Source organism: Xenopus laevis, chromosome 7S, assembly GCF_017654675.1.
Source record: "Xenopus laevis strain J_2021 chromosome 7S, Xenopus_laevis_v10.1, whole genome shotgun sequence".
Classification (NCBI taxonomy): Eukaryota; Metazoa; Chordata; class Amphibia; order Anura; family Pipidae; genus Xenopus; species Xenopus laevis.
This window is the reverse complement of record NC_054384.1, coordinates 101043842-101188020: the sequence shown is the minus strand read 5'-3', so window position 1 is coordinate 101188020 and position 144179 is coordinate 101043842. Positions and strand designations below refer to the sequence as shown.

Genomic DNA, 144179 nt, shown 5'->3' with positions numbered 1-144179 from the left:
AGTTCAGTTTTGAACACAAGAGGGTCACTAAGTGGATTAATGGGTCATTAGCAACAGTAATTGCTCAGATACAGTTTGTTAAAGTACTACATTAGGTCTAAAATAGCTGCGGATGTTGCAGACTGCTTGGTAGTCCCTCTCAAAAATCCTAAAAAGTAATTTGACTACAAAGGTTGTATTTTATGCTGTATTATATATTTTTTTATCTGTGCTAACTCAGATATTAAACAGCCCTATAACAGTAATGATCCAGTCCCTCAGCAGCTCCCTATCTTGTTAGGACATATTTTCTGTGTCAGTGACAATGCACATGCTCAGTGTTCTCTGGGTTGCTATTGAGAAATTAAGCTTTTCATCTGAAATTCAAAGTGATGCTTTCTATGAAGCTTATTCTAGAGGTCTGAGTAATTAATCTGTATTATTCATATTATCATTATGATCATTATTATTATAAACAGGATGCAAACAAAAGACTTGAAATCCTATTTATTAAAGGTCAAATTTTAATGGTTTTAGAGGTTTTTGAAACTACGATCAAACTCTTTTTCTCTAAAGCAAAAAATTATCCGAATATAAAACGTATGAACGAAAAAAGTGCTGCAAAATCCAAAAGACTATGAACATCTCTAAAACCTGTAAAAACTCCAACAGGATCAGCGCCGCTCCCACTTATGTCTATGGGACCTTGAAAAGCTTTTATTTGGCACAATTTTGTGTTTTTCATAGTTTTTACACTTAAGAAATCTCACATTTTTGGAGTTTTTGAGGAATAAAAACCCCACACATTTTTAGATAAAAAGTATGATCCTTCCTCTGGATCAACTGGCAGATAGGCAGGTTAAAAAAAGTAAAAAGGTTGAACTTAATGGACATGTGTCTTTTTTTCAACCTAACTTACTACTACTATGTAAGAAAAAAAAAAACAGAAATCTGAATTTTAGTAAATAGACCCATTAGTTTCTGCTTACCAACAGAAATGTTTCACCAGGGTATATTAAAACATATTTTTGAAAGACAACAGAGCGAGGGCCCTACTACCAAGAACTTACAATACAAAATGGAGGGGTTGGACGAGACATAAGATGAGGGGGCAAGTGTGGTTAGTGTGTGGTGAGATCAGTAAACCAGCCAGTTGTGCATGTGAGAGAAAAGTCAGGGGGTTATCAAGGTGGTCAAGCTCGGGGTATAAATTATAGGCTTGGATGAAGGGTGTGTAATTGGATGGTAGAGAGGGAGTTCTAGAAGATGAATGCAGCATGTGAAAAGTTCTGGATGCAGGAATATAAATAAGTAATTAGTGGGGAGAATGTCTGACTGAAGGTTCCATTTTGGGGTGTGCTTGGTAATTAGAGAGGTGATGCATAGTTTTGCAACATTGTTTCTTCAAAATATAAATCTACAATCAAAGTTGCCTATAGGTTATGTTGATTATTTTTTGTTGATAGGGCTGCTTTTCTAAGTAATTGTTTCTCAAAGTTCCTAATCCTGACTTTTTTGGCAACCTGACCTTCTTAAACTGTCAAGAGTTTCTAATGATAATAGACTACTGCTGAACAAATATGGCAGCTCCCTCATAGAGAAACAAGGGGGAACAGATAGGTAATATAAACATATAAGGCAGAACATGAAATATCTAATTTCAGTATCTCTTTAAGTATATTCTTGATAGAGAGACTGGCAGAGAAGGGCAACACTTTTGGAGCAGGGGGGAGATGGATCAGCCAGACAGCCATGTTAATGATGTTTTGGGACAGGGTCAAGTTAGACAGGTGGAGTGTGTTACAGTGTGTTAGACAGAATGAGAGCATGGATGAGAGTTTTGGTTAAATCTGGAAAATATTCTGAAGGTGAAGGCCACATGATTTTGTGAGAACAAAGAATTATTAGACATATAAGAAGAAAACCTTCTATACTTCCATTGAGAATTTACATTGTATTGTGAGATGGTCCCTAAGCTGACAGCAGCCCAGAACATGCTGTAAATCAGCAAATGATAAAATCGGGGGCTCCTGGGGCAGGTTCAGAGGCACTGATTTTAAATGCAAAAAGTCAGTCATGGCCTTGGGCTGCTACAGAAGTAGAAGGTGTCGCATTTCCAGCTTTTGTTGAGCTTTGGTTTTATTGCTATGGATTCACAGTATCCTACATTCTAAAGAAGGATATGTTTTCAAGAGGTCCATATTATATACTGGTTGACATGCAACCACCCAGTTGAGTCACTGAGAAACAGTGATAGATTACACTGGGACAGTAGGTATCTTACAACTTGAGCTTTCATAATTCATAGACTTCTTGGCCCGATATTATCTAAAGAGGGTTCCCTTGGCAAAATCCAATTCAGTATTATCCTTAGGGTGTAATAACCTCAAAATAGTTTTGCTTATTGACACTGCATGGTGTAGTGCTCTTTCAGTCCATAGATTGCTGGTAAATGAACACCATGATAGGATAGACCAATATATAATGTAACATTTTGCCAACTACATTTGATGGCCAAGAGGGCCCTGACATATTAGAAGCCCAAGTCAAATACCTGTTCTGCCTTGTCATATATCTAGCCCTGTCTTTGTGCCAGATCTTCATTGTTATATGTAAGAAATAGATGTTTCCTTCAACATACGCTAAACAGTTACAAACCAGATGTTACAAGACTTTTAATAAAATACATATATTAGCAGCGCCCAGGATAAAATGTTCCTTTCCAGCCTTTTCCAGGCTTTTCTGAAAATGTTCCATGGTTCTGTATCCACATATAAAGGATTAGCATCTTAACTGCATTAAGGGTTCAGCTTTGAACAAACCAAACCGATACATTTGGATTGTGTATGTAAAAAATGCATTTTGAAAAAAAATGCCTTCATAGTGTGCCTGAAAGCAAAGAAAGTAAGAGAGAGGAAACGGGAGCAATTTTACTTGGTAAACTTGTTGAGATAATGTCTCTTCTGTGAAGGATCCAATAGGAACAATATTCTTGCCAGGCTTAAATATCTGAACACCATGAATAATGTAGTGACCATTCAGCAGACATTTGCCAGTGCATGGTTTGCCTATTATTACTAAAAAATGAGGTGTTAGTACCACACTTTGAACATATATACAAAGTATAAGTCCCATGACTCAATGTTCAATTAAAAATCCAAAATATATATTCAATATCATATTAGAAAGGTACATTCTGACCCCATATAGTCCACCTTATGTGTTTCATACCATCCGGTGTTTTATACTTTGTATTGTGACATGCCACTGGCCTGCACATGCACTTTTATGGGGGAATTAGCGTTTGGTAGGCAGGTAGCGTAGGATTTTGGAGCTTAGAGACAGGGACACCAAGGTTTAGGACAAAAACACAGGTTTATTAAGCACTGGACATTCCCAACAAAAAGGCAACAGAAAAATGTTCAGGTTACAGTTCATCTTCACTGTAGAACATGCAGGGTACAGTTCAGTAAATACACTGCAAAACATTCAGGGTTTCCCCCCCTCTGGTCGCTCACCATCAAGGGAAACTCTCACCCTCTTGCACCTTGTAGTATTTGGGCTTCACACTCAGCCCTGCTGGCTTACCCTCCTGGGACTCAGACTCACTAGCCTCTGCCAGTCCTTTTCTCTTTCTTTCCCCACAAGGGATTTAGGCTCCAAGCTCTGGAACTCTCTTGCTGGCAGCAAAGCTTCTTCTGCCAAGCTCTGTCTCTCACAGCACCTCACTTCCCTGGAGAGCCCTGAACTGTGCTCACACAGCCCTTTTACATTGTCAGGTAGATCCTCTCTCAGCTGCCACTTAATTACCTGGCTGAGAGGGAATATTAACCCTACCTGAACCAAGTATTCCTTTGCAGCACATACAATGCAGTTTAAATGCACTCTTTTATGTCCCTTTTTCTCTAAGACAGTGGTGTTTTCCAAACACCCTGTCACAGTATATATGTTTAATTGTTGATGCCCTGGGAACTGGGGTGAGTCCCGTTGACTCACTATTACTTATAGACTCACCTATTACTTGATACATATTGTTAAGCAGTACTACACTTTGGCCAAAATATGTAAGCTCATGTGCCACATCAAGGCCCCTCATTGTACATGAGTCCTACACTATCCATTAGCAAGTATGAAGTGCATTTAAAATCAAGTCCCCCAACAAACATTGTTACTGAGTAGTAAGATTAACAGTACACTAACCCTTAACTCAGAAGCTCTAGTGAGAAAGCAGGGTGCTGCTTTACACCTGTAAATCATTCCCTGTTTTAAAGGCTGAATGGCAGCTATAAGCAAAATTCGGCTATAATTTGTACACAAAACACAGATAGAAATTGGCAGTGCTTGGTATAACCCACGATGTGGCGCTGACCAGCTGCTAGAAGCACCATTGTGCCAGTGCCCGGTCTAACCCACAATCTGGAGTTGACCAGCTGCTATGAACAATAAAAAGCCAATATTTGTACACAAAGAGATAGACAAAAGGAGGTACTTCTCAGGGTTCATTTAGAGTCTACCCTACACAAAAAAAAAACTACCAAAATGAGCCTTCCAAAGGGTGTAGTCCTAAAAAGAAGTGCACATATAGCATATATACATGTATAAACACATAACATGTTATACTGCCAATTTCTTATAGTATACTCAACTCAGATATAAATCTTACCACAGCCGTAATTGTTCTCTAGGGCAGATTCATCTAAATCTGTGGAGGAAAACAAAAGTAAGGTTAGAAGCTAGGTAAGTACTCCTTTTACAAAAAGCATTTGACACTCCATGGGGCAAATTCACTAAACGCCGAAGCATCTAACAATAGCGTGAATTCACTATTGTGGAGAATTTGCGCAACAGACGTAACTACGCACATTGTTCTGAACGCTACCTTTTATGCCAGACTTCCTTCGCCACCTCAGACCAGGCGACGTGCAATAGAGTAGACAGGGATTGCTTCAAAAAAAGTTAAAACATTTTCTAAGTCCGAAAAAAGTCTGAAAAATATCAAAATTTTTTTGGGGCTACCCTCCTTCCCCCCTACATTTCCTAACTCATGGCAACTTAACTATACAGTGGGCACATGTGTAGGGCAAAATAAAAATTGTATTTGCTGTTTTGAAGGTTTCCCAGGCTTGTGTAGTGACGCTACATATACCTCCATTGTAAGTTAAATTTGGCGCCGTATGCAAATTAACCCTCGCTAGCGTAACTTTGCTTTGCTTAGCGAATTAACGTTAGCGCAACTTCGCAACCTTATGCTACCCCTGAGCGCAACTTCGGATTTTAGTGAATTTGCGTAGTGCTCGCGAAAATACGCCTGGCGAAGTGGACGCTGGCGCAATTACACATCTTAGTGAATGTCCCACCATGAGTCATTTAGACCATATGGGGCTAGACAATTTAACCGTTTTATCCACCTGGCTTCCTTTTGTAACAGTAACTTAGTTATGTTATTTCTAAGACCAATCACCTTAGCTGGAACTGGTTATGCTTAAATTCAAAAAAAATTCTAGACACTGGTGCATCAGTAGTGGTTTGCTCCTTATAGTTCTGTATGTTACCGTATGTACTTACTGTAGGGGTGTTCAAGGAAGTATTTCTTTTCAAGAGTATACAAAAAATATTTGCAATGGATGGGGCAACTGCAGCTCCAAACAAAGTACCTTGCTTCTGGCAAAAAAACTTCCCATTAAACCTGAAGTAATTCCAACTCAGCTCCAAAGTAACGCACCCAGTCGAAAAGAATAGTAAACCACATGATATTTTGGTTTAGAGTAGTGCTTCTTCAATATACCGATTACCTTCTTCCTTTGGTATTGATGTATATAGACTTTCGATATCTATACTGCATAAGATACGATCAATGCGATGAATTTGTTAAGTAGAATCTAGTGATGGGCGAATAAATATGGCAGACATAAATTTTAGACGAATTTCCGTGTTTTGTCGCAAGAAAATTAATTTGATAAATGAATTTGCCGAAGAAAATCTGCCGCGTCAAAAAAAAATTTGCGTGTCAAAATTGTTGTGCACATAAAAATTGTCGCTCGTTAAATTTATTCGGAAGCCCATTGGACCAAATAGTCGCGCATATAAAAATGTTGCTCACGTCAGAATTATTTTGATTCCCATTGACTTCATTGAGTTTCGCAAATTTTTCACCATTTACCACAGAGTCGCCCATCACTAGTTGGATCAAAACCAGTCTCCATATAATAGTGTGGTACACTACACTCCTGTAAGTACAAACTTGTATCCATAACCACAATTGCACCACCTTTTATCAGCCCTCTTAATTGTTATATTTGTATTACTGCTAAGAGCCATAAGAGCTTCATTCTCTGCTTCAGACAGGTTATGACAAGATACAAATGGTTTACACTGCAGTTTTTCCCATATATTTTGTGCTTCTGAAATAAACACTTGCTCAAACGTGTCTATGGAACTATTTGTAACAGAAGTCACTACGGTTTTTTTACCATACAAACCCCTTTCCTCTGTATAGGGTTAGCATTCTCCTGTGAACTCGATGGACATGTGTCTTTTTTCAACCTTACTTACTATGTTACTATGTTACTGTGGGAAACACATCTTTAGTCTTAGCAGAGGTGTAATTGTAAACTTACGAAACTCTATTTCCCAGTCAGTAAAGTTATTGTTGTAATATGGGACAAAACCCTGTCCTTTGTTCAGGAGACTTAGCTCAGGAGCAGACAGGTGATAGGAGGAGATATTAAAAACCAAATCACTTGCTTCCTTTGCTGTCTGCTCCATTGGGAATATCCTTCTCATTGGATTGGATCTCGTGGGTTTCTTGTTTGTCCCACACCTCTCTTGCCTGATCTCTGAGGTTGTGGTAAGATTTATATCTTAGTTGAATATACTATTAGAAATGGACAGTGTAATATGTAATGTGTTTATACATCTATATAGATGTGCACTTCTTTTCAGGACTACACCCTTTGAAATGTCCATTTGGGTAGTTCTGGGCCCTTAAGTATTATGTGGAGATAGTCTATAAATGGACCCTGAGAAGTACCATCTTTTGTTTTCGGACAATGAACAGTTAATAAAAAACTCTGCATGGACCAATGGACATTATGCAAGTGAGGGGTTCTTTACAGACTTCAGCTATTTGTATCTGTGTGTGTGTGTACACTCGAGAAAGGGCTTGTGGCCTGAACCGTGGCGTAACTAGATGTTGCTGGGCCCCACAGCAAATTAATTTTAGGGCCCCCAACATATCCAGTGTTTGTCATTTTTTACCAATATATGTTCAAATTGCTCATCAATGAGAGCCTCATGGGGCCCCCTGTACCTCCTGGGCCCCCCTGCAGCCGCAGGGTCTGCTTCCTCTGTAGTTACGCCCCTGGGCCTGAAACATGTATTGGCACAACTTAATAAATTTAATTGCAGCAAAGTTCTGCTTTTAGACTTCCTTCGTCTTTTTTGGTTACTTGCTACAAGAATTTTGTGTGACGACAGGAGCATGGAGCCAGCCTTAGATTGACCAGCCAAAATTGGAACACTGTATATTTCTGATTTTACTTGTTGTTGTGTGGTTTAGAGGGCCTATTTATTAAAATTTCAAATTACAAATACAATTCCTCATGTATTCATGTCATTGTTCACTGCTTTGTTGTAAGAGATGAAACACCTATTGTCAAGGTTTGATTCCATCGCTTGCAATGTAACACTGCTCTAATAGTTCAATAAATATGATAAGAATCAAATAAATCTCGTAGCTGGATTATAGAAGGGCAATTTAGGCTGACCAAAAGACTCTTAACCTCAGTCAACTTCTATTTTTCTGTGTATGTCCCTTTCGTAATAGCTTGTCGTAGACGTATTCATGTTGGATGGAAAATGTGATTGAAAAGAGAGCGCTGTCGTAATGGAATGTTTTTCTCTAAAGCAACAAACCACATAATGCTTAATATTTCAATTGCATTTGAGAGCTATCTCAAAGAAAATGAGGGCTGCAGATGTTGCACAGTATTAAGGGTAATTAAATATTTTCAGAATGCAGTATTTGACAGTCAAGTGTGCTAGACTTGTATGAAAAAGATGATGAAAACAAGAAAAAAAGGGAGCAGTCATTTAAACTAAGAATTCACATATTGTGACTAGACGTTTTGTAAATTTCCAGAATTATTGCAAACTCTTTTAAAAATACCCGGTTTTATTTATGTCTATTTCTAGCCATGTCTAGCAAGTATGAGAACTTTTAGCTACAAAGTAAAGTAAGCTTATAGGTAGGTGTTCTTTGTGGATCACAAAGTATTGTAGATGGTAAATGGCATAAATTAAATTCTTTTGTTGTCACATAGTAAAAATTATGTACAGTTTTCCAACATGGAGAAATACTGCAACTTAAAATAAACAGCTATACATAATTGTTCAGATTGGACAGTTTTAAGCTATCAAGTGGTAGCAAGTACAGAAGGTTTGTAACTGCAACACAGTAAACATTATGGAGTATTATAGCATCAATGGAAATAGCAAAGATTGCAAAATTGAGGAAGATACAAGGAGTGGTTGTAGGTTCAAGTGTAGGAGGGGCAGAACAATATTTAAGGATTAATTATGGAAAAGGCTGCCAGGCTACTTAAAAATGTGTTCATAAGAATTTAGAAGTGGGTTACGGAAAAATCTCAGCAAATAAACTGAGTTATAGCTGTCTCATGGTTAAGAGAAGGTGTAGAACAAGTGTTATTAAGGTAAAGGTCATGTTTTGGAGAGGGGCAAATGGGTAAAGGGATGAGCAGATTTAAATATAACATGCACACATGACCACAAAAATACAATAATATTAAAAGACAAAGATAATAAACAACTGTTGGTCACCTTGCCCACAACTATCTCATGGAGAAGATAACTGGAGAAAAACAAGACCAAGCATAGTGGCACTCCAACAGACAATGGCAAAGATCTCAACATTGTTCCAGGAAAGAAAACACAGACTATGCAGAAATATAAGAAAACCAAAGATGAAAATCCAAAACCAATATTTAGATTTCAGTATTGAGATTGAGAACTTCACAATTCAAGATTAAGAATATCACAGTTGCTTATTAAAGATACCATCTTTGGGGCTAATCATTTTCTGTTTAGCAGTGGTGGTTTTTTATATCTGTCGGGTGCCTCTACACAAACAGGATTCAGTATAACAATGCTTAAGTCAGAAAATGAATCTATACTTTTGAAAGTTAAGTTATTTGTTTGTAAGTCCTTAATTATTTTATAAAGTATACTTATTTTTGAATACAAAAGAAATAATTAATGAAAATGTTCTATCTAGGAAAAGTTTGATTTTTAAGGGGGTTGGTTGCTTAGAAAAAGAAAATTAATTCTTGCCCTTAGTTGCTCATAAGTCAAGAATAGTTTTTTTTTGTTTGTTTTAATATGCAGCTGCTATAGAGGAACACATTTATTCAAAAGCTCTAAGATACTTTGTGAGACAGTTTGTCTGCAAAGCAGAATTAATGGTACATTTTAAAATACCATGATATTTCATAGTCTTATAAATATGTACAACCCCATTTTTCATTTTACCTCCCACATTATTTATCTGGGCCTGTTAACCCATTACCCAGTCCACGTTAGTAATACTATGGTCACCTGAAAATCTGTGTTTCTTAGTGTTCATTCTACTCTACTAACCACATCACATATCAGCCAAGAGTAATAAATCTAGAGAGGAGCATAATAGCAGCATTAAATTGCAACTGACATTTACTAGTGCCATTTAAAATCTGTACTATGTGTGTGCTCCACCCTACATTACTATATATATTACTCTAAATCACATTTATTCATCTCATTTTAGTCACCTTTTCTATACACATCTCCTTTAAATTTATATAGCTGCATTATTAGTACTGTACAGGATCAGACAACCCTTCCCCCTTGTCACAAAACCTCACTCAACCACACTTAACTCTTGGGTTTGGCTACAAGGGGTTTCAATCAGTCTCTCAATCACCTTACACACAGGTTAGACTAACATCAGACACCCCAAAAACACACCAACACCCACAAAGTTAATTCGCTGCCACCATCTATCATTAACAGGCGATAGAAACCTAATGTGACTATTCCCCTGCCCTCTATAACAGGTAATAACTCACACCACACAATACATCAAACACTCTCTCCTATGGTAGTTACTCAGGGTAAGATCCTACTAGTCTAACAAGCACTCCAGCAGCCAAAGGGTTAATCTACATTCAAACACACTTTCCTGCTAACCATACTAGTTATCCAACATACAAATAGGCAACTTTCCCTTTCCACACATACGAAGAGTTCATACACGTAGGCACAAGCATTCATATGGGCAATGAGTTCATTTAGAGCACAAGGACTAACGTATTAAATGATATTTAATATTTAAAAGAAACAGTGCATATGTATATATATAAAAATGATATTACAAAGATGACACATAGTTGTAAATACAGTAAATAAAATAAAAGGGAGTAAAAACACAAAGAAAACCCTTACTTTACCAAGTTTTGAAGTTGTCAGTGTATTTCCTCTGAGGCACGAGTTGGACGCTGGACATACAATCCACTGAAAAAATGGAGCCTCCTTGTATGACAAAGTGATATTGGGAATGTCACCTTTTTATTTCCTGCTGGGACACTCCCCTCATTACCTTATGCATGAGGTAAGAGTGCCCAGGAACATGTAATTTACGACCCCCTGCAGGGGGTTTGCTACTCTCAGGCAATATTCCCCAATATCCCTTAATATAATATGGGTACTTGCCAGTACTAGGGATGTAGCGAACTGTTCTGCGGCGAACTTGTTCGCGCGAACATCGGCTGTTCGCGTCCGCCGCAAGTTCGCGAACGTCGCGCGACGTTCGCCAATAGGCGTTCGCGTCAAAATCGTTCGACCATTCGACCATTCGATCGCTAAAATCGAACGATTTTCGTTCGATTCGAACGAAAATCGTTCGATCGAACGATTAAAAATCCTACGATCGTTTGAATCGAACGATTTTCGGATGTTCGAAGTTCGCAAACAGTTCGCGAACTGTTCGCATTTTTTGCCGGTGTTCGCGAACGGCGTTCGCGAACACATACTCGGCGGTTCGCTACATCCCTAGCCAGTACCCAATACTATAATAAAAACATGGGCAGGCTGTGATCCATATGCGGGCAAGAAGAACAATACCAAACACTAATAGGTTCCCACTTTCCAGTCCCCAAAGGAACCAGCCCTCCTAACAGGTGGGTATAGGCTAGCCCTGTTTGGTATTGTTAGGAAGCATGTGACCTCCTCATAACCAATATGTAAGTTATGAGGTTGTGAATCCTATGACACAGGAGATATGGATACTCTCCTATAATCCATAATTTTCTACTAGCTATCCCCCCCTGCTGCTCTAGGTCCACAGCTCTGTTCTTTGATCAGCCGATCAAAGAACAGACTGGCCCAGCTTCCTTGCCCAAATGGTGTGGCTCCAGACCGTCTCAGATGTCACCTTTCCACAGCCCCCTGGTGAGATATACAATAAAGGGTCTCTGTGTGAGCCTGAGACTGAGTAATTACAGTATTAACTTTTAAAATGCCAGTGCAAGGTGGCCCTGGCATGACACCCCTGTTCTGGCTGTGACATCATTAAGAAATGGATATTTCATTTTAATTTAACTGTGCCTGGTTTAACCCTTTCCAGAGTGGTGTGCTCACACTTTGGATGAATGCTGGGAGCTCAACCTGAAGATAAGGAAAGAGGCTTTGTGTGGTAACTTGGGATTAAAGTTTTTTTTGGAGACACTGTGGATGGCTTATCCAGGGTGTGGTCCCCTGTGTGAGGACAGGTGTTGTCTGTGTTCCTGCTTTATGTTAGAAACTACCTTGTCCAAGGGAGAGGCACTTTGGGGCAGGTAGCAATAACAAGAGAACGTTTATTAGCACTTGGGAGAAGGTACTGAACTGTGTCTTTGTCCACCCATAGTGGAGTGTGGGACTGTGTCCTGGTAAAGACTGTGCCTTATGTGTTCCCCAGGGCAGGGGCAATATTGCTAGTATTGCAAGTTATATAAAGTTCTATGCTGCACTTTTGTGTTTTATTTGTCCCAGTTATAATTGTTCAGTGCCCACTAGGTGGGGCACTGCATTAAAATTCCCAGTATCTTTCACACAGCAAAGGGGTTTTGAGCCTTGCTTCTACCATGAGGCAAGGGTAGAAAAAAACGACTCTAGTAACTTTAAGACCCGCATTTCCATTTTTAAATTGAAATTCTGCTCCACAAGAGTACATACTACACTGCACAAGGTTTCACAATAGGATTACAGTACTAATGCTGAACTTCCCATTTGAGGTCAACTGAGGTTTATGAGAAAAAATTAGCACATATCTAGTTAACTTGTGGAGAAACAGGTTAAAGGGAAATTTGACCCCAAACTGTTCAAAGTGAATTACTGACTATGTATTACACCAGGGAAAAGTGTAGCTATAATAGGTATATAAACCATTACAGCACATAATCACTATTGGTGTATTTTTCATAGGACAGTTCTAAATAATTCGGTAAGTAGAGGGGTCTCCAAAAATATCATACTTACAAAAGTCAATGGCCAGGCTAGAAGTCCCATCAAGATGGGAAAAAACTAAAAAAACGGGAACCAGATCAGCAATACAGACAGATACTGTAAGTAAACTTCTAAAACTTTGCAAATCAGGGAACCTTAATTGGGGTTTTAGAGGCAAGGCACAAGAAGCTCTCTGGCATCGAACTTTACTTGCTATCAACCTTCTTTTTACCTATTTCTAGGATGTGCGCCCAATTAGTCCAATTAGCAGAAATTGGAGCACAGACAAGAGAAGCAGGATTTCTGTATGAACAGCCTCTGCAGCATAGAGGCAATGCCAGAGAACCACAGAGCAAAAGACCCTGAGTTCAAGCAGAAGGTTGCATGATACCATTGCCAAGTTATAACATACAGCATCAGTTCACCTTGTTAACTGATGATTATATGTTCATGGTTTTGCATCATTTAGAAAGTCTAAGGTGGTCGATTATCAAGCTTAGTTCACTTTAACATAGTGAATTATTTGCATGATAATTATGATCCTATTTCTTATTGGTGATGGAACGGAAAGACCAAAAACCCATTTAATAGAAAAGATGCCCTTATTGTTCATTTGAACAAGATAGATTTTTTTTACCATTAATTCCATTACTGATTAGAGAAATACAGCTTCTACTGATATATAAAAATGGAAACATATTAGAGCATTTTTGCTGTCTACTGTAAGTAATATGGTGCTACTTATTTATAGAGCAGTATGCAGTTGGACATTCTCCCAGAAAGTCTTGGGTAAAAGCCAACATCCCTTGAGGCCATTGTAATTCCCAAAGGTATTATTTATCAAAATCATCTTGTTTTTCTTTAAAGTAATGTAGCATTTCCATGGATAACCTTGTAACTCATTATTTTTTTAATATATTTTGTTGAACTAAAACTGACTATAAGACTTGTCATAAAAATAAAAGTATAAATAGTAAGTGTTGACATTTGTAAAAATTATATTCCTGGCATTGTCTTGCCAATCGCTTCCCATAGGGACCAATTCACCAATTTGGGTAACATATTGCAGGCTGCACAGTTGTATGTGATTAACAAAATGACATTACCAACAGTGTATTACTGCAAAAACACTTCATTTATATTCATTTCAGCAGGTATTACACTGGTAGACAAGGATACTCTAAGTGAGATGATAAAACTCACAATAGTTTGTTCAGCTGCAATTCCAGGTAATCTTGTTGGAAGGTAGAAGACTTACACTATGTACACAGGGCTGAATTTGCCCTGAGGGAATCCAGAGGCCATCATTCTCCTATGCTCCCTCCCAAAGGATTGCATGCACATCCTTTCTTTGCTCCAGGGGATTAGTGCCTACTCTCTAGTGCTCTGGAATCAAACAAATGATCCATGTGGCTTGCCCTAGGCCCAGGTCTTTGTAGGCCTGATCTTACTTATGTTGTCCAATATTCTGAGAAGGGTCTTAGGATATCTTAGCAGGCCATAGGGTATTCTAGAAGAGGGGTGGGGTGTTCTGGCAATGCATGCTGACCTCAGTTCAGATACCACCCACCACTCCCAAAAAAAGCACATATTGTATATTCAGTAAATGAATATGCCTTACTAAAGAAGTAGGCTATAAATGTTGTAGATTATGTTTTGGGCTTCTGTACCAGCCCAAGGCAACCACCGTCCTTTAGCAGTTAAGATCTGTGTCTCCAAAGATGCCCCAGTAGCTCCCCATCTTCTTTTCTGTTAATTCACTGCACATGCTCTGTGCTGCTGTCACTTACTGAGCTTAGGGACCCACTCACAATATAATGAATATATAGAATATAAATGTCACAATATAGATAATACTACTGATAATTACTACATGGCAGCACAGAAACCAGTGCAATTATCATCAGAATTTAATAATCAGCAAACCTGTAGCATCAGCTTATATTACAGGGGAAGCTCATTTTCTGCTGGATAATTAGTGACGAGCCCTAAGCTGAGCTTCTCAACAGCTGCTCAGAGCCCACTGAGCATGTGAGTGTCACAGACACTTTCCAAGATGGTGACCCCCTGTGACAAGTTTGAAGTCCTGGATCATTGCTGCTATTGACAAGCTGAAACTATAGCCTCGTGCAATAAGTTCACTATATAAAATATGGCATTTTTAGCCACATTCAAGTTTAGTTTCGTTCTCCTTTAAAGTAATGAAAATATAATGTATTATTGCCCTGCACTGGTATAACTGGTGTGTTTGCTTTCTTTCTTTTCTCTCTGCATTAGAATACAGCTGAAATAAGCAATATCCTTCTTAGCATTCAAGTTTGTTTACTACTAAATTGTTTTTCCATTTTTTTGGCTGAATCCAGTCATATATTTTTGCACAGCACTACATAATATATTGCTAAAACAAGACAGCTCTCCATTGTTCACCGCTTTCCTTTGCAAGAATAAAATGCCGGCTAGAAAACTAAAGTTGCACAGTGTTTTTTTCTATATTTAAAATTTTAACTGGTGCCCTACCTAACAGCAGTGCTGACAAAGATAAGCCAGCATGTTCTCAACAGCAAATCTTATATGTCTGTTTGTCACTGCAGACAACTGAGCTCACTATCTCTGGTATCTTTTAAAGACAAGTGTCCTGCTTGCTTACCAATCTGGTCAAAGTATTTTGACCCACATCGGGTAGGGTAGCCTGAAGGCCTTTTGGATTGAGGTACTTATTTGCTCTCCTAAATAAATTCTTGAAGCTCACCCTCAAGGTCAGTCATAATAGTTTTGGTAATTACTTGTTTACTGTCTGTAATAATCTTGGCTCAGTTAAAAGCTGAATCATATGGGGATGGGGCTTTAACAATGTCCCCAAAGCATTAAGAGGCTTATTTTCCCAGCACTTCCTCTGAGTTATTGCAGTGCTCTACAAAATGTCACATATCCTATTAGCACAGTATTTCTCCGGTGTGTTAACATCCTACTTATTTGCAAATATATAATGCTGACTGCCTTGGTTTTTAACACAAAGAGGGAGGAGATTTTCAAGCACTGCTTTCCACGAATGGGGGCCATTGACACTGTGACAATACAATGTCATAAAAAGTGAATTACACACTTTGAAAATTTGAAATGAAAGCAAGATACACTTGGCTCAGGTGCAGTAAAACAATATTTGTTTTTCCCTTAATGTAACTTGCTTTTATTTCACAGAGAACCATGTATCCCTCATAACATAAATTGACAAAGACTAAAACACTAACATGTAACAAAAATGTTTTCCCCAGACTGCTCGTAAAAAAAGACACTTTCCTACAGCTGGTGAAATGGTGATGGGTATATCAATTATGGTAAAATATAAAGAGCAAAATGTACCTGCTGTAAATTACAGAGACATTATAGAAGCCACAAGGACACATCTGTCCTTCTATTCTTGCATTTTAGGAAGGGTTGTTTTATTCAATGTAAATTGCTTGGGATTTATCAGAACACAATTCAAAGATTAAAACTTAAAACATATGTAAACCCTTCAGATGCTAAATCTCCCATTTTACCAGGGTCAGCAGTGCTAGTCTCTTCCATTTGTCATTTTAGCCCAGATGATTTCTCAATTAGAAGACTGGAGCCATTCGGTACTCATATCTTTGAAAGGGCTTCAAACCCTATGAAACATTAGCAGGTGTTCCCTTAAAGAGCTCAAGCCCTTGATGGTGGCCATTTAATTTCCAAAATGTTTTCCTTCAAGGTTGTAGTTTTCTCTTCCGTGGGAGAAGACTACTAATCCCATAATACACATTATCCCTTATACAAGGTAAATTTGATATGTAGAAGAATCCACTGACCTTGCTGCCACAATTACATCTGTGATGTGTTGGAAGATTAGCCTTTGTAATGGCAGGCAAGGGAATTTCTTATGCAGAGAAGAGACAGGGACTACAAAAATGTAGAAAAATAAGGCTTTGCCTTTAATTGTTCAAGAACAACAACAACACATAAACAGGGTGTTTGCCTTCATATGGCAATATGGCAAAATATAGCACTCTCACACATGATACTATAGTCTTTCTGACTATTTCTGGGCATCTCTCAGCCCCCCTCTCCCACCACACAGTTCAGAAATAAAGTCATAGGCCACAAAGCTTACTTCCAAGTCAGCTTCACTGCTGCACTTTCTCCAGGCCCTTTGGAACTAGCTTTCTTTCTCAAGCTCACACTCAAGCTCCATGGGCCCCTTGGCCCTCTCTCGGGCTTCCTCTCAAACTCTAGGAACAATCAGGACTGTGCCTTTCCTCCAAAACACTGAAGAGACCCGTCTCTTCCAGACATCCAAGCAAGAGCCCATGGGAGCCCAAGAGCCCATGGGTGAGCAGACCCATTCTACCTGCAGCAGCAGCTCTGCTCTTAGCTGCCACCTTATTACCTGATTGGGAGGGAATATTAACCCTATCTGCACTATGCATCCCCCTTCAGTCCATTTTATACAGCTTAAATTCATACTTTTCTGTACATTTTCATACCAGATAGATGTGTTTTCGGAACACACTGTCACAACTTCTATAGCTTTTTAGACTTATACCTTTGCAAGTGGAGATTAGGAAGTTAGTGAGATCATTATGATTACTTTGGCACTCATAGGAGCCTAAATATCTCACTGAAGATGCAATGTCCACCAATAAGTAAAATAACATCTTTCCATAAGCTAATTCAGATTTTTTTTCACCTTAAAAATAAATTGAAGCAATTGCTTAGTTATGGGTTAATGTGTGATTAAAACAGTGGCATATACCCAAGTAGGCTGATAGACTGGGAACTATCGCAAAAATGAAAATGTAATAATAGCTTCAGCATACTGAAATAAGAAAATTTCAAAAAAACAATCAATTAAAAATTCTGTACCATTTCTGAAATATGAAACACATATTTCTCTGTAAAATAAATTGAATTTAAAATAAATAATTCATCAGATGTCTTCAATTGTTTTTATTTAGTTCCAGGTTCAGTCCCTTGGCTCAGCACTGCAGCAGACAAGATGAATGAGCACATTGCCCACTTTCTGATAATTCTCCAACTCACTAAACTCTTCAAGTCCTTCATGTCCCCCTTGCTATATTTAACAAAAAAATCATGTTTAGCAAGACCTGCCCACGAGAAACATATTTTACAGCTTAATTGCATTTTGAAGTTTTCCCCTTATGCTTTTTAATGTGTTTCAGTTAATATGTTATCATAGATTCCAATTTGATCTGAAAACATAACATTTCAGTGGTGATTTTTTAGGCATTTTGTCATGAGCCAGGTCAACATAGTCACACTGTAACTTACTTTGTTTGAAAAAAGACACATTTCCATTGAGTTTATCATTTAATATCTATATAAAACCTGCTTAACTGCTAGTTGATCCAGAGGAAGGCAAAAAAAACCTTCTGAAGCCTTTACAATTTGCTCCAGATGGAGCAAAGTCTTCCCTGGCTCCAAAATGGATCAGACCAGTCCCTGGATCAACTTTGCACTAGGAGCTATTTTCAATTACTTTGAATTTCCCCACTTGCTAAAAAGCCATCCAACCCCCTTCTTAAAGCTATCTAATGTATCAGTCTGTACGACTGATTCAGGGACAACTGCACAGCTATCACTAAAAAAAAATGTTTACATATATTGAGATAGAAGTATTATAAGAAGTATTTTTCCTTCTAATCCTTCACTGGAGCTAAGTAAATGTGCCCCTTTATGTTTTATGCATATTTTTACCTGGTGTTAACAACCCACCGATACTTGCTGGAAGCTGAGCATTCCAATGATTCACTTTGTTATCCCTGGGAAATCAATGTTAGCCTATGGGGACCTTCCCCATAGGGTTTCTAAGCTTTTTCCGATCGAAGGAGAATCCTTCGATCGATGGATTAAAATCCTTCGAATCGTTCGATTCACAGGATTTAATCATTCAATCAAATGATTTTTCCTTCGATCGATCGAAGTATTTGCGGTAAATCTTTCGACTTCGATATTCTAAGTCGAAGGATTTTACTTCGAGGTTCGAATATCGAGGGTTACTTAAACCTCGATATTCGACCCTTAGTAAATGTGCCCCTAAGAATAAGTTCCCATCACCAGTTTAAATATCTAAAAAATATATAAATAAAGGCTTATTTGTGAAGCAGATTTAAAAACCAACTAATATGATTTGTATGTCAGTTTTGGAAACTTTTTTTTTTTAACAGGTCTTGTTTAGCTAAAATAATGAAGCTTACTGTTGATTGGGCTACCTAGCAAGGGCAGGCTGTGCCTGTGTTTATGCATAACCCTGGGTTAAAGTCAATGGAATAGACTTTGGCCCTTTCCCTGCCCTCACGAAAACCAAAATATTACTTTCAATTCTGTGCTCATGTTAACCTTTCATAACAAAAGTAATATTGCATTGCTTTTTCCTGCCAGTTTGCTGTGTGGATTTCATTTATGTACACTGTAGTTAGTCAGGTGCATTCATTAGCGAGTGGTAAAAACCAAAACAGGAACAGAATTGTGCAGAATAGTGGAAGTCATAAAAACACAGAATTCCACACTAGAAATTAAACACCTGATCCACCTATTATGTTGATTAAATGCCTAATTTAAGTTTTAAAATGTTTTATATATGTAGGGCATCAGACAAATCCTTCCCCTGTTTTTCTGTCTGTGACATCATCCAGGCCAGTTACAGGCTGGATAGCCATCCAATTGGCTGGGCACCCCAGTGCACGCTTGGTAGAATGGGAGTGCCTGACTTTGGAGCAAAATGTTCAGGGTTTCCGACAGAGCTTATAAAGGGATCCCTGCTGCAGCAGCCAGAGAGATCCAGATCTGTGGTGTGTGACAGTGCTGCTTGAAAGGATTTTCCAGGGGGAAGGAAAAGGAAAGGGCTGTGTATTTTTTCCTGCTTTGAGGAAGTATTTGAGCATCAGGGAGAGCCAGTTTCTGTCTCCTGCCTGTGGATACTTTGACCACTGTTTGTGTTCCCCAGGGTGAGGACAGGTCTTGCTTGTGTACCTGCCATGTGGAATCAGCTACTACTTTCAAAGGGAAGGGTACCTTGGGGCAGGTAGCACTACCTTGGGACATAAGAGCTCTTGGGAAAGGGACATTGAATTGACTGGAGTGATTCTGCATTTATCCACTTGGTGTTGAGTGGGACGGTGGCATTAAGAGACTGTGCCAGCAGTTGACAGTCCACACATGTTCCCTAGAGTAAAGTTATATTGCATGATTTGCATTTACAGTTACTAAATACAGTTTTACATAAAATTTAGATTTGTTTTATTGCAAACTATGTGTTTTATTTTTTCTAGTGGAAATCCCATGAGGTGTGCTCCTCAGTGTTCCCTACGTGAAGGCACTGCACTGTAAATCTCAGTTTCCAGTACTTTTCATACGCAAAAGGGACTCAGGGCCCTGGATTGCCATGGCTTAATTGCTATTTAAAGAGACAGTAACCAAATTAGGGTTATATATATATATATATATATATATATATATATATATATATATATATAGGATCAGCACACAATGTTCTGTAGTGAAGTAATAGTGTTTATTTTCAAACAAAACACATTTTTATCTGACGTTTCGGTCCCACCTGGGGACCTTTTTCCTTGAACCGAAACGTCGGATAAAAATGTGTTTTGTTTGAAAATAAACACTATTACTTCACTACAGAACAGTGTGTGCTGATCCTTCGTAAGAATATATATGATTTATTGATCGTGCACCACTGGCAACATCTGTCTGAGTGCTGGTACTGTGGGACTATATATATATATATATATATATATATATATATATATATATATATATATATATATATATATATATATATATATATATATATATATTGCTATATCCGTGAGTGCTTCTAATAGCTTCCATTATAAATATATAATGGAATAGTATATAGTGCCTGGGTGCTGTCACATATATCATAGATAGTTGTTCCCCATAATTGACGCACTCCAAAACTTCATAAAGTAGTCAAATACAAAAATAATTGATTGTCAAAGTTTTGGTCCTGTCTTGGACCATTCTCAAGACAATAAATTATTTATCTATCTATCTATCTATCTATCTATCTATCTATATATACACAGCAGTCCACAAAAGCACTAAAATGACATTATCCTGACGACGTCCATGTGTGGACCGAAACGTGTTGATGGCCCATGCAATATTAAAGATGCACCGAAGTACATTTATTTAATGATGCCGTGAGTGCCTTTGTGGACTGCTACTAATTTTTATGCTTACCACCAGGCTGAGCCTTTGGGACTGGTGAGTGCCGATTGAACTATGTATATATATATATACACATTTTCCCAAATACTTTAATGAAGTTTTCATATAATAAATCATGAAATAAAGTAGAGGTATGGAAGATCTGGAAACCCAGAAATCTTCAAATTACAGGAATAGATAAGCTCCATTTTATCCAAATAATTAAAAATTTTTCTCTGTAACAATAAAACAGTAGCTTGTATTTGATCCCAACTAAAATATAATTAATCGTTATTGGAGGCAAAACAAGCCTATAGGATTTATGTAATGTTTAATTGTTTCTTTTTAGTAGACAACATATCACACATAACATATCCAAATTATGGAAAGACCCCTTATCCAATAAAACCCCTAGGTCCCGAGCAGTCTGGATAACAGGTCCCATACTATATGTCATCAAATCTATTATCTCAATCAAATTTGTAATAATTACTATATATTAAAAATGCAGCTTTATAGATATAAATAAACAAAGAAATAACATATAGGTCACCGATATTAACCATCAGCATATTAAATCCTATTTATATCCTTTGCTGACAATACAAATATGTATATCTTAATAGAATAAAAACAAATACAACTGGCTTGGAGATTTAAAAAAAAAAAAACACACAGTACAGATTTCAAGTGATTTCTTAGTAATGATTTAGTGGAAGACAAAGAAAATAATCAATATGAGAGGCTTTTGAGAGAAGGAAAAAAAGGGCTTTTCTTTCCCTCAAAATGTTCTGTCACACTCTGCAGATCAGTACCCAATAATTATAAATGTCTGTACATTCAGCAATTCATGTATTTTCTACAAATCCATCTGGCCTTATCTTAAAGACATTAATAGAAGCAAAACATGACTTGTAGATTTTGTTCATGCAAATTGCTGTCTCAAAAGAAATGTTTGTGCGAGATGGTTAGTGGAGTTCTGAGAGCTGGGGAAAAAGGCAAAGCAGATGAGGCAGGAAAAATGTGTTACTCAAGGGATTTTGAAAGGTCATTTTCAAGTCAATATTCAGACTTAAAAAAAAGTATCTGTTGTATGAGCTATTGTCAGATACCATGGCACAGACTGTAGAGGGGTTAAGAGTCTCCAATGTCCAATGAACCCGTTCCTACCTAGGCACATACATTTATGCAGTGGCAGGTGTTCTGGCAGCAGTTGGATAATAGCTATGCATTTTGTTATCTCTGTAAATCTGTGTGCTGCCGAAGTGATATTAACACATTACTCAGAATGGAGATTAACAAGATTTATTACAAACAGGTTATACATTTTAGAGTTTGACACTGTTTTTTGATTTTACCCTTGAGTTTCACCATAACTTTTTGATGATACAGTCATCAAATACGTGACAGTTGCTTGGTGTTGTGTGTCTCTGTATACAGTAACTGTTACACAAGTGAACACATATTTGCACATACAGGAATGGGATCAGTTATCTGGAAAATCCGTTATCCCGAAAACTGTCTGCTATAGACTCCATATTATTCAAATAATCAAATTCTTTTTAAATTATTTCCTTTTTCTCTGTAATAATAAACAGTACCTTCTACTTGATCCAAAATAAGATATAATTTATCCTTATTGGAAGCAAAAGAAGCCCATTGGGGTTATTTCATGTTTACATGATTTTATAGTTGACTTAAGGTATGAAGAGCCAAAATTAAGGGAAGATCCATTATCCAGAAAGCCTCAGGTCCTGAGCATTCTGGATAACAAGTCCCATACCTATATATCAGTCACCCACTTTCGCCTTTCTGTTGTTAAAATTAAGTCAGGCTCAAATTGTATCAGTTATAGTTCTTTTTATTTCAAATACCTTTTTGTTTTTAGAAGTTAAGCCTGGCTGGGACACAATGATGCAACAGCCAATGTAGCCAGAACATTCAATAGAAATCTTAGGGCTCCATACAACTAATTAAAGGGGAACTCCGGTTTCCAAGCCAAAATTTGATAAAGAGTCCCACATAACACAGAAACCCCTAATATACCCATCACAGTTACCTGTTTCTTCAAAAAGTATGAATAAATGCCATTTTCTATGATGAAATCCAGCTGTTTAACAGTTCTTCTCTTTCAGCATCATTTGTATACCTCGCAGGGAAGGAGGGACTAAACACTGATGTTACAAATTGTAACAACTTCTCCACAGCTTACAGACAGCATGCAGGAACTACATAACCCCCAATGCATGTTCTGTTCCTTATTGAAATCACGTGTTCAGGGAATTGTGGGGTTTGGAGGATGCAGGCTGAGGACAGATGGCTGTTGATACAAAGTAACAGTAGTCAGCCAGCTCAGCAAAGTAGTCAGACAGAGCAGCAGGAGAGCAGCGGGCCAGGTTTAGGGAACTGTCAGAAACCATTAAAAATCATGAAAAGTCAGTATATTTTTTCAATTATGTATATTGCAAAGTTGCTTGAAATTATGTTTAGATTTCAAAAAGCTTAAGTTATGTTTTTGTGGAGTTCCCTTTTAATTGAAACCCAAGTTCCCTGTGACCAAAACAGTGGGTTCATTGTAAGTGCCATCAGAGCCTAGATTTTACATTGTCTGACCAGTAGTATAGAGGTCTCAGGAGTCCCTGCAAAAAGAGAACATTGTCTTCCCATTCCTAGGCAAAATAATTGATTTATCCCCCACAGCAGTTTTGTCTGCCCCATTTGGCTCATAGGTAGCAGCTGAACAAAACTGAATCTGAATAAAAACAAAATACTAATTCTTCAAAGAAAGGAATATATATCTTTGATTGAAACTCAAGTGGAAATGACCATAACGTTTCCTCATTTGGCCACTAAAGTATTACTTGGCCAAAAGTTCTAGTAACCAATCAGAACATAGCATGTATTGTTGTTTTGCCTTTGATTTAGAGAGGAGCTAAGGGAACATCTATTTCTTTTCAAGAAAAATATATTGATTCACTAAAACAAAGTACTATTTAAAAGATGATAAAATATAGCAGTTAAAGCTAATTTTCTTTTATTTTTTTCCCTCTGTGTTTAGAGTGGAAGTGAAAGTCCTTCGAGATGTGTTTGCTACTTGCTGTGAATATTGCCTTCATGCCCGCTGCTAGGATGCTATTTTTGATGGCCCTGGCATGCGCCAGTCCATTTCTGGAATTTCGAGAAGAAAGTCCAAGATCTCTCAATGTAGCCATCATTTTTAGTGGAACATCTTACCCACCCGAGAGTGCACGCTTTGCACCTTCTACTTTTCGGAACTTCTCCATGGAAGTGAATCCAATATCAGTGATTCTAAATGACACAAACCCCCGCAGCCTTATCCTGCAAATCTGTGATGTCCTCTCCAGCCTCCGTATCCATGGGGTTGTCTTTGAAGATGATACCCGAACTGAATCTGTTGCTCAGATACTTGATTTCATCTCTGCACAAACATCTATGCCGATAATTGGCATAAATGGCGGATCTGCAATTGTACTAACACCCAAGGTAAGAAACTTCTGCGTATAGTTATGTTGGAAACAGTACATTAATATCACTTTTAAAACCTTTGACTTAGAGATTTTACAATTTCATCTAAGGGAAGGGAATTCCTGGCCTAGAGGATTATTCTGCTCATAGAAATTTGCTTGGACAGTTTACTTGACCTCAATCTTACCACCTGAATAGCAGAAACATCATGAAATCAGATCACAGCTGGTTTGTCCAAACTGAAAGTCTTATTTAATGATGCCCCGTCTTGGCAGGTGGCTGGAGTCAAAGCAGAAGCAAGAGGCACCACAGCTTTTGCTCTGAATGCTCTGCTTGAATTGCTGCTATTTGGTCATCCATGTGGACAGCCCAGTTGCACAGTACCCTACTGCTTGACCTGCAGACCTTGTATGAACCTGTAAAGAACAGTTGAAATCAATTCATAAGCCACTCATTCATTATTAATTTGTTGTTCACAGTTACACTTTCTATAACAATTTGAGGAAAAAGTATTACAGAACTTGGCATTTGTTTTAAAAATAAGATGCGAGTTGCCTGCTTTTAGTTTGTTTTAATTGAAACCCTAAATAATTTAGAAAGAATATGCTTGCATCCCAGAAGAATAAAGGTTAATTGTTATTTAGAATATGAATCCCATCTTTGCTTTGCAAAACCAGCTCTGAGTGTGGAGTGTTGATTACTATCCAAGAAAACAAAAGGCAAAGAGAACACATGGAAAAATAAATGAGGCTTTATTGAATCAATGTTACATCTACTTTCCTCTTTGGCCACTCATTTTGTTCAGGGATCCCCTGGTTATCGTTGGAAATGGAAAGATATGGTCCTTGTGTAGGCTTCTATTGATTTGTTTTCTAAAATGCATTACTGGCATGAATGGCTTTGTAGAAAAGGCAGTGGGATATTATCTCTGCTGAATAAGAAAACATTGTTTCATTTGTGGCACAATTGCTTGTAAATTATTGTAAACTCAAATAATTAACTTGTCCTTGTCTCATGGAATATATTTTCCAGTGGCGTCTGCCTCAATGAGAAAAACTCAATGAGAAAAACTCATTTTACACCATTTCTTGTGGTCCCACCAATTTATGATGCGTGATGCATTTCCTTAATTTGACATTTTACCAGATTTACTATATTTTTCCTAGTCCCCTGAGAAAGTTAGAATTAGGGTTTATGAATTATTGCTGACTTCTCTGAGGTCGAATGTGCCTCTATATATGGGTCCTACATAGGAGTTCCTGGTTCTTTCAGGCGCCACAACTTTAAAAATAATAATAATAATAAAAAAAAAAATATATATATATATATATATATATATATATATATATATATATACTGTAAAGCAACGAGATGGTGTACTCAGACTATAAAGCATTATAAATGCCCCGGTGCTATCATAGTTATGATGTCCCATTATGATCTACATCCATAAAAGCATTGTTAGCATCCTGGTCCATGGAAGATATTACTTAAATACTGAGAAAATCTATAATGTTATGTTGCGCAAACACCCATTTCTTATGTAACCTTATCAAAATAAATATCTAAATAAAATGCATGAAACAGGAGGGTGAATTAGACAAGCTGTTTGTTGACAAGTGTCTCAAGATCTACTGATCCCCAGCTAAAAGTCTACTGGTAGATCCCGATCTACCTCTTGGACACCCCTGTAATAAATGATGCATTCTAGATCTTGATGGAAGATGTATGCCTTGAGAAAAGGTCCTTCAGTGGCACTTTGGCTTCATATGAAAGAAAGTATTAGTGGCCCGTAAATAATTTATTTGAAATAAAACATATTTTGTGACCTGTAGAGTGCAGTGCAGTGATATTCCCTCCTCATCTGCAACCAGGCCAATTGCTACTGATGGTTGTAAGTGATACAAAACACTGTAGAGAACACAAGTCTAGTCAGTCTAAGCATTGTATTGCAAAACTCTACAGTGCTGCATATACTAATAGTGCCATATAAAGTTATACATAGATTTATTTCTGGGTTTGTAGCATCTGCAGCCCCTGAATGGATGCGTTACCTTTTTTAGTTTCTTTAATCGTCAGTTTCTGCTCAGATTTGCTTTTTTGTCACTTGTATTTCTTGCTTGTATGGCTGTTCATAGGAGTCTATAGCTCTTCCCAGCTTATTGTACCTCCTGTGGTGCTCAGCAGCTAAAGACCCATTGAAGCTAATAAAGAAGGTCATGTCTCTCCGAAAGATCATAAAGCTTTCTGATCTCTTGTGTCTAGGATTATGCTCACTCTACTAGACTTGTTATATCATTTTTAGTCTTCTAAAATGCAAGCTAGCATTTAAAAATGTTACCGGACTGGAACATTTATTATTTTCTTCTTGAGTACAGCTAATCTACACAACTGCTTGTAACATATGGAAAATGATCTTCTGGTTCTCTAGCACTTAGTATCCAATCAGTTTGGCACTCAACACTTACAGTTAGCATTAGTTACAAGATCACCACACCACCTACCTTCACTAATGGGTTCATGTTTGTTTCAGATACAGCCAATCCTAACTCAGAGATTGATTGTCATCTACTCAGACTACTGCTTTATTAGCACCTGTAACCATCTTTGCTACCCCCTGTGCCATAGGATATGAACCATTAATTTCTTACCATCCACAGGTCCTGAATCTGGGAATTTCTCTCATGGAAGTGTCTCAGTCCTAGTGGGACCCAGGGATACACCTACGGGTGGCCCCACTAGGAACAAATGATTAGCACACCATTGCAGAAAAACAAATAGAACTTTATAATTGTAGAGTAAAATACAATCACATCTCAATACCCTCTACTCTGGGGAACCCATGTGGCAGTCCAACCCTGGTACAGTCCTTACCAGGCAAAGTCCCATGCTCCACTTCTGGTGGATAAAGAGAGTCACAGTCACTTTTCCCCCAATAGCTCTTAAACTACCTGCCCAAATACCTCTCCTGCTGGACAGGGTAGTTGCTCCCATGCACCAGGCACACAAACAAACAGTGACACTTTCTGGCCAAACCAGGAATCTGCCAGAGCACACTGCATTAGGGACAAAGGGACTCACTCTCCCTCCCTTATCCAATTTAGGTTCAGCACTTACTGTAGCTGACCATGCAGGGGATTACCAACAAATTTGTTTATGCTCGACAATTTTTTTCAGCCATTGGAGTCTATGGGCATCTTTTTCACTGTAAAACACAAAACTGGCACAAAAAGAGAGAGAGAGAGAGAGAGAGAGAGAGAGAGAGAGAGAGAGAGAGAGAGAGAGAGAGAGAGAGAGAGAGAGAGAGAGAGAGAGAGAGAGAGAGAGAGAGGCAGTACTAAATCTAAAAATAAAACAATTACCCATATAATATATGGACATGTCCCATTTATTTGGATCTTGCTAAACATAGGTGTATATTGCTTCTTAACGTTTCAGATATCATAATTCATATATAAGTCATAGTAAGTTGTTATATCTGCAACATAAGAACATAAGAGAACATATGAGAATATAAGTCTCATTATACACCAGAACCTTGTACTTACAAAGGGCATGACAGAGTAACTGAAACGTACAGTATTATGTAAGTACTGTCACATCATTAACAATCTTGCACCATAGTTGGAAATTACTTAATTTTTGAGAGAACTTGTAAGAGCCCAATATTGAAGTTGCTTTGAGTGATATTGCCTGTAAAAGTTCCTCATTTTTTTCTGACTGGTTTTAGAATAATACTTGACAACCGTATCAGCACGTCTCCTTGAAATGTTCTGTCCTTGGCCCCAAAGGTGAAAGGTGTCTTATGAGACTCAGTAACTGTCACATTAAATTCTTTATGATGATTGCCTTTCTACATTTCATTTTCCTTGGCTCTACTGTGAGATAGTTTAAACTACAATGAATGTCATTAATGTTCTCTGAAGGTAGAAATCCAGCTTTTGATAAAATTTCAATTCCATTCACACCATTCTGCAGTCTGGCACATGTTAGGGTAGATAATCATTAATGTCTGCATGCATTGTGTATATATCTATTGTTGTTATTACTTCTGCTTACATTGTTTCTTATGCATCGGTTTAATCAATGCCGTGAGTAAACCAATATATTGTGACCTTATCAACCATCTGGATTTTATCACCATGTTCTCGTTTGAATTCCACTTTAACTTGATTTCTTTGTTCTTGGGCAATATTTCATCTAGTTAAATTTTTTCCCAGTGTAAAATTACTTCTTGGTTTCACCGTTTCAATCAGACTTCACTTTTTCATTTACGTACATGCAAATTTCATGTCTGTGCTTGTTTCATCTTCTTGTAGACTCTCTTCCCTGCTTTGCATATCCCCTTCTCTAACTGACTCTTCTGCTATCACTTTCTCCTGTTCTGTTGAGGAGATGTTGTCCCACCATTAATATTGCACAAATCCTCTTGGGGCAAATGGTTTCTTCTGACAGTTTATATACACACTATAAGAGCTCACTCTCTTAAAATGCCCTTCCAGAGTTAGTTATATGAAATGCTAAAACACTTATCAACATTCAATGAACACGCTAGGGATACCAAATCAGGGTCTTTAATACTTACTACAAAAGAGAGGTGGAGAGAGGAAGAGAGTGACAAAGACAAAGAATGTGTTATCTTAATTAATTTTAACTCATTTAATGCAATTAACCTTTTTTATTGTTCACAACTGTGAATGCTTTCATTAGATGGGATGTTAAATGGGATAATTGGGTTAAATGGGTTTAGATATTCTATGTTAAACACACTAACCAAATTGGCTTCATCTGTAAAATGTAGTGTGATTACTGGGGCTCAGGGCACCTTGTAAGATTAGTGCTTTTTACTAAAGGGACAATTTATGAAAGTTTGCAGAACATAAATTTTTTTAGAGCACACATTTTTCATTTTTACTTGATCCACAATTTTTTCATAATTTATCAAGTGTAAAAAACATAACATCTATATACATGAAGTACAAAGTACGATAAGTAAAAGCAGTCGAGGTCATGTTGAAGTCTTTCTTTTTCTTGCAAACATCAGCCTTATGTTTGTGGTTTTAAAGGTTTTCAGAGATCAAAACGTTTTAATAGTTGAATTAATTTTTTGTTCGCTCTTGAAAAATTAGCGGTTTTCAGATTTTTTTGTCAACTATTGTTCGTACTTCAGATTTTTTAATAACTTTCATGGCATTTGTGGTTTTAGATTTTAGCCAAAACCTCTAAAACCAATAAAATTCAGCCTCTAACAACTAGGCCTCCATGGTTATAAAACAGCTTATAATGGTGATGATAACAAACTATAGATAACTTAAAACTTGTGTGACTTGCATAGAAAATCAGTTTTTACAGTTTAGGGTTTAATGATAGAGTCACATTTGGTAACACAAATAAGAGTGTTTTAGAACTTGGGCATAATTGTTAGATCACTTATACAGAGGCTGTAAAACTGAAGGACCATAAGCTGTATGTCCAGTGGCCACTCCTCCAAGGGATTGGATGGCCAATATATTTATAGACTTATTAGACATTATCATTATTCTAATTCACATTATTGTATTATAATGTGTGCCATGAACATGTGATATATTGGAAATTCAACCTAATAAAAATATTAATCAACACCTAAATGCAAAGAAGAAATGTAGATATGTGAATTCCTTCATAGGAAAGTTTGTAGGGATTTTATATAAAGCAACCAGTAGCAGCCAAAAGCAAGTGATCAATGACTTAACAAAACACAAAATGACCTAAGATGCACCTACACACCAATATTACAACTAAAATACATTTGTTGGGTTATGAATTAAATTTTACAAGGTAAAGTGAATTATTGGAATGTAAACAGTGTAATTTAGAAATGAAATCTACATCATAAAAATCATGACAGAATCCCTTTAAAGCAAAATATAACATCCCTATGATACAATATTGACAGCAATGACAAGAAACATACAGGGGGTTATTTATTAGTTTGATTTGTTTTGGTCGTAAGGGGAAAACACAGTTTTTTCAGAGGGACAAAAAAACTCAAATTTTTCAAGATTTATTAAACCCTGATGGTGTTAAAAGTTCGGATAAAAAAGTACTCCATCTCAAACCTGCCGAGGTCATTTAGAAGTCTATGGCAGATGTCCCATTTAAAATTGGAAGACATCAAGATCTGTGATCGGTTTCATACAATAATCCAAAAAATTGTGGTTTTCGGCAATAATCATATTTTTCGGGCATCAAATCTGAAAAAAATCATACAATTCGCATTTGACTCTGATACAAATTTTTGGATTATAGTAAATAATTCGCCTAACGTGTGTTTTTTTTATAATAATTGTGTTATATTTCTCGCAATCAATCCAATGCATGCAATTCCTTCTTATAAAATTACAATCTTCCTGTTTCATCTGTCATCTATATTCACTGCAAAATTTCTTCTTCACCTTTTGCACATATTACTGCATTGTATTTCATTTTTTAGGTCAATGCAGCATACATTGTATGCATATCTCTTTTTCACTGATTTTTTTTATATTTTACTTTATTCTTTTTGCAGTTCATGGTTTCCTGTTTTATGCTACATTGAAGGTAGATGATATTTTACAGACATTTTGTTCTTATCAAGTATTTTGCTTCCTTAAATTACAGGAGAAAGGTTCTACCTTTTTGCAGTTGGGTGCATCTACTGAGCAGCAACTACAAGTCATCTTTGAAGTCTTGGAGGAATACGACTGGACATCTTTTGCAGTAATCACCACTTTGTTTCCTGGATATGAGGACTTTGTGGATTACATAGAGTTGCTGACAGACAGCAGCTTCATTGGTTGGGAAAATCGAGGAATCTTGACCCTTAATTTGACTGATGACCCCAATGGTTCCAAATTAAAAAGACAGCTAAAAGAGATTACAGCTCAAGTGAGACTTCTTTACTGCTCTCGAGAAGAAGCTGATGGAGTCTTTAAGGCTGCTAGGGAGGCTGGGTTAACTGGACCAGGCTACATATGGTTCATGGTGGGAACCAATTTAGGTGGTACAGATTATATGCCTGAGCACCTTCCCGTTGGACTTTTTACAGTCTTATCTGCTGGATGGAAAGATGACCTTCACCACAGAGTACAGAATGGAGTGTCAATAATTGCTAAAGGAGCTGAGGCTTTGTACAAGGATTTTGGATTTATACCAGAATTCAACAATGATTGCAGGGCGCCCAACCGCACTCACATGAATGAGAATCTACACAGGTAAATTATAATATACTGCTTGTGTGTTACATGTACTTTAGAATGGAGATGAAAATTATAATAAAAAAATAAAGTTCAAGATGTTAAATGAAATGATAGATGGGCCACTTGCCAAATATTTTGTAAGAGGCAACCCTAATCTAGTTTACTATTCGATATGTGATATGGACTCTCCTGTTGACTTCTTGGTAGCAAGTTTCAGTAGTTCAGATATGGCTGGTGAGTTGATCCTGTAACTTTAGATAGAATATGACAACTTAGTCAAGGCTCATGGTAAGGTTAATGGTCCTTTCTTTGAAAGGCTGAAGGTTTTCATTGTCTTAGGCTACAGCACTGCATTGTTAAAGTCTTGTAATAGAATAACAGAATACTGTATGTGTTAAATAGCTACTCAACCACTCTATCACAACTGCACTTAATGAGGACACAAGTGAGGTTTTGTAATTTTGCAGTAATTGCTGTTTGATTGCAATAGATGACTAGATTTATAGTAAAATTTAAATAGTTAAGTCAGCAATGGCAGGGCAAGGTACAGAGTGAATAAAATAGTCAGTTTGCATTTTTTTTTACATGTTGTACCATGCATCCCTTCTTGTTTCTTGAGAAGCAACTCTTGGGGCTCCAAGAATGGAATCTTAAAAGGGGCATCTTTCTCTGTATGCAGCGAGGCTTGCATTTGGAGTTAAGGTATAAAGAGACTGCATCCATCATGAAGATCTGAAGGGGCACAAGTGGTTAGAGCATGAGCTCTAAATTTGCACCCCTTATTGCTCTAGTGCTTGCTACTCATCATAACTAAACTCTGTTGTTTGTAGTATTGTAACACCCCATATACGTCCTAGTTTTGCAGGGTAGCCACCTCCCGTTATTATCAGCTAAATGATGCAATGGAAAGTAAAATATTAACAATGTTCATGTTTCTGGTGGAGAATAAATACCCACAATATAACCTATTCCTATTATTGAATAATATACAGTTTTGTATCTAAATGTAGAATATGCATAGCGGGCTAAATAGGAGTAGGGGTGTGTACTCCAATTCTTGTAAGAAGGACTCTGAGGTTGACTCATTTGCTATTTCAGAACCATTTTTTGTCTGTAAACAATACATAATTATCCAATTATTACTTGAGGGGACTGTGATAAATCCACTAATAAAATGCTATCACTATTAAGTAGCTGTGTTCCTGGAATAAATGTATTTCCATTTATTAAAATGCCTAGCTCTCAAAAATTAATGAATACATTTACTTCTTTACTCACCATATTCCATCAGTGTAATTCCTCCCTAACAATTACATATTTTCCCTGTATTAAACCCACTAAATAAATGCCACAGAAAAAGAATTTTGTAAATGTAAAATATCCTTCTCTTCAAAAGCAATTTCTTTAATTTTTTTAGCATGATATCATTACTAGTAAAGGTACAAGTACAAGCTCTGTCACCAACATTTATTAATGATTGCGTCAGAAAGAATCTATGCATATTGAGTTGTTTTTTCATAAATATGTTGCCTGGGCCTGCAGTGGTACTCACCTGCTGATCCAGCTAATAGAACCAGAGATGGATGAAACATATAATAGGGATGTTTTTGAGTTTCAGATTTGTTCCGCAAGCCTCTAAGCAAAGATTACTCTAACTTGGGATTCTCAATAGCAGATGGAACCAGATATGATGCTTCCCTTGTGGGAATTTGGAAGTTTGTGAGATGACTACTTTGATCTTTTGCTGAGAACAAAATGTAGTGAAATTTTGTTTTGTTATTTTAGGTTAGTACTCTGGAAAGTTTAGTTTATCCTTAAAAAAGCAGAATTAAATAAGACTTGTAGGAGCAGATTTATCAAGGGTCGAATTTCGAGGGTTACAAAACCCTTGAATTCGACCCTCAAAGTAAAATCCTTCGAATTCGATATTCGTGCAAAAGTTTCTACCGAATAAAAATCGTTCGATCGAACGATAAAATCCTTTGAATCGAACGATTCGAATGATTTTAAGCAATCGATCTAATGATTTTTATTCTATCATAAAAAGTGATTTGGCGATGTATTGAGTCGAAGGATTTTTTAATGAGACAGTACTTCGATTATCGAATGTTCGAACGATTTTTACTTCGATGGTCGAAGTACCCAAAAAAATACTTAGAAATTCGAATATTTTTGCATTCAAACTATTCACTCAAGCTTAGTAAATCTGCCCCTAAGTATTAAATAAGACTTTAAGAAGTCTTATTTATTCACTCTGTTTATCCTTAAAAAAGCAGAATCAAATAAGACTTGTAGGAGCAGATTTATCAAAGGTCGAATTTCGAGGATTACAAAACCCTCGAATTCGACCCTCAAAGTAAAATCCTTCGAATTCGAATATCGAATTAGAAGGATTTTAGCGCAAAAGGTTAGATCGAAAAAAAATCGTTTGAACGATAAAATCCTTTGAATCGAACGATTCAAATGATTTTAAGCGATCGATCAAATGATTTTTATTCTATCATATAAAAAGTGCCCAAAACCTATCTACAATGTCCCCAGAGGCTAACATCCAACTCGATAGCTTTTATTTGGCGAAGTATTGAGTCGAAGGATTTTTTAATGAGACAGTACTTCGATTATCGAATGTTCGAACGATTTTTACTTCGAATCGTTCGAATCATTCGATTCAATCGAATTCGACCAATTTGATGGTTGAAGTACCCAATAAATACTTCGAAATTCGAATATTTTTGCATTCAAACTATTCACTCGAGCTTAGTAAATCTGCCCCTAAGTATTAAATAAGACTTTAAGAAGGGTTACATGGGACATAACTGTTCAGTGAGATTGCAATTAACCATCATCATTAGTGATGGGCGAATTTGCGCCGTTTCGCTTTGCCGAAAAATTCGCGAATTTCGCTTCGCCGGAAAATTATCGAATTTCGCGAAACGGCGAAAAATTCGCGAAACGGCGCCGGCGTCTCGTTTTTTCGAAAAAAAATTTTTGACGCCGGCGAATTTTTTCCGCGAATTTTCGCGGGAGTTTCGCAAATTTATTCGCTGGCGGCGAATCGCGCAAATTCACCGCGAATTCGCGCCTGGCGAATAAATTCGCCCATCACTAATCATCATTATCAGTGGAAAGCAAGAGAGCTGAAAAGCAGGAAGTAGTGTTCTGGCTATTATCTTACACATCCAGTCACTTCAGCCTTTATACATTACATTTTTGGCTAACTAACTATATAAGAAAAATGTTTTATTTTGCACAGCCTATTTACCCAGTTTTTATTTTTATACTGAACAATTCCTTAGCATTGGAATGAATTTATATTTTTCACATTTGTACCCAGAAAAAATTGTGAAAAATCTGACAAATGTTACAATTTTTTTTTACTAATTTCCCTGTTTAAAATATTAACAAAAATATAAAATTATTAAAAATACTTAATCTATAACTTATGATAGTTTGTATTTAAATTATATGTAAACCTTTAAAAAACAAATGTTACATTTCTCAGGTTGGTTTTCTAAGCACTTTAGTTTTATAGCTATTTAACTTTCTATCAAATTCATTTTGTAACAATACCACCTGCTAGTCAATTCATCTTACTGTATGGTCGGAGACAGATATGTACAGAAGGACAAACAGAACTGTTTGGATGTTGCTTTGCTCAGGAAAGAGATGAGGAAGGTCTTCTGGGACTTCTATCCTCTTACCTGAGCAGAGCAACACCAGAACAGTTCTCTGGTTTTCTTCTGTACATATCTTTCTCCTATATATTCACTCATATAGTTAGAGGAACTGACCAGTTCAAGGATCTGGATAAAATCATGGCCTGGGCCCTCACGCCCTTGTATTGTCATGTATTGTTTCTCAGGTTAGTTTAGAAGGGCTGCTTGCAAAGCTAGAGAGTTTTGAAATAGTTGAACTTAGTAAATTTATATTATATTATATACTCCGTGTTATTCTATTGTTGGTATACTGTATGTACAGTTTTCCTTCACATGGCTTATCATTTGATCTTTTTTTTTTTGCTCCTTTCACAAGTGTCTAAATATCAGACATTTCTCTCATGATTTCAGATCAGTCTTTGTCTAAAATGGTAAATCTTTATACATAAGAAGGTCATTGACAATTTCCAGTGAATCCTGTAATTTGTTGAACAAGATATTCTAGACATGCATGGCATATAATTAGATTTCCATGGTCTTGTTTCCAATATCCTTTGACTTTGGGACCAGTTCTTTTCTCCTTTGATTATTCAATGTGACCACAAGGGCAACTAATAGTTGGCTGTTTGTATTGAAATGACATGACACTGGAAAATAAAGATTCTACATTTGGAGAAGAAATTACGAATAATTATGTTTCTAAAATAACTGAAATTTGTGTTGAAGCTAGGGTGTACAACAATGATTATTTAATTATATATATATATGGTCACAGCCTCATTGCACAGCCTCCCCCGCTTAATGGTTTTAAAAAATAGTGGCGAGCACAACTTTCCCTTGTTTGTTATAGTTTATACAGGAGCAGTGACCAGCTCCATGTTGTAGCTCCCACCCTTCCCAGCTATAGTCAGGTGATCCCACTGGTGGCCAATAAAAGGGCAGCCAAGTTTGGGAGTTCTACTTTGAAAGCAGCAAGTAAGTTGCAGGTAAAACTAAGTCCCTTTGTAAAATGTATAATGAAGTAATAGAATTCTTAATGAATCAAATGAAAATTGAGCGTAGGACTGGCCAGATATGGGATGACTTTGACGTAGTTGGCCAGCTTAAATATATTGCAATATATGGACAGACAATCCCTGTGTTGTTTAAAGGGTAAGGCATTTTTCAGTAGCAGTATGCACAAAATGTCTCTGTCTTAAATATATTGATAATGGGTTGAGTGCAGAGGACTCTTGTATTTGTCTATATATATATATATATATTAAATTAAACATAAAATTATAGAAAGAGAAGTGTATGAAAAGAAAATGGTTATAGTAAAACTTTAAAAAATATATACGCTTTCTGCCTCTTGTAGCGATGAATAGCATGAGCTAAACCTTAGTCACTGTAGGTAGTGCTATGACACAGAGAGATTCAAGCCTGCACTATATAATATGAAATAGCTATCAAGCTATCGAGAGGCACCATGCTGACCACTGATGCACTGCTGGAAAATTGTAAAACATCATCATTCAGCCAGAACACTGGAGCTCCTGATGTTTGATTTAAGGCTGAAAACAAGAGTGGCACTTTCATTAAAAGCCACTGACAATCCTGTTCTGCGGGTGTTGCACAGAGGAAGGAAACCATTGGGCTTGAAGAATTGAGTTCATTAACAAGGATTCCAATACAACTTTTGAATAACATTCAGAATAATTAGGTTCAAGCTCTACACTTTTTTTTATAAACTGGGGTCCTGTCCTACATCAGACTGGTAAAAAAATTATGTATATTTAATGCTTATTCCATATATTGCGTTTTAAACCTTTAAATTGCTTCAGTTGGGTTTTTGTTTACCTCCATTTCATTTAACAAAAGAAAGATCTAGAAAAGGTTAATCCCAAAAGGTTTTTTTTTTTATCCTTCATCATATACCTTGTAAATCCCAGGAAGAATAACCTGGCCTGCACCTGACTACTCCAATAATTACCTTCTTTCAGTCTTCCCTTACCGGAATAACATGGCTTAGCACAACAAAGTTGATTCATTGCTTGACAAACACACCTAGTAATTGCACAGCAGTTGTACAGCAGTTGTCTGATAAATAGTCACATGTTGATTGGTTGGCCATCTCTATGGGAGTGTGTGCAACTGGCAGTTGCACAAGCAGATTAGTTGAGGTTTTACAATAGATTAATTTTGTTACAAATTAACAAAACTCAAAATAAAATGGATTTTTCTGCCCTAGGATTGGAAGTGCTCTTAAGGCAGGTGGCAAGTATAGGGTCCAATTGTGGCCTGCATCTGAACAAGTAGCAAAGAAAGCTTACGTGACTCCCCATGCCTGTCTCTCAAGAATACAGAGCTTTGGAACTTCAGCAATGCGTTAATGGGTCTGTGTGCTCTAAAACACAGCCTATCTGTATTCACGACTGGCATTTGCATCTCTGTATCACAATGGGTACAAGCAGGCCCTGATTTGTGGGAAGGCCTGAGCTTAGGGTGGTATGCTGCTCACTTTCCACAGTGATAGGGAGTGGCACTGGGGACTGCACCATGTTTAAAATCTCTTGTCCTGATGCAGCTCTTGTTTCTTAATGTAAAATGATGTGAAGGGTTGGCATAGTCCCCTATTGGCTCTTTCTTTCATGCATGTGCGCAACTGTGTGTGCATGCATCTGCCAAGGAAGAGGGATAGCAGGCTGGGTATGTGATTGCTGGTCCTAGGGGCACATAACTTTGAAATGCAGCCCTGGCTGCAAGACTGCAAATCTCTGCCTTATAGAGTACATATAGTAGTATTTTTATTGGTATTCGTACCTCACAATATTCTGAATCCATTCATTACTGTGTGTCATAGAATCTGTATTTTGAGTACAAGGTTAAAACAAGACATTTCTATTAAGCTACAAAGTGTGCTTAAAGAGCTCTGATGAAGAATTAATTAAAATAGTAAATGTTCTTTGCAAGGTAAATTGCATTTAAAAGAAATTTGAAACAAGCCCATGAAACGTCCCTGAAGCAAGTATTTAATCTTAGATGACACTGATGGATCAGTGTTTTTGTCGTAGTATCTGATCAGAATCATGTACCTATCAGTTAGTAAATTATCATTATAATACAGCTAATTTCAAGCATAAAGTGTTTCCTTTACTGGAAATGCAAATCTTTCAGATGATTTATGTATTGCCTTGTAATCTTTTGAACAGGACCACACTGCCGACATATTACAGTATGTGCAGATACATTCCTGATACAACCGATGTCTGTATTACTTCAATATCAGATGGTTCTTTGGAAAAAAGAGGGTGAGAATTCATTCTTGGCAAGTATCTCTAATTGCCAGGGATATTATATGGTTTGACTTGGTTTCTTGGTTAGAAATTTCTTGGTTTTGTAAGATAATTTCAATGATCTTATGATCAGACCTTAGTTCTCAATGACAAATTTCACTCTATTGTCTACAGTAACTGATCAGTTTAGTGATGGGCGAATTTGTCCCGTTTCGTTTCGCCACAAATATTGCAAATTTCCCACAAAATTTTTGCGGAACTGGTGATTTTGACGCCAGCGACAATTTGCAGGCGTCAATATGGACGCCGGCATCGAAGTTGATGCAATGGGTGTCCGGTTATCATCGGCAGCGCCTAAATTGGCGCCAGCAACGGAATCTTCGACAAAGTTGAAAAAACGTTGACGCCAACATTGAAATTGTGATTCTGGCAAATACGCAAATTTATTTGCCTCTGGCGAAATGGGCAAATGTGCTGTGAATTAGCGCCTGGCAAATAAATTTGCCCATCACTAGACCAGTTTAATTTATTTAAAGGGGAACTCCGGCTTCCAAGCCAAAATATGATAAAGAGGCTCACATAACACAGAAGCTCCTAATATACCCATCACAGTTACCTGTTTCTTCAAAAAGTATCAATAAATGCCTTTTTCTATGCTGAAATTCAGCTGTTTAACAGTGCTTCTCTTTCTGTATCATTTGAAATCCTGGCAGGCAAGAAGGGACTAAACACTGATGTTACAAATTGTAACAACTTCTCCACAGCTTACAGACAACATGCAGGAACTACATAACCCACAATGCATTGTACTGTGATGTTCCTTTCCTTATTGAATTCACATGTGCAGGGAATTGTGGGGTTTGGAGGCTCGGGACAGCTGGCTGTTGATACAAAGTAACAGTAGTCAGCCAGCTCAGCAAAGTAGTCAGAGAGATCAGCGCAAGAGAGCAGGGGGCTCGGCTTAGGGAACTGTGAGAAACCATTAAAAATTATGAAAATCCTGCACATTTTTTAAATTATGTATATTGCAAAGTTGCTTGAAATTATGTTTAATTTTCGCAAAGCTTAAGTTATGTTTTTGGGGAGTTCCCCTTTAATCATGATACTCATATACTAATAAGGTCTACCCTTAAGTATGTATGTGTATGCTGTGTTGTGCGACGGTATTCTGTGTGATATCAAAACAAATATCATCACTGTGCAATGAATTTAAACCCTCTCTTTAAATAAAGCGCCTCTTTAAATAACAGGTTTCCAACTCTGGAGTGTAATTTTAGCAAGAACTCCAGTGCTCCAACATCTGTCAGGTTTTAGTGGACTTCATTACTCAGTACTGAGTACCAGGCACAATAAACATTTGCCATGCCGCCTGTTGCAAAGACTTATGTCCCAGCATCTACAGTTTAAATACGGCCTAATGTACTTCTTCAAGAGCAGGAGCTGTGAAAGTTGTGAATCCTCAGGAGATAAACCTTTTAGAATGCTTTCCTGTTCATGTGCATCAAAACTGAAAACTAGACTAAAACCAACCAAAAAATATAATTTTAAGGAAAAGAACGACAAAGGTCAAAAAGGAAAATATTGAAAAAAAAAAAAAGAAAACCACTCTGTCCCTTTTGCAAAGGTTATTCTGTTCAAGTGTGTGATTCAAAACTCCCAAAATAATATTGAAAATGCTCAATATGCATCCTCCCATACTAATGCTTTCTTCCGTTGAGAAACAAAACAAATGCTTTCATTTTATTTTGACTAATAATTGCCAGCGTTCAGTCGACACATAGTGCTTTTTTATTTTTAGATTTTTAGACAAACAGAAGTCACAGATGTGGAACTTTGGATGGGGGCATTGTTCTTTATGATTTGTTATTCTAATGATATTGCAGAAAGAGCATTTTTATGTGTTAATTTAAATGAGTACATCTATTATATTCTGGTATGAACTGAAATCATCATCAGCGGGTACTTTGAGATGAATGAACTGTAACGCTGTAAATACCCTTTATTCAAGTAGTCCCATTAAATTTTAGATAGCTAAGTGTGCTTCTAAATTACAAGCTGTTCCCATATCTTGGATTAAAGTATTTTCTTGGCATTGTTCTAGTATTTGAAAGGAAAAGCCAACATATGCTTGGCATCTTTGAATCCCACATGTTGGAGGATGTCGATGTTAGAGCCTGGGCTCTAGAAGGATTAGAAGTCCTGGGTTTACCACCTGCAGAGTAGGGACTCAAGTGTACAGACTTAGGGGTAACTGTGTTCCTGCTTAGGTTTCACTTGGAGGACCATTACTTAGTTCTGAGTTTACTCAGTCCATACCTTGATTATTAACTCCTGATGGGTAAATGTCTCTTGAAACTTTGTACGCAAATACATGCTAAATAACTGTACTGTAGCTATGTGACTGTCCTCCAAGTGATTGTTCTTGTGTTCCTGTGAATAAAAAATTATCATTTAAAAATCACCGGCATTAACCGATTGTAACATACCCTGGTGGTCTAGTGGGGACGACCACAGTCCTAGTCCTTTCCTTTCAAGTTGTTAGGTCTAGCTTGTTGAGTATGTGGGTGTGTTTCCTGTCAGTTTTGACTCCAGTTTTGATCCTTACCTGCCTGACTATTCTGAACTCATGCCTGATTGACCTTGCTTGAACTACACCTGAACCAACCACTGCTTGTCTGATCCCATTTTAACTCTGCCTATATCAACCCGGCCTGCCTACTCTTTCTGTCTACTCCTTGAACTGTTGCCTTCTGTCCAAAACCTCTGTAACGACCGTGCCCCTTTCCTGTCCAGAACTCTTGCTTGGCTCCTCTCTTATTAAGACCTGGCGGCATCTGAGTAGCTGAGGGCTCCTCCCAAGGCCAAAGGCGGCTGCTAGAGGTGGAAGCAGAGCCATGACCAGGGAGCTTAGCACTTGTTCTGGATTTAGGGAGCTGAACAGGACACTGATCTATTGAACCCAAGGGTTGAAGCTTTCCAAAATCCTTCCCCCACTAAGATCATGAAGGCCCATTCCAGAGGTAAAGAGCTTCATGTTTATTTGTATAATTAAAAGATAGTTCTGAAAGACAGTACTGCCATTTTACAAAAACTTCTGGACTGTTCTTCTAGAATGCTTTATGAAACAAAGAAGATGTTGGCAGTAATGGGGACTATGTTTACTCTGGTTGAAATTCCATTGCAGGTGCAGGAATTATTGTCATCACTTGTGATAAAGGTGAGGGGCTGCGAGTAAGCTCTCTGCCTATAAAACCAGGAAGTTGAGAGACTAACTACTGAAGTTTGGAAGAGCTGAGAATAAGAAAACAGTGGTGAGGCATTTTCAGAAGCAGGTGTCTGAGATATTCAGTAGATCTGCTGAGATAAGAATACATGTTACTTTATTCATTCCTATGTTGTTTGAATTGAAAAGTGCCTGGTTTGTGGGAAAACCCTGCTGTGAATAAAACACAGCCATATACTTGCTTGAAAATTACAAGTGTCGCTTTCTCTTCCTGTGGAAAGCTATTGCCACTTCTGCCATTTGAGTACATTTCCACATTAAATATGAATAGAGAATTAAAGCTCTTTACTGTATATGCTTTTTCCCCATTTGATCTTTAATGAAGCAGACTTTGCAAAATGCACATAGCACACCATGCACTAAAGAGGGGAAATGGGTGCTTCCATGTATTGCTGTATGTGCTTATAAAATAATACACCCCAAGCACTAAAATACAGTAGATGAGTAATCTTCATAAAATTTTTTGTTAAGTTACCCTTAGCGCCCACTCATTTGCATAGGCATTTTATGAATCTGTAGAAGCTTAGCAAAGATTTCATTTTTAAGACTTTCATTTTTCATCCTTCTTGCACTTGTCTTAATTCCAATACATACATAAACACAAGCCCTCCCGCTTTGTTGTCTGGCATTGGTAACTTTTTGGCATGCATACTTAGATAATCAAAAGGTGCAGATCTAAATCTGAACAGTTAGGATCCTCTGGTCTGTTTCCAATTCTGGTTTAATTAATTCAAGCTATTGGCCAGACAAGAGCTCGATGTGGTTGCTTGTTCTGTTAATGGGATTCACTAGTGCATTTATTGGGCACTGGTGGATATAATGATTTCCTAGTTCACTCTGCATACCAAATACTTTCTGCCGGTCTACCTCTTCTTTAATTTGTATTATTTTTTACATGTTGATTTGAATGCTTATTTATGAGCTTCAGTTATGTTGTAATGCTACGGTTATGCCATTTGAGCTTAAGCAACTTGCTGCCTAGTAAGTAATTTTTTCCTACTGTGCATGCTTTCTGCCCATGTATTTTCTGTTATTTCTCTCTGAAGATGTTAGAGACCGGTGGCAAAATTTAGCTACAGAGCAATAACATCCCTTGTCGAATAACAGATCTGCATGATGCTTTGTCACATTGAACTAGGGCAGGGGTCCCCAACCTTTTTTACCCGTGAGCCACATTCAAATCTAAAAAGAGTTGGGGAGCAACACAAGCATGAAAAAGTCCCTTGGGGTGCCAAATAAGGGTTGTGATTGGCTATTTGGTAGCCCCTATGTGGACTGGCAGCCTACAGGAGGCTCTGGTTGGCACTATACATAGTTTGTATGCAATTAAAACTTCCAAGCCTGGAATTCAAAAATTAGCACCTGGTTTGAGGATACTGAGAGCAACATCCAAGGGGTTGAACATCCAATGGTCTTTGCAAATGTATTTTGCACTAAGGAAACATAACATTCCCCCAAATTTCTTTGTAAACCATTTCTTTGTAATTGTGTGTGTGCACACAAGTTTTGAGGCCAGCACACAATAAATTGTTTTGCGCACAAAGAATTTTGTATTTATTATGAACTATGCACACAGTTTTTAAAAATGCCCTCACAAGTTTAGAATATGCGCACAAAATATATTTTTGGCGCACATAGCCGAAAAGGAATTAGAGGGAATATTACATGAAAGTTATTAAAAGATCCAAATACAAAAAGCACCAATGAAAATAGCCGCGGAAAAAAAAATCCAACCTCCCCTCCGAATTGTTTGTGAATGAATGAAAATTTTGTACTAAAATTAACATTTTGATAATTAAAAACCTTTAAAACCATGAATGAAACTACGGACTTCTACATGCCATACTTGCCATATTTTTGCATTGATTATAGTCTTTACACTTGATAAAGTATGAAAAAAATCACAAATTAAGTAACTATACGAAAATTTGTTAGTTTGCTCTAAAAGCATGATTTGGATAAAGAAACGTTCATCCTTTATTGGCCCCTTAGTGTGAGTGTCTTATAACAAAGGGTGCTGCAGGGATGAAATACTGAAGCTCACCACCTACTGTATATACATGCCTCATACCTTACTCAAATACAAATTTGGTGATAAGAGATTTATGTAAGACATCGTACAAGAACATGTTATATAGAGAAAAGTTGCAGTAGATGGGGGCAGATTTTAGAAATTTGGGACCTCTAATACCCATTTATTGCAATTCCACCTTTACCAAGAGGATTCTTTAACAAAGGTCGAATTTAAGAGTAATGTGAATTATATTAAACTCTAATAAATTTGATTTTATTCACAATTTGAATGGTATGTTATTTATGAAAAAAATCAAAAAGGATACAAATATGGGCTTATATATGAAACAAGTGCAAAGTGCCAATTTTGCAGATAATGTTTTTATAATTTTTTTATAATTTACAAAATCTGCATATTTTTCTCCCAGTCTGATACCAGATAAATAGCATTTCTTGGCTTTTTTCCCATTCTCTGGATTTTATTTTTCGCTTCAATTTGCTCAGACTAGAAAATGCTAACAAAAAAAATGTAAATAAGTATCCCAAAACAACTTGAGAATTCTCTAGGATTGATAGAAACAAACGAACCTTTGCTTTGAATGGATCTCAGCAGATTTGAACTAATATTTATTTCAGCTGATAAAAACATTCTTATAATTCTCTGATCCATACCAATGAGCTTCTAGTGATGGGCGAATCTTTACAAAAGCAAAAAAAACAACTTTTTTGTGGCAAATCTTTCAGCAATCAATACATTGATGTCTATATGCAATTTTTTGCAGTAAAAACTGGTGAAAAATTTTACTCATCGCCTACTATACTAATTACTAATAAGTAAATAAAAAGAAAAATATAGAAAATATTCTTGACTCATTAAGGCATTGTTTGCAGATAAGTTAGTATGCTTAATCTAAGTATATCATACAGTAGATCTCCTGGGCTTCACATAGCTACAAAGTGAACGTTAAATTGAATAAATATTGGGAATGATGATTTTAGAGACTTTCCATCACCATATCACTCCTTAAGTGGGCATGTTATTGAAATTGCTGACAAATTGGCAAGAGAATTAATTATGTTTTTAGCACTGCATTGGCAAAGGAGAGGAATAAATGCCACAATCTTTACCATAAAGATGAAAAAAGTCAACTTTGTAGGTAGGGGAATGCTGATAAATGCAAACTTTGTGCATAACATTTGTTTAAAGACAAATATGAAATATAATTTTTGCTGTATTTACTGAGACAAACATGTTCTCTTTACAGGTATTTCAAGAACATCTCCTGGGGTGCAAAGGATTTTTCTTTTAATGAAGATGGCTACCTCATTAATCCAGCTCTTGTAGTGATTGCACTCAACAAAGAGAGGAACTGGGAAGTGGTAAGTGTATAACAATAGATTTTATTCATCATAAAGCATAGCTCATGGTGATTTCATAGGCTGAAAGGTTAACAGAATCCTGTCAATAGTTTAGAATTTAGGCAGAAACAAAATTGGTAGGGTGTTAAACAGTGATGACTGAATCTGTCCTGTTTGTCAATGGCCGTCAAAAAAAAATTTATGCGCACAGTAATTTTTTTTCACTCCAATTACATTAAAGTCAATGGTCATTTTTTTTTTATTATGGTGACTTTTTTGTCTCAGCGACAATTTTGTCTTGGCAATTTTTTTTGTCTCATCGACTTATTTTTCCAAATGCATTATAGTCAATTGGCTTTATTTTTGGGCAACTTTTTTGTCTCTGCCGCAAATTTTTGGCGCAGTTTAGTGAAAAAAATTTCAGGTGCCGCAGTGTGGAATTTCACCGCGAATCCATGCCTGGCGAATAAATTTGCTTGTAACTAGTGTAAAGCAAAGCAGGATATGATGGAACAGGTATGAAGAAGAGTTTTACACATTGTTAGGGTGGTAGGGTCATACGGGATATTAGTAGTTGGAAGAGTTTAAGAATCTCTTGGCTTGTCTAGAAGGGTCCGAACATCATCAGAGGAGCTAATGCTTGACATTGAGAGGCATAAATGTTCCACAATATAAACTAAGCTTGTTCACTTGATTTAGGGTTTGAGACCCTCAAAGAGTGTTTGTTTTGTCCTTATTTTAACTAAAATACACCAAATATCATAATGTCAGCAGTCCTTCAGCAGACACTTCAGCTAAATGTACCTTTTGCTATGTTTGTAATTATTATTGTTTTTGTGTATGGGTTATACAGCTATTTATTTAATGATATATATTTACTAGTCCTGGCAAAGTATTTTTCAATATTTTTTCAGAACAGTATGTTGTCAAGCAATACTCTAATTACAGCCAGCACTCATATTTCAAGAACTGTTTTAAGTATCTAATCACCCAACATTTTTTAGCACCCAACAGGATTTAAAAAATGTCATCATTATACCCGCTTCTAACAAATAATAACTAAATGAAATATATCCCTGCTAAACCAATCGAAAAAATTAGAAACAGAATTATGCGGCGAGAAACAACGCATTCCAAATAAATACTGAGAACAATACACACCAGGAATCGAAGAATTAGAGTCTAGGCCAAAATTAATATTATCATAGGTTATACATCAAAGGCACAGCAAAAGCAAGACTTTATTTTAGTTTGTTTGTTTGTTTATTTTTTTCAGGGAACTGCAAAACTATTTAATTGCAGCAATAATTGAGTCTGGAATAATCATGTTTTTTTCGTTTTATCCAGGATTCACAGCTGAGTCACATTTTTAATATCTTATTTCACTTTTGATTTTCTTATTCTTGCATTTATATACTTTTTCCGAATTTTGTCTCTGTCTCTTCTGCTTCCTTACATTTCTCCACTTCATTCTAATGACCTAAATGAAAAAGAAAGCCCTTTGTATAGGCAGAGAGGTCAAACAGCGAGTGAACAGAAGGACTACTAATCCTTGTGCCTCTCAAAAGTTTCCTTAGTAAGCTGGTTGGCAAGTCTTACCTGGAAACATTTCTTTACTTAGGAAAAGTCATTAGGGAAGGAAAATTACTATAAATAAATCCATATGCCACGAAGAGGGATTAGATTGGAACCAGCATCAACTACAGTATATCCAGAGAAATACCATGAATAGCTACAGGAGTTATATAATTCTTATAGCATCCCAAACTCATAAAGGTATTCATGCTATAGCATCTGGAGCTCAATAAAATTGAATTTGGTGACTTGTAGTACAGGGGAGACCTACTCCATTGCCATCTTGGAGTCAGGTAGACAATTTCCCCCCTCTGAGGCAAATTGGAGAGGCTTCAAATGGATTTTTGCCTTTCTCTGGATCAACTAGCAGTTAGGCAGGCTATAATTGAGTTAAAAGGGTTGAACTTGATGGACGTGTGTCTTTTTTTTAACCTAACTTACTGTGTTACTATAGCAGAAGGACATGAATGTCATGTATGGCAAACCTACAGTAAACCCCAGTGCTCCCACAGAGGTAGGCAAGGGAGCCCAACATATAGTCTGGGAAGGAGCTGGTAAAGAATGAGCTTGAAACAGTCAGAAAGGACATGTGAGAACCAGATAACAGCAGCAGAATCAAGAGACAAACTCTAGATCAGGTACAATCTGGGGTCATAACCAGGAAGTAGCACAAGGGGCAGAAGTGGGTAGCAGGAGTCAAAGGAACACCAATTGCAGAAAACAGAGTAACCTACGACCAAGCAAGCTTGACCTATAATGGGCAGTGACATACCTCCCAACATTTTGAAAATAAAAAGAGGAGAATTTTTTTTTCGACCATGCCCATATTATGGTCACCCCCCCTAATTACGATGTCCATTTTACAAAATTTGGCAGGTTATGGAAAGTTTGAGCACATTTTTGTTGGTTTTAGGGTCTGGTTTTATGTGTTATTACATTTTTTTGAATGAAGGTAAATTGCCATTTAAGCTGCAAGTCACAGTTTCCCCAAGAGACCTGCTTATCCTAAATAGTAACAATTGTTTCTTTGCTTATCTTAAATTTTAAGTGCACCTGCCACATATTTTGGGCTCTCTGCAAAAAAGCCAATTACGTTTTAGAAACATTGTATTTTTTTCTGGCTGTTCAGTGCAGGAGATCAAAAAGAAAGAGGACATTTCAGTAACAATCCTGGACTGCGGGTTGAGCTATCAAAGTCGGGACTGTCCCATGAAAAATGGGACAGTTGGGAGGTATCCCAAGCTAATGCAGAGCAGAGCAAAGCAGTGGGTTATATAGACTAATTACTAACACAGATCACCTACTGTAAGTGCTAAGTAACTTCTACCAAACATAAAAGTGAGTTACAAACTGGAGACATTGTGCAGCTAAAGCAAGATTTAATAAAGAACAACAAATGATGTGTGATGCAGGAATGGCAAGAAGCAAATCTGTAATATGTATATGGGGGAACAGGAACAGGAACAAAGCAGGAATGGACTCAATGGATTCCAGAAGACAAGGGCTTCAGAATGCAGTATTCAAGATTTTATGAACTCAAGAACTAAAGAGGCTTGGTTACAGCAAAGGGCCTAATAAAACATCAATGGGTAACAGAGAGGCAGGATTAAATAACATTTTAATTGGACAATTGCCTGAAACTGCACTGAATGCAACTGGAGCTAAGAGCAGATACAGACAGAAGGAGAGATATAAATTAACACAGGTTTTGAGGCAGAACCCACTACGGAGCCTCCTGTGGCTTAGCCAAAAGGAGAAATTGCTAGCAAACACCAAACACCAGAGTTGTGGGCAAAACATGGTGTTTTGCACTTTGCCCCAACTGCTTAATATACCTGATAGTTTTCCAACTACCAGTATTCAAACTAGGAACCTATTAAACAGTCAAGTGACCACTTGTATATTAGAATTATGATGCACACAAAATCACAACACCCCCTAAGCTAAATATATTAAATACTTGGTTGCTCCAAATTATGTATATTTACAGTTATGATTTTAGTCAGATGCCCATTAAAGCTCCAAGAAACTCTAGTATAAGTGGAATCCTGGTTTGGATATACAGGTATGGGATCCCCGTTATCCAGAAAGCTCCGAATTACAAAAAAGACTGTCTCCCATAGACTCCATTTTATCGAAATAATACAATTTTTTAAAAAAATAATTGCCATTTTCTTTATAATAATAAAACAGTACATTGTGCTTGATCCCAACTAAGATATAATTAATCCTTATTTGAGGCAAAACCAGCCTATTGGGTTTATTTTAAGTTTACATGATTTTCTAATAGACTTAAGGTAGGAAGATCCAAATTATGGATAGATCCATTATTTGGAAACACCCAGGTCCTAAGCATTCTGGATAACAGGTCCCATCCCTGTACCTGGAATTGTAGTATGATTCAGCTGGCTTCTACAAGCTTCTAACAGCTCCTATTTAACAAAACTATGCAGATCTATAAAGGGTCAAATTTCGAGGGTTAATAAACCCTCAATTTTGACCCTTGAAATTAAATAAAATATCGAATTCGAAGGATTTAGCGCAAATGCTTAGATTGAACGATAAAATCCTTTGAATCAAACGATTCAAGCAATTTTAAGCGATCGATCGAAGGATTTTTATTTGATTAAAAAAAGCTTAGAAAAGTGCTGGGGAAGGTCCCAATAGACTAACATTACACCTTGGCAGGTTTAAAGTGGAGAAATATGAAGTCAAAGTATTTTTTAACGAGACAATACTTCGACTATAGAATGGTCGAATAGTCAAACGATTTTTACTTCAAATCGTTCAAATCATTCGATTCGATCGAATTTGATAGAATTTGACCAATTCGATGGTCGAAATACCCAAAAAAATACTTAGAAATTCGAATTTTGTTACATTTGAATTCTTCACTCGAGCTTAGTAAATCTACCCCTTAATATGTTTTACTGTACAATTATAGAAAATAATCCCTACTTATAAATAGCGTATCATTTCCTTCTAACCTTTACGGCATGCATTTTGCTGTATTCTAAACATTTCCAAACTAACAGCGGGATACAATAATTCACTAATGTAAGTATTTATTACAATGTGTCGCTATTAACAAGTTGCATTGACTCATGGCGGACCATTAACACTCCCAGGGAAACTTCTCTGGGACACTAATCATTTTAATATATCCTCTTTTTCTTTGAGATGATTTGTTTGTACAATTTAATCTTCAGAACTACTTATGTGTATGAATATTTCATGCGCACCTCTCTCCTGCAAAAAGACACCTCATTAAATGTGTGAGCAGTACACTGAAATTTTCATGATGTTTTTCATTCCTTCACTTCCATTGTGACTTAGCTCTTTCATTCCATCTGTGCGGATAACTGAAGAGGTGTTTTATTGGTCCAGGAAGCATTCAAGTTTCATCAGAACTGCACAAGTTAATGCCTTTTCAAGAATCACTTAGGTCAACAGAGCTCCTTCACTAGCAATGAACACCTTTTGCAGTGAAGCAACCAATCCAACATTTGTATTTTCTGCCTGCAGCTGACAGATCAAAGATCATTTGTTGCTATGGCTTAAATTGATTGGAAAATTTGCCACGGTTAGTAAATCAACTTTTACGGATATTTGCAGTTTAAATGGACAGGATTATTATTAGATGCTAAAACTGAATATAGACTTTCTACAAAACCAAGCTGCCAACTGTTGTTACTAAACTGCCAGATATTTTATAATTATTTACTGCCATGCCCCCAATCTTGAGTCTTCAACAACATAGTCTGTAGATTAACTCTCATTTGTTTTATGAGCCTTTCTTGTGACTTGACATCTTTTGGCTGTCCCTGAAATTACATAGTCATATTATGAATATATTATGGAAATATATGGGTCCATAAAATTTAAACAACCCCTTTTGATGGTACGGATTAAGATACGATAAACCTTAATGAAACCACATTAATTTGTCTGAAATTGCCTACACTTGCATATATGGCCTATAATAAATTCAACCCCCCTCCATAGACACACGCAAAATGATATGCTTGCTCATAAGTTTGCTCATTTTATCTCTAATGTAAGGGCATTCTTCATATTCAATATTCAGTACCCTAACTATTAATAATTGTTTATTGAAGACAAGCTAAAACCAAGAAGTTGCCAATAAATCATATATCAGCAAGGAACTTTGGTAACCCACCATCAACTATTACCTTCTCACGACAGTGTTGTATCGTCAAAATCCTAGCCAAAAGGATCGCTTCCACCATTCCACCAAAACATGGTGCCCTGCCCCATATCAAGTGTATTCCTAACAGCATACCCATTAGATAAGTGGGACCAATGAAAAACACCAGAGGGACTATTGACTAAACTCGGGTCTAAATTTTTGGGGCAAAACTCATATTGTTCGGGTTTTTTTAAACTCAAATTTTTTGAGATGTATTAGGACTGAACTCCACAGATGTTTCTCATCAGATATTTTGGGAGTGATAGAAACTACACACAACTGTCGGATGAAGACACATTGTGTGGCGTTCACATCCAACAGTCGTGTCCATGAACAAAACACCAATGGCACATCTGATGCTGTTAAACCAGTTGTGAGTTGTTTATTAGCTCATAATAGTGGCAAATTTTTGGGCCTATAAATGACCTGACGGATACATGTAGTTTTGTACCTGCGATCACTCCCATATTATTTGGCGCCTGCAACTTGTCGCATGTGACAGATCCAACAAGAATCATCCGTGGAGTTCAGCCCTTAAAGCCCAATGCAGCAAAAAGCCTGAATCCAAAAATCCGCCATCTCAGAGCTGCCAAAGTTGTGTGTAAGTCAATGGCAGAGGTCCCTATCTTATTTTGAAGTTTCTTTGGTATGTACTAGAAATATCCCGAAAACATTTTCGGGTTTTTCTGGAAAAAGTATTCTATGCACAGCAATACTCTGGGGTGGATTTTTATGGTTTTAGAGGTTTTAAAACTATGATTAAACTCTATTTCTCTAAAATTATGAATGCCTTGTAATTTATTAAAAGATCTGAATATGTAAAGGAATATTCATTGAAAGTTGAATTTGAGCAGCTTTATGTAATAAGTGTTGTTAGACCAAAAAACGTTTACAAACACCTTTACAAATGTTAGCAACCATGTTTGTGACATTTTTGACTGATTAAAGACCTCAACGACTTACTCGCAAAGTTTGCGACCAAATTGTTTTTTTTAAAAGTTCACAGTGTGTATGCAATAAAATTTCGCAACCGCAAACCATTTTTTTTGCAACAAAATATTTAGTGAAACTCCAGAGCAGGTGTTAAAGGTTCACAATGCGCAATTAAGATTCACAATGCAATAAAGCCTAATCAAGAATATTACATAACGCTGAAGGATGTGTTAAGAAATATACCAACATCTCTAAAACCTCTAAAAAGTTTTTCAGATTATTACTGGCAAAAAAAAAATCAGAAAACCTCGAAAGACCAAATTGATTAAAAATGGTCCAATAGGATCAGCGCAGCTCCCATTAACTTCTGTGCGACCTCGACAGTTTTTACTTGGGGCAAGTTTATACTAAAATGTTGTGGTTTTTGAACTTAATCGGGGAAATGTAATAAAAGTCGGTAACAGAAAAACGATTTGCAATGCGAAAAGTTATGCCTTTGCGCGAACAAATTTTGCTTTGCGCGAATTTAATGCAGCTTTTTGCGCGATACTGTTTAGTGACCACTTTCGACAGTGGAAGACCTTTTGCAAATTTTATAGTTGTCGCCAATGCACAGTCAATATAATAAAACTTCTTACTGAAAAAGCCATTATGTTTGCTCCAAAAGATTATGACACCTTCAAGCACTTCTTAAGAGTGCGCAATTAAAATTAACAATGAGCAATTACAATTCACAATGTAAAAACAGTTTAGGAACAATATTACATTGTGAGATGTGGATTTTTATTCTTATTGGTGCGAGTTGCTTTGCCCTTTGCGACTTTTATAACATTACCCCTAATAAATCTTAAATGTTTAGAGGTTGAGCAAATTTTTATAAGTACAGATGAAAATAGAAAATTCAGAAACCACCAAATTTTTCATGAGTAAACAAAAAAATTGTACGAATACGAATATTTTGGTCTCCAAAAAACCTGTGACAGAAGGCTGGATTAAATAACTATACAAAAAATTTGTTAATTTGCGCTAAAAAGTACGATGTGTATCTTCGCTAGATCTCTTCTACAACAGTCCACCCCCTTCCTCTCTATCATAGGGACTGAGTAGACCATTACCACTGCGCTATATGAGTATGAGTCCCAACTCACTTCTGTCTCAGAGATGTCACTGACGATAGACTATGTAGGAAAGGGGGATTGGAACTTTGTTAAAGTAATGTCAACCCTGAGTTCATGCATTAACACTGTTGGTTATCTCCTCTTTCCCCTTGTCCCTATTTTCTCTAACAGTTGACTGATCATAATATATGTATAGCATGCTTTATTGTTATATATTGACTGTCGAGATGTTATTTTTGTGTACGCTGTATCAACCAAAAATAAAGATTATATAAAAAAAAAAAAAAGTACGATGTGGAGAAACAAGCATTCTATGAATGTCGTTAAAGCAATCCTTTTGAGTGTACCTTTTTAGGGGGGGGGGAATGTTAGAGGGTATGAAAAAGACCACTGTCACTTACTGACAAATTGTGTACTGCATTTATTGTGGTCATTGCATTGAATAGTGATGTAAAACTCAATAAGACCCTACAAAATACTGTAAAGGCTTCTTGTTAGTCTTGCTCAAATGCAAGTATATATATATAGATATGGATTGATACATATGGAGTGGGTGGAGTGGAGTGAACAATGTCTACAATTGTTTAGGCTGAGGTTGGTAAGTATCTCTATAAGGTTGCAACAAACTTCAAACTTGCTAAATTGCCAAAGACTATTATCCCTAGATTATTTTTTCTAAACAATAAACAGTGCAAATTTTACTGTAAGAGCTCATGGTTCAACAAGAATTGTGTGGACTGTTGTAATCTGTTTAACAGAACCTTATTATTAAGCAAGACTCCAAGATAAGGTTCATCAGAATAACTTAGTTATTTATTAGACGATAACACACCTCTCTGTCCGAGCTTATATAACCTTTGCCGGACACTTATGGGCAGATTTATCAAGGGTCAAAGTGAAAATTCTAATTTTTAAATTCTAATTTTCAAGTTTTTTATGGCAAAAACTTTTGTTAAAAAAAAAATTAATTTGATTTTCAAGATTTGTCATACACTGACCTTTTAAGAACTCGAAATTCGACTTGGGGAGATTTATTTAAAAAATCGAATTTGTAAAAGTTGGACAAATTTAAATGACCTGAAAACTCGAATCTAACTTGATTCGAATTCGATCAAACTTGATTTGAGTTTTTTCTGTGAAAAAAACTTGAATGTCAGGAAGACTGCAAACATCTCCAAATTGATCCCTGGACCTTTCCATTGTCTTAAACAGTAATTTGGCAGGTTTTAGGTGGCGAATAGTTGAATTTGAATTCTTAAAGGGCCAGAGTATAATAAATCTCAAAATTGAATTTTTTTAAAAAAACTTTAATCAAGTGGGTCAAAGAATGTTTGCAGACCTACTCCAATTTAAATATGTATGGCATGTTTCAATCTGTATTGTATTTTTTCTTTTGGTGCAAATAAAAATCATTTAAAAAATTTGAATTGAGTCTGGATAATTCCCTAGTTGAATTCGACAGTGTTGACCGTACAAAAAATTTGATCACTTGAATTTGAATTTTCAATTAGACTCTTAATAAATCTGCCCCTACTGTGAGAGAAAAGAGGTATAATGGTTTGCAATAATTTCCACAAATGTCAAAGGCATTTCTGCACAAGGGCAGAGACACATATTTCCTAAAATAATGGTTTACTGGGTGCAATGGAGCAAGCTTTGTGTCTACATTTGCTAACAGCAAGTACATGCTGTGCTGAAATCCTGTCTCGTATTTCAATTTAAAGGGGTTCTGTCATGAGCTTTATGCTGTTGTTTTTATTTCTAAACTACACTGTTTACACTGCAAATAATTCACCCTACCATGTAAAATTTAATTCCTAACCCAACAGAAGTATTTTTTGTAGTTGTAATATTGTTGAGTAGGCAGCCATCTCAGGTCATTTTGCCTGGTCATGTGCTTTTAGAAAGAGCCAGTGCTGCACAATGGAACTGCTTTCTGGCAGTCCTACTCAATGTAACTTAAGGTATCTCAGTGGGACATGGATTTTTTACTATTGAGTGCAGTTATATCTACCAGGGAGCTGTTATCTTGTGTTAGGGAGCTGCTATCTGGTTACCTTCCCATTGTTCTACTGATGGGCTCCTGTGGGGGGGAGGTGATATCACTCCAATTTGCAGTGCAGTAGTAAACAGTGACTGAAGTTTATAAGAGCACAAGTCACATGATTGGGACCACCTGGAAAACTGAGACTATGGGGCAGATTTATCAAGGGTCAAATTTCAAAGTAATGGGAGTTTTTTTGAACTCCCATAACTTCGTAATTCGAAGAAAAAAGACCAACCAAAATGTATTAAGATGACGATTTTTTTGCAAGGGGGCCATGCACACTCTAGTTACGCCACGGGTTTAGGGTTAACACATTAAACAGTGAAACTATAAATTCAAAATTCCATTATGAAATTAATTAAACTCTGCTTGAATCTAGGTTGGAATCTGGGAGCATGGAGATCTACGGATGAAATACCCTGTGTGGTCCCGTTATGGGAAGTTCCTGCAACCTGTGGATGATGACCAGCATCTTACTGTCGCTACCCTAGAGGAACGCCCCTTTGTTATTGTTGAAGGTGTGGACCCAGCAACAGGAACCTGTATCCGGGATTCTGTACCCTGCCGCAAACAACTTAACAAAACTGACAAGTACAGTACATTTTTATTATTTAAGTACCTACATCATTTATTTTTAATTTCAATATGACTCTGCAAAAAATTATTTACATGTATGCCCGCATGTGCAATTCCCATGCTTTTTTCCCACAGTGCAGTGATTTTATCCTCAGAATTCAGGCATCATTGCAAAGGGAAAGATGCTCATGATGCAATTGCATCTGATTGACCAAAATTCAAGCAACTGCTTTAAGTCTGTCTGGAGTCATTACCGGAACTCACTGGCATCATTTCCAGTGTTCGGCATGTGAGCAATGTGTGTGCCTTATTCTTGTGGGGCAAGTCAACTGAATAGATTGATGCAAAGATGGAACCTTAGAGCTATCAACTGGGATATGATCTATTATATGTAAATCCATTATCCAGAAAGCTCCAGATTACAGAAAGGCCATCTTCCTTAGAGTGCCTTTTAGGAAGGTAGTTCTGATTTTAATATGGATTTTTCTCTGTTGTAATAAAACAGTACCCCATCTTATTTTCTACTGATTCACTGCACACAGTGTTGGACTGGCCCACCGGGATACCAGAAAAACTCCCGGTGGACCCAAGTGTCAGTGGGCCCTTTGCTTCTAACCATGTTTATTCCCTATTTCTTTAAGGGAAAAATATGTTTAATAATGGAAGAATAGAATAGAATAGTATAGTAAGTAGATATAAAAGACTAGGAGAATAAAGAGGTTAAATGATGAGAGGAGGAATAATAGTTTGGAAAGTGGGTCCACAGTCTAAGGTTTTCTGGTGGCCACTGGCATCCCAGTTTGACACTGACTGCACATTTTCTGTGCTGCTTTGACTTACTGAGCTTAGGGACCCACTCACAATATACAGTAGAAATGTCACAATATAAGTAATAAGTGATTAGTAATTAATACAGATAATTACTACATTGCAGCACAGAACCCAGTGCAATTAGCATCAGAATTTAATAATCAGCAAAACTGTAGCATCAGCTTATATTACAGGAAAACCTCATTTTCTGCTGGATAATTAGTGACGAGCCCTAAGCTTAGCTTCCCAACAGCTGCTCAGAGCCCACTGAGCATGTGAGTGTCACAGACACTTTCCAAGATGGTGACCCCCTGTGACAAGTTTGAAGTCCTGGATCATTGCTGCTATTGACAAGCTGAAACTTTAAGCTGGTGCAATAAGTTCAATATATAAAATATGGCATTTTTAGCTATATTAATTTTTAGGGTTTAGTTCGTCTTTAAGAACGTATGGAAAAAAAACACCCAGGCCCCCCATAGGTCTTAAGTATCCAGTCAAGAAATTCAACAACTGATTTTACTGACCTCTGCTAGGAATTTTGGGTGATAATTTGAATATGTTAATATTGCACTGGAATAATATATTACATCACTTTAGTAGAATTTCAGTGCAGACATTAGCCCTGTATAACAGAAAGTCAGATAAGTTAAAAAGAAATGTGGTGTACTAGAGCTTGGGAATAAAAATAATAATATTAATATTATAGATTAAATGTACAGGTACAATATAGAATATTAAGATTAATATGCCCATATTATCAGGAGAGGTTAGGGAATAGGGAATAGGGAATAGGGATTTAATTATAAATCTTGTTTCAGTTATATTTGTGTTGTTCACTTGAAGACATATACCGGTATATGTATATATGAAAATGAATTGGGCATTGCAATCTAAATGCTTGGCTGATACTGCTTTCAAACTTGTATAAAGCTCTTTTTTTTGTTTTCCTTTCTGCCTGAGGGGTTTGTTCTACAGTGGGATCATTAAACGCTGCAGACATTAACTATGTAATATTTAAAATTTATAACAACACCTTACATTTACATGGACTTACGTGAGAGGACTGGAAATGATTTAAGCCACAATGTCTTCTGAATGTCAGTGCAGAAAGTAAAAGTCACGGCAATGTCTAAATGGCAAAGTCATAAGATGTAAATAAGAAGGATTACAAGTACATCCACAATGATCTTCATTGTAGGCAATTGTTTGTGCTAGCTGCACAAAACTGGAGGACTTATCGTATATTTTCAAATGAAGCCTCATTCTCACTTGTCAAAGCAGTTGTGGGCCCTTGGTCTTTGATCTGTAGGCAGATATTACTGCAGAGATTCCCTTTCACATACTTCCATTTGTAAAAGCTTCATTTAAAAAAATATCTATAGCGATGTTGGCAGTTACAGCAAAGGGTTGTGCTTCATTATATATTTACGGGTACAATTTATTCAGAATGGTGTAACACAGCATATATGCAGCAATGCCATTTGTATTCACTTTTATAAACAGACCTCTTTATAGAATAGTACCTTATCTGGGCTACCATATATACTCGAGTATAAGCCGTGTTTTTCAGCCCCCAAAATATGCTGAAAAACTCTACCTTGGCTTATACTAGGGTCTAGCGCAAAAACGGTCGCTGGCGTCTTAGAATAGTCGCCCGCGCCTAAGAATAGTCGCCGGCATCCAAGAATAGTCACCGACGTTCAAGAATAGTCTCCAAGATCATTCGCCGGCGTCCAAGAATGGTTGCCGGCATCCATAAACGAGACGCCGGCACCTCCAATGGGAGCAGAAACCCTCAATTTTTTTGATTGAAACTTACCAGAAGCTGCTGCATTTCTCACCCTAGGCTTATACTCGAGTCAATAAGCTTTCCCAGTTTTTGGAGGTAAAATTAGGTACCTCGGCTTATACTCGGGACGGCTTCTACCCGAGTATATACGGTAATTGAAATTACTAGAGTCTAAAGTGAGTTTAGAATCTTCTCTTCCATGCATGGCAATGTGGCTGGGCAGAAGTGAATGTATGAAAAGACATTTTGAGTTTATTTAGGTTTGAAGTGGAGAACTGTCCACAAAAACATCAACAAAAAACTTGGAGTGCAAGGAATCCTGCAGCACTATGATGCTACAAAGTATAGTCTGCCCCTACAATTGGTGCCACCAGCCTCCTGATTATATTTAAGGATTTATTGTGCAATGTTAAAATGAAAGGGGCACTGAACTGGTTCCCTCTAAATTGCCTTTATAAACTTCTTAATCTGACCTAAAAGGGTGGATTGAAGGAGAAGGGGGATCTAGATAAGGAGTCTTTCCATTATTTGGATTTCCATACTGTAAAACTCATCTCCCAGCAGGGAAACGCCACAGCCTGCAGTGGCCATACACAGGCCGATAAAAGCTGCCGACAGACCGAGTCAGCAGCTTATTGGTCCGTGTATGGGGGCCCCCGACGGGCTTCCCCGATCGAGATCTGTCCCAAAGTCGGCCAGATCTCGATCGGATGGGACTAAAAATCCCGTCGGATCTGTTCGTTCATGCGGTCCCGCGAACCGACCGCCCGTTCCCGTTCGCTAGGATCTGATCGTTGGATCCTAGGGCCCACGATCGGATCAGCCCGATATTGCCCACCTCAAGGTGGGCATATCGGAGAGAGATCCATTTGTTTGGCGACATCGCCAAACGAGCGGATCTCTCTGTGTATGGCCACCTTTAGTCTACTAAACATTAATTAGACCCAATAGGATTATTTTGCCTCCAATAAGGATTAATTATCTTAGTTGGGGTTAAGTACACAATACTGTTTTATTACAGAGAAAAAGGAAATCATGTTTAAAAATATGAATTATTTGATTACAATGGAGTCTACGGCCTTCCCGCAACTTGGAGCTTTCTGGATAATGGGTATCTGGATAATGGGTGTCGAATTGGTCCACCGGGATACCAGTAAAACTCCCGGTGGGCCCAGGTCTCAGTGGGCCCTCTTGCTTTTAACCATTTGGCCAATTTCATGGTCATTCCCTATTTTTTTATGGGAAAAATGTGTAGTTATGGAAGAATATAGTAAGTAAATATAAAAGAATAGGAGAATAAAGAGAGTGATTGAGGAGAAGAGGAAAGTGGGCCCACATAGTTACATAGTTAAATTGGGTTGAAAAAAGACAAAGTCCATCAAGTTCAACCCCGCCCAAATGAAAACCCAGCATCCATACATACACCCCTCTCTACTTTTATAATAAATGTTATATACCAATACCTTTACTAACTATAGAGCTTAGTATCACAAAGCCTTTGATATTATCTCTGTCCAAAAAATCATCCAAGCCATTCTTTAAGGCATTAACTGAATCAGCCATCACAACATCACAGTCTAAGGTTATATGATGGGCCCCTGGCATCTCAGTCCGAAACTGAGAAGATGAGTTTGTGAGTGCTGTTATGAGTGCTGTGATGCATGTTTTTTAAAAGTAGTATTAGCAGGCAGCCCCTGTTCCCTAAACTTAAGGAGTGTTTTCATTTGTTATTTTTTGTATTATTGTGTAAGTTGTTAGCCAGGTATTTATTAAAATCATTTTTTTCAGATTTTTTAAAATTAAAAAGTCCGACCAAACTAGAATACACAATGTAACCTTATTAATTATTAAAAAAGATTGATTTAATGTGGACAAACTCGATAAAATCGAGTAAAACCTGAATCGTGCAATTTTTTTGCAGTTTTTTCCCGAATAGTAAATTTTTTTGTCCTTTTTCCCGAAAAGCCCGAAGTTTTCCAGCGCAGATCACAGAAACTTCCAAATCGAATAGGACTTCTCCCATTGACTTATATACAACCTTTGCAGATCCGAGATGCCGTATTTTCAGATTCAGACTTTTTCCATCCTTGGGTATAATAAATCTTTAAAATGTGTAGTTTTGGGGGCGTGGCCTAAGCACGCGATGCAGTAGCAGCACTTTCACATCGTCTCCCGGGACAATCTTTCTACTAGCCTCTTCGGGCTTGCTATTAGCAGTGGCCAGTGTCTCAGTCTACTACCAGTGCCTCCGGATCGACTTCTGCTATGGGTAGGGTGAAAAAAAAGCAATCCCCGCTCAAACTCACCTCTTTCTATAATAAAAAGCCGGAGCTGGATCCCATCCAAGATGGCGCTGAAACGCACTCTGAGGAATCAGCGTCGCAGCACAGCTCTCCAGGCGCAGAGAAGCTTATTCCCTCCACACCACTCCGATCCTCTTCCGCTGAACAGCATATTAAAGATATGCTCTCTACCTTTCGGGCAGACCTGCAAATGGACTTTAAAAACATGCTCAAGGAGCTCAAGTCCGAACTCACTGCCTTGGGAAATAGAACGGGCCACTTGGAGGACAAGATGGAGGAAATGGTGAGTGCGCACAATAGTTTGGTGGATGAGACTCATAAATCGGAGGAGGCCATTGTTGACATTAAGCGCAAGTTAATGGATATGGAGGACAGATCCAGGCGCAATAATGTGCGAATCAGAGGCATCCCTGAACAGATATTGCCCGCTCAGTTACAAGAGTTCTTTATGGACTTCCTACGTACTATGTTACCTGAAGTGGAAGGTAACTTTCTACTTATTGATCGGATCCATCGACTGTATAAACCTAAGAATGCACCCCAATCCGCACCCAGGGATACGGTTGCCAGATTGCATTTTTTTCACGTAAAGGATCTACTGCTAAAAACAGCTAGGAATTCAGAATCCAGGCCTGAGAGATATAAGGACATAGAGCTGTTCACCGATTTGTCTCCAATGACTCTACAAGCCAGGAGGGAATTTCACGAAACAACGTCCATACTCCGGCAGCACAATATCCCCTACAGGTGGGGTTTTCCTTTGCGACTGGTGATCATGAAAGACGGAGCTACTACCACTATCCAAACTCCAGCGCAAGGGTGTACACAACTCCGCACTTGGGGTTTAAAGCCGATACTTCATCTGCCGCCTGTAGGAAAAGAGGGATGAAGTTCTTCGATCCATTTACTGCAAGTTCTATTTTTTTTTGCCCGACCGGGCATTACTGTTTTCATCATATCTCCCGGGAGCTGTGTTAAGTATATTGGAATAAGTTACTGTTTGCTTGGTTAACCCCTCGATACAGACTTTACCCTGTGGGCCATTTGCTGGCAGTAGGCCCCACGGTTCAGTGGAAGTATCCACCTTTATAATTATAATGTTTTTTTCTTTTCTGTATGTTTATACTATTGTTTTCTCTCTTCTCCTTTCCCCCCTTCTTCTTGGGTATGCGTTCCTTAGGAAATTGTATATGCTTTGTGGTGTTATGCTAACTGGGTTCGATGGTGACTCTCTATGTATGACTTTATGCAACCGACATTATATTTATGATGGCGTTTAATGTTTTAACAGTTAATGCTAAGGGTCTGAACAGCCCTTATAAGAGATCTTCTTTATTGTATGAAGCCAAACAGCAGCGGGCTGATATTGTGTTTGTTCAGGAGACACACTTTACTCCTTCTACTACATGTGTTCCGAAAAACAAGTTGTATAGTATATTCTATTCTGCCCCAGCATCTACGAAAAGAGCAGGTGTTGCAATAATGATAAGCTCTTCCTTAGCTTACACATATGAGAGTCACCATGTGGACCCTAATGGTCATTGTATTGTGTTGAATTGCTACATTAATCGGAAACCTTATACTTTGGTCAATATCTACTCCCCAAATTCCTCTCAACTTACATTTCTTAGTAAGGTATTGCATAAGATAATCTCTTTGAAACATGGGTCCTTGATCTTAGGTGGAGATTTCAACCTTGCCCCTGATCCTGTATTGGATAGATCGGGTACCCCTAAGGGCCAACATAAGCTGAAACTCTCCTCATTCCAAAGCCTTTTACAAAAATATGGGCTTTATGATTCATGGAGACTTTATCATCCTGGGGAAAGGGACTATACATTTTATTCCCATGTGCATTTGTCCTACTCGAGGATTGACCTGATCCTTGTTCAGAAGGATATGCTAGACTACATCGCACAGTCCCATATTGGTCTGATTTCATGGTCGGATCATGCCCCTGTGCTGTTATCCGTAGCAGACCAGGTGCAGCGATCCTCTAGGGCCCAATGGAGACTTAACCCTTTACTGATCACCAGACCTGTATTTAAAGAGATAATCTCTAAGGCTATAAAGGAGTATTTTGGACTTAACGATAATGGTCAATGTAGTACCTTTAGTGTATGGAATGCCCATAAGTCTTATTTGAGAGGGCTTTTCATTAAGTTGGGCTCTAAATACAAAAGAGATAAGATTATGCCATATCGCACACTTTTGTACAAACTATATAGTTTGGAACACAACCATAAACAGTCACCTGATCGATCTACTGCAGTCCTGATTGCTGATACTAGAAGGGAGCTTCAAAATTTAGCGATGGTACAAATTCAAAGTAAATTGACGTTTCTTAAAGCCACTCATTACAGGATGGGCAATAGAGCATCTACGCTTTTGGCTAACCAACTACGCACTAGTCAGGCCAAAAAACTTATTCACATGATTAGAGATAACCGCAACAACCCCATTTATGACCCAAGAGCAATAGGGAATAGATTTGCTGAATTTTATACGACTCTTTACAATATAGCTGACGACCCTGCTACTCCTCAACCCACTTTACAACGCATAGATGATTTCCTAGATTCCATTCAGCTACCCCGACTTACTCAGACTCATTGGGAACAGCTTAAAAATCCTATAACTGAATTGGAGGTCTCGAAAGCTATAGCATCATTTCCTAGTAATAAGGCCCCCGGGCCAGATGGGTTCACGCATTTATACTATAAGACGTATTCTCCACTATTACTCCCACATTTAACAAACACCTTCAACGAAGCTTTTGCCGCAGGTTCTTTTCCCAAGGAAATGCTTCTATCACAGATTGTTACCTTACCTAAGCCGGGGAAAGACCCATCTTCCGTACAAAATTATAGGCCAATCAGTCTACTGAACGCAGATATAAAAATATACGCTAAGGTTATAGCTATACGTCTCCAGTCCATTATGCCAGCAATTATAGATCCGGACCAGGTGGGATTTACTGTCGGTAGGGGTGCCCCTGATGGTACTCGTAGAGCCATTAATATTTTACATTGGCTGGGGCGCTGTCGGACGCCTTCTCTGCTTCTTTCCCTGGATGCGGAGAAGGCGTTTGATAGAGTTAATTGGTCATATTTATCTAGGGTTCTAGAAAAGTTTCACTTCCCCCTGGAATTAATTACTGCAATTATGGCGCTGTACAAAGGCCCTTCGGCACAGATCAACACTAATGGGACTTTATCTGCCCCCTTTGACATATCTAATGGGACCCGGCAGGGGTGCCCGTTATCTCCTATTATATTTTCCTTGGTGATTGAACCCCTTGCCCAAGCCATCCGCCAGGACCCGGATATCCAGGGTATCAATATAGCTGGTCAGATTCAGAAGGTGGGTCTCTTTGCGGATGACACTATTATTTATATGTCACACCCATCCCACTCCCTAAATAAATTGCTAGGGCTATTACGAGCATATTCTGAGGTATCATATTACAAGCTTAATGAAACCAAAACGCAGGCTTTATGTATTAATCTGTCGGATGCTGATACCGAGTGGTTTAAACGTAATTATCAGTTTCAATGGAAGGGGAATTCAATAAAATTTTTAGGCATTGATATTATGCTTTCTCCCAGTGATATGGTCAGGGTAAACCTTACACGGTTGTACCAGGAATTATCTGCTGAGGTCAAAACGTGGAAGTGCCAATTTTTGTCTTGGTTGGGACGGCTGCAAGCTTTAAAAATGTTGGCATTGCCAAAGGTTTTGTATGTGTTTAGAACTATGTCTGTACATGTACCACCTGCCTATATTATGAAACTGCAATCACTCTTCAATTCTTTTTTGTGGGCGAACCAAAAACCTAGAGTTGCACAGAAAATTATACAATTGTCAAAACGCAAGGGGGGTCTCAATGCCCCTAATATATTGAGCTATTACAAAGCGGTGACTCTTGATCAACTAAAGGCATGGATGACACTAGATATGGAGAAACGGTGGGTGCAAATCAAACAAAACTCTGTCTCCCCGCTTTTACTTCCACAGATTATGGGCACCCAGACGCCACTCTCTTATATTAATCCGCAACAAGTTCCTCCAACTGTCACCCATTCGCTGGGCGTGTGGCAGAATCACAAAAAGTACTTTAATACCTCTTTGCATGTGTCTCCCATTGCACCAATAGCAACAATGGAACTGCTCATTCCGGAACTCAATCTAACCCATTGGGGTGACTTCCGATTAGCTCCCATTCACTATCTTACCAAAAAAGGTCAACTGTTGTCTTTTGAGGAGCTACAACGACAATTGCTCCTTCCGAAAATGGTGTTTTACCAATATCTGCAGATAAGACATTATTTAGGGTCAACTGGCTGTATCCCGCTGAGGACACCAACTGTGTTGGAACGCTGGCTAACTACCCTAACACCTCTGAAAGGAGGAATATCACTTTGGTATAGAGCACTGCAGCCTTCGGTTGAGATTAAGAGCACTTCCACAATCCTCAAGTGGGAACAGAGATTGTGCATATCTTTGTCTGAGGACGACTGGTTGCATATATTTACTGTTCCTACCACAGTTTCTAAATGTATTTCTCACCTGGAGACGTCTAGGAAAATATTGTATGATTGGTATATGACCCCCAGTAAACTCCACCGCATTTACAGGACTGTACCTAATACGTGCTGGAGGGGATGTCACCAGAAGGGTGATATGCTCCATATTTGGTGGGGATGCCCTAAGCTTCAGCAGTTGTGGCAGCAATTGGAGGCCTATTGCAACACTCAGTTGAACTTACAAATAAAGTTTACCCCAGAAACTGTTCTCCTGGGCCTTCTGGATCCAAACGTTCCGAAGGAGTTGTGCACGACCGTGCACCATCTGATCTTTGCGGTGAGGCAATTGATTGCAAGACAATGGAAGTCCGTCACGGTTCCCACGGTTCGGCAGATTATCAAGGAAGTGGACATTCATTATCAATATGAGAAATTGGCTGCCTTGGCTACGTTTAGTGCAGCGAAATTTTATAGGAATTGGGAGAAATGGTCCTCTGTCAGACATAGGCTGGTTTACGTTGATCCACAGCTTCAGGTGTCCTAGGAACGCATACCCCCCCATACCCCCCCTCTATTCTTTCCTCTATACTATGCTTTTATATTTTAATTTACTTTCCTTTATTGCATTTATGTGTATTGCTTTCTTTTGAAACTCAATAAAAAACTACATTTAAAAAAAAAAAAAAAATGTGTAGTTTTTTTTTCAACTAAAAATTTGGATTTTACAGTACAAAAAAAAAAGAATTTCTAGAGTTTTTGCATTTGGACTTTAATAAATAACCCCCTTGAATAGGGAGGGTCTGACCTTCACTCTACTGTTTTCTTAGTTCATATTGTTTATATTTAGCTACAGATAAACTCTGATTTATTCAATCAAATTGTAAAAGGCAGAATTAGGCCACAGGGAGGACATTACCATTTTTATCCTGTCTCGTCTACTGAACCATAACCTTATCTATGCACAGCCCGGAAAGATGTCTGCAACAAGACACTCCATATATTTTATCTGAACAGTCACAAATGTATGAAAACTCCTTTTCCATTCTTCATTTTCATGACTCAAACAATTTAACTCACATCTTTGCTACGAGAGAAAAGGTCACGGATTATTTTTCCTGCTGTTATAGTGACAAAGTAGCCAAAGAAAGAGTCTGTTTCTAGTAGACACACCATGATATTGGCAAGAAAAATACATTCTCTAGATAACAATATTGTCTGGTGTTTCTTTTTCTTAGTGTATTGAGTTTCTTCAACTCCTGTATCCTCTCCTTTGCCTTTTGAATATGTTGGTATGATTATTCTCATTTGATAAACCAATAGAAATGAAAAAAATTATATACACTGTAGCACTATAATAGCCATTCCTCATACAAAACTTCACAAAATACTTAAGGAATGGGATTGTGTCAGCCACAAAACAAGGAAGTAAAAAATGGTTTCCCCTTCCCACCCCTAATTTGCATATGCTAATTAGGATTTGGTTTGGTAATCTGCTGAATCTTTTGCGAAAGATTCGGGGGTTCTGCCAAATCCAAAATAGTGGATTCAGTGAATCCCTATTTTCTAGATAGCAGCTTTCTTTAAACCCAATCAGTCTAGAATCCTTACATAATTAATAACCAGTTAGGTCAATGCTTTTCGACAAGACACTCGTATATTTTTTTAAGAATTACTTTTTTTACTTTTTACTTTTTACTTTTTTACAAAGAAATGTGACAGGCTACAATTTGCTAGCTTTATAAAAAATGGTACATTTAGTTCACAGAATGGATTTGTTTCTTTTTATATCCATAAATGTTGGTCATACACCAAAATTCATTTTAAATAGAACTAATCATTACATAGAAGTCAACTTCCCTTTACTTAGATCCCAAAAAGGATTATAATCTGATGGCACACATAATTATTTCATTTTAACAAGGTGAGTGATATGTGTAGACCAAAAGATGACCCCGCAATACCTTAAAAACACATATTCCTGGCCAGAAGATCAGTATGTTTTTAAAAGAAAATTCAACTCAGGTTTTCCTGTTACCACTCCCTTGTTCACGGCTATAGCTTGGCGTCTTACATCACTGCGTCCTTTCGTGATACAGGTTATTTGCTGAGCAATATTCTACGTGTTTCATGCTCTTGCGATTTCTCAAGAACTAATGATTATTTCTGTTCAAAATTAATTATGACTTAATTTTACAAATATGAAAAGAAGCAAATATGAAAAGAAGCAAATATATTCTGAGGACTAAGGGCCTGATTTTTATAAAGCCATTTTTCAGGCCAGGTATTTTGATGCCATATGTGCAAAAAAAGTCACAGGGGAAAAAAAAGCGTGACTTTTTCTGGATTAATTATACAACAAAACTGCGACAATTCCTAATTATGAAAATACTCCTGCTAAAACCTGTCATAATCATGTAGAAGTCCATGGCAGATGTCCCTGGTTGTGGTTTTAGAGGTTTTTGGGTGTTTTTGATGCTGATTTTTATGCAACAATATGAAACAGTTGTGGTTTTTCCGCAACTTTTCTGATACTTTTCCCATTTGTGCTTTTTTCTGTTTGGATTTTTTAAATAAATTTATGACATTTGTGATATTACTGAAATGGAATTTAATCATGGTTTCAAAAACCACATGAATGGGCCTCCACATGTACCATTTTGTGAATGTTTTTTGTGGACAAGTGCTAACCTAATGTTGTTTTGCCACCAACATGGATTTGTGCTAGTTTAGTTACTGTATCATCAAGTATAAGGTATTGTTTTATTATTGCAGATCCTAGATTAGGATTAGGTCTTGTTAGAAGATAATCATATGTTGCTGAGTGCAGCTCTTGAATTAGACTTGTAATGCATATTGGTAATTCAATGCTCTCTACCAGCACCCAGCCTTGCTGTGATACTAGGGGGCAGCTTTACCTAGGGTCGAATATCGAGGGTTAATTAACCCTCGATATTCGACTGCTGAATTGAAATCCTTCGACTTTGAATATCGAAGTGGAAGGATTTAGCGATATTCCTACGATCGAATGAATAATCGTACGATTCGAAGGATTTTAATCCATCGATCGAAGGATATTCCTTCGATCAGTAAATTGTTAGGAAGATTATGGGGACCTTCCCCATAGGCTAACATTGGCCTCGGTAGGTTTTAGGTGGCGAACTAGAATTTTTTAAAGAGAATGGTCGAATAGTCAAACGATTTTTAGTTCGAATCGTTCGATTCGAAGTCGTAGTAGTAGTAGTAGTCGAAGGTCGAAGTAGCCAATTCGATGGTCGAAGTAGCCATTTTCGACCCTTCGAAATTCGAAGTATTTTTTCTTCTATTCCTTCACTCGAGCTAAGTAAATGGGCCCCTAGGGGATCCCTGAAGAACAGAAGGAGATTTTCTTCATGGTACTGTATTTAAACAGTATAAGTGTCTCCTGGTTGGTTTTATTTTTATGGGGTATAAGACTTATAGAGATGCCAATAATTTATGGGTACTATATAGATTTTCATATGAAAAGTTCGTACAAATATCATTGTTCCAATAAAAAGGGCTGTTTTTCAACTTGGTTAGCCATACCCATATGGCAAAGGTAATGCTTTGAACAATAACATATTTGTAACCAAAACCACTGTGGACATGAACATTTAATTAATTAATATATATTTTATCATTTTTTTCTGTGCAGCCACTTGACAGATCCAATCATTTTCGTCAAACAGTGCTGTAAGGGTTTCTGCATTGACATCCTGAAACGGCTTTCCAAGACCATTGGATTTACTTATGACCTGTATCTAGTAACCAATGGAAAACATGGAAAAAAGATTGATGGTGTGTGGAATGGCATGATTGGGGAGGTAAGACTTGGAATAGAGTAATATTTTTGCATACAAAAAACAGAAAAACAGAAGTCGCAATTCCGCAACTTTTGTTTTATACTAACCGGTACTGTACAGGTGTATTTGTCAATACTGCAACATATATACAGCTAATAGACAGATTTTACAAATAATTTGGTGCTTTGTAATAACTTTGTAATTTCATAATTGGGCTGTTTGCTTTTATTTAACAAAATAATTATAATACATTTTTACTAGGAGTTTGGGTACTTAGAATTTTGAAAACAAATATATTACAGTAACCTGGGAAGGTGAGACACTCATAGGGGTTATTTATCAAACTCTGAATACAAAAAACACAAAAAAAATCAGATTTTTTCAGAATTTTATACCTGAAGAAGTTGATGCAAATGTCCCATTTCAATATCATGGTCCATGCTGAGTTTCAGACTAAAATCCTATTTTTTCTCATTTTGGAGCCAAAAGACAGATTTTGCCAGGAAATCAGACTTTTGGCGGGATAATCAGATTTTTCGGGATAATTTGGCCGAACTGATTGTAGCGAGCTTTATCTATGATAAATAAAGTCCAATCTGCAATTTGGAGTTGGTGAGACCTTTTTAATAGAAATAATGAGATAAATTCGGACTTTGATAAATAACCCCCTATAATGTCCACTATTCCTTTCTCTCAATTGTGTAGAAAATATCCAGGGATTTGTCTTCTTCTATTAGGCTTATATTTAAATATTATGTACTGAAGGAAAATTAATGTGGCTTAAGTAGTTGAAGAATGGATTTAATGGCTTTAACTAGAGCTAAATAATGCTATGGGTATTTTAGAGGATTTATAATGTACCACAAACAGATGGGACTAAATGCAGACCCATCTGTAATTATGTTTCTCTAAAATAGGCTGTTTATAATTTAATAATCTTCATAAAAATGTATTAAATCCAGTGTTTGTGTTATGCCTATCATAACTGCCATCTTAGACAGTTCTCTTTATTACAGCTAAAGCAGGACAGGATTTTCTTAAAAATAAAAAAGTAGCATTCAGGTTAAGATGAAGTACAATCAATTTAGTTTCAGTCTTTCAGCTTTCCTCACACCACAGGGCCCATTTACTAAGGGTCAAAGTGGATTTTCGAATCGATCGATCAAACAATTTTTACTTCGACCGAAAACGACAGTTTTCGATCGAAAAAAAACTTTGACTATCGAAGTATCAAATTCGATGGTCGAATTTCAAAGTTTTTTAACTTCGAAATTCGACCCTTAGTAAATGTGCTCCTTAGGGGCCCATTTACTAAGAGTCAAAGTGAATTTTCGAATTCAAAAACTGCAAATTTCAAAGTAATTTTTGGGTACTTTGACCATCGAATAGGCCAATATTCCATTCGAATTGAAAAAACTTCGACTTGAAAATCGAAGTACTGTCTCTTTAAAAAACTTCAACTTCGACACTTCGCCACCTTAAACCTGCCGAATTGCTGTTTAGCCTATGGAGGACCTCCTATAAACTTTGGCTAAGTTTTGAGTAGTCTAATCATTTTTTTGTAAAATCGTTCGAATCGTTTAATCGATCGATCAAACAATTTTTACTTCGATCGAAAATGGCCATTTTCAATCAAAAAAATACTTCGGCTATTGAAGTATCAAATTCGATGGACTAATTTCGAAGTTGTTTAACTTTTTTTTAATCGATCGAATGATTTTTACTTTGATCGAAAAAATACTTCGACTATCGAAGTACCAAATTCGATGGTCGAATTTCGAAGTTTTTTAACTTCGAAATTCGACCCTTAGTGCCCCCACCTGTAGCACAGAGAATGTAGCAACCCAATGAGCTTATTTATCAAAAGTCAAATTTGTGAGGGTTTAGAGGTTTTTGGCTTCTTTGAATACATAAAAAAATACAATTAAAAAACTTGAATGCTTATTTATAAAAAAATTTGAATTCAAAATGTTCAATTGAATACAATGGTGGGAAAAAAAAACTTGAATACCTTGAATTGTTTTAGTTTATGTGCTTAAAAACTTGAATTTGTAAGTTTATAAGTTCAAAAAAACTTGAAATAATAAAAAAAAATGGCTTGAATTTTGTCTAGGACAACTCCCATTGACTTCTACACAAACTCACCAGCAGAATTTTTACATTTGAGTTTTTCGAGTTTTTTTGCGCTTACCAGTAAATAAAGTTTTTCAAAATATAATTTGAATTTGTGAATTTTTGTGCTAAACTAAATGTCCTTCTAAAAAATAAACCCAGTAAGTGATAAGTGAAATACTGTGGGGGGGTGGGGTACCACTAAAATTCACTAACCCAAAAGAAACTTGCGTTTTTTCAACTAAGTGTAATAATTAAAAAAAAACTCAAAAATTTGGCATCTAAAAGTTCATGTAGATGTCAATGTGAGTTGTCCTAGGCAAAATTTTGCAATTTTTTTCAATTCAGGTTTTTAATTTTCAAAGTGATTAAAAAAATTTTTATAAATGATCTCACAATTGAGTTTGGTAAGTTTGAGTTTTTTAAGATGAAAAAAAATCACAAATTCAAATTTTGATAAATAGGCCTCTGAAAAAAGTTGCCAGAAGAAGTGGTTACCTATAAATAAGATCTACAGTAGCATTTATTAGGTGGGTTTTAGCAACAGGTTTTCTATAATGGTGAACTAGTTGGACTACTTTAAGCTTCAGCTATGATGTTATGTTATGAGTTTCTGAAGCTCAAGTTTTGAAGATTTATTAAACACAAAAGTTCATATTGAAGTCAATGGGAGTTGTCATTTCATAGTTCAAGCTATTTTTTCATTTGTTAGACTCATTTAAAATAAAAGATATAAGTACAAGGTTTTTTCATTAAAAAAAGCCCACCTATATTTTCAAGATTCAAGAAGAGTTTTTTTAATTAGAAAAAAACTTGAAAAATTCATATTTCTTCCTCTAAGCTGGTCATTTATCAAAAATTGAGTTGGTGTTCTTTCTCAATTGGAACACAAATAGTTGGGATGAGAATGCTAAAAATCTTTAGAAAAAACTTGGCAAGTAAAAACTTGTGAGTTTCTATAAAAAACATTTGGCATAGTCTCAAGCAACTTTATTCAATTTATTAAATGTGATTCTTGCTTGTGTGCCTTAAGGTATGTGGATATTGGATTAGTAATATACAGGTATGGGACCTATCCGGAATGCTTGATACCTGGGGTTTTCTGTAATTTGGATCTCCACACCTTAAGGCTATTAAAAATCACTTAAACATTAATTAAACCCAATAGGACTGTTTTGCTACCGATATGGATTCATTGTATCGTAGTTAGGATCAAGTACAAGATGCTTTTATTAAACTATATATCCACTTAATAATGGCTGCATGTTCTCCAGAGCAAGACATTGAACTTAGTTGACCAGTCCACAGCCCAACATGTAAGTAGCACTCCTAGCACAATGCAGCTGATAGCTTAGTTCTTTTTGCTAACTTATTTATATTATGGCCAGTTCACTCATTTGGAAAGGGGCAACCAACTAAAAGGAAGTGTATTAATTCCAAAGGTAGAAGACCAAATTCACAAAATGTAGAACCTTGTTTAGTTAGTACTAGTAGTTATTATAGTTCCTGCATCTAGAATTGTACAATGTGAAATCTGTAAAAAAACAATATCTGTACACCCAAATGGCACATAATGCATGCACCACCCAGACTAAACTGACTTTATTATAAAAAAAAAACAACCAAACTCCCAAACCCCCTTAATTTACCAATATTTTTCTTGAAAAAATTGGTTCAAAAAACATTTTAGACAAAATTGAGCGTCAATTCAAATTGTCCAACTTTTTCAATTTAGCTCTTGAATCTTATGACTTTTTTCAAGTCGTCGCCCAAAAACAAATCGAATTATTTGGATTCGCAAAAAAACAGCACTGAAATCCAAAAACTTTTGAGAAGGCAAAAACATGTTCCAAAGGTTAAAGGGACCATCTGCTATTTTACATTATTTTGACAGATTGTAGCTGGAGTATTTTTGGATTTGAATTGTTAGCAGCATTAGATTATAATAAATCTGAAAAAATTTGATTTTTTTTTCCTTTAAAACTCGACTAGAAAAATGTGAGTAATCGCCCTTATAGTTGTTTAAACATATAGATAATTACATGTTAAAATGTGAAAGAGAAAATGTATCCGAAGCTGCATGTTCCCTAAGTAAGATGGAGATGAAGTTGTAAAAAAGACTGCAGTGAAAATAGTGTTTCAATCACTTTTATAAAACCAATAAACCACATTATTGAGGTTTAAAAGTCATAGGGGCAAATTCACTAAGATGCTAAGTTGCGCCAGGCGCAACTTCGCCGCACTCGCCGCACTTCGCCGCACTTCGCCAGGCGTAGTTTCGCCAGCGCTCCGCAAATTCACTAAAATCCGAAGTTGCGCTCAGGGGTAGCGTAAGGTTGCGAAGTTGCACTAGCGTTGATTCGCTATGTAAAGCGAAGTTACGCTAGCGAAGGCTAATTTTCATACAGCGCCAAATTCAAATTTCAATGGAGGAATACGTATCAGCACTACAAATGCCTAGAAAACCTTCAAATCAGCAAATAAAAATTTTATTTTGCCCTACACATGTGCCCACTGTCTAGGTAAGTTGCCATGAGTCAGGAAATGTAGGGGGGAAGGAGGGGAGCCCCAAAAATTTTTTCGATCTTTTTCAGCCTATCACCCATAATGTAGAAAACACGCCAGCGTTTTTTGGGACTTAGAAAAAAAACTTTTTTTGAAACAATCCCTATCTACTCTATTGCGCTTCGCCTGGTCTGAGGTGGCGAAGGAAGTCTAGCGTAAAAGGTAGCGTTCAGTACACTGCGCAAGTTAGTGAATTTGCGTAGTTACATCGCTAGCGAAAATTCGCCAGGCGTAAGGGTGCGAAGTAACACTAGCGAAACTACGCCAGCGTTCGTTAGTGAATTTGCGCAGTAACGAAAATGCCAAACGCTAGCGAATTAACGCTAGCGTTCGGCGCTTCGGCGCTTAGTGAATTTGCCCCATAGAGTGTAAAGGACTGATACTAAAGTCAGTTCTGTAGTTAGAGACTAATACTAAAAAGAAAACAGGGCAGTTTTCATCTAATCTAAAAACATAATTTTGATGGCCTTCATGGCTGAACTTTTACATACTTTCCTAGATATTCTTCACACTTGCCATTAAAGGGCACCTGTTGGCAGAAAACATTTTCCCTAACCACAGGTCCGAGCTATTAGAGCCTGCACTCGGGTTGGGGGTAACAGGAATTTGTTTTAACTTGCCCCTTTCCATCGCTAAATCACTTGCACTGAGAGGGAGCTCCTGATATGAGCAGTCATGTTGGAGCACACGCATGTACATAATGACCGGATGCAGTGACTTGGTCATTATGCGCACATGCACGTGGCATCAGAAGCGTATTATGAACATGCGCTATGCATAATGTGGTCGCTAGCACCAGGAGCTTCTTCCTGGGGTGAGTTGCACCTGGTAGGCCCCGGCCCTCGAGGGCCTGCCAGCCCAGTTCCTCACCCTTCTATGGCCCTCGCTACTCATGATCTCATTGCAACTAAGGCGGAAGGGGGGGTTGCAGCAGAAGGAGGGGGCTTCCACCACCAGGCCTGACTTAATAACCTTTTCCATTTTTTTTAACATTTTATCCACCTTTCTGCAAAAAGTTTGATCCCTGCTGGTTTTCTATTTCTATTCTCTTGTTAAACCAAAGCCTTCCTGCAAGCCTTTCACTTTTGACAAATATTTTTCAATTAAAAAAAATGAAAACTCGAAGGGCCACTAATTCCAAACCTTAGCGGTTAAACTATCTTCTTCTGTAATTAGGAATAGCCTGACATTATTTTATTAGCTTGAAAATACAATGGTTCATTTAACAGCTCACTGCAGACTCTTGAATGTCAGGCTTATAAATCTCACGTTGTACTGTACCTCTCTATGGCTGAATAAAGTAAATAAATATTGATAACCGGAGCACAGTCACTGATTAGTTAGTATGTTTTTATATATATACAATGATCATTTCACAAACATACCAGAGACACAGTGGTCTTTTATAACTGTGGCACAGCAATATGACTTCCTGTTCCATGGTCTTTTCACAAATACAGGTATAGGATCCGTTAACTGTAGTGATGGGCGAATTTCTCCTGTGAAATGGCAAAAAATTTGCGAAAAAACCGTGAAACTCGAAAATTGACACCGTGTCCAATTTTGGACATGCGTTCGAAAAGTCTCCCGCAATTTGGACACTGGCGTTGAAGTCAATGGGGATCCGAATAGTGATGACGTGCAGGGATTTTGACGTAAGAGACTTTTCAGAAGCTGAATTTTCGTGGAAGATTCACAAATTTATTCGCTGCTTGAAAAATGACAATTCATGACAGACTAATTTATTCGCCCATAGCTAGTTATCTAGAAACCAATTATCAGAAAGCTCCAAATTACTGAAAGGCCGTCTCCAATAGACTCCATTATAATCAAATAATCCAAATTAAAAAAAAAAAAGATGTATTTTTTCTTTGTAAAACTGTACCGAGTACTTGATCCAAACTAAGATATAATTAATCCTTACCATCCAAATGTTCAATGACATACCTCCCAATTGTCCCATTTTCTGTGAGACAGTCCCGATTTTAACAGCTCAGCCCACCGTCCCGGGTTTCTTACTGAAATGTCTCGACTTTCTCTATAATCTCCAACACTGACTCGAAAAAAAGATAAAACGCTTCTGAAACATAATTAAACGAAGAGGCTTTTGGGAAGAGGTCTCAGAACACTCAGCAGCTGCACTTAGATAATTTTGTAACAAATTAAGATAAGCAAATAAACCATTGTAACTATTTAAGATAATAAAGTCTCCTGGGAGAACTCACAGCTTAAAGGGCAATTAACATTCATTAGCAAAATTGTTATAACACATAAAACATGGCACTAAAACTCCCAGAAATATGTTCAAACTTTCATAACCTGACAAATTTTGTAAAATGGATACAGTAATTAGGGGGTGTGGCCATAAAATGGGCGTTGCCAAAAATAGTTTTTGTCCCTCTTTTTGTTTTTTTAATGTTGGGAAAATTTAAAAGTGAATGACACAAGTATTGAATAAAGTCACAGGAAAGCTCTCAAACAGCAGTGTTAGGCCAAGCTGGCCAGCTGCGTCAAATCCCGCCTAGTGCTTACATGTGAACTTGCACGCACATGCATGGAAGAATTCGTTTGTGTTCTGACAATCTTAGTGATATGAGAGCTGCCGAGTTGGGGGACACAAGGGCATGAACTAGGAGAAGGCTGTAGAAAACATACTTGCCCTAGGCACATGCAAATTAAAGGACATGTCAACCCAAAAAATTTTTTTTTTGCCTAATAAAAGAAAACACAATTATAGCAACTTTCCAATTTGAATTTATTAAAAATGATGAGTGCTTTTAAAGTTATTTGTAAATGTAATTGCTATTGAAAGCAGAATTTGCTTAACTACCGGATGTTACTTTTTAAACTATGTTTTGCAAAAGCCAGTCTCCTCCAGCAAATCAGGTCTGTTAATCCGTTGGTTTATGTTACATTGTTTCAAAAGCCAGAGCCACCAGGGCAGAGTATAGATATATGGGACAAACACTGCCTTCAATAGCAATACATATACAAATAAGGTTAAAAAATAGAACATTTGTAATTAAAGTATACTGCAAAGTTGCTTAGAATTATGTTTTCTTTAATTAGGCAACAAATACATTTTTGGGTTGACGTGTCCTTTAAAACTCACTACTGCCATAAAATAGTGTAAGATTAAGCACAATATTCAACATGCTTGAATCCTGAAAATACACTGACTTTTGACTTCTACGACATCTTGACAGGTTTAAGTGACATCATTTCCGTTCTTTATAATTTTTTTCTCTCCCTTGCACCTCCACCACATGGACACCTAAATGAGCACATGATATTGACTTCCACATAAATGACCCTGCAGAATGTTTCAATTGACAGTGGGTAAAACTTGAATCTTTCATTGTTTATAAAGCAGTATGTTTTTCATTATCTGGAAACTTGTTATCCAGAAAGCTCCAAATTACGGGAAGGCCGTCTCCGTAGACTCCATTTTAAGTAAATAATTCAAATTTTTTGATTAACTTTTCTCTGTAAGGACAGTATGAACCACTACCTTGCCCTTCATCCAAACTAAGATGGACACATTCAAACTAAGGCAAAACAATCCTTTTGGATTTATTTTATTTTTATATGATTTTTATCAAACTTGATGGAGACCCAAACTATGAAAAGATTCCTTATGTGGAATACCCCAGGTCCTGAGCACTCTGGATAATTGATCCTATACCTGTGTAAATTTTTTATGAAACATTTCAAAACCTTCTTCTTCTATGGCACAATGTTCTGTTCTTACAAAACACAGAACCTACAGTATATTATAAACACTACACCACCGCTTGTCTTTGGCATTTTATTGTTACTTTAAAGGATTTGCAGTAACATTTTTGTTAACGTCGGAAAAAGATTTTTGTTTTGAAGCTATGAAACGTCCTAGTTTTATAGCACAGCTCAAGTCAGAAGTGCGTAGAATACTTCAAAGGCAAGCCTACTGAATTTATACACAGAGTAGCAAATATAAATACACACGGACAACTCAAATGATGTTATATTGTTAGCAGGCAAAGAGCCGGTTAAGTCAAAAAGGCATAAAGATGATTTAGAGAAGATGTTGTTGTTTTCTTCGATGTCACAGCAGAAAAGGGAAAGTGGCTACTAAATTGTGCTTTACTGGCAATAGAATGAATTCACGTTGTGGAATAAACCTCACTGGGAAATTCTTCTGCTTGCCAAACTTTTATTCATTTTCTCTTCTCTGTTTTGGTAGGTGTTTTACCAGCGGGCTGATATGGCCATCGGATCACTCACTATAAACGAGGAACGCTCAGAGATCATTGACTTTTCGGTTCCCTTCGTAGAGACAGGAATCAGTGTCATGGTGTCGAGGAGCAATGGCACAGTATCCCCATCTGCATTTTTAGGTAAACCTCATCTACTTGTTTACTTGTTACATGTACATCTTTCTTTCATTGTACTATTCATTGCATCTCTATAATCTGATGCTCCTATTTGGGGAGTAGATAGCAAACCAAGGGGCAGATTTATCAAGGGTCGAAGTGAATTAGAGGGAATTTTTGAGGTAAATAATTCGAAATAATAATAATTTTTTGGCTACTTCTACCATCGAATAGGATACTACGACTTCGATTTGAAGTAAAATAGTTTGAATATTCGACCATTCGATAATCGAAGTACTGTCTCTTTAAAAAAAACTTCGACTTCAATACTTCGCCAAATTACTTTTCTAAGTTTTTTGAAGTCAAAGAAAAATCGTTCGATCGAAGGATGAAATCTTTCAATATTCAAAGTCAAAGTAAAGCCATTCGATGGTCAAATTTCGAAGTATTTATCACTTTGAAATTCGACCCTTGATAAATCTGCCCCCAAGATTTATTAACAGTAATATAAAACTATAAAGCACTGATCAAATACCAGCTGACCCCAAAAGCTGGAACTGGAACAATGACATCACTTTGGTTAAGGTTAATAGAGTAGTCGTATAGTACCAATATTAATGGCTTTTAATGATATAATTACCCTTTATAATACAAACTACTACTTTTGGATGTAAGCAGTGAAGCACATATACCTGTCTACGCCATAATCTTGAAACCTGTTATCCAGAATGATCCAAATTAAGGAAAGGCCATCTCCCATAGACTCCATTATAATCAAATATTCCAAATGTTTAAAAACGTTTTTTGTTTTTCTCTGTAATAATAAAACAGTACCGTGTACTTGTTGGAGACTAAGATATAATTAATCCTTATTGGAGGCAAAACCAGCCTATTGGGTTTATTAAATGTTTACATGATTTTCTGGTACACTTTAGGTATGAAGATCCAAATTACCTAATTACCTATATAAACCTATATATATGAATATATACATATGCATACACACACACACATCCAAAAAAGATCTGAAATATCTGGTTTATGGTAAAGGCCAACTAGTACATGCAGCACTCCTAACCAGTGGCAATAGGGCCTCATTAACTAACTTGCTAGCACAATCTATCTAGCTATCTAAAAAGGCAAAGTCCTTTATTGTCCTTTAATAAACAGTCTTTTTATCTTCAGCGCTCTTTAGGGTACTGTCACTTTAAACAGGATACTCACACAAATCCTCTTCAGATACTTTAGAACTCTCTTCAAGTGGGTCCAGCACATTCAGTCATACAGTGCGACTACCAGCTCCTTTGGATGCTCAGATAGGAATCTCCTTATGGTTGTTCCTCCAGTCTGGATTCCTTTCACACTCTCTGTCTCTCCAGGCACATTATCATACCTCCCAACTGTCCCTTTTTCGGAGGGACAGTCCCTCTTTTGACAGCTCAACCTGCAGTCCCTCATTTGTACTGGAAAGCCCCTCTTTTCTATGCACTGAACAGCCAGAAAAAGAAACAAAGTTTCTCACTTAATTGGCTTTTAGCAGAGAGCCCAGAACACCTAACAGGTGCAAATAAGTTTAGATGAGGAGAAATATTTTCAAACTTTCATAACCTGACAAATTTTGTAAAACAAACATGGTAATTAGGGGGTGTGGTCAAAAAATTGCTGTGCTACGTGCGGGAAAAATTTTTTGTCCCTCTTTTTACTTCCAAAATGTTGGGAGGTATGCATTATCTGGCTTCCCTGTGCCAGTGTGATCCAAATGAATACTTGTGGTGCAGCCTCTCAGCTCTCTGGGCCCACCAGCAGCTCTCTGGGCTCTTTCTCTGTCCACCATGCGGCTTTCTTCTTTTGCCAGTATTTGTGACTTCCTTTTCCTGCCAGCCACTCACTAGCTGCTGTGTCACTTCCTGTTGCACTGAATAGCTGGTTGCTAGGTAACAACTTAGAGCACACAGACACAGGCTATGTGCTTGATCTCTGCTTACAGGGAAAAATGTAAGGGTTTTGCACTAATTCCCTACAGAAGTTTAATAATTACTGTGCTTTTTGTTGTTGTATTTTAACATTTCCATTCTTTTCCAATAAAGTTAGTTTTGCCAACATTTTTTTTATCAAGATATAAATGAATTTAATGGATTTAAACCTGCCTGGAAATAATACCATTTCAGTAAGCTCTGTTCCTACTTTCCATCTCTGTTTTTGGTCTTTACGTAAGCGGTCAAGCTGCACTGGCTAAGTTGAACCTGTGAGTGTGAATTGTATTTTTTACAATTTCAATTCCTGTTAGAAGTGACAGTTTCATCAGAAAACAGGCGGTTGGGAGATTTAATGAAATGGTGCACCATCCTCTCCAAATCACTTTTCTTTTGTCCAAAACGCACACAATCATATTCAACCACAGGGCCATTGACATAAGAATTAAGAGCTGAATAGACTTTTTTTATAGACCGAAAATCAACTGTTTTGCTTAAAAAGACTGCAAAGCCTATGCATTTCATGTAGCCAATGTAAAAGTATGTTTCTGTTTAAGATAAAAGGCATAGTTATTAGCATTTACCCTCTAACAAAATGCAAAACTTTCAACTTGAAAATAACACAATAAATGAAGTGTTTGCTGAGGCCTTTTTTTCTGGAAGACTGAATTCATTGTTAAAATCCTGTGTGTTTTTGCAGCTCAAGCCAAATTAAATGAAATCCCAGCTGATTAAAAGGAGTGAGAATTATAAAAATATCAAGATGCTTTAAAACTGTTCTTGGCTTGCAACAATGAACCAGCGCAAAGTCAATTCTAGTAGATGATGGTAAATTCAAGTTTTTGGGCCAGATCTAAAATTAGAAATGGGAAAACAAAAACAGGGAAATAGTAGTGCATTTGGGAGCACACAATTTTACTCTAAAATGTGCTTATGTAGAGGCGTTAGCGCGGGGGAGACTCAGACTCTTTACATTAAGGCTAAAACCAAGAAATAATATACGGTATACCGGTACTGTATAGTTCTTCACTGTCAATGCTCTTAAAAATAAATGATTATTATACTGTAGCAGGCCTTAATATACAGGGGACTATTTGTGCAGTGCACAGAGTGCAAGGGGTCAAAAAACTGTTACAATCCTCCATATCTCTTGCACTTAATGCCCTCTGGTGCTGGCCCACTGGTGCTGCTGCTTTGGGGCCACCACACACTGCCCCCCAGACCCCCTGCCCCAGCAGCAAAGACAGGTTTTCCAGGCCCCCCCACACACTTACCTTTTTCCTGTTCGCTGCCGCAACTGGGGCCAGAAGGTAGGTCGGAGGGGCAGCACCAATAGTGGCACAGTCTGACCCTGCCCTTCTGTATAGTTGGGTTTGGCGCTGCTCATTCCCTTCTTACCTCTATTCTAAACTAAGCGCTTCTGCGCCTATTGACACAGGGGAACCCTGTAGATACTACAACCTCCTGACAAGGCGGCATATCCAAGGTTTCTACAGTCAATCAATAGGCACCACACTTGTATCCAAAGAATTGGACACATTTGTCACTTGCACAATTAACCCCCGGAAATTATGCCAGGCCGACTTCCATGCAATTGCATCCGATTTGCAACAAAATGGTCATTAGTTGTGGTCATTTTGCCAATTCTGGCACACTTGTTGTAGACACAGTACAATTGAGCCAATTGCGTTGCCCCCTTGCCACCACAATTCTCAATTGCACATTGCTCAGTGCACTTGTGGAAGTACTTGTGTCCTATTAACTATTAATCATGTATATGTGTAAGATCTTTATTAACAGTCTCTAAATGATGATTGCTGAAACGATTTAGCCCAATATTTGGCATATCCTCAGTTCCTGTTCTTCCTTTGTTACTCCGGCAATCAATGGATACATAGTGAGGAGTAGAAAATCTCCTAAAATAAAAGGACCTTCATGTTTTCATCAGAAACTATTTTCCTCAACCTCAACATACCAGACATTACTTTTCAAAAGAAATCTTTAAAAAAAAGAAAGAAAAGAAACAGCTTTGACACAGCAGTGGTCTTGAAGGAATGAAATGACATAATATTGAATTGCACGGGAGGGGGTTCAGCAAGCATGTTGCTGTTTGGGTTTATGTCTCTGGGAATTACAACAGAAACCCTGCAGTGTGAACATATAGTGCTGCCCCTGCAATCACCTCTGTGGAGCTGTGGGCCCTCCAATGTGTGATAACTTTTCAAGTGGGTGACCTATATTATCCCATCTGCTTGACCACTGAATAGCATACATTACAAACTCAATCCTTCAAAATGATTTGCAGCTACTTAACATTCATACACTAAGTCATAAGTCGTAACATTCATATTCACAGCATCCTGTAATTGGACATTATTTTTTCCATTTATATTTTTCTGTGTGTAATATAACATATTCCAGCTCCTCCGTTTGCATAAGAATAGTAAGTACTGTGCAACAACATTGCCTGCTGTATTGTACGAAACAGTTGGCAAAAAAATGCCTATTTTAGTAGCAACATGAAACCCAAGAGTTATTCACTGCTGTAGATCAGGTAGGTGAACCCTCCAAATTATTAAATTAAATCCAAATTATTGATGATCTCCATGACCTGCATTCCCCTAAGCAGAAACATTGATAAATATGGACTTTACGTTAACAATTACTCATTTGGTTTAGTGAATGTATGCTTTGCGCCTAGGGAAACATCAAATGAAGAGGTGCCACAAATAACCAAATGTACAGGTACCTATTATCCAGAATGCTTGGGACCTGGGGTTTTCTGGATAACTGATCTTTCTGTAGTTTGGATCTTCATACCTGAAGTCTACTAAAAAATCATGTAAATATGAAATAAACCAAATAGGTTGGTTTTGCTTCTAATAAGGATTTATTAGATCTTATTTTGGATCAAGTCTAGGTACAGTTTTATTATAACAGAGAAAAAGGCAATCAGTTTTAAAATTTTGGATTATTAATTATTATTGGATAAAATGGAGTCTATGGTAGATGGCTTTTCCATAATTCGGCGCTTTCTGTATAAAGGGTTTCCAGATAGCAGCTTCCATACCTGTATATAACTCACCAAGTAGAGTCAGTGGTCCAGATGCACCAAACCTTTAACTCTGGAATCATGGGACCTGTTATCCAGAAAGCTTGGGACCTGGGGTTGTCCTGGGGTTGTCATACCTTAAGGGGTCCATTTACTAACAATTGAATTTCCACAAATCTCCAAAAAATTAGTTTTTTCTATATTACTAAAAAGCTCTAAAAATTAGGAATTTATTAAGTGAAAAAAACACGAAAACCTTTCATGCCAAACTTTGCCAAGTCTATGGGAGACAGTCTTTCTTTATGGATAATGGGTTGTAATGCAAAAGGACAAATGTAGGCCTTCCAGTCCTCTGGGAAATCCATAGGACCCCATATATAAAAGTAAAAACAACTTTTAGTGGAAAATAGGTGCCAATAAAAGTTGTTTTTATTTCTTTATATGTGGCTTTGTGAATGTCCTAGAGTGTTGGGAGGCCCACATCTGTTTGTAGTCATCAAATTTAAGTTGCTTACAATTTATTTTCTGAACCTATCACTCCCTGTTGCCACAGTTACAATAAATTGGGAGAGATTGTAAGTTTGTAGAAGGAGCATTAGTTTATAGCTGGCTCAGACTCAAACTCAAACTCAGACAGTATGAATATAATGTATTAAATGATTATGATTCCTTTCTGTACACAGTTAATGCATCTAGTCAAAAGAATATTTTCAGTCCTTTATTTTTTTTAACGCACTCTCTTAGGGTTCTTGTATTGTCTCTTCCAGAGCCGTATAGCCCTGCTGTCTGGGTCATGATGTTTGTCATGTGCCTTACCGTGGTTGCTGTGACTGTTTTCATCTTTGAGTATTTTAGCCCTGTCGGCTATAACCGGAGTCTTTCCACAGGCAAATGTGAGTCGATCCTTTTTTTCCTGTATGGCTATTCAGAGGGTTTATATTCTTGTATATTTACTGTATATACTCGTGATTTTGTATTAAAATTTCACACACATCTCCAGCACAATGTTTCTGCTGTTCTGACATTTCTCATCTCCTCCAAATTACCTCTTATACTTGTCCCTTATTTATCCATACCCTTGTTTGTGATGCTTTGATTTTTATTAGTTTTCATCAGTTCTAAAAGAAGAAAGTAAATGAAAACCATACAAGTTGCTAATCTATATTAAAAAATATTTTGTAACGTTAAAAATTAATGTTTTGATATTCAATTTACAAATCAACATAACCTAAGATTAAATGCATTTTATTAGCGACTTCTAAGGAGAAAGTAATCTTCCTAAAGTAAATTTTCTTGGTACTGTTCTTGTTCAGCAGCAGTAATGTAACTACCACCCCCACCCCCCTCCAGAAGAGATCTTTTCAGCATATTTGCTGAACCGCTGATGGGCTTGAGGGGCCCTAGCCCCTGCACCCCCTGTAGTTCCGCCACCTTATATTACAAGGCTTTTTTAAAAACATAGTCATTCTATTTCATCATACCAAAATAGGCAGCAAGAAATATTTAAAAAGTAAGTTTGTTTGGGCCTGGTATAACCAACAAAACATTTTAGAAACCATTGTATCATCCATAAGGACATCAATGTAAAATGTCCACTCATTCAGGATAAGGTCAGTTACTACTTTTTGTACTCAAAACTTTAGCCCACCACCCAGAATGGGCCCACAATATTAAATAGTTTTGCATGATTTTAACAAATCATGCACCAATCATATTTCACCATTTCATGGTCTATAGAACCTTTAGGGAGGACATTGTGAAAACAGACAACGCATGCTACTAGAGGGTTTCAAAGGAGATTTAATCTGCTATAGTCTGCCATCATTCCATAGTATTAGAAAACTAAGTAGCAGTGCATTTTTGCAAAAGAGAAGGCATAATGAGCATTTACTTATGCAAGTGCAGTGTGCAAAGTGCAAGTATGTGATACAATTTAGCATTTTTTAAAATCCAGACTGCAACAGTCCCCTCCTCCCATGATTCCAATATAATTGCAGTTATGGGGAGTTGTGCCTGAAGCAATATAACCTGATGCATCAAAATGTACCCAATTGTGCTTATAGTTTGTTATGATTTGGAGAGTTGGGATAATGTGATTTTCCATCTCTCAGGATCAAAATGTACCCAATTGCGCTTATAGTTTGTTATGATTTGGAGAGTTGGGATAATGTGATTTTCCGTCTCTCAGGATCAAAATTATGTCTGTGCTTGATTCTTTAGGCACCAATTAGTTGTGTCTTCGATGAAGCCTCCTGTGGGGACCCAGTAATTGCCTCCTTCTTAAAGGTCGTAGTAGCTCCAGGGTTTCCCCTGTATTATTATGCACACTTGTGCAAGATTCATGATGGGCTGGCAGGATGCACACTGAGGGCAAATACTAAAGAAATATCTTTGGTCAAAAGTACTTTTAGGTGCAGATTTATCAAAAATCTAATGTGATTTTTTTTTACAATTTGAAATTTGTTTTTGCCCAAACTCATATCAAGTCCAAAGATATATTCCAAAACATTCTTTCAAAGTTTAGAAATTATTCTTTATTTAGCATGGAAATTAAAAAGTAGGCATACAGACCAATTGATGCTCTGCCTTATGCGTTTTGTGCCCACCGGCACATATTCATACGCATTATTCGCCCAAACTCACACATGCAAATAATTTTTTCAAATATAAGAATATATGTGAGTTAATAAGCAAAGAAAACCTTGAAAATTCAAATGTAAACATTTGGCATCTAAAAGCTGTTAAGGTCATGTAGACAATGGGGGGTATCCTACGCAAAGCTCAAGTTTTTGTTGATTTGAGGGTTTTTACCCAAAAACTCAATCAATTCGAGTTTTTGGGAACATAAATTTGATCGAGTTAAGTTTTTTCCGGACACGAACTTGGTCATTATCATTTTTTTCCCCAACGTTATTCATTTTGAGTTTTTGACATTTGGATTTTTCCATAAATAAGCAAACACTCGAAATTTGAATTCATCCAAAGCTAGAAAACCCCTCACACAACTCACAAATATGATTCTTGATAAATATGCCCCATAATGTATAGCATCAATACATGCAACAACCATGTCCATTTTTGCAAAACAGCAGCTGTGCACGTGGGCATCCATTCTCATCAATGCTCCTAATGTGTTTAAAATAGTCATATGTTTGGAAACATCAGCATTCCTATCAAAATGGCAGCAGGCAGTAGCCAAACCTTGCTAGGTATTTAATAATTTTGTAGTGAAAGGGTTTCACTGCTCAAAGTCCCTAATTTGTGGTTCTCTGAGGCAATATATCGACCATAACTAGAAGGAGGTGCTTAGGCAACACTTCTCTTTAATAGATATCACCAGAAATGTGAAAGGAGACAATGCTGACAATGAGATCACATTTGCGTCTTACATAACCATCATAACTTAGTAGTCAGATGTTATTGCATTTTAAAGTAACGCATCTCATTTAATTATCAAGGCAATCTGCTGACCTAAAAATCTTGAAAATATATATTTCAGATTGAGAGAAAAACAAAGGTTATAAAATCTTGGCATTTTGCATTTACACATGTGCTTCTTTATTATGTATTTTTCACCCAAGAACAAGTGTTAACATTTGTACAGTATATCAAATATAACCCCACTGTCCCTGGTTGCATTGTGTAATAGAAATACATTCTCTTTCATAATAGAATGAATGGTCCTTCTGGAACACTAATGAGGCATGGTTGACACATTAAAAGATTTTAAAGCTCATGGGCTCACTCTGCCGGAGAGCTTTATTAAGAATGTCAGTGGCAGTCAATTTGATTGGAACCAATGATATCATTTAAAATGAGGATACATATAAATCTCCCTTTTACAGTATATTCAGTTTCTATTTCATGATAGGAAATTTATACATGCATTCTATAATTGTAATAACTCACCCTGGTGGTCTAGTGGTGCGGCAGGGACGCCCACCGCACCATCGGCAAGGACAACCGCCATGCCGTCGGTAACTAAGGGCGCACGCGGCACGCATCTTCTTTATTTATAGGCGCATTCTCGCTGGCGCGAAATGTAAAGGTACTTAAAGGAACATTTTATATTTTTTCATTGCCCGTTGTTTGGTTCATCTTAGTGAGTTCCTGAGTTCCTGGGTGCTATTCTGATATTCTGATTCGTGTTTTGACCCCTGCCTGCCTGACTTTCCTGATTTCTGTGATCCTGACCTCTGCCTGGCATTCAACTATTCTGATTTCTGTATTCCGACCCTACTTTTGCATAACAATCGTGCCCCCCTGCTCGTCCAGAACCTTTAGCTTGGCTCCTCTCTTATAAGACCTTGCAGCATCCGATTAGCCGAGGGCTCCTCCCAAGGTAAAAGGCGGAAGCAAGAGCCGAGACCAGGGAGCCTAGCATTGGTTCTGGATTTTGGGTGCCAATCGTGACAATAATGGTCTGTTGTAAAGTAACACAAAATTCAATGTAAAAATAAGACAATGATTAGATAAGATCTAAGTCAAGAATTATGAACTACAATTAAGCAGATGCAAAGCTATTGTTTTCCAGCTTACATATAAATGTAATGTATGTCTTAAATGAAACCTCAACTAGTGGTGGATGAATCTGACCCATTTCGCTTCGGCAAAAATTAGCAAAACTGCGAAAATTAGTCGAAATGCATTGAAGTCTATTGAATTGCGACATTTTTTTTCACCCATTGGGCTATGGGCGTAATTTTTGCAGCAAAACTCGGTGAAACATTTCGCTCATCACTACAGTCTCAACCGCTGGGCAACAGATGATGCCTAGGGATAAGAACAAACAATAAAAACCTAATTGATATAATGGTTTTCCAGCTTGCTGGCCTCTTAACAATATTTGGAATGAACAAAATTGCTTTTTAGTGTTTGGCTTAATCTATCAACTCACACAGTTTGTTGCTGAGAGCACACTGTACAATATTACATTTTCCTCTCACGTATGTTTCTCTAAAATGTGCTCAGGATATTTCTGCTAAGGGCAACACACATCACACCTAATTTTATATATATCTGAGATGAAATTCACTAAAGGGCAAATTTTTGCCTGGAAAGGTTCCACCAGTGGCGTTTCAGGGACTGCTGCTGCATGAGGCAACAGCCCCGATACCACCCCCAGCTTCGCTCTTTCAACTTTTAGCAATGGAGCGGGTCCAGAGGGGGCCGCATTGCTAGTGCAGTGAGCACTATTATGCTCTCTGCACAAGAAGAGTTTAAGGCTTTTTGCTGCCCCTGGTAACTGCCCACTCCATGCCCTGGACTCTGCCAAACGTTGCTCCACTTTGTGAGACGATAATTTGATGCCACTAAGCTTATTCATCAAAATGCAAAGTTACGTCCCAGCTGGCGCATGCTGGTGAAGTTTCGGATTTCACGCCGGAATACTATGACTTTTTCACATTTGATGGGCGAATACCGCAACTTTTTTGGAAACCCAGTGCAGATCTGGATACCTCCCATTGACTTCTACAGGAACTCGGCAGGTCTGAGTTGGAGTACTTTTTTATTCAGACTTTTAACACCCTCGAGATTTAATAAATCCCAAATAAATTGAGTTTTTTCCACAAAAAAATAGTTTTTCCCCTTTAAAAGTCCAATGAGACAAAATCTGACTTAAATAAATAAATAACCCCCCTAATGTATGTTTATTACACATAGGGGCAAATTCACTAAAGTGCGAAGTGCCTAACGCTAGTGCAAATTCGCCAGTGTGACGTCATTTGGTTACTTCGCCGGGGTGCTGGCGTAAATTCGCTAGCGAAGTGGACCTACTCTAGCGCTACTTCGCACCCTTACGCCAGGCGAAGTTGCGCTATGGCGAAGGGACGTAACTACGCTAATTCACTAACTTGCGCATTTTACTGAACGTTACCTCTTGCGCCAGACTTGCCTTCGCCACCTCAGACCAGGCGAAGTGCAATAGAGTAGATAGGAATTGCTTCAAAATAAGTTGAAATTTTTTCTAAGTCCCAAAAAACGCTGGCGTCTTTTCCTTTTTTAAGGGTGATAGGCTGAAAAAGATCGTACATTTTTTTGGGGTACCCTCCTTCCCCCCTATATTTCCTAACATATGGCACCTAAACTATACAGTGGGCACATGTATAGGGCAAAATAACAACTCTATTTTATGAAGCTTTCCCAGTCTTGTGTAGTGTAATGTATTTGCTGCTACATATACGTCCATTGTACTTTTATCTTGGCACCGTATGCAAATCAGGCATCGCTAGCGTAACTGTGCTTTCCTTGACGAATTAACGCTAGCGCAACTTCACTACCTTTAGCCTCACTGAGCGCAACTTTGGATTTTAGTGAATTAGCGGCGCCCTGTCGAAACTTCGACTGGCGAAGTGTGGCGAAGCCTGCGCAAGCGCAACTCCGCAGGTTAGTGAATTTGCCCCATAGGCGTCTCAATTACACAGTTAAACACAAGTAAACTGTTTTATTTCTGTGTAGGTTGTATGCTTTAGTTCTGACTGATATCAACCTGCCTTCAGTGCCAGCTGATAGAACTATTTGGACTAGATTCAATTCCATCAGAGAAATGTATCTTATGGTTTTTCATACAAAATCTCAATAGAATTATATTGGGAAATCCTGAACTGAATTAGGAGATAAAATTTTCTCATCAAATTTAATGTGGACCTTTGGGCAAGATTCAGTTGGATGAGAAATGCTTATCTCCTAATTCAATTCCAGATTTTCCCATAGAGCCAGGTGCAATTCAATAAGAAAAACATATCTCATAGTTTATCACATGAAAATTGGAAATGGTTCCTCAATTTGAATTTCATGTTTTCATGTGATAAACCATATAAGAACGTTTTCTCATCTAACTGAATCTTGTCCTTTATATCTAATCTGCATGCGTTCTGGTGTAAGTCAGTTGTAGGCTGCCCAAAAACATTAGGAGTGAGATTTATAACACAGTGACCTATCCTTTTATACAACTGATGTTCTTCCCATGACATATAAAACTATTACTCTACCACCACCAGCTTCAAATTCTTTTAAAAAAAATAAGTTTGTGAAACACCAACAGGGTCTTTACAAAAAGGTTCCTCGTAATTCAAATTCTTGCTATGCTAAACTTAATAACTTATTCATTATAAATTATTCATTTGAGGTTCCCTCATTTCTAGCAGCAATATAATGCAAAAACATAATACAATATAGAATGAATGGAAAAGCCAAGCACTGTATTGAATGGCTGTACGTTATACAATACATTCCTTACTCATTCAAATCAGATTTTTAGAAATTGAAGACATCCAACAAAATGCAGCTAGCATCACTTTTTTTTAAAATGTAAGTCACTTACATCAATATTGTTTAAAATTAATATGAACTGCATTCTGTTTCAACGTAATGTTTTTACATCCAGTTTGACACTGACAAATTAATTTGTTCATCCAGCAATAGCTAACCAATAAGAATGGCTGTGTAAATGCAGCCTGGAAATATTGTAAATATAAAGGCTGTCTGACTGGCTGTGATTTTAATCTAACCTAATTTAAAAATTGTTCTGATGTATGTACCATGCTCCAATCACAAAAGAAAACTCTTGGGATGATTAGTATCTCTTACTGATCAAGAGAAAATGTGATTAGCTAATTAGAACGCTAGATAAAAACTTTCCTTAATTCAGCTGCTATTAGCAGCTTGTTTATAGTCTTCAAGTGCTTAAAGGATGAAAGAGTGAGATTGGGCCAGCATTAAGGAATAAGGTTTTGTTGTCTAAAATATAAAATGGAACATACTTCATTGCTGTTTACTTATGTTCATGCACATGGGCACATTTTCTATTTAAAGAGAAACATGCCGTACTTCACTTCTGCTATGCAGAGGATATGGGGCAAATTTACTTACCTCCAAAGTTGCGCCATCGTTGGCTTCGCCACACTTTGCCGCACTTCGCCAGGCGTAGATTCGCCAGGGCTGCGCAAATTCATGAAGATCCAAAGTTGCGCACAAGTTACCAATCATTTGCAAATTTGCGCTAGTGATGTTACGATCAGCGGTTCGAAGTTACACTAGCGATGCCTAATTTGCATACGGCGCCAAGTTAAAGTACAATGGACGTATATGTTGCAGCAATTACATTACACTACACAAGCCTGGGAAACCTTCATAAAATAAAATAAAGTTGTTATTTTGCCCTATACATGTGCCCACTGTAGGAAAAGTAGGGGGGAAGGAGGGTACCCCCAAAAACATTTACAATTTTTTTCAGCCTATCGCCCTTAAAAAAGTATGGCATAAAGGCATAAAGGCAATTCCATGTACAATAGCCCCAAAATAAACAGTAGGATGGCATAAAGGCAATTCCATGTACAATAGTAGGATGGCATAAAGGCAATATTGCTAATTAAAGGTAAGGAAAGGGTTAATGGTGGCACAATGGGAGAAATTAGGTGAAGCAGCTAAAACTTTGTAAGGGAACAGTGGGGGGGAGTGAAACTCAGTGAACAGACAGAGAAAATAGACAGATACTTACCAACATTCTCTGCCTGCCACTGATTGTCTGGGAGGAGAGGGGAGAGGGGGAATTTGCAGCACGCTGGAACAGGATCCTGCCTCCCTGATCCCTGCCAAGTCCACGGAGCTTTGAATAGGCGCACCTTTCCTCTTCAGTCTCCTAGTGATGTCATCAACCTGCTGCCTGCTTGCATTCTCCTGCACCCCCTGCTGTAGAATTATGCAGCTGCTTCACTAGGATTTTTTAAAGATCTTTCTGCAGACGGGGACGCTTCACGGGGCAATTTCTAACGGGGACTGAAGTCCTGAAACGGGGCCTGTCCCCATGAAACAGGGACGAATGGTAAGCTTACTTTATGCCCATGCCCTGCCACATGAAGACTATAGCTAGCAAATAGCCAATCACAGCCTTTATTTGGCACCCCCAGGAACTTTTTGCATGCTTGTGTTGCTCTCCAACTCTTTTTACTAGTGATAAGCAAATCTGCCCTGTTCTGTTTTGCCAAAAAACAGCGGAAAAATTTGCGACACAGTGAAATACTGAGAAACGCATTGAAATGGATAGGCTTTTTGATGTGCGACAATTTTAAGCTTGCAACAATTTTTCTTGCTCCAAATGCATTAAAGTCAAAGGGCGTTTTTTCTTATGGTGACTTTTTTTCTCCAAATGCATTAAAGTCAATTGTGTTTTTTCTTATGAACTTTTTTTCACTGTAAATTTTCCCACGGCGAATTTTCCCAGCCGCATGAAAAAATAAATGCACTCATCACTACTTTTTATGTTTGAATGTGGCTCATGGTTAAAAAAGTTTGGGGACCCTGCTGAACACTTTACTGAAATGCTTAAAGTTCACAGCACGTTATTTCCTAAATTAACTATAGTTAAAAAAAAGTTTTAAGTAGAGTTAGAAAGCACATCTAATAAAATATATTCATCTAAAGTATTGAGCTATTTCTGATTTTTTAAAACCTCCTTTAATCCATTCATTATGTCCAAAACGTCACTGATGAAAAGGAAAGCACATCATTGCTGTTCAATGACAGGTTGTTTCAGATTTGACTATATGCATCCCAGACTCATTATCGCGACCAATTTTCTTCAAAGACATTTTTGTATAGATCCAAAAAGAGTAACACAAAGTCTTCCTTGACAGTGTTCAGAAAAGACTACGATAATTATTTTACTTTTGTGTTTTACTTATCGCAAAAGTTAAACGCACAATAGGAGAATTTCATATGATCAGGAATAGTCAATCAAATATTATTTACATATTCTCTGACAATCAGGCCACTAAAGGATTGGTTGTGGGTGCATTGAGTGAAGTCAAAAGTTATGTCTATTTTTTTAGTAAGCAATTGTGTCATTGGCCCCTGAGAAAGAGAGATGGGACCTGTTATCCAGAATGCTCGGGACCTTGGGTTTTTCAGATAATTAATCTTTCTGTAATTTGGATCTTCATACCTTGTCTACTAGAAAATCATATAAACATTAAATAACTTCATAACAAGAACTTCATTGCAATTAACATTTTTTTTTATAAATCAGTATAATAGAGCCCCTACAGAAGAATCAATCGGAATCACCTCTCACCGATATTCTTTATTTTAATATAGCCATATTGCCTTATGATTCAAAATGTAGCTAACGCTCTTAGTTATAAAGAACAAATGCCATTAATAAACCATCAGTGATATTGTGTGTTTAGTGTTCTCAATATTCGTCTCCTGTTATGCAATATCCTGCCCCATTCCTACTTCTCCAAGCCAAGTGAATAAAATACAAATGTAGATTAAAATTACAAATACAGTATGTGCCAATTACTGAGGTAAAAATGTGTAAATATATATAATTGTTTTTCCCACAGGTGGAAATGGCCATAAAAATTGCTGATTACTCGTTGTCAGTTACAACCAGTGACTATGTACTAGACAGACACATAGGGAGTGATTTATAAAAGTCTGAATTTCAAAAACTCTAAAAATTCGAGGTTATTTTTTTTACTATAAAATCCAAATTTGAGTGAAAAAAAACTAAATTATTTTGTGATTTATTATACCCTGAGGATGGAAAATGTCAGAATCCGAAATCTGGCATCTCAGACCTGTCAAGGTTGTGTATAAGTCAATGGGAGAAGTCCCGAAGAAATCTGACCTGCGTTAGGTTTTGTGGGGTAATCCAAAGAATTTGTGGTTTTTGGGGAAAAATTTGAAAAAAAATTTCGGGCAGAAAATCTGGAAAATTGGTACCATTCGAATTTTCGTACGATTCTCACAATTGTTTTGAGTTTTTTCCCGCACTGGAGTTTTTCTGAAATATGTATTGATAAAAGATAATAAACCGTGCGGATTTGGTCAGAGTATATTTCAGAATATAACGAAATAAATTAGAATTTTGAGAATAACGCCCTAAGGGGCTGATTTATGAATGTTCGTAGAATGTTTGTTTCTCCGAATCTCACTTTTTTCTTATAGTTACTTAACCCACAACCCACAAAAGTAGAGCTGTCGAGGTCATTGTAGAAGTCAATGGAAATTCCCTTTCTTTTTTTGTAAAGATCAGCCTTTTGTTTGTGGTGTTAGAGGTTTTCAGGGATCAAAACCTTCATTGTTGTTCAAGTTTTTATATTTAAATATTTTTTATATATATATATATATATATATTATTTTTTTAAATATATTTATTTTAAATAACTTATAATAACTTTCATGGAATGTATGATTTAAGATTTTATGTTTCTTAAAAACTTAAAAAAGTTGAGATTTTTATAATATAATAACCACACAAAACTCTAATACAAAACTTTGGAAAATAAAAGCAGTTGAGGTCCTATAGAAGTCATTGGGAGCTACACTGATCCTATTGGTCCATGTTTTAACCATTTGGACTTTTTTTTTCAGATTTTATTCTCTAGTTATTGCCTGAAAAAAAGGTTTGAAGGCATTTTTAGCATTGCAATTGTTCAGTGTTTTTTTTGTTCATGCTTTTTATATTAAGATCTTTTAATAAATGGCATTTGTGATTTTACAGCATAGTAGAAAATAATTTAATATTAAGAAAAAGTTTTAATAAACTCTAAAACCACTAAAATAAGAATTTTAATAAATGGATCTCTAATTCTACACATTAGTACACATTCAACAAATTCTGTTTAAAATAATACCATACCTGTACTACATGTATGTGATCCATCATTACAGGAAGGCCATCTGCCATATACTTCATTCTAATCAAATATTTAAAAATTTTGAAACATATTTTTTCACTTTTTCTCTGTAATAATAAAACAGTACTTATATTTGATCACCACTAAGGTATAAATAATCCATATTGGAGGAAAAGCAATTTTATTGGATTTATTTCGTATTTCAATTATTTTTTAGTAGACTTAAGGTATGGAGAGCCATTAACATTTTTTTCATATTTTTCAAATTTGGATGAATGTGATCGACCTGCAAATTCTAATCAAGTTAGAATCAAATTCGATTTGAGCTTTTTCCCCAAAAAAATCTTGATTTTCAGGATGTCTCCAAACAATTCCAAATTGATTCCAGGATGTCCCACATAGGCTAAAACAGCAATTTGGCATGTTTAAGGTGGCGAATAGTTAAATTTAAATTCTTAAAGGGCCAGTATATGATACATTTTGAAATAAGAATTAGAATTTTTTTAAAAACTCAAATTTAATTTTAACTATTCCCTAGTTGAATTACACTAATATAAACTCAAAAATTAAAATTTTTATATTCGAAATTTGAATTTTCACTTTGACCCTTGATAAATCTGGCCCTAAAAGTAGAACCTTTAATAACTCAACTTAGATTGAATCTATTAGAAGGCTTACTAAATTTCCAGTATAATTTCAATTTGTTCTTCAGCCTTTGAAGAATATTGTACTCAGATTCAGTATAACATGTGGGATATTTCACATATATTTGAATATCAAAACATTATTTCTTCAGTTAATGTTCCAAAAATAATATCATCATTTTGCTTTCCATCGCTTTTATTTTACATTCAAAAACTAAGTTTTTTTAATCACTTTTGTATAATAGGAGATGGGGAAATTAGTTGTATAACTCACTTCAAAGAAGGTTTCGCATGTAATGAATAGTTGTTTCATTTGACTGTAATAATATATAAAATATTAGTCATGTGGTAATTCATCTTATTGAAATTGATAAGATGATATTGCTTTTTTTTTTACCTTTATAAGAACAGGAAATTGTTGTGGCTTAATTAACAACAAGCTTGAAATACTGAAAATTTAATAATTTTCATTTAAGGGAAAGATTTGTTTTAGATTCTGATCCTCAGATAAGGAATCATTTACCCATTTTAATGAAATAAAATTACTGAGGTGTTATTAAATAAATTAAATTGGTGCTGTCTATGATACACAGTATTACATTTTCAGTTGCAGCATTATTAAATTATTTTGTATCCCAAATGTCATTGTCAAAAAAATCTTCTTTAGCTTTGACAAAAATGGATTCAGCTGATTATAGAAATTCATTATTATAAATGAGATGAATGCATGAATAGTCTCTAATGAAGAATGTGTTTATATAACCTTGAATGCACAGTTTTACTTGGTCAGTTATATATTTCCACCAATGAAGCCTAAAAGAAAGTCATAATCCCAGTGTTTCTTTAACAGTGGTGGAAAAACACACGGATAGACCTTCTTGTGGTGTTTAAAGTGGACCTGTCACCCAGACACAAAAATCTGTATAATAAAAGTCCTTTTCAAATTAAACATGAAATTCAATTTCTATTTTTTCCTAAAGCATTCATAGCTATTGTAAGCTCATTTAAAAATCTCAGCTGTCAATCAAATATTGTCTGCCCCTCCTCTATGCCTTAGGCAGGACAGACAATTACTTTCACTTTCCATTCAGCACTTCCTAGATGTCACTGCTCTCCCCACATTCCCCTTTCTCTTTACCATTTAATTGTGTAGCCAGGGCATGGGGATGGGCATCGGGACCCCATTCTGGCCGCAAACAAGATTCTTAATAACAGCGTCCACAAAATGGCTCCTGCCTGCTTGCTATAATTTTGAATTAGCAGACTGAAGGAAACAAGATTCAAATAATTTATATAGTGTAATTTAAGTTCATTTTGCTTGACTAATGTGATAAAATAGGATTTTGAATATTTGTTTTTGGTGATGGGTCCCCTTTAAATATCATTTCACACTGCGCAATCTGACTTTTACGAAGCTTAAATCCAATTTATGAGCCTTTGTGAATCCTACAAATTGGTCTTTTGAGTCAGAAACCTATTCTCTTGAAAGTTAAATTTTTAGGCAAAAAATTTATTTTATTTGGGACTAGGAAGCTCGTAAGAGGGTAATGGATATATATTTTATTTATGAATGTAAATAGTAGATGACCCAACCCCTAAGGTGGGGGAAATCCCCTGCATGAGCCTATATAAGGTTGTGCAATTCTGAGGCACTTCCTTTTTAGCCTAACACCATCTACTGGAGGGACAGAAATACTGAGCCAAACCAGGTGGGAACCTGATCCATGCTAAGAATAGTTAGGTAGAGGTTTGTAAGATGCTCACTCGAGGAGCAAGAGTTAGTGTTAGGGCTAGCTAGCAAGGCGAGCCTCCATCCCAATGAGGAGTTTAGTTTTGGGGCACTGCCCTGGGGCGATTAAGCGCCAGATAGGGAAGAGCATGGGACTGTGGGACTGTTGGGGAGGAAGCTTGGGCACTGTATACAGACAACACACAGAGAGAGAGGAGAAAATACATTGGGATAGAAGGCTTACTTTAAAGGCTGACAGCACTCTGCCTGTGCATGTCTCTATGACAGTGGTCCTGGTGGCTTCAGGTACACACCTTGGGGGTTATTTATTAAAGTCTGAATTTATCTCAATATTTTCTGAAAAAAATTCCGACCATAGCAGCATGGGTTTTTTGGGCTTATTTATTACACTTTCCCGAAAAATTTGTTTGCGGGGAAAAAAAGTCTGGAAAAATCCAATTTTTTCAGATCTTTCATCCAATTTTCACAATTTTTTTTGATTTTTCACCTGAAAACTCAGATTTTTTTCCTGGAAACTCCAAAAACTTAACAAAAGCCCAGCACACATCAAAAAATCATTGGGACTTCTCCCATTGACTTATATGCAACCTCTACAGGTCTGAGATGCCGGATTTTCAGATTCAGACTTTTCCCATCCTCAGATTTTAATAAATTCTGAAAAATTTGTTTTTTTTTTTAAAGTCTGATTTGATAAAAAATCACATTTGTCGTGATTTTTGCATTCGGATTTTAATAAATAACCCCCTTAGTTTGAGTGTGTGTGTGACAGAGTAATCATGAGAGCATTTATTAAGGAGTGTATGTGAAAAAATAACTGAATTGTAAGTTGATTTTCAATTGTGACTCTGGTTTGCCTCTGTGAACCTATGAAGCTGCTGTTTGCCTTGGTTCATCGCAACTACGTGCATCATGCTTTATTCACAACCTAAAGGCCCAGTGGGTGCCCTGGCTGGAAGAATACCAGTTCAAGGTGATCCCTTTACAAGCTGGACAACATCACTACAGCACTTTTAAATGGCACTTATACACTGTCAAGGAAATTCCCATGCTTGAATTAGTTAGTAGTAAGTTAGGTTCAAAAAAAGACACTCGTCCAACAAGTTTAAACTTTTTACTCTATTTTAACCTGCCTAACTGCTAGTTGATCCAGAGGAAGGCAAAAAAAAAAACCATTTGAAGCCTCTCCAATTTGCATTAGACGGTGAAAAAATGCATAATGAGTCCCTGGATCTAATTATTTAATCATAAATGTACATGATCTGCCTGCATATTATTCACTAGTGGAGAATTACTTAATTTTTTGTTGTTTGTTGTACATCGTATTTTATTGTGTGCAGCAGTAACTACAAGGAAGTAGGGGGTGTCTGCCCTTGTGACACCAAAGCACGATCATTATTTTATTTAATAGAATGATTGTATATTCTCGAAATTCACCCAACAGTTTATTAGAATCCTGTTTGTATGCAAATTATAGCCATTGTCCTAGTTACAGCTTTTCTATATTTAGCTGCCATTTTTTTTACTCCCTTGTCTTACAATGAAACCTCTACTTTCTTTTTTATGGTTCCCACCAGTACCATTTCACATGTCTGTAGTAATTATACAAGCAGATACAATTATCACAGTGTCCCCTGGGAAGAATGTTTTTAATTGTGTGTACTCTAAGAGACGTAACACTGTGTGCCTTTCCACCTCATTACCGGATGAACACCATTTCTTGACTAAAGTTGTTAAATTAATCTTTTATTTATTTTTCCCCCTATGGCTCGCATTGCAAGAAGGCAGAAGCTATCAGCACCCATACTACCAACTGTTTATGCTATAAAATCCACTGACCAATCTGCAGTAGATTATTTGAGAAGCTGATATATATTTCCATGGGATCAGTAATAATAATTTAAAAAAACAATCCCTCAGCCAAACTGAAGGGTATAAGTAATAATGTAAGGGACAATTGGTCCCTGAGTTATTGGCTATCATTTATATATGCAATGAGTTTGTAAATAACATAATTTAACAGTACAATAGGTAGTTTCATTCTACTTTCCTCACTAGCATATTTTTTTAAATGTCTAACTAGTGTATACGAGCAGAACGTTAAGGGGCATATTTATCAAGGGCCAAATTTTGAATTTGAAAAAGTTTGAAATTTGAATTCAAAAAGACCAATTGAAATTAAGTCGAAGTTTTTTTGTTGGCCGAATCGGTCCGTTTTCGATCGAAAATTCGAATCATACGAATCAAAGTAATAGCGCATTCGATCGAATTCGAATCAAAGAAACAACTTAGATTTTTCAAAGTCCACCAATTGACTCCAAATAGGTTCTAAGAGCCCCCCTACAGGCTAAAACAGCAATTCGGCAGGTTTTAGATGGCGAATGGTCGAAGTCGAATTTTTAATCAGACAGTAATATTTTTTTCAAATTCGAATCGAATTTGGACTATTCCCTAGTCGAAGTACACAAAGATTGCTCGAAATTAGATTTTTTTGAATTTAAAAAATTTACCTTGACCTTTGATAAATGTTGGAAATATAGAGTTCTCCACACAGTTATAAATTGGATTGGATTCCTATCACAGCAATTACAGCAATTAAATCACTGATATTATACTGTGAGCTTTATACTCTATATCAGTGATCCCCAACCTGTTGCTCATGAGCAACCTATTGCTCACCAACCCCATGGATGTTGCACCCAAAGGTTTCAAAGCAGGTTCTTATGTTTGAATTGCCAAACAGAGCCACCTCAACAGTCAACATAGGGGCTACCAAATGGTCAATCACAGCACTTACAGTATTTTGCACCACCTAGGAACATTTTTAATGTTTGCATTGCTCCCCAATGGGGCTACCAAATGGTCAGTCACAGCACTTACAGTATTTTGCACCACCTAGGAACATTTTTAATGTTTGCATTGCTCCCCAATTCTTTTTACATCTAAATTGCTCATGGGTTGGAGACACCTGCTCTATATAGTATTACTATTTTGAGCCCTAACGAAAAACAGGCATATGATTATCCAATGTGAGACCTGCAGCTTGAATGTGGCCATTTGGAGGATGTCCACAACCTCCTCAGTGATCACAGAATATTTTTAATTATACCATAATTAATAAAAGTATTATTTATGTTGGATACTTAGAGCACCACATGTAAACCTTAGTTTAGTATTTGCTTGTGATACACTACAACCTTATCCAGTCACAATGGCCTATAAATTATACATCGGCTGTAATTAGTGATGGGTATAATTTTTTGCCTGGTTTTGTCACAATAACAACAACCATAGACCCCAATGTATGAAAAAGTCACCAAAAAAAAAGGACACCATGAAAAAAATTCTCTTTGAATCAAATGTGCTTTGCAAATTTGTCATCAAAACAAAATGGGGCAGTTTCAAAGCTGGTTGACATAATCTGTTTAAGTGCCTATGCTTTGTATATGGGTTGCAGATGATCCTACAATGGCATGTCCAGTACAATACTACACATTAGCAAATTAATATTATAACAAAATAAATATGCACATTGCTTCATAGTGAAACTGTTAATCTCAATAAAGATGTGGGACCTGTTATCCCAAATGGTCGGGACCTGGGATTTTCCGGATCTTTGCGTAATTTGGATCTACTTACAGTAGCTTAGGTCTACTAAAAAATCATGGAAACATTAAAGGAAAAGAAAACCCTTGCTAATAAAAACCCCCACCCCCTACCCTACATAGACCCCCCTTCCTGCTCCCCCCCAGCCTAGGTGGTACCTTTGGCAAATGACCCTAAATCTTTACTTACTTGCAGATTCAGGCCATCAGAGTTCACGTGTGCCATCTTCTTCTCTTTGGTAAACTTTGGGAATAGAGTGGCGTAACGTCACATGCAGTGGTGTAACAAGATGTTACTGGGCCCCACAGCAAATTAATTTTAGGGCCCGCCAAAAATCCAAAAATGCACAGTTGGAGCAATCTTCTGTTTCACAACAACTGAGCATGTGCCGAAAGTCATGGAAATTGCTGAAGCGCTGGAAGAAGACCTAAAGCTTACTGAAGAAGATGTCACTGTGAACTCTGATGCCCTGAATCTGCACCGAACTCCAGTAAGGAATAATTATTGGGCAGATTTATCAAAGGTTGTATTTTGAAGTTATGTGAATTTTATTTATAAATTTAAATGTACTCTCGAATGGGGGGTTATTAAGAAAAAACTTGAACGTCTAATATTTGATCGAATACGAAGGACCTGAAAACTTGAATCAAATTCAAAAGGAACTTGATTTAAGTTTTTTCTCCAAAAAAAACTTGAATATCAATCAGGAAGGCAATTAATATCTTCAAATGGATCAACTGACCTCTGCCATTGACTTGTAAATTAACTCGCCAGGTTTTAGGCGCCGAATATTTGAATTAGAACTGTTTTCAGGGTCGAAGAGTGGTAAACTGTTTTCAGGGTCGAAGAGTGGTGAATCTCACATTCAAATTTAAATTCGAGTTGGTGAATTAAAATTCGAATTTTTGAATTTTGACCAACATTTTTTAATAAATCTGCCTCTTGATGTTAGTTTGGATCAACTACAAGGTACTGTTTTACTATTACAGAGAAAAAAATAATTTTTTAAATGTATGTCTATGGGAGATAAAGTAACCTTCCTATAATTCAGAGCTTTCTGGATAATGGGTTTCCTGATAGCGGATCCCATACACCTACTTGAAAATCTAGAGCAACTGAATTATTACACTAATGCATTATTCCTTTATTCAGTACACTTTGTACAGTGATTCTAGATAGCACCAACCTACAGCTATTAGATATAGCTATCAGTATAATTTGTCAGATATTCCTACCATTTCATATGACCATTGCAGCATATCTGCAATACACTATAAAACAGTAAAGTGGACTTTCTGGGAAATGTCACATGAGGGTGTAATATATATTTAAATGAAACACACCTGCCTGAAACATGTGGAATATACTGTATAAAGGCCATAGACGTTAAGGTTCTTAAAGGAGACATTTTATGGAAAAAGCAAAAAGGTATCAGTGTATTTTACTCATTTTGAAACAGAAGGAATGTGTTTCAAAAAGCAATGTTTCTGGTTACTTTATTGAAAATTCCTGCAAAATCCCACTTGTTCTGCCCATCTGTTCCACTTCCTGCTGCCTCCATTCCCAGGCTGTGCAGGGGAGCTGGCATCACTCAGCACACTGCACTGTAGAATAGGAACCAATCAGCAGCGAGGCTGACCTGATAGGAAACTGAAGCCGATTTTTGCTTGTGTGACTGCAGGGCCTTTACATGCCCTTTAATACCTTAAAGTGTTGTTCACCTTTAAGTTAACATTTCGTATGTTATAAAATGGCCAATTCTATGCAGCTTTTCAATTAGTCTTCATTATTTATTATTTCTAGTTTTTAATTTTTCCTCTTTCCAGCTTTCAAATGGGGGTCACTGACCCCAGCTAAAAACAAATGCTCTGTAAGGCTACAAATTTATTGTTATTGCTACTTTTTATTACTTCTTTTTCTCTTCAGGCCTCTCCTATTCATAATACAGGATCTTATTTAAATTAGTGCATGGTTGCTAGGGGAATTAGAACCCTTGCAACTGGAGAGCTGCTGATGTGCTGAATAAAACAATAAAATAACTCAAACTACATATAATAAAAAATGAAAACCAATTACAAATGCTTTAAGAATATCACTCGCTACATGATACTAAAAGTTTACAGTGAACAACCCCTTTAATAAACCTTTACACCTGGTATAGCTAATTTAAAGTTCCTTGTACTTTGCATTACCTTTAACTGTTTTTATTCCTCTCATGATGTTAGCAATTTATTTTAACACTTATTTTAACACTCATATGCAATGTTATATTATAATCACACTGAATCCAATATTATGATTTTGTGTTCTTAAATTATTTAAGATTATATTTTTTGGTTTCTCTCTCCCTGTTTGTCTTTGTCTCCTACTCCAGGTCCTGGTGGCTCCAAGTTTACTATTGGCAAATCAATTTGGCTCCTTTGGGCACTGGTATTTAATAATTCGGTTCCAGTGGAAAATCCTAAAGGCACTACGAGCAAAATCATGGTTCTTATCTGGGCGTTCTTTGCAGTCATATTCTTGGCTAGCTACACTGCCAACCTGGCTGCCTTTATGATCCAAGAGGAATATGTAGATACAGTGTCTGGACTCAGTGATAAAAAAGTAAGGGATTAAAAAGCCATGTTGTTGATCTCAGTTTTAACTAGAAAAAAAAAACCTTGTAGGAGGAGAGAAGGTTCTCTCATACAGGTATGGGATCCGTTATCTGGAAACCCATTATCCAGAAAGCTCTAAATTACAGAAAGGCCATCTACTGTAGACTCCATTTTAAATAAATATCTAAAAAATAAATCCTTTTTCACTAATAATAAAACAGTAGCTTGTAGTTGATCCAAACTGAGATATAATTAATCCTTGCTGGAAGCAAAACCAGCCTATTGGGTTTATTTAATACTTACATGATTTTTTAATAGACTTGGGGGTTTATTTATTTAAGTCCAAATGCCAAATTTTTTTTAAATTTTAGTTTTTTCACAAGAAAACTCTTTTTTTGAGATTTATTATACCCCAATGCTGCAAAAGCCCAAATCCGAAAATCCACCATCTCATACCTGGTCAGGTCATGTATAAGTCAATGGGAGCTACCCCTATCTCAAATTGATGTTATAGGGGTCTTCAGGTATTTTTTTTTGGGCAAAAACTCAAAAAATCAAGTGATTCTGGTAAAAAGCCAGAAAAATTACAGCAATTTGGGATTTGGACGATTTTATCAAGTTTTTTACATGATCTGATTAAATCAAAATAATTTACTAATAAATAAGCTAAAATCGGGCATGGGAGAATGGTGGTGTTTTTTTTATAATAAAATATGAGACATATACGGATTTTAACAAATAACCCCCTTGATGTATGAAGATCCAAACCCCAGGTCCCATGTATTCTGGTTAGCAGGTCCCATACCTGTACAACATTTTGATTTGCAATACCAATGAAACTAGGGATGCACCGAATCCAGGATTTGGTTCGGGATTCGGTAAGATTTAGATTCGGCCAAATCCTTCTGCCAGTCCGAACCGAATATGAATCCTAATTTTCATATGCAAATTATGGGAAGTAAAAATATTTTCCCCTTCCCACCCCTAATTCGGTTCGGTATTTGGCTGAATCTTTCGAAAAGCTCTTTAGAATGCATTGAGCCATTGAACGGCATTTTGATCTATGGGAGGGGTTATTGCTCATTAATAAATACCATGCATTGCTAAATCTGCCTCTGTGTTCCATTTGGATTAATTAAGCATACAGTTGGTACATGTGTGGGCTCAAAAATAAGTTTGAATGTGGTAGAACCAGGTTTACTGTATAATTGTTCTAGCTCAGTAATCCCCAGCTAGTCGCTTCTGAGCAACATGTTGCTCATCAACCCCTTGGATGTTGCTCCTAATGGCCCCAAAGCAGGTGCTTATTTTTGAATTCCTAGCTTGGAGACAAGTTTTGGCAGCATAAAAAACAGGTGTACTGCCAAACAGAACCTCCTGTAGCCTGCCAGTCCACACAGGAGCTACCAAATGGCCAATCATAGCCCTTTTTTGTTACTATCAAGGAACATTTTGCTATGCTAGATTGCGAATCCCCAACCTTTTTTTATCTGTGAGACAGTGGATCCCTACAGACATTGGGTGAACAGTCTACCAGGACCCTACCAAGCATTGGTATATTAAATAAGTAAAGTATTGTCTTTTGGAAACATTGTGCAGTGATTCCTGGATGGTTGAAAGCCATTAGTTGCGACCATCAAAGCCAGCTAAAGACTTGATCTGGCAGCATGGTCAATGACTAATACTAGGCAATGGAATTAATCAGATTTAATATTAGCAGGAAAATGGGCATTGTTTGCTTGCAGCATTCACTGTACCATAAAATATACTAACATAAGTATTTATTTGTTCAGAGCACAGTCCTTCTTGGGAAAATTTTGGCTAAAGCTTGAGTTACATACCGTAAAGTGAAGGCACTGCAGAGAGATTTATAAACAATACAGGGGTCAGTGAGGAACAAAGCAGGACACTGTGCAAAGTGCAATAAAAAGGTTGCATGCCTGCATTCTGTACATTGACCCAGGCACATGAGTTGCAAGTTAGGAAGCATAAGGAGGTGCTATGGTGGCTATGAATTACTAGACATGACACAAATACAGATACTGTATGGGCACTGTTATAGAATGCTCTGAATTACAGGAAGACCATCTCCCATAGACTTTATTGTAATCAAATATTTAAAAATTTTAAAAATGATTTCCGATTTCCCTGTAGAAATAAAAAAGTACCTTTAATTGATCCAAACTAAGATATATTTAATCCTTACTAAAGGCAAAACACTCTTATCGGGTTTAATTGATGTTCAAATTATATTTTATCTTATTTATCAAAATTCAAATATTTCTGATATTTTATTTAAAAAAAGTCTGACCAAAATAGAATCCACGATTTGATTTTATTTATTATTAAACAAGCTCAATTTAATTGGATCGGGGAAAAACTCGATAAAACCATGCAGAATCCCAAATCGTACGTTTTTTTCAAAGGTTTTTTTAGTTTGAATCAAACTATTTTTTCAGGGTTATTTCCTGAAAAGTTTGAATTTTTCAGATATTTCCCAAAAAGCCCCAAATAGTCAGATTTTTGGGCTAATCTCAGCGCAGATCACAGGAACTTTCAAATATTATTGGGACCTCTCCGCACCAATTCTAAAATTCCATTTTATAGTAAAAAAATGAAATGTTTTGAGTTTTTAGCATTGAGACTAATAATAATAAATAACGCCCTTAAAGTATAAGTTTTATTTAGGGGGCCGATTCACTAAGGGTCGACTAGGAATTAAAATCCTTCGACTTCGAATATCGAAGTCAAAGGATTTAGCGCAGATAGTTCGATCGAACGATCGAAGGATAATTCCTTCGATCGAACAATAAAATCCTTCGAATCCAACGATTCGAAGGATTTTAATTCAACAATCTAAGGAATATCCTTCGATCAAAAAAAGTTAGCCAAGCCTATAGGGACCTTCCCCATAGGACAGAAGAAGAGAGGTCAGGAGTAGACAAGTAGAGTTGGGTGTCATCAGCATAAAGGTGATACTGAAGTCCAAACGACTGAATACGTTTTCCTAGTGAAGTAGTACAGAGCGAGAACAGCAGAGGGCCTAGAACAGAGCTTTGAGGAACTCCAACAGAGAGAGGGAATGTAGTACAAGTAGAGAAGGCAACTTTAAAGGAACAGTCAGACAGATAAGATAACCATGAAAGAGCAGTGTCACGAATACCAGCTGAGTATAGAATGTCTAGGAGTGTGTTGTCAACTGTGTCAAAGGCTGCAGAGAGATCCGAGTATTCTGGATAACAGGTTCCATACCTGCAGTGCAATTATTATAACACTTTCCCTTGGTTGGCCATACAACTAACCATACAGAAGACAGATTGGCTTTTGTTACTTTGTGTATCTGTTTTCTCATTGTTGTAGGCTCATATACCTTGGGATTTGCTTGGCTGCTCGTGACATCACTTCTCAAACAAGCACTTTGCTGGTGTTATTGTTAGAAGAAAAGATCCATGTGTCCATGAATTAAATTAGCTTCCACTGCCAGCCTATTAAATTGTGACCAAATACTTATAAACAGCTAATGTCACTGAACAGGTGCACAATGCCATTCAGTTATTCTGAACACTTGATCTCACATATCGATGGGTAGAAAACATTTTGTAGAACCAATGGTTAGTCAGTCAGGATTAAAAACACACACTGATGCCAATTCATTATTAGAACAAATACTGACTCATGATTGCTAGGGGAGAAAAAAATCTCTGCTTAATTGCAAAGGCCCCATCGCAATGTGAATTTCTAGATATACCTTTTGAAGGCATGAACGTCAAACTAAAGATAGAACATAAAAGGAGGGTGGCTGCAAATGGAATGCGAAATGTCACTCGATGTCACTATGATTTGTTCTTCAATCACTGTTTTTGCCTAGAGCTCTGAGACAGAAAATGCTAAAAACAGTGTATATTGTGAGAAAAGGTACAGGATCTGTTATCCTGAAACCTGTTATCCAGAAAGTTTCAAATTACAGAAAGGCCATCTCCCATAGACTCCCTTTTAATAAAAAAAAAATAAATTTTTAAAAATAATCTTTTCTCTATAACTATAAAACAGCAGCTGGTATTTGATCCCAACTAAGATATAAGTCATCCTTATTCGTGTCCAAATAATCCCATTGGGTCTGTTGGGTTTTTAATTATATTTAAATTTGGTCCAAATTAAAGATACGTAAATTGCTCATCCAGGAAACCTCAGTTCCCGAGCCAGGGCAATATCTGCAAAGAGTTTGTGTATGATCATGTTTTTTTCTAGGTGGTCCGGTCTTCTTCCTACACTTCAAAATATAAATATACATAAAATATACATAAGTAGTTAATTTAACGCTCGGGAAATAAAAAAAAAATGTTTAACATTGTGTTACGCTTATATATACTCATATACACTCATATATAAATTATATATGCTTAATGCAAATACTAACAGATTGCAAATAGCAATAGAAACCATATGCAAAGCTATATCTTGAAAATGTTGTTAAAACAAGAATCATCCTCATTACACAGAAAAATATTTCATTCTTGTGTCAAAAAAAGCACAAGGTATATTTAATCCAGACCAGTGCTGGAAAAATACTGAAAAATTACCCTCTGTCATGGATCCTTTGATCTGTGTCCCCTTTCCCGAGAGATGTGATTTCTCATGCTGCTCACTGGAGTGAATAGAAGGTCCCAAAAATGCCCAATTGCTGCCTCAACTTCATCTTAATAAATTGAACCTTGTCATTTTTCTCCTCAATTCTCTTATGGAACAGATATCTAATTACAGAAGAGAGATGTGCATGGAGATAAACCACACAATTGTAAATGAGATTTGGTCTGTTACAAAAGAAAACAGAAGATTCATTTAATACGATTTATATACATTTCTTAGTTTGGTGTTCAATAGCTTAGACATTTATGGGGCAGAATGTTCTTGCCTCTCATTGCTTCTCTTTCTTTTGTCTTCAGATGGTTTGTCTGTTGAACAAAAACACATTATACTATATATATTGGGATGTTTAATGAGATATAGAATTTAAAAAAATCATTAGTTATTATGTTTATTTTTAGCCAGTTAAATTCTCCTTCTGAATATGTTCTGTTGTCAAATAAATGTGACCTTCTTTGCCTTGATTTATAAAGACAAAAGTTTTTACTATAGGGAAGGCCTGTCGCTAAGTTATTAAGGATAAATTTACCCTGAGTACTCTATTTATTATCTTGCCTCATTTACATTTGTAAAATATATATGGTTAAAGAGTAACCAAAGTGAATAGAAGTGTTTTTCCTATATTCTTGCTCTAATGAGACATAAGCTTGTGTAGGGTTTCACTAAACAGGGAATATATTTTCTTTCTTTCGAGAATCTTGCTGTTGGTTCCTGGGAGCTGGAGTGTTTTGAAAGGAATAAGTGGGCCAGATTTTCAATTCCAATGATCCAGTTCACATATATGAGTAAACTTTCAATAGCAATGATCATTAACAAGTCACTCATGACCAACATGTTTCTCTCCGACTCCTTGGCTGTTGCTCCCAGTGTACTCAAAGCAGGTGCTTATTTTTGAATTCCAGGTTTGGAGACATGTTTAGGTTGCATGTTTTACTGCCAAACAAAGTCTTCTGTAGGCTGCTCATGGGTAATAAAAGGTTGAGGACCCTCATTTACATTTGAATGTAGCTCATGGGTAAAAAAGGTTGGGGACCCCTGTTCTATAGGACAATTGTCCTCTGGAAAGATAGTTAATTGTAAGTAGTAGCCACTGAAAAAATGTTTGCCATCTTTTTGCTCTGAGTTTATTAAGTCTCCAAAAAGTAAGTCTTACCAGATTGGCTCATTGCTAATAAGAAGAGCTTTAGGATGCCGGACATAAGACGGAAAGGTTACTTGTAGGTATTTCCATAGGGGCTTGTGGTGCTGCTTGCCAATGTATGGAGCAAAGGAAGACAAATCAAGTGTGAGCCAGGAGTTTAAGCAATCAGTCAGAGATATAGGATAGAGACATTTAGAAGTAAAACAGAGGACTGTTCTAATGTTGCTCTGCTCAGGAAAGAGATCAGAAACCTCAGAAGACTATCTCTTTCCTGAGCAGAGCAACATCAGAACAGTACTCATTTTCCTTCTGAATGTCTATCTCTCCAATCATACAGTTACAGGGACAGAGCAGCAGGTTTGCAGTTAATAAAAATTTAAATATCGCTGAAACTAAAGAAGAAAATGATGTAAACTACAAATGTACAGAACTTAGAACAGCCTAAGCAATGTTCCTTTTTTTATATATGCTTTAAAACTTAAGTTTTACACAAATCATTGTTTTGGAGAGGATGTGTATCCAGATGATCTTTTTTAGAAAATAGTATAGTAAGTTGGACATGCCATAAGTCTGTAGGTATGGAGTGGGATAATAATTGAAGAAGAAGGTTATATAAAAACTTATCTGACCACATAAAATATCAAATAGTTATAAATTTAGAAGAACATTGTCCTAATCTAATAAATATAAAGGTGAGATCTGTTATCCAAAATGCTTGGGACCTAGGGTTTTCCAGATAATGATTTCTGTAATTTGGATCTTCATACCTTAAAGAACCAGTAACATAAATTTTATTAAAAAAAATTAGTTTGTGCATAACGAAAAAAAAACACCAAGACACATTTTACTTTAAATTCGCAAAGTTCTTAATAAAGACTTTGCGAATTTAAAGTTAAAGGTGTCTTGGTTTTTTCTTTGTTATGTACAAACGAATTTATTTTTAATTTTTTTTATGTTACTGGCCCTTTAAGTCTACTAGAAAATCATGTAAGCATTAAATAAACCCAATAGGCTGGTTTTGCTTCCAACAAGGATTAATTATATCTTAGTTGGAATCAAGTACAAGGTACTGTTTTATTATTACAGAGAAAAAGGAAATCATTAAAAAAATTGGATTATTTAATTATAATAAAGTCTAGGGAGACAATCTTTCTATAATTTGAAACTTTCTTAATAACGGGTTTCAGGATAACGTATCTTATCCCTGCATATATGTTTATGACTTTATTAGTCAATCATATAATAGTGGTTTGTTTCATTAAAATCCATGTTAATTTACAGTATGCTCCTGATAAAATGAGACTGTTGAGAAATGATGCTTATGGCTCACTGATATATATATTCCAGAACATTTAGGGGCATATTTATCAAGGGTCGAATTTCGAATTGAAAAAATGTTGAAATTTAAATTCAAATAGACCAACAAAAATGAAGTCAAAGCTTTTTTTTGGTCGAATAGATCCGTTTTCAATCGACTAGGTCCGTATTCGGGCGAATTTGAATCATATAAATCGAAGGAATAGAGCATTCGATCGAATTCGATTAAAAGTCCACCCCATAGGCTAAAACAGCAATTTGGCGGGTTTTAGATGGCGGATAGTTGAAGTCGAATTTTTAGAGAAGCAGTATATGATAAATTTTGATATTCGAATTTTCAAATTTTTTCACATTTTAATTTTTTTTTCCACATTTTTCACATTGATATTCCCTAGTCAAAGTACACAAAAAATACCTCAAAATTCGAATTTTTTTTTTACCTTGACCTTTGATAAATCTGCCCCTTACTGTAGATAGCAGGACATGCAGAAAGAGGATAACTGTAAACAATCAGAGACTTGAAATAACCCACACAAAGCACTAGACCCAATTCGCCACAATTAGATCAGATAGTTCATGATGCTGTGTGGAACATCTGCTAAAGGCAGCAGATTATATGCTTGTCATTTATGATTAGGAGCAAGGAGATGTATATAAACAGACTCAGCCTATAATATTTTGGCCACTGGGAAAGCAACAATCTTAATATGGCAAAGATATAACATATTCCATAGATTTATTTTCAATGAACTGAATAATTTTAGCAAAAAAAAACCTATTTTGTTAAACATATCTTGCTCCTATATTGTAGATTTGAATTTTGCAAATGTTCTTTTTTTTCTTTAAATTAGTTCCAGAGACCTCATGAACAGTACCCGCCTCTCAAATTTGGCACTGTTCCCAATGGCAGTACTGAAAAGAACATCCGCAGCAATTACCCAGATATGCATGCCTACATGATCAAATACAACCAGCGGCATGTGGAGGACGCCTTGCAAAATCTGAAGACTGGGTAAGTGATGACTAACTTGGGTCAGGGTGTTGAGTAGATCTAAACATGTTGCTCAGTCCTATCAAGTTTATTCTTTATTCCACAGTTTCAACACAAAGGATTTTAAAGTTATGATCATAAAATTGCCCAGCCACCATACTTTGTAAAAGAAATTCCATATGGGGGTCCTAAATATTTACTTCTGTTCATATTTTTGATCGACTTGTATTTATCCTTGGTTGCGTTACTCATGACCAAAGAATATGATTAAAACACTAATAACCCACTGAAGGTTATAGGGAGGGGGGGTCTTGAAGACCAGCCCCTATTTTTAAAAGGCATAGGACCACCATTAATAATATGAGTATGAGGATGCAACATCTACATGGAGGTTTTGGCTTTTTTTCTGTAGGATCAATTTGCAAAAATAAAAAAGAACAAAAGGGATGTGAGAACACTCTCAGCTAGATAAACTACAGGTATGAGACCTGTTATTCAGAATGCTCGGGACCTGGGGTTTTCTGGATAACAGATTTTTCCGTAATTTGGATCGTTATATTTTAAGTCTGCTAGAAAATAATGTAAACATTAAATAACCCATTTTGTTTCCAATGAGAATTAATTATTTCTTAGTTTGGATCATGTACAAGGTACTGTATTATTATAACATCCCTGGGCCTAATTTCTTCTTCTTTTTTTTTTTTTTAGCAATTCATTATTTATGATAAATACAATTGTCAAGGCACCATATTATGTAAAGATAAAGCCCATATATTGATCACAACTTTTTTGTAGTGATGGGCGAATAAATTCGCCAGGCATGGATTTGCGCAAATTTCAACATTTTGCCAGTGAATGTATTCACGAAACTGCAGTGAAAATTCACAGGCACAAAATCTGCCTTATCGCACTTTAAAATTGGCGCACAGAAAAATTGTTGCACGTCAAATTTATTTGGATGCCCATTGACTTTAATGCATGTGTACAAAATAGTCAAGTGTATAAAAATTGTCGCTTTTTTTTATTTTTGACTTCAATGCATTTCACAAACTTTTTGTGAGTTTTTTTCGCTGTTTCATGATTTTTTTGGAGAAGCAAAAGAGGTTTGCCCATCTCAACTTTTTCGTTGGTCTCACAGGCTGCTTGACATGATATTATTTTGCGCAATTAGGGTAAGGAAAATGTACAATGCAGACCAAATATATCATAATCATGTAAATACCATCAACACTGTGAAAGTTTTTGTATTAATTGGACATGCCTGTGGATAGTGTGGTTAATTCCAAAAGGGTCCAACATCATTCTTTATAAAGGCAATTCTGTTTTGTTAATTTTGAAACTGGCCTTTTTGGCCTCCATTCTTTTAGATGAAGGTTTATGTTGGATCATACATGGACTATAAACTCTCTGTTAACCCCTACAAAAATTGTTCCTTTTGGTGCTACAAAAAATGCTAATCAGCTTTTACATTTAAAACAATTTAACAGCATTTTTCCCATAAAACTATTCAAAAACATATTTGAATAATGTCTTTTGACCTTTAACTTCTCATCTCTAAGTTAATTTCTTGTAACTCTGAACTTTGTTTAGGAAACTGGATGCATTCATTTATGATGCAGCCGTTTTGAACTATATGGCTCGAAAGGATGAGGGTTGTAAACTGGTTACCATTGGCAGCGGAAAAGTATTTGCTACAACAGGATATGGAATTGCTTTACAGAAAGGCTCAAAGTGGAAACGGTCTGTAGACCTTGCATTGCTTCAGTTTCTAGGAGATGGTAAGTCTCATCACTTGGTTTTTTTAGATTTGGTTATGTATTATTCTAATAATGTCAAGTAGAAGTTATTTTACAGCATCACCAGTGATCTTAATGCTTAAAGAAGAATCAATAGCTAACTTAAAGGGTATATAAACTGAAATAGAATTGCTTAAAGGAACAATTCAGTTTCAGTTGATCTTTAGCATTCAGCTCAAATTCAAAAGCAAATATGCTCCCCCCCAAGCCACTGATTGGTTACTGCCTGGTAACTCAATATTAACTGAACCATTTTCCAATACATTAATTAGAAATAAATAAACCTAAACCTTTTGTTATGGGGGTGTATATAAGTCAGTGAGTGTACCCCAAATTAATCACTGAGGGGGTTATCTATTAAAATGAGTTTTTATTTTTCATGGGTTATTTACTAAAGTCTGGTCTGGCTTTTTGGTGCAAAACTCATTTTTTGGGATTAATTGAAGTCCGATGCTGCAAGAAGTCAGAATCTGAAAATCTGAACTTTCATAAATCAACTACACAGGGGGATAAAGTCTGAATGCAAAAAACTCAAATTTTTTATACCCCAAGGATAGTTAAATACAAAATTCCTCCATCTCAGACCTACCGAAGTTGTATATAAGTCAAGGGGAGAGGTTCACTGCCTATCCAATTTGGAAGTTTTTGTGGCATGCACTGGAATTAGGCAAAAATCTGACTATTTTGGTGTTTTCAGGCAAAAGTATTCCCCCAATCCAATTAAATAATGCTTTTTAAATAATAAATAAGGTCAAATCATGGATTCTAGTTTGGTTGGACTTTTTTTATTCAAATAATCAGAACAATTCAGATTTTAGTAAATAACCCTCCCCGTGTAACTCTGATTTCGAAAAAACTTGACAGAAATAAATCATTATTGATAAAACGAAAAGCCCCATAATTATACTGGGACTTTACTGTGTTTTTTGGATGTAATGTTAAGGGCTTTAAAAATAGACAAAATAAAGACACTCAAATTCAATTCAAACCACAAGTGTTTTTTGACAACAGTGGCGTAAAGTATGACAGTTTTAAAATATTCTGGGTCAGTCTCTACTGGAAATCCAGTTCAGCTCTCCAATTAAAATATAAAAAACATTATTTATTTCCTCTTGTTAAATCTCCTTTTTATCTATTCTGGAATCATGGAATTAGTGCTAGTATGAGAACAAATTGTAAAACGGGTGATTTGTGGCAAACTGTATGCTTAGGGGTGTTTTTGGTGCCAATATAATCACATATTGAACTCAACAGGACAATGTTTTAATTCCAGCATTCAGCCATGAAAGCTCTTGCCCCTGCAGTGCCCATAACTGTAATAGGTCTCTGGACTGATGGCTAACTTGCTATGCTAATTAGTACGACTAAAGACACCATCTGTTATATAAACTACATTTATTCACATATATTGTTGCAGTGATATTTACTTACTGTTTTGCTTTGTTTTTGGGTCTGTTTTAAAGACACATTTGAGTGAAGTGGAATCAAGATTTTATACACCTACAAACAGCTTTGGCCTGGGGGGCCCAGGGCCCACTGGGCTTGCAGCTTCAGGACCCCCTACATCATCCCTTGAACCCCCAGCTGCAGAGCCTGCAACCATCCCGATATAATTGAATCCCAGCTCTTAGTACAGCCTAATATGAATCTCTTATTTGCCATTATATGGGATATGGTACAACAAGGACTTGTGGCCCCAGGAGGAAAACTCTGGTGTGATAGGAATCTTTCTTTTCCTTCTCATTATATTCTATTAGTGAACAACTTTTTCATTTCGGTAGATAGCATGGTATGCTTTTAAAATAATTTCAAGTGTCGAATAAGGTGATGCGTTATAGTCTAATCGACTGGCCATAATGGCCATAAGTAAGGACACTGCAAGCAATGCATTATTTATAAATGATGGTTCTTCCATTAACACCATTCTGTTGCTAACTTAAATAAGCCAATCTGGGCAGAGTCATTTCTTTCCTCAAAATCCTGTTTATGATCTTAAAGCTTTAGGATATAGGGAAATTGTTGACTTTTGTTGAGCAAAAATTACAGTCTGATTAAAATCCTTCGAATCGAATGATTTGAAGGATTTAATCGTTCGTTTGTTCGAACGAATAGCGCTAAATCCTTCGACTTCGATATTTGAAGTTGAAGGATATAACTTTGACAGTCGAATATCGAGGGTTAATTAACTCTCAATATTCGACCTTAAGTAAATTTGCCCCTTAATGTTTACACCAAAAAGGGGGAGTAGTTACTCATTAGAAAGACAGGTAGGTTTATTAATAAACATTCTCATTTTAGGGGTTTTAGAAATTACGAATAAACGTATTTTCTCTAAATCCAGAAATACCATAAGTATGAGTTAGCAAAATATGTTTTTTCGTGGTTAATAAATCTCAAATTTTTTGTGTTTTAGAGAAATTAATAATAATACAATTTTTTATAGGAAATATTTAATTAGTGAAAAAAATCTATTAATATTTTAGTAAACGGACCTTAGTGAGGAGATGGAATAAAGCAAAAAGCATAATTTTAATCTATTATTCAATATAAATTAAAATACATTTGCGGTTGAAGGTTTATCATCCTTCAACACACAATACCTACCTTTTCAGATATCACCTCTCTGAAGAGTTACAATGTGCCATTGTGATATGATTAGTGGAAGAGTTTATATGCCGAGAACTTCCCACACCAGTCAGTTGAACTGAAGAAGCTGCTCGGATGAGTAGTGAAACATCTACATTGATTACTCAGCAAGTCCAGTTGTTTTTAGAATTACTTATATTAGATATACCATGACCTGGATGAATGAAAATCTTCATAGTCAATACCTAAATATTTGTAGGGAGTAGAATCATGGGAGTAAGGATTTATAGAGCAGCTTAATAGAAATAATTATACTATACTTCAGTAATATTTCTCAGCCCCCACTCACACAACCCAACTTGTCCTTCTATACACAAAATCAAGGTTGCTTTGGCCAGAGTTATTATGGAATTAGAAAATCAGAGAATTCATCATGTGCGGCATAAAAATAATGTCATTTGCATTTCATTCTGCTGCTGCACTACCCTATTAATGACCCCAGATTGTCTCTATCTTGCAGTACATCTTTGAGATATCACTCCACAAGTACCCATTAATATTATTTGTGTAAGGCAGAAAATGCCTGTTAAAGAAACAAAACCAGCCAACTTGGATTTAATCTAGTTTTGCTCTGCATAATGGCAAATAACGTATTTTTTTTTTTCAAAAGTAAAGTTTCTCTATTGTATAATATACATCTAGGGGGTTAAAGTCAGAAAGCAAAAAACTCGAAAAATTCTAGGTTTTTTTACAATAAAAAACTAATTTTTAGTGGGAAAAAAAACAAGAATTTTCAAGATTTATTATAACTCGAGGATGGAAATAGTCCTAATCTGAAAATCCTTCATCTCAGACGTGCCAAGGTTGAATATAAATCGATGGGAGAAGCCCCTACTATTTGGACATTTCTGTGGCCTGTGCTGGATTTAGCCTGAAAATCCAACTATTTTGGACTTTTCAGGCAAAAATCCAAATAATTCAGACTTTTTGGGAAAAAGCCCCAAAAAAATCAAGCGATTCTTTATTTTCTGTTTTTGAGTATTTAGCTTTTTAAACAGCAGCAAATTCAGCAATTGATTTAATTTTATAACATACTAAAGTAAACATAAAGGTGAACCCCCCCCTTTCTTATTGGTGGTCCATCTGTCTCTGTCAGGTTTTCCATAATCAGATTTCTACCTCCTATGGGGGAGATTTACTAAAGGGCGAAGTGGCTAACTTCATTTTGTCATTTCACCGATTTACTAAGGGGCGCTGGCGAAATGACGTTAGCAAAGGAGATAGACTCTAGTGCAACTTCGCACTCTAACGCCAGGCGTATTTTCGCTCTGAAGAAAGAGCGTTACTACACAAATTCAGTAGGTTTTTGTTTTTACTGACTTTTGCCTCTATCGCCAGACTTGCCTTCACCACCTCAGACCAGGTGAAGTGCAATAGAGTAGATAGGACTTGGTCCAAAAAAAGTTGAAATTCACAAAAAACGCTGGCGTCTTTTTCTTTTGACAGGGTGATAGGCTGAAAAAGATTGAAATCTTTTTTTGGGGTACCCTCCTTCCCCCCTACATTTGATAACATATGGCATCTAAACTATACTTTGGGCACATGTGTAGGGCATTATAATACCTCTACATCATTTTATTAAGGTTCCGTGGCCTTGTGTAGTGTAATGCATTTGCTGCAGCATATACGGCCATTGTACTTTAACTGGACGCTGTATGCAAATTAGCCAACTCTAGTGTAACTTTGAACTGCTGATCGTATCTTCACTAGCGCAACTTCGCAAGCGTTCAGTACCCTGTGTGCAACTTCGAACCTTCGTGAATTAGCATTGTCCAGGCAAATTTACGCCTGGCAAAGTGCTGCGATGTGCACAAAGCCAGCACTGGCACTGGCACTTACTTGCAGGTAAGTACTTTTTCCCCTCCATCTTTAACAGAAATGGTAACACATGGATGGGGATGGATATTGACCAAAGCGTCGGTTAGAATACCCCAAGTGTCATTACTCAAATATTCTTGCATACTGAATAAGTGCTGGCACTGTAATTCTCAGCTGCAAAAACGATCTGGCAAAACTGTGTCCTAATGTTAATGGCCACTGGCAGAACATTTAGGACAGTTCTGTTAAACAGGACTTCCTCAGGCCAGCTGCTTTCCCCAAAGATCCCCTATTTGTGTCCAACAGCTTCTTGGTTTCTTTATATGGCATCATTATTACTTTAACACAATAATTACCCAAAAATGAGAGTAAAAAAAAAAGACAATGGTTCATCATGTTCAACCCTTTCAAATGATGCCCATTGCAGATATTTACGTGGAAGGGGCTTTTTTCATTGGGGGTTTCATTCTCCATTGAGATCAGAATAATCTTAGATATTGTGTTTGTCCAAGCAACTCTAAATAGTATTTATAGTATGTGCCATCATAACATCACCCGGCAAGACTTTCCCCGACCTCAATGCCTTCACTGTTTTCTTTTTGTTTTCACAGATGAGATTGAGATGCTGGAGAGACTATGGTTATCAGGAATTTGCCATAATGATAAAATTGAGGTGATGAGCAGCAAATTAGACATCGACAACATGGCTGGTGTATTCTATATGCTTCTGGTTGCTATGGGATTGAGTCTTCTTGTATTTGCTTGGGAGCATCTCATATACTGGAGGCTTCGACACTGCATGAGGCATTCTGGGAAACTGGATTTCCTGTTGGCATTTAGCAGGGTAAAGGCAATCATTCAGTTTGTCGGGTTTTTTTTAAAAGCATTATGGTGAATGTATTATATCGTAAACTGAAAAATCATTTTAAAAATTAAGAAACAAAATTTACAATTTGAAATGTAAGGTTGTGTATTGACAATAGATATTGTATTTGAGCATAATGTATTTTGGAGGTGGGCTGTTTTATGGCTGCCAATGTAACAGCTTTTGAGTAAAAAGTGTTATCACATAGATTTATCCAAAATCGAGTTGGCGTTAACAAAATGTAAAAAAACAAAAACAAACCACAAATATGCTTGTGAGGATTTTTTTGAAACCATCAAAAAGTGAGGATTTATTAAAGATGCAAAAGGTTGCCAGAAAAAAACTCAGCTGGTGAGTTCCTGTAAAAGTCGCCGGGAATTGTCTTTAATAGATGCATTAATTTGTTTTTTAAAACATTTGAGATAGAAAAATGGGGCTGGCATTGGCGTCTTCCACCAAAAAATGTGAACATGACTATTTGGTTTAAGTTGTTTATTAAAGTGACAGTATACATGCCGTATCAACATGAGCTCAATGAACAGGGATTTGGCTGAACATGCTTTTTGCCTATTGTTTTAATTATGGGATATGTATGTATGCTTCGAATATCGAAGTCGAAGTATTTTTCACAGAATTTGGCCATCGAACGATCAAAGTAAAATTTTTCGATCTTACTTCGATGTGTGAAGACTTAGAAAAATGGTCTAGAAGGTCCCCATAAGCTAACATAGCACTTCGGCAGGATTAATTTGGCGAAGTATTGAAGTTGAAGTTTTTTTAAACAGACACTTAGATTATCGAATGGTCAAATATTCAAACGATTTTTACTTCGAATCGAAGTCGAAGTAAATTCGAAGTCATAGTATCCTATTCGATGGTCGAAGTATCCAAAAAATTACTTGAATTTCGAATTTTTTTACTTTGAAAATTCCCTCGCATTCACTTCGACCCTTGATAAATCTGCCCCTAAGTGTAAAACCCACAAAAAAAGTCTAATACAAAAATGTGGCAAGTACAAGCTGGGTGTAACGTTCTCGTTATCAGAACCTTGCGCAGTGACGGGTACACTCTGTTGCACAGGTTACCCTGTGGTCTCTGGTGTTCACCGATGCCCTTTTGGGGCCCTGGGCTTTGTGCTGCGGAAAACCAACAAAAAGTGCAGGGTTCAGGAAAAAGTCCAAAAACGAGGTACCAGCAAGGATTTAGAAAAGACATAGTCAAACAGCCGAAGAATCAGAATCAAAGGCAGGCGGCAGGATTTGTGAATGAGAGTCAGGCAGGAGTTAAAAAAAACGAATAAATGAAGTAGAGATATGCTTGAGCAGGAACAGTAAACGGAAGCCTAGCTTGGGCACTCACAAGTGGAGGACTGGAGCTTTAAATGAGTTTTGGCGCCAAATTTGAATCCGGCCCCGAATCCACGACGTCACAATGCTCAGCGCCGTGACACACGCATAATGACGCTCAGCGTCAACACAGAAGGAACATGTGGAAGTGCGCGCCTGCGTACAGGAACCAAAGACGAGACGCGATAGGAGGTAAAAGAGCGCCGAACTCTCCCGGCGCGTCTTACACTGAACTGAAGTTTATTCGAAGTCAAAGGGAACTTCTCTGATCCAATTGGACCATTTTGTAATCAATTTGGACTTTGAAAGGTTTTTGGATTTGATTTATTTGCTAGTAATTATCTGGAAAACTCACATTTTTAGAGGTTTTCGTTTTAGCATGTTGTTCAGCATTTTGTTCTGTTCGTACTTTTTATATACAGATTTTTTAAAAACTTTTATGGAATTCATGGTGTTAGAGAAACTTAATTTAATCCTGGTTTTAAAAACCTCTAAAAAATTACAATTCGGCCTCCAATAAGTACACCTCCACGTGTCTACTGAGAATTCCTCTGATAAAGAGTTGCTCAAAGGCTGCTGCTTAGAGAAAATAGGGGTGTGTTTGCTTTAAGGTAAATAAAGAACTTTAAACAAATAGCCCTGGTATAGAGTTGAGGGGCAGTTGCTCACTGGAAAACGTGCAAACGAGTGCTTATGAACAGGCCCGGACTGGCAATTAGTGATGGGCGAATTTGCGCCGTTTTGCTTCGCCACGTCTCGTTTTTGACGCCAGCGCCCGTTTTTGACGCCGGCGCCCGAATTCGCCGCGAATTCGTGCCTGCCGAACAAATTCGCCCATCACTACTGCTAATCTGTGCATTTTGGCAAATGTCAGAGGGGCTGGTGTTGGGTTGCTTGGGCCTCTGTGTACTTGAATGCCAGGACCTATTGTGAATCCCAGTCCAGATTTGCTTATTAATGGAAAAAATAGAAAATAATGGATTTTTTAAATTAAAAGACCAGACAAAATTATTTTATTAATACAAGTCCTATTTATGGTGTTACTTTTTAGCAAAGGTGTTTTGGCTATATACTGTCCCTTTAAATTAGTTAAAGCCTGAGGGAAAAAGGTGTAAAAAAAAAAAGATGCCCTAGTTTTTATACAATGTTTGCTTCTAAAGAGATGACCAGTAAATGTTGTTCCTGGACAAACTGAATGATTTTTATTTCGTAACCCCCATAATTCTGTTTATTGCTAGTTATGAGCAAATGATTCTGCATTTTTCACAGCTTCCCCAACCAAAATGTTTTCCCTCCCAACTGTCCCATTTTCTGCGGGACAGTCCCAATGTTGACAGCTCAGCTCTTAGTCCCGGCTTTTTATTAAAACATATTTTCTCTTTGATCTCCTGCCAGAAAAGTATACAACGTTTTTGAAACCTAATTAAAATAAGCGGCTTTTTGGCAGAAAACCCAGAATACTCAACACCTGCGTTTATATACATTTGTAACAATTTAAGATAAGCAAAGATACAGTTGTAGCTATTTAAGATAAGCAAGTCTCCTGGGGAAACTGAGGGGGTTATTTTTTAAAGTCTGGTTTTTTTTTTTCTTTTAATGGGGAAAACACCATTCTTTCATAGAAAAAAACTTGATATTTTTTGTGATTTATTAAACTCTGATGGTGTTAAAAGTGAGAATAAAGAAGTACTCCAACTCAGACCTGCTGAGTTTATGTAGAAGTCAATGGCAGATTTACCCATTCACACAACTGGATATCTTGACCTTACTTCATTCAAAGTTGCTGCTCTGTTGCACTTTTTCCCTGTTTCACATTTCTACCAAGCTGATTTTAAACTCTAGGGGGGAAATGTAATACAATTCGCAAAGAGCAAAACTTGTGAACTGTGAATAAAAATTCACCTGTCGCAATGTAAAATTCTACTTTTGGCATTTATTGCATTGTGAATATTAATTGCACAGTGAAAACCTTTAACACCTGCTCTGGAGTTTTGTTAAATATTTTGTCGTTTTGTAAAAAATGTTTTTTTTTTACATCCACTGTGAATAGTAATGGGCGAATTTGTCCTGTTTCACTTTGCTGAAAAATTCGAAAATATTCAGTGAAATTCACGAAACTGCAAAAGATTTGTGAAACGCTGTCGGCTGCCATTTGTTTGGACTATGGCGAATTTTCTCTGCAGTTTCGTGAATTTATTCGCCGGTGGCGAAACGCAGGAATTTACGTAAAAAATAACACAAATATGGTCGATAACGTCCGCAGGCGTCTTTGCGACCCGTTTTTTGCCCTAGCGAAACATATTACATTCCACCCTAGATCTTTCATTGCTAAGCTCACGGTTCTTCATAGATGAACTGCATTTAATTTGTTTCCTCTGACATGACAGCGACCATGTAATTAACATGCCAACCACATTAGCAGCTGCCTGAAAATGCATCTCTTGATCACACAGTGATTTCTCAGGTGATTGCTAATAGCTCTCTCTCTCTCTCTAAATCTTTTTATGTCTCTCCCCTTGCTCTTCTCTTCCATTGCGTCTCCTTGTTACTGTTTCTCAAAAATTAATGACCTAAAACAAGGACAAACAAGAAGACATAAAGATCACCCTGAAGAACAGATTAAAAGACATGAGAGTTTGATGTGTTTGTGTACATGACTCACATCCATATCTGGAATGCTGCCCTTTGTGTTAACCCCTTACTGCAAATGTACAAATTTTATTCTTCCAATTTACCCAAATTGACCCAAATTGTTTGTGTACTGGCAGCAGTGGAAGGGGTAATTGAATTCCCCGAAAGAATCTAGTGCCTTTAAAATTTATATTTTAAAGGTACTAGATTCTTTCGGGGAATTCAATTACCCCTTCCACTGCTGCCAGTACACAAACAATTCTTCACTTTAATGTTTTCAAGCCCTTAGATTATAGAGAAAGATGGGCCCTATGGAAAGACCAGTAAAAGGCTTGAGATCATGACTAGATGTACGGAGGACTATTTATTAAAGGAGAAGGAATACCATTTTACAATTGGGGTTCCAAAAGTTATGCACCCCCAAGTGACTACTTTTACTCACCTGACACCCTGAGCCGGTGCTCCTATCAGCAGATAACCGCATTGGCACCATGGAGTGATCCTCTTGCTGCTTCTTCAAGTCTTCTCACGGCTGGGCAATAGTGATGGGCGAATTTATTCGCCAGGTGCGAATTCGCGCGATTTGCCGCCAACTAATAAATTCGCAAAACGTGCGCGAAAATTTGCAGCAAAAATTCACCGGCGTCAAAAACATTTTTTCGCCGCGTCAGAAAAAATGGCGCCGTTTCGCTAATTTTTCGCCATTTCGCAGTACAGCAAAAAACCGAACTTTAACGAAAAAGCTGGCCTCTTCCTGCTTTTTTTAAAAAATTTCCTGGAAGAGACGCATGCGCAGTAGAATGAAATAGCCAGCTTTTTCTTTAAAGTTCATTCTTTCGCTCTACTGCTCATTCGCAGCCGCGAGAAGACCCAAAGAAGCAGGAAGAGCATCGCTCTGTGGTGCTCAGTAGAAGAACCCGGGGCCGGTGTGGTTTTCTGCAGATAGGAGCAGGTAAGTAAAAGTAGTCACTTGGGTTGAATTTTAGTGGTTTTAAAGGTTTTGGAAACTGCAATTAAACTCTATCCCTCTATGCGATGGAATGACATTGAATTTATTACTTATTAAAAGATCCAATTATAAAAATAAGTACGAACAAAAATGCTGAACGAGGTGCTTAAAAAATAAGAAAAACTCTAAAACCAATTTTTTGAGATAATTACTATTGAAAAAATTCCAAAGAAAAGTTGAATTAATTAAAAAAGGCCCAAAAGGATCAGCACAGCTCCCTATGACTTCTATGGGACCCGACAGCTTTTACTTGGTGCAGTTTTGTATTAGAGGGGTTTTTTTTACACTTAATAAATCTCACATTTTTAGAGTTTTAGAGAAATAAAAAAGTGCATTTTTCATAAAATGATTCATAAAAAAAAGGACAAACTGTATTATATCGGCCCCTAAGTGTTTGGAAGTGGATATGCAGTAGAGATACATTAATTAAAAAGAATGAAACAAAGGATTAGTGATGAGCAAATCTGCCCCATTTCACTTCAACAAAAATTTGTGAAATGTCAAAAATTAAAGTAACTGCTCAACTTTTTTTCCATGCAACTATTTCAAAGCACAGCTCATTGTCTTTGGATGTATTTTCACAGCAAAACCTGTGCTAAAAAATTCGCTCATCACTATCAAGGATACACCATCAATGAGGGCTCCTAAGCCTTTACCAGATTTCCAACCTATTTTTATGACCTCTAATAAATTCAAATTACTATCTCCCCCAACATTAACGGACTCACTCCAATAAAAAAAAACCACTTTTTTCTACTAGACTTATGGTATGAAGATCCAAATTACAGAAAGATTTGTTATCTGGAAAACCCCAGGTCCTGAGCATTCTGGATTACAGGTCCCATACCTGTATATTATAAATATATAAATAAAATATGCTAACCCCATAGTCTACAGCTAGGCTGTACACTAGGGTGTTAGCACTGTATATTTTTATCCTGCTATAATAAAGATTTTGTTTTCTGTTTTTTAACAAACTTTTAGGAGTGTGGAATGTTTTTGTGACATCCCCCCAGCTGCCCCTATACTTACTGCATGTGCCCTCTCTCCTTTTTACCCAAAACAGACATTGAAATTGTCCAGACTACAGGGAAATATCCCCAATAAAAACATGTTAGTTCTCAATATAAAAAAACGATCTACCTTCCCTGTCAGTGTTCTTTATAGTGCGCACCACAGCTCCACTCAAATTGTCCTTAGCAAGGTTACTATGGACACTGGAAGGTATTGGGAGTGACATTTATTTAGCTAAATGATATTGTTCTGTCTGTTCAGTATTTGTTAAGAAAATAAATACACAGCATAGAAACGAATTGTCTTTGTTGCAAGCATTGCATGGAATTGTAAAGAGTGTCCAGCTCAGAGCTACCTGCAGTCTCGTATTAGAGGGCTTTAGGAATGTCCAAAGGAAATCAACTGTACTGAAAAGAAAAATAATAAACATGAACTAGTATAATAACTATGTACATTGATGTGCCCATTTTACTGATGAGCGCAGGTGCCCTGTTTCGGTTTGCCAAACAATTGGCACAACGCATTGAAGTCAATAGGCAACAACATTTTCACATTCAACCAGTGGTGTAAATAAATGTTACTGGGCCCCAAAGCAAAAACATTTTAGGGCCCCCAACATATCCAGAGGTAGTCCTGTTTTAACAATATATGAAATTGCTGATTTTTTAGGGCCTTATGAGGCCCCTATAAATCCGAGGCTCCCTGCAACCACAGGGTCTGCTTCCTCTCTAGTTACACCCATGCATACATACAATTTCTTCTTGCGCATATGACTTACGCATTAAAGTCAAAGGGCATTTTTTTCTAGCATTGACTTTTTTGTCCAAATGCATTCAAGTCATTGGCAGTTTAGTAAAAAAAATTGCAGATAGCAAAATGCTGGATTTTGCAGGGAATCCATGTCTGGGGAAAATTTGCTCATCACTAGCCCATTCTCTAAACCTTAAACTATACAGTTTCTAGAAGGAATACTGCTAAGGTTGGGTGGAGTTAGTTTTTTACCCAATAATCTCCTTAACTTGCATTTAACCACCCCCAGAGATTTTAAGTAGATGCAGGTACATGTATGGAATATGTTATCTGGAAAACCATTATCCAGAAAGTTCTGAATTACGGAAAGTCTGTCTTCAATAAATACCATTTTATCCAAATAATTCAAAAATGATTTAATTTTTCTTTGTAATAATAAAACAGTAGTTTGTACTTGATCCAAACTAAGATATAAGTAATCCTTATTGGAAGCAGAACCATCTTTAAGTGGACGTAAGGCATAACAATCCATATTACAAAAAGATCCAATATCCAGAAAACCCAAGGTTCCGAGCATTCTGGATAACAGATCCCATACCTGTACTTGCAGCTACCGTCCACCAAGCACACACATTTGCATTGCAATAGGTACAACCCTTCAATTATGCATACAATATCATACAATGCAATATCTTAAAAAATATGAATTATGGAAATTTAAATACAGGTAAAACGTCTATTATGCAGATTGCTTGAGATCTGGAGTCTTCATAAAAAGCTTTAATTAAATGAAATAAACCCAAAAGGATTGTTTTGACACCAATATGGATTCATACAGCTTTAGATGGCCATACACAAAAAGATCCGCTCGTTTGGCGATGTCGCCAAACGAGCAGATCTCTCTCCGATATGCCCACCTTGAGGTGGGCAATATCAGGCTGATCCGATGATCGTGGGCCCTAGGGCCCAACAATCGGATCCTAGGGAACGGGCGGTCGGTTCGCGGTACCACATCAACGAACAGATGCGGCCGCAATCCGATGGGATTTTTAGTCCCATCCGATCGAGATCTGCCCGACTTTCGGCCAGATCTTGATCGGGGAAGCCCGTCGGGGGCCCCCATACACGGGCCAATAAGCTGCCGACTCGGTCTGTCGGCAGCTTTTATCGGCCAGTGTATGGCCACCTTTAGTTACCATCAAGTTCAAGCTACTGTTTTATTATTAGAATTATCTGCTTATAATGGACTCATTATGTGAGTGTCTCATGTGCAGTCTATGAACCATTTTCCAAAGCAAGGTTATTATACAAAAGCAGATGCACACTTAGGGGCAAATTCATTAAGGGTCGAATTTCGAGGGGTTAAATCCCTCGAAATTCGACTGTGGAATAAAATCGAATAGGGCAATTCGGGTGAATTTACGCGCTGGCGAATATTCGCCAGGCGAATAGGCGCTCGATCGAATATTCGCTCGAAGGATTTTCATTCGATCAAATGCCTTTTTATTCAATCAAAAACTTGGAAAACGAGCCTATGGAACTTTCCCATAGGCTTTTAAAGCAATTCGGTAGGCTTTAGGTGGCGAAGTAGGCAGTCGAAGTATTTTTAAAAAAGACAGTACTTCGACTATCGAATGGGCGAATAGTCGCAACGTTTTTGCGCTCGATCCAGTACTTCGACTATCGAATGGCGAATAGTCGCATCGTTTTTGCACTCGATCTATTCGAATCACTCTACTCAGGCAAATTTACGCCAATTTGATAGTTGAGGAGCACAAAAAACCACTCGAAATTCGAAGTTTTTTTACTTCGAATCCTTCACTTGAGCTTGGTGAATTGGCCCCTTAGGGTGTTATTAATTAAAGTGCGAATGCTAAAAACTCGAAGTGGGGAAAAAAAACTTACATTTTTCAATATTTATTATACCCAGAGGATGCAAAAAGTCAAAATCCGAAAATCCGCCGAAGTTGTGTATAAGTCAATGGAAGAGGTCCCTATCCTATTTGGAAGTTTTTGTGGTCTGCTCTAGAATTAACCTGGAAATTTGGCTTTTTGGCAAAAATCAAAAAAAATCAGGCTTTTCAGGAAAAAGCCCCCCAAAAAATCGAGTGATTCAGGAAAAAAAATGGTCGCAAGATATTTCTATGGACTTTAAAAAAAATATACTGTATTTATTAAACTTAAGGTTTGGTGATCCAAATTACAGAAAGAGACCATTATACAGAACATCCCAAAGGTCCCAAAAAAAACAAACATTTGGGGGCACATTTACTAAGGGTCGAATATTGAGGATTAATTAACCCTCGATATTCGACCCTCGAAGTAAAATCCTTCAACTTCGAATATCGAAGTCGAAGGATTTACCGCAAATACTTCGATCGAAGGAAAAATAGTTTGCTTCAAAGGATTTTCCTTCGATCAAAAAAAGCTTAGAAAGCTTATGGGGAAGGTCCCATAGGCTAACATTGATGCTCGGTAGGTTTAAAGTGCCGAAGTAGGTAGTCGAAGTTTTTCTAGACAGTACTTTGACTATCAAATGGTCGAATAGTCGAACGATTTTTAGTTCGAATCGTTCGATTCGAAGTCGTAGTCGAAGGTCGAAGTAGCCTATTCGATGGTCGAAGTACCCAAAAAAAACCTTCGAAATTCGAAGTTTTTTTACTTCGAATCCTTCACTCGAGCTTAGTAAATGTGCCCCTTGATGTATTGGAATCAGTGGGAGTTTTTTACTTTTTTTTTCAAATGCGAAAAAATACAGTTATTTTTCTGGGGAGACATATGCATGGCAAAATTCTAGTGCAGATTCATGAAAATTCATGAAAGCATGAGTTTTGCTGTGAATTTGTATCAGTCCTTATAAATAATGTTCACTTTTATGCCTGATGCACGACTTAATAAAAAAAGTGCTTAAAAAACATTATTAAGGGATGCTGCAATGTAAAATATACAAAATATAAAAACCTCTAAAAATATTTAATACTTTCCAAACACTAAAATAAGAAACCTACAGAAACCTAACTACATTAGCTATGGAGACCACTTGAAATGTTTGCAGTTACATAGTTACATAGTTACATAGTTAAATTGGGTTGAAAAAAGACGAAGTCCATCAAGTTCAACCCCTCCAAATGAAAACCCAGCATCCATACACACACCCCTCCCTACTTTTAATTAAAATTCTATATACCCATACCTACACTAACTATAGAGTTTAGTATCACAATAGCCTTTGATATTATGTCTGTCCAAGAAATCATCCAAGTCCCTCTTATAGTCATTAACTGAATCAGCATCACAACATCACCCGGCAGTGCATTCCACAACCTCACTGTCCTGACTGTGAAGAACCCTCTACGTTGCTTCAGGATACCTTTTTCTTAATAATAACATGAAGGTTCTGCTAAAGAACTCGGTAATACATGAACTTTGAGAATGCATGAGCTTCTCTTCTTCAGATGTAACTTCTTCAGATAATACTTTAGTGGCCTCCAAGCTGATTTATCACCACTATGAAGTTTCATGGATAACTTTCATCCTGGTCTCACAAAGCAATCTCAGTGTGCAGGAAAATATTGTAAAAGATGTGAAAGCAAGATGATAACTACATGGATTTTTTTTTCATCATTTGTAGCACTTACACAAAATATATAGATTGTCTGTTTCTGCATTTTCAATTATGTTTATAAAATGTCATTTGCACAGTGATGGAGAAGAAGTGCCTTGGTGAGAAAATGCACTGGTTTGAATTGCTAGTGTGGAAAGGAGGGATTCCCAACCTGATTGGGATCAACTAGAGGCTTGACCTTTTCTACAAAGTTTCTTTTCTCATCATGGTTGCAGGAATATTTGAGAATAATTAGGTCTGCAGATATAATGAGCTTAACCAAATCCAAGGTGATCTAGTTCTCTTAATAGTCCTCAACAGTGCCACACACCGCCATTATGACTTTCTATCTGTCTTTCTATTTCTATTTATTATTTCCATTGAGGTACAAGTCGTGAACCTATCAACCAGATACCAGTCTAAACTAAAAAGCTGCAGAACAATGTAATAAAGGATTTATTTATCAAAATCCGAAAATTTCTGATCATTTTCTGTAAAATAGTCAGACCAAATCTGCATTGATTTTCCCCTTTATTTATCAATCCATTTTTCCAAAAAGAATAAAACACAATAAAATTATGAAATAATTATATATATGATATGATGCCCAAAAACTCCACCACAGATCAGAATATCTTTGGAACGTCTCCCATTGACTTCTACATGAACTCAGCAGGTCTGAGTTGAAATACATTTTTATTCAGACTTTTAACAACCTCGGGGTTTGCTAAATTCCCAAAAAAATCAAGGTTTTTTTTCCACTAAAATTTCGGATTTTCTCACATTTTTCAAGTTTTTTGACATTTGGACTTTGTTAAATAACCCCCTTTGGTCTAGGTCAGGGGTCAGCAACCTTTACTATCAAAAGAGCCATTTTGCCCCTCTCCCACTAAAGAAAAATAGTCTGGAGCCGCAAAACATAACACAGCTTATAAACTTTTTTAACCTTTTTTTAATTTTAACTGTTACAACAACAGAATACAACAAACAGAAGTGCATTGTGTATATGCAGGGCTACTTTGAAATAAATTAAATACTGAATAGCCCTATTAAATGCTAGTGTTCTCATCTGTTTAATGTGACTTCTGTTTCTGAAGCTTCATGCTGATCTTCCCTCTCTTGTCTTGAGTGTGTGACCGCGTTATGGACCATGATGAATCATCTTGCTGTGGCTCAGTCTTGCCTGTCACTCCTGGGATGTCTATACAGTCCTCGCAACTGCTGGCGGCTTCTTGAGTGTGCTTACCGCGGTCGCACACTCAAGAAGCCACCAGCAGGTGTGAGTGCTGTAAATACAACCTGACAGGCAAAGCCGCAAGACTGAGCCGCAGCAAGCAGGATGAAGAGCCGCATGAGGTTCCCTACCCCTGGTCTAGGTCTTGTATCTCATTGTAAATCATCTGTAGATAGGATTTACTGGTCAAATGATGATTAGTGACGGGCGTATTTGGGGCGTTTCGCTTCACCGAAATTCGTGAAACGGTGAACAATTCGCAAAATGTGGCCGGCGTCTCGTTTTTGACGCCAGAGTCCATTTTTATGACGCCAGTGTCCTTTTTTGAAGCAAATTTGCTGGTGAAAATGCGCTGGTGTCCAAAAAAACAGAAGCCGGCATTAATTTTTTACGCTGGCGGATTTTTGTGGTGGTTTCGCAAATTTATTCGCCAGCGGCGAATCGCGGGAATTTGCCTCAGATTCGCGCCTGCCGAATCACTAATGATGACAAGGAAAGATCTAGATATCAAATACTGAATTGTTTAATACATTTTATACACGTACATGTTATTTTTTAATATTAGAATTAAAAAAGGCTGAAATCTAATTGTTACTGGAATAGCACTGTCTACATCAAATTAAAAGTTAAAGAGGTTACAGTTCTCATCTAAGCGCTCATTTATGAACAATATCTAGGCTCTGGGCCTGTGACAGAGCTACAAGTCTGACATTAAAATAAACCATTAGCTCACTTTAATGAATATGGATGCAGGGTAATATTGATTTCAAATTTCAATTTTCTCTCATGCATTACTGACATTGATGAATTGTCTTCTCTGTTTGAATAGTCAAAGAGAAAGTTTGCATTTCTGTTTCTTTGTTACTGAGCAGCCTCATTGTGACCAAAAATAAAAGAAAATCCTGCTTCATGTACACTGCAATTTATTATGAGCATGCTTACGGACAGAAACATAGGAAGGCTCAGAGGAAACAAATGAAATATCTCTGGGATGTCTAACCTTTTGTTGAGGTCAACTTTTGGGGAGAGCTAAGGTCAACAGCAGCTAATGAACCACAAATAAATGTCTATGATGTATATCAGGTCTATATACTGATGATACAGTTTATACAGTATACTAGGAAACCCAGTATCCATAAAGTTCTAAATTATGGGAAGGTCATTATTTCAATTTTCTTTGTAACATTAAAAGAGTGCCTTTTACTTGAAGATGCAATAATCCATAATTGTGACAAAACAATCCTATTGGGTTCATTACATTTTTAACTTTTAGCACAAAGTTGATCCAGGGACAGTTTGGTGGTCTATTAATTAGAGTTTGAATTTTAGAGGTTTTTGAACCTTTTTGAAGATTAAAGGGGTGAGTCGTCTTAAAATAAACATTTATTCATATTTTATTTATATATTTATATAGAATATCAGTCTCTACATCATACATAGGGGGTTATTTATCAAAGTCTGAATTTATCTCAATATTTTCTGCTACAAACTCCAATCAAATCCGCTTGGGTTTTTTACGTTTATTTATTATTACATTTTTCTGAAAATTTGCTTTGCGGAAAAAAATCTGATTTTCACATTTTTTCCGTTTTTTTATCTGATTTTCACCCGAAAACTCAAAAACTTCGGGGTTTTGCACAAACCTAGCACACATCAAAAATCATTGGGACTTCTCACATTAACTTATATGCAACCTTTACAGCCCTGAGATGCTGGATTTTTAGATTCGGACTTTTCCATCCTCAGGTTTAATTAAATTATGAAAACTTCATGATTTTTCAAAAAGTCAGATTTTATAAAATTCGGAGTTTAGTAAATAACCCCCTAAAAGTTTATTTAAAGGTAACCAGCCCATTTAACTGAAAAACACGAACAAGAAAAAGTCACAGAAAAGTCACGAGAAATGATGACTTTTTCAACTTGACGCATGATAACTACAACTTTTTCATGTTGTGGCATGAAAGTCAGCATCAAAAATATGCACAAACTATGAAGCACGGAATTGTCGCAGTTTTGCTGCATAATAAAGTTTTGATGCATAATAAATCCCTTTTAGGGGTTTTTGGCAAAAAAAAGAGACAAATTAGAGAGGCTACAAATGGAAGGTCTCACATTCCTCTTGGTCAACTGGGGTTAGCATTCTGGACAATAGATCTCATACCTGTAATAAAAATACATATATCAATATAATAATAGTAACATAACAAGGTTTTGAGGCTAGTAAGCCATACCAACTAGTGATGGGTGAATTTATTCGCCAGGCGCGAATTTGCGTTGAATTCCCGCGATTTGCCGCCAGCGAATACATTTGCGAAACCGCAGCGAAAATGTAATCAGGGATGGTTTGAAGGCAAGACAGAGGGGGCATTTCCCCAGGCTCTCTTATACCCCTTTCTGGTTCTTATCTTTATCATTTAATCCAGAAACAAATACACGTAAACTTGATAACTACATTCTTTATCTCTCAACCAGAATCATCTTCCAGAATTATATGATCAGATTTTAATCTTCATTGTTTTCTGTGGTAACCAGAATATACCTCACTTGCTGGGCTGCATTATGCTTCAGTCTTTATTCATTTCCTTTTCCAAAATTATATATTAAGGCTGTTGCAAGATAGAAGACATTACCTAACAAGACAACACATGGCTTCTTCAATATTGCAAGTTAAGACATCAACACTTAGGGGGTTATTTACTTAACTCCAGTTGGGCTTTTTGGGGCAAAACTACATTTTTTTGTTTTAAAACTCAAATTTTTCAAGATTTATAAAAGCCTGATGCAGCAAATAAAGCCTGAATCTAAAAATCCGCCTTCTCAGACCTGCCGAGGTTGTGTCTAAGTAAATGGCAGAGATCTCTATCCTATAGTATCTTCAAGTTTCTGTCTTTTTGGGGGGGGGAAATCGAGCAATTCAGGAAAAACGAATCGAGTTTTATCAAGTTTTTAACTGAACCAATTAAATCATGTTTTTAATAATAAATAAGGTCAAATTGTGGATTTTAGTTTGGTAACACTTTTTTATTTGAAATATCAGAAAAAGTTGGATTTTGATAAATAACCCCCTTAGAAATAAAAAAAAATGTGGATGAATGTTACAAAATGCCCACAAACCCCAGGCCTCAAACTAACTATCTACAGAAGAAACAGAAAAAGTCAAGAATCCATTATACATACATAAGATCTATTCTGCAACATGTTTAGGACCTGGTGTTTTCCAGATAAGGGGGTCTTTCCATAATTTGGATCACCACATCTTAAGCCCACCTAAAACATTTTAAAACTTAAAAATGCAATAGGATTATTATTTTGCCACCAATATGGATTTAGATTGGATCAAGGTAATGTTTTATTACTATAGAGAAAAAGGAAACTGGTTTCTAGATAACAGGTTCCTCAATAATATATAAAATACCTATTTATTAATACAAGTAATAATACCATTAAAGGTTATATAAAACAGAGACTTTAAGTCACATCCTTAATTGTTACAATAACCACTGCTCTATATACTGTAATGAATATTCTTTATTTAATATTCAGATCTTTGATCCAACTCCCTTTTTTCTCCCACAGGGCATGTACAGTTGTTGTAGTGATGTAGATCCAAAGGATTCAGATCAACAGCTTCCTACACTGAATCACTGTTATCCATCGCAGAGGTTACCAGCCTTGCCCAACTCAACTGTTCTACCACCTCCACTGCCTTCAGCACCGTTGCCATGTTCTAACTTCATTCCAAGAGAAAGGCGCGTTGTAGAGAGGTGGCGCCATGCACGAAGTCCAAATTGCTACAAAGATATTTACACACCAACTCGCCCTGTACATGACCCAAATAATAAAGTGGCTGCTCCAAGACTTCCTCATAAAAATACATTCTCTGATGGATTTCACCGTTACTATGGACCAATTGAGCCTGAAGGACTATCAGATCATTTGGTTGAGTCAGGGCAAGCATTTGGCAAAGATAAAAAGATGGCATCATGCCAAATGTCACCACAAACACAAAGGGAACATTTCTTGGAAAACCCACCCTCCTATTTTGCAATTGTACGTGAAAAAGATGCCCCTGAACCACCAGGATGGCAGTCAAAAATTTCCAGAGGCCTTTATGATAACTACCAGTCAGGAAAGGAAAGAACACCAAAGTCCACAGCTGGAGCACGAGGCAGTCGAACACCAGAAACTACAACAAAGAAATTTGATCATTTGGGAAGCAGCTACCAATCAAAGGGTGCATGTGACATCGAACGAGAGGTTTTTAGTAGTGGAGGACCCAGTAGCAATAGCAATCGCACCAACAAAGCTAGTGTAGATTTATTTGATAAACCCCACTATAGTGGCCATACAAGGTTCACCTATGAAGATGAGCGCAGCTGTGGGAGAGATTGCCATCATCACAGAGATGACATGGACTTAGAATCCCAGCCTTTACTGCATAAAAAATCCAGTCGTTCTCACATGTGCAGAAGTCACTCTCATCCCTTAGTTATGGGTGCCAGTCAAAGCAAATATGCGGACCTTTCAGATTCTGATTCAGATGTATGTGAGAGAGAACCTACTTGTGTAAAAACAGAAATGGGACATAATTGCTGGTATTCACCAAACTATTTCTGCACTTATCCATCTAGAGAACGTCAAGTGGCATCTGCCCCACGCAAGCCAATGAGGTACTGGTCTGTAGATAAGTTAGGCAAGTATCATCAGTTAAGCAAAGAGTATGTTCCAGGCACATGTCATGGCTCTTGTTATTGCAGTAGCTTAGAAATGCTGCAACCTCACTGCCACAAAGAGCCAAGATACTTTAGCTGCTCAGATGAAAAACTTGAACGACGGTTAGACTGGGAGCACTTTCATAGTGGTCACTGCTCCTTCCTTCACCATCATCACCACTCCTGTGACTTAGCTCCTATTCATCCCACGTCACGAAGTTTAGAGGACCTCAGCAGATGCCACTTGAGGTGTCACAGGCACATCGTCTCGCCAGAATTCAAGCCTAGATCAAGCCACAGGGGAGCCCTTTATAAAAGAAGGGGTTCTGCACACTTCTCCAGTTTGGAATCAGAAGTATGACCAGAAGAGCACTCAGTTGATTCCAAGATCATGCATCTCTAGGAATTGGAAATGATATATGTATTATACTTATATCTATACATACATAGTTTTGAAACCAAAACTTACAATAGTTTCAGCAAGAGTGGAATGACCTTTCTCCATCTCTCTTACATGGGCCATAATGTTTAATAATGCTAATTACAAATCAAAACTACAATTTTCCTACTAAGTAAGAACTTTTTGTGAAATACAGTGATATTATTACAGCTTTATATTGGCTGTAAATGTTTTGAGATTACACATTTTTCCTACTGGCTGGACCAGCAAAAGGACATATTTTAAATCATCTGATGGAAAGAGCCACTGTTTTCCCCCAAACAAATCATACTACTGGCTGAGAGGTTCAACTTCAAATGCCATGCTCAAGAATCAATACAGTTAAAATCCAGTGTCTAAGGCAACTTTATTAGGGACATTCATATGAGGATTAGCATTGAGGAACAAGAATTTGAAAAGGTTAAGATGAAAAGAGGAGTAGTTATGGACATCATTTTTCACCCTGTTCTCCTCTAATTTTACTTTTTGAGGAAATGTTAAGGGCTTTCTCTAGACATTTATAACACTTTTAAGCACACTGCAATAGAATCATTAGTTGTAACTAGAATCAATTAGTATACTAATATAACTGAGTAGTAGTATTCTTAGAAAGCCTTTTTTTCACTGTTGTTTCTTGATCAAAATTAGAAGTTGTCTATGGCAGTACTGACCATCTAAGGAGCAAAAATTTAGTTCTGATGTAAAAATTTAAGTCAAATACATGAAACCATCAGTTAGCAGTAAAGATTTATTATTATTATTATTATTATTATTAATTGTTTTTTAGGAGACAAAACTGTGATAGAAAACAAATCAAAAATAAGTTTTTAAATAATTCCTACCCTTCACACTGTTCAATGTTTACATGAAAAACATTCATTCTTTTGATTCATTTGGACCAATTAAGAGAATGTCAGCATCTGATAAATTGTTTCAGGTAGAGCAAATCTATGCGATAATAATTCCTGGTTTTCACAGAATGCCATAGAATATTTTCTGCATAAAGCGACATTTTAACTGAATAATAAAGAAATATGTAGCATTTCAAACCATTGACCTTTCAGGTACAACGCGTAGTATGAGTTGTCATTGCAGCACCACCCCAAGCTCTGAGCCTGCTCCATGAATACCACTTGCACATAACCCCAATAAATAGCCAATGATTAGGTGTATATGAAGGTTTGGTACATCCAGGTTATATCAATAAAGATATAATTTTATAAATAATATAAAATACTTGATATTCCAGTGTTTCATTGCAAAATTGAATTCACCTTTCTTCAACCACACTGATCACAAATTTCATTCTCTAGTGGTAGCTATTCTGTAAACTAATCTTGGCATATATTCATTATATAATTTGTTGCCCCAAAAATGTCTATAGATTCTTAGGGGGTTATCTTTTAAGGTGCGATTTTTTGTGGCGTCCATTTAGATGGCAAAAACCCCAAAAAGTTGCTGTAAAAATAGACACAATTTTTTTCGTGATTTATTATGCCCCAAAGTGCGGATCTGAAAATACTCCATCTAAAACTTGCCAAATTCATGTAAAAGTCAATGGCAGATGTCCTCTTAAAGGAACAGTAACACTAAAAAAAAATGTTATGTGACAAATCCACTCTAAACTGCTTCAATAACAGCTCTATTGTGCATAAAGTTTATTATATTCAATGCTTTGTCCAAAAAAAATATTAAATCTCTGCTTTCGGATGCACACTGTAGAATGGCGAAAGGGCAAAATCCGAGGTGCGGCGCTCCACATATCTGCCTAGACTGCTGAACTGGAAGCTGTTCTTGCTGCTGTACTGAGGATTTTACAGACCTCTGCAGGACTTACTTCTGTACTGCAAGCAGGGAAGGAATGTCCGCAGCTTAATTTACTTCTGTGAGTGCTGCGAGTGGAGAAAGAATGTCCACAGTGGTAATTTACTGGGTCCTGTGTGTTAGATTTATGGCTGATCTGAGTGCTATCTTTACTGTTCGCAGCACAAACTAGCTTCCAGTTCAGCAGTCTAGGCAGAGATGTTTAGCGCCGCACCTCGGATTTTGCAGAATCGCCCTTTTGCCATTCTACAGTGTACATCCGGAGATTTAATGTTTTTTGGACAAAGCATTGAATATAATAAACTTTATGCACAATAGAGCTGTTATTGAAGCAGTTTAGAGTGGATTTGCCACATAAAATTTTTTAGTGTTACTGTTCCTTTAACCATTTGAAGATGTTTTAACCCTCATGAAATGTTTGGAGTTTTGGGGTTTGATGCTGGTTTTTCCTTGAAAACTCAAATTTTTCATGGTTATCAGGCGTCAAATTCAGGGTTTTTGCGCGACAATCCAAAAAGTTGAGGTGTTTCCCGATCTGATTTTTTCAAGTTTTTTTTATTGATAAATAAGGGCAAATCGTGGATTCTAGTTTGGTCATACTTTTTTATTTAAAAAATTCGGATTTTGGTAAATAACCCCCTTCGTGTTTTGTGCCTAGTGTCACCTTTCTTTTTTATCCTCATGTTTTGTTACAGTTTTACACTTTTTACATGTTTTATTACAGTATTACAGTTTACTCATCACATTATCTAGTGCATCTTTGTTTCACAGTTGCTCCGTCTGTAAAAGTAGCTCCATATATCCCTACACATGCCGCATAACTTTCAATTCTTCCTTCCCATGATGTCTGTATTCTAGTGCAATGCACAGAGTTTATTTACCCAGGTTTAAATAATCCTTGATTAGAGTCATTTACATGATCATTTACAGATCAATCACTAGAGTGCCATCAATATCGAGTTAACTTCAGCGAGATCACAAGTCGGCTGTCAATGCAGAATCCTATTCCAGCAGAAGCCACTGGCTTGTGATACGATATAGACTTACTGTACCATTTTACTTTCAATGAAAGAAAACATACAGAACTTGAACTGCTCCAACCAAAATGTACATAACAAGGTTTGTTAGACTGATTGCAAAATTATTCTTTTTTTTTTTATAATATCCTGTCTTTTTAGCACTGTGTCTCCTAAGTGCCATAACATTCTAAAAACAAAAGTCATAATTCTAGTTTTTTAATATTCGAATTATGTTTTGGAAAGAGCATCTCTTAAAAGATACAGTATATAATCAGGAATTGCATCTGAATTTATCCAATGGTGTATTGATCCTAGATGTGCCGACTAGTAACTCACTACCACGTGACACTAATTCATTATAAAATAGTAGATAGGATTTATTCATTTTTGGCATAATTGATTAATGACATTCTGTAGTTTAAGAGCAGACTTTCAATATTTCAGCCTCGTGCCTAAAAACTATAAACCGTTCTCAGAAATCATGTTTGCTTAACAAGCGTTCAGGGTGATATCACACATGTAAACTGTGTCTACTTGTCAGAGAGGAACACAAAAAAGAACATCAGGATATTTGGTTTGAAGTCCTTCTTGGTCACTGACCAATTCTTTAGTGGCACACTGTACATTTTGTGAAAAGCAGGTTATGATTTACTAATGTGTTTCGGGTAGATTGTAATTTTCAGGTGCAGTGTTAATGCAACAAGTTTCCAAAATGATTTTTTTTTATTTCCACTATAAAAATTATTTTAAGACTCTTATACCTGTGTGAATTTTATGGATATGTCATTGGATATTAATAATAATTGTTAATGTTTTACAGGGGTGGACACCCTCACTGCATCACCACTGAATATCTATCTATCTATCTATCTATCTATCTATCTATCTATCTATCTATCATCTATCTATCTATCTATCTATCTATCTATCTATCTATCTATCTATCTATCTACAGTATCTATCATCTATCTATCTATCGATCTATCTATCTATCTATCTATCTATCTATCTATCTATCTATCTATCTATCTATCATCTCTCTCTCTCTCTCTCTCTCTCTCTCTCTCTCTCTCTCTCTCTCTCTCTCTCTCTCTATCTATCTATCTATCTATCTATTCATCTATCTTTATATCTTTCCATCCACCCATCCTCTATATCTATCTATCTATCTATCTATCTATCTATCTATCTATCTATCTATCTATCTATCTATCTATCTATCTATCTATCTAATCTATTAATTACTCCTGCAAAGTAAAATCACATGAGACCTGAGGATGTGCAGCCCTTAGATTTATAGAGAGGCAGATCCCATACATTTTCATGCATGTAATACCATGTTCCTTAATTGATGACAAAAACGTCAAGATTACATCTTTGCTGTTAATATGTAGAGTGTTTATTTCTTTTTATATCTTTAAAAGAAATTCTCCGAATTTTCCAAAACTGTGTAAAGGGATCAGTTGCAATAATGTGTAGCATACAACTTAATCCAGACCATATGGCATTATCTACATAAACATAAACATTAAATATTACACATGAATGCTGATATAGTTTCATTGTATCATGAGCAAAGATCTGCAGGATGCTCCTGTTGCTCCTGTGTCTGCATATTTCCAGGAATATATTATAACTTTTCAAGTGACCTGTGGAAAGAGGTAAAAAAAATATTGGGCATTAGGAACTAGTAAACAATGTTTTATGAAAGACTGAAACTGTGAAGGTCATTCATAGCAAATATGTATGCATTTGCTTCTACATGTTACCAATACACAAAAGGAAATATACAGAGAGAAGCTATTGGGGCCTTTTCAAAGTTAAATCATACTGGAGGCAGAATAGAAGAATCACCTTGTTAAAATAGAGAAGCATTTAAATGAGGATCCATTTTCTTTTATTGTAATGTTTTGACTCAGGTCATCCATAGCTTGTGGCAGCTCAATTTGATATTACAGGTAGATGACCTGTTATTCAGAATGCTTGGATCTGGGATCTTTCATCAGTTTGGTTCTCCCCAATTAAGTCTCCTAAGAACCATTTAAGCATTAATTAAGCCCAATCGATTGTTTTGCCTCCAATAAGGATTAATTATATGTTAGTTTGGATCAAGTACACAGTACTGTTTTATTATTAAAGAGAAAAAGGAAATCATTTTTAATCATCCCTATTGGAGATGGCCCTTCCCATTCTGGATAACAGGTTTCTGTATAATGGATCCCATACCGGTATGACTTAGAGTCGAGCATATTCTTTGATTAATTCTTAAGACAAAATGTATTTTCTATGTGGGTTGGTATTAACCAGCAAAAAATATATAACTGGAAATAATGACTACCTGCATAAACTCTGTGGTATGAATATCTCAGTTTGTTCTTTATGATCAATAGAGAATGGCACCCCCAATATACAGACTAGGGAATTGAATTATTATTGCTGGAGCCAGGCTCAAGCAATCGGTTAATTAAATTAAGTGTGAGTTCTTGAATAAATATTGGTTTCTTTATCTGATTAACTCGGCTTGCTGCAGACTGGGCTTAGTTTTCTCCAAACATGTTTTTAAAAGGAATAAAAATATTGTCACCTAAGAGTAAAGACACACGGAGCTACTAGTGGGAGCTACGTCTCACCGCTATAAAACACCAGAAAATATCCTGCTATAGGCAATGCTGAGAATTGTCTCTTCAAAAATACACATAGGGGTTATTTATCAAAATCCGAATTTTTATTATCTTTTAATTAAAAAAGTCTGACCAATCTAGAATCCACAATTTGACCTTATTATTTAAAAAGCTTGATTTAATTGCATTAGGGCAAAACTCGATAAAATAGTGCGAAAACCCAATTCATTTTTTTTTCTTGAATCACACGATTTTTTTCAGACTTTTTCTCGAAAAACCCGAATTTTGCCTGAAAAGCCCTAAACAGTGCCCTAAATAGTCAGATTTTCATGCTAATTCCTGCGCAGACCATAGAAAATCCCAAGTAGGATAGGGACCTCTCCCATTGACTTATATACAACCTCTGCAGGTCTGACATGGTGGATTTTTAAATTCTGACTTTTTGCAGCATCGGTGTATAGTAAATAGTGAAAAATTTTAGTTTTTTTCCCACTAAAAATTCATATTTTATAGTAAAAAAACTAAAATTTTTCAAGTTTTAGTATTTTAACAAATTTTAATAAATAACTAACATAAATATGGTCTATTTTTGTGGCCGTGACAAGTATCTGCTACTAGAAGTTCCATGTGTCTTCACCCTAAAAACTAGTTTTCTATTTTTTTTTTCAAAAAGTTATGTTAAGCACTGTATTTCAAAATATTTCTGTAAACCCTCATCATCATCATTTATTTATATAGCGTCGACAAATACGCAGTGCTTTACCTTAGTTATAACAAACGGAATAAATGGTGGATAACAAACAAGGGTTAGAGAGTACAATAGGATTAGAGGGCCCTACAAATTAGAGTTTACAAACTATAGGTTAGGGTACAATTTAGGATTAGGATTTTAGAAACAATTTGTGATTTTCGATACAGCAATGATTGATTAATTAAGGTACATGGAATAAGCTTCTTTAATATATATATATATATATATATATATATATATATATATATATATATATATATATATATATATATATATATACACAACCATAACATTTTATCTAGTCACCTTGCAGCTCAGATGAACCCGAATATTGGTTTGTAATTTTCCTATTTTGAACTGGCATTGTTAGATTCTCATATGTAACCTTCCAATCATTTTGTGTCAACTATTGGAAAATAATATTTGATAGCAAGTGCTATCATTTGTAATTTTCAAACACTAAAATATATTTTTCTAAAAATGATCGTTACTCCTTTGTTTTTTTAGAGGGCTATAATATAAAAATATGGGATTCTTTTTCAGTACAGCTACAATAGGTTTGCTCTTTTATTACAGGATAAATCAATTTTAAAACCACTGCATAACATTTAGAAAAATAACTATCCATCTGAAGAGAAGAACTGATGATAACTATCCACTTGGCCAATAAAAAGGATGATTGCATGTCTTGTTCAGAAATGTTTTCTATTGTTCCTTAGGTTTGAACTGTTTATGACAAAATAATGCTTTCTGTTTTAGAAACAGAAATCTATTGCGGCTCTGGACTATTGCGGTACAAACCGTCTTTTATATCTAATTCTGGAACTGAATCTCAAGGAGGTAAAGGTCTTTAAAAGCAGTTGGCAGCCATATAGTTTGGGTTATTTTTGTGTTGCCCAATTACCAAAAAGAATCTTGTCAGGAACACTTACACAACTCAACCGCTTAAAAGGACAAGTAAAGTCTAAAATAGAATAAGGCTAGAAATGCAGTATTTTGTATACTAAACATAAACACGAACTTGCTGCACCACAAGCCTAATCAAACAAATGATTTATGCTTTCAAAGTTGGCCACAGGGGGTCACCTTGTAACTTTCTTATACATCTTTACAAGACCAAGACTGTGCACATGCTCAGTGTGGTCTGGGCTGCTTAGGGATCGTCATAAATTATCAAAACAGCACAAGTCAAATAATATCTGCCAGAAGACGATACAGCAAGACTGATTAATAATCAGAATATACAGACTGCACTGGGGCCTGTGTTGTCATTTAATCTAATCTGGATTGTATAGTTTTTGTATTGTTTAATACAAACTTTCTCCAACTCTGCAGAACCAGTGGCATTATATTTAATGTACTGTTGCCCTGCGCTCATCAAAGTTATGTGTTTACTTTAGAAAGATGACTATAGTTTATATGATTAGGCTATTGTGTAGCCATGGGGGCAGCCATTCAAGCTGAATAAGGAGAAAAGGCTCAGGTTACTTAGCAGATAACAGATAAGTTCTGTAATAGAAAGCAATGAGCTTCTACAGAGTGCGCCTGTAACCTGATCCTTGAATGGCTGCCCCCGTGGCTACACAGCAACTTGTTTCTGAAACAAACAACCCATTTTTACTAGTACAGGGAAACAGTATATTATATTTTAATAACTTTAATACACTATAATTGTTGGTATTACAGGTTCTTTATTTATTTATTTATTTTAATTAACCCTCGATATTCGACCGTCGAAGTTAAATCCTTCGACTTCGAATATCGAAGTCAAAGGATTTAGCGATATTCGTTTGATCGAACGAACGAACAAAGGAATAATCATTCGATCAAACGATTAAGTCCTTCGAAACGAAAGATTCAAAGGATTAATTAATAGATCCCCTTATTCTTGAGGGGCATTCAATCAAAGAGGTTGACTTTGGTTTAATCAGAGCTTATTTCAAGAAGTTTAAGAAGTAAAAGTTTCTTAATCATTTGGCATTAAATTTCCAAAAGAAAAACGTTATCCACCACATTTTATTTACAGCACATTTGTTGACTGTTGAAATTACAAAGTCATGTAGAAAATTCAAGAAACAGCAGTTTAAGCTGAGGGCCATTTATAAAAGGTGATGTTTGCCTTTGGCTCATGTGACTTCCAGTTGGACAGCCTTACCTGAATGAGTTGGTTCCATAAATGCAACCAGATGGGCAGCTCTATAGGACCAAAACAAGCATTTCTTCCTTTCTCCTATCATCTACTTAAACAAATTGCCTTTTAATTTATATCTACTGTGCTTTGCCCAGTTTAAATCCATCACAGCTACTTAACTTGATACAGGGATGAACAATGAAGGCCATCTATCGTGTATATTATGTAAAATATCTTTTTGCGGATATTTAGAAATTGATTTACTGTATATCCAAGTATGTATTTGTTTCCCATACCTTGTGGTGTTTGACTCTGTGCGCGTTTGTTGTAACATTAATGTCTGACTTCCTATAAGAAATCTGATTCTGTATGAAACTGAAGATCTGTGAATTTTAGTTGTACAGTATGTTCTTCTGTCTTTTTTTCCTAAATGTGTTTTTTACCCTTTTAATGCCAAGCAGTAATTTGGATGGAGTGTGCTGTCATCCATTGCATTTATATAACACTAAAAATAAGGAAGAAATAAAACAAAAGCAAGAAAAAAAAATGCTGTGAATGGTGTCACCTTAGTTGTCCCTAAGGTGCCATTTATTAATCCATTTGTGGGTGTCTTGCTAATGTTGCCATGAATAAGCTCAGGAATTTGTCTAGACTGGTATGTCATAATTTAAAAAAAATGAACTCAGTTCTAATGAGTAATGCCACATTGAGAGCAGTGTAATATAATAGGATTTTATGTTCATAGGTACGGCATAGGCAAATACCCCAAAAACTGGTTGTAACGAAAGCTCTAGGATGTTCCCTTGATTGCATTCATTTTCGAAAGCCCTCAAACTTGCTG

General features: G+C 36.7%; 1 protein-coding gene across 1 annotated transcript; it reads left to right on the top strand.

Moving 5' to 3' along the window:
- The first annotated feature begins 23804 nt into the window (after nucleotides 1-23804).
- On the top strand, nucleotides 23805-134914 carry grin2d.S (glutamate receptor, ionotropic, N-methyl D-aspartate 2D S homeolog). The gene is made up of 12 exons (XM_041570645.1): nucleotides 23805-24246; nucleotides 30871-31463; nucleotides 44941-45055; nucleotides 55297-55508; nucleotides 68595-68763; nucleotides 77642-77795; nucleotides 83564-83689; nucleotides 102813-103042; nucleotides 110989-111149; nucleotides 112719-112906; nucleotides 118000-118232; nucleotides 133418-134914. The coding sequence occupies exons 1-12, from the start codon at nucleotides 23824-23826 to the stop codon at nucleotides 134912-134914; spliced, it is 4101 nt and encodes a 1366-aa protein (XP_041426579.1). The 5' UTR covers nucleotides 23805-23823.
- The last annotated feature ends 9265 nt before the right edge of the window (nucleotides 134915-144179 follow it).

Bases quoted from the DNA above. Each gene is read 5' to 3' on its own strand.
- grin2d.S (XM_041570645.1), top strand. From the start codon at position 23,824: ATGTGTTTGCTACTTGCTGTGAATATTGCCTTCATGCCCGCTGCTAGG. The intron at 31,464-44,940 runs GTAAATTATAAT...TTCTCTTTACAG, and splicing joins ATGAATGAGAATCTACACAG to GTATTTCAAGAACATCTCCT. The intron at 103,043-110,988 runs GTAAGGGATTAA...TCTTTAAATTAG, and splicing joins CTGGACTCAGTGATAAAAAA to TTCCAGAGACCTCATGAACA.